This window comes from Capra hircus, chromosome 4, assembly GCF_001704415.2.
Source record: "Capra hircus breed San Clemente chromosome 4, ASM170441v1, whole genome shotgun sequence".
NCBI classification, from domain to species: domain Eukaryota; kingdom Metazoa; phylum Chordata; class Mammalia; order Artiodactyla; family Bovidae; genus Capra; species Capra hircus.
Window position 1 is genome coordinate 17,551,712 of NC_030811.1, and position 144,179 is coordinate 17,695,890.

Here is a 144,179-nt window from a genome sequence, read left to right on the forward strand (position 1 = left end):
CATTTATCTTACCACTCTTTGTATTTTGAAGTGTATGTCCATGTTTTTTTCCTTTCTTTCTGTGCATATGTATGTGCATTAACACTTATAACTGCTCTTTTATTTAATAATAATACATGGACATCTTGATCATTTCTTATCTTAAAACAATTTTATTTAGTAGTATGATTTTATTCACTCAACCAATCCCCTCCAGCACATTAGGCTGTTTCAAAATTTTACTGTTATGAGCAACACAGACGAACACCCTTGTATGAGTCCCTTTTCTCCTTAGAATATGTTTGTAAAAACAAAGTTAACTTCTGCCTTTGAGCTCCATCTACCGTTGTCACTTTTCCTAACTAGCCACAGACACTTTTCTGCACTAAAACTAAGGTTGGAAATGATTTCTTGACTACATGGACAAGTATAAAACATACTTGCTGCTTCAGTTTTCTATATTCCTGTGAACCAACCCCTCTGGACATCTGTCCCTCATTCAGTTCAGCCTCAGAGAACAGGCTGCATCTCTTGTTTAATTCTTGGCTCTATATTGACTTGGTTATTCTGAAATCCTTAACTCCTTGGGCCATGTTTTTTTCTTCTTAAAAACTTCAAACATATATATATACACACCATATAATCAATAATAAAGCAGAACTAGTATAAATGATGATGAAAGCCAACATTTATCTGGTGCTCACTGTGAGTCACTGTGCTAAGTGCTTCACATGCCTTACATATAATTTAATGTTAATCAAAGTTACATGAGAAAAGTATTCCACAGTCAAAGGAGCTTGAGGAAATTATGGCTTTAAAAAATCCTGTTTAACAATGGCAGTTTTAATACGTTAATCCACTTTTGCAAGATAGTAGTCAGATTACTTAGTTACAAATCTGAGGGGCTGTTACTCCCAAAAACACACTTTTGCAAAACTGGCCTTAAATGTTACTAGTTTTTCGTAAAAGCACTTGCAGCCTACCCTCTCCTGCCTAAGGACTATGTCTTTAAACTTCATCTTAATGACAGTGCACTGAAAATACACTTAAATACCAGGACTGTTTATATTTGAGGGCATATGTTCTTTTCTGTATCTTACACGCACATAACACATTAGACGAAACTGTTCGACCGTTCTCTCACAAATTGCTACCTTTTCACCCTCTTTCCCACTCCTTACCTGGATTTCTAAGGTTAAATTCTTTTTTTCACACCAGTATTTTCCCTAAAGAAGTCCTCTACAAGTAAGACTAAAAGATGCTCACCTATGCGACTCGGTGGGCATCCTGTATCTGCAACTGCAAGCCTTGACCCTGGAGGCGTACACAGGCACACACCCTCTAATCTGAAGGAGGAACCCAGTATGCCGGCATTCCAGGACTCCCACAGTCTGGCCTCCTCTAGTCACCCCAGCACCCACCTCACACCAGCCTGGCCTCCTTCCCGTTTCTTCCTGAGTCTGCTCAGGATGCTCCCTTTTCCTCCTTCCCAGTCAAATCCCATTTATCCGTGGAGGCCCAGTTCAAATGTCATCAACCTGACAAGGTCTCCTCAGATCTTTCCAGCCCATCTCTCCCCTGCTCTGAACTCAAGTAGCAGGTGGCCATGGACCACACCTTTGTGACACATTTTGAACTGTAACTTGTCATATGATGGGAGACTCTTTGTAAATACATGGAGGGTAGGGCCTATGCCCGGATTTCTGTATCCCATAGCGCCCAGCACAGTGATACAAGCAAGAGATACTCCAGCACCACTGAAAGAATGAGATATTAAAATTCAAGTTAACTCAATGATACAACAGACGCAAGAATAATATGTACATTCCTCTTTATTTAATACAACAACACGTAACACATACAAAAAGAAAAAACACTCATGTAAAAGGCCCTGTCGCAAAGGATAGACAGGAAACATCTACACAATCAAATAAGGCTCCTGCTTTAAAACAGGGGTTTGCTTAGCTACACTTGGAATATGAGCAAGGCTGTTGCGAAAAAAAGAAGAAAAAAAAATCCCTGCACTGAAGGAGTATATATTATCAATGGGGTCAATTTACTAAATTCACAGATCCACATCTAGGAATGTTTAAGTCCTCTTACATATCCAAAAGTCATCAGGGTTTTATGAAATGTGATTTTTTGGGGGGGGTTAAAAATTTTTACCTGTCCTCTCTTTTTAGAAAATAGTGACAAGAGCTCTCTAAAAACTAGAGACCAGCAAACCACCCAAAGTTTGGAAAGCTTTACCACCATTAATGTTCAAAAAGTGTGTAGAACTGAGAATTCAAAGGCAAGATGGCAGTGGGAAGAAGAATTTAACTTAGTCATTTCCTGATCAGTCACTAGGAAACACAATGGAAACATCTAGGCTCAGTGCAGGGTTCGGTAGCAGCAGTTTGTCCATATTCCTGCTCTGATTAGAGCCGGAAATTAAACAAGCACCAGTTCATCTCAAAAGAGCCTTATACAAACATACACACCCACACCCATTCACATCTCCTCACCACCCCCTTTTATTTAAATTTATTATTATTTTTTTACTAAAATAATACAAAAAAGGGAGACAGGTATATTTACAAAAATCCATGGCTGGTACAGTACATAATTTTTAAGACACACTAAATGCTACAATCTTTCAGGTCCTGAGATTATTACAAATATCAACTCAAAGCTGTGTTCAGGTCCAGTTTTAAAGGAGGAAAAAAAATTCCCAAAATATTAAGTCACACATTTATTTAAATTTAAAATACAGCATATCCCTTCAAGTTAGCAAAAATGCACCTCCCTAAAAACAACTGCAATATGGTAGTCAGGGCCTTTCACCCAGAGGAGCAGTAATTATTTAGGCTCCTTCCTTCAAGATGCATTATAAAACCTGTTGGCATCTATATAAAGCGGGGAGGTGGCTCAAGAAAGAAGATGCTGTGTAACCGGAGGGACATTCCTCTATAGAGTGAACATTCACTGTATAAATAAGTCCCGTTTTTCCTTCTGTTACCAAACAAAAGTCTTTCCTTTATCAAAATTCATACTGCAAGAGTTGGAAATATGTGCTTACCCAGACTAAAAATCAGAATCCTTATTTCCAATCAGTTATAGCAAATCGGTCTGCAGTCCCACGATAATTTTTACAACTGCGAATAATTTTCTTGCTTGTAATAAACGAGAAAACACTCATCACTTGGTTACCTTGGGAGACTTTGATTAACTTATTTGGGGCACAAAATTTTCACCAGCCAGAGATTTCCTTTCCTTTCCTTTTCAGCTTGCCAGTGTTTTTAGCAAGCAACAGAAGGAAGGGCAAGCTCCAAGATTTACATACTCTTAAGAACAATTAGATATTTTTGATACATTCTGTAATATAATTTTTCAATGACAGCCAACAAAAGAGCAGTACAAAGCTTGAATCCCTTCTCTGGAGGCTGGCCAAAAAAATCGTGTGTATGTTGGAAACCTACCTCTACCAGTGCAAGGGCCCCTTGCTTATCTACAAGCCTCAGAAGGTCTATGTAATTAATTATATAAGCATAGCCAGGATTTTAAAAGTTGGCCAAACTTGGTCAACTTTCCGACTACCTATTTAAAACAGTAATAACTCTGTCAACTGAGAATAATTTCTCTTTTAATGCCTCTGGCCAAAATTGGGGGTAATTCTTGGTAATTTCACAGAAAACCCAATATGCTGGCACAGGGCACACTACCCCTGCAAACAGATGAGAGAAGCAAAAAAGGAGGGAAGTTTATAGCCAAAAGAGCATGAAATGTAATGTAGCAGGTTGTCACATAGAAGAATATGCCACTTGGCTAGTCTTGGTTACTGCCAACTCCTAAATGTGCTTGGAGGGTAGATGGAACTGTTAAATTAAAAACCAGTATCTCCACGTTATCTAAGGTAATAGTCACCTTGCTTGTGTTTCAATTGAGTTTCCATTAGTGCTTTGTTACAAAATATTTTAAAACTAGACAAGATAAAATAGAATTATATTATTATTGGCAAAACAGTAACAAATAATATATCAAGAGTTTTCTGAGGAACCTAAAATTGGTACTAAGGATTCATATGGCCTTTCTGAGGCAGACCTTTGTAAAGTAGGTTTATTCCAGAGGAATTAATGAAAAGAAGCAAGGCAGACTGTTATGTGAAGTAAGAGCCCAACAAAAACAAGTAAGAGTTCTCTTTTGAATAACCTTGAAAAGTATCAAGAAGAGGCCATGCAATGTAGCTACTACTATATTATATAGTAGAGGAATCTATTTTTAACACAAAGGAGAAGAGAAAAAAAAATTCAGGTCACCAGTGATGATTCTAAGTCCTGGACATATAGACCCCCTTAATTATGCTACTGAGATTTATTTATTTATTTATTTTTAAAGTATTCTTGACCTGTTTGGGTAACAGTTCGGAAAAGTGTCCAAAATTTAAGTACTAACCTGCTCTAAAATGGACATATGAAAGAAAGTCTGAAAAGCAGAAGTATTACATATTACAGTATGAGGAAATTAAATAAAGATCGCAAATAGCTACTTTCAAGCAAATGGTACTTTGGGAATATCTGAGAAAAATATCAAGTTATTCAAAGGCAGCCTGATTAAAATCCTACCAGTCCCTGTCTGAGTGTGCTGGGATGTAAACAGTCTCCTACAACACGCTTGTAGTCTTTACTTTCAAATTCAGTGGGGACCCAGCGTAGATGACCAACGTGAATGAGAAGAGGAGGTGAAAGTTAAACCTTTCCTCCCCAGACTCTCAGCAACTTTTATTCTAGTGTAGCCACTGGTTGATGAAATGGTTAACTTGAGAGCTCAGACTAGAGAAAAGAAGAATGAAAACTAAATAAAGTGGAGAAAGAATGAGAATCTGACATTAATATTTAATGCCACTTTGTAATGATAGTCTGACCATCTGTTTATTAGCTCCACAAACCTGAACACTGTGCCAGAGAATCTAAAACTTTCTCAGAATTGAACACTGGGATGGTTTTATCTTAACAACCCGAAGACATTCCATGATTCTAACTACAGTGTGCACCAGAATCTGTACTTAGTTTCTGAATATAAAGTTCACATTTTAGGACAGATGAACACACAAAATATCTCTATTTTTATGTTTCCATTAATTTTCCCAAGAGGAACAAACACACATTCAACAAAACCCTTATGCCTTATTTCTTTGGGTAGAAGTCTTAATTAACATCTGTTATTTAAAGAATGGAAAAAAGAGGAAGAATGTGGAAAACGTGTATGTTTATCTGCATAGTTGATATTTAGAGGCTACTAACTAAGGCTTTATCTGGAAAACACAACAAAAAACCAAAAAGTGACTTTTAAGGAAAAACATCCTATCACTAGACAGTAAATGGGCCTCAGCCAGTTCTGGGAATTAACTCAGAGGCTTTGTCTACTTGGGCCTGGGGCCTTCTTCCGACTCACTCACACTGGATCATTTGTTTCTAATCCCCTGACATTCTCTTTCCTGACCCTGAATATGTGCTACAAAATCTACACACATCTCACAAATGGTGCTCAGCATCTAGCTCTAACAGAGAAGCAGCATCCAATGTTTCCTGTTGTTACTGTTTTAAATGATAAAAGGAAAATTCTACGTATTACTGCTTCATATACCTGATGGAGGGCACGATAAGATGACCTTCCTCTCGTCCCTGGAGCTGGGCAAAATATATTTCTTTGTACCCCCACCCTTCCCACGGTTGCCCCAGCTAGGAAGAGGAACCTGCCTCCTCTCTCCCATTTTTCTACAACCTGAGCAGTTGATGGCTCCAACTCTTTCATACTGAAGAAGCATAAATCACAAAGGGAGACAGGCTGAAGTGCGCCTAGCAGACTGTGTAGTGCTTGCCCCTTCAGTGCGGAGCTGGATGAACCTACGGTTACAGGAACAGGACACAGTCTCTACGAGAAGGAGACCCCCCATTCATTCTTAGAAAGTTAAAAGCTTAGCTATTCTCATCACTGAACAGTAATATAAGGAAATTAGGCTGAGAACATGGCAAAGTGAGGCAGATAAAACATTTGGGATCATTAATCAACTCCAGTAACCAATCATTCACACTTTAGCTAGCTTCAGCTCCACAATCTTGGCAAAAATCACACATGTAATAATACCATAAACAGCTTAAAAAAAAAAAAAAACTACTTATAATTAGGAAACTTAGTGTTATTTACCCCCTCCCCTCTTATTAACCTGAAACTAAGCATTTTATCCAACCACAAATATAGTATGTTTAAATAACACATATGTATCTAAATTAGAATTCCAGTGATTTTTTTTAAACCTAAAAATCATATGGTGCTTTTTATACCCATCATAGGGAAACATTTTTTTAGCCTCTGCAGGAAGATGATAATACTTTTTTAAATTATATAGGACATTTTAGAAAAACTCAAAATATTTTTGAAAAAGTCTCTGATATCCCTGGGAGGTAGGTCAATATTATTATACCCAATTTTCTAATGGGTAATCTGAGGCACAAAGGTTAAACGATATTCCCCCTAAACACAATAATTCAAGAGTAACATGACTGAACTGAGGCTACCTGATAACAGTCTTGCTATCAAGTAACACTGCCAGGAGCCTCTGCTTTCTCCTTTTTGGCCACCAGTCTCCTCAGTTAAAATGAATTTAAAAGGGGGCGTTTATTAAACATATTTATACTGGGTTTTGAGGATTGGTTCAACTTAAGTCTCCCTTCACATGTCACATCTGTTTTCAACAAGAAACAGATGGACACTAATTACTGATATGTTATTTTGCTCAAAGGAGAAACATAAATAACCATTAAATCATATTAAGCCAAATGTAATTATTTGGCAAATGAGAAAACTGAAGCTCTCTCAAGAATGCCATGGGTTATACGAGTGTTTCCCTCCATATCTGAAGTCCTTCTGCTTCTAAGTTTATTACCCTTTTAATAGATAAGCAGCTCTATGAATTCTTCAAAACCCATTTTCCAGAAGAGTATATGGTGCATTTTTAATATGGACAAAGTTGCTAACTTGCTTCGAAACTCAGAAACAAGACCATGGTTCTAACTCTAGCTCTCCCATGTCTCTGGTCTTGCCTGACATCATGTGCCTTATCAACCTGACCTGGACAGACTCTTGTTGTGCCGATGCTTTCTCTAGTATTACATATGCCCAGTCCAAAGGGCACAGCAGTGGATTACATCCAGGAGCAGCCAATGAGCCCACTAAATTTATTTCAGTTATAGTAACTGACTTGTTTTATATGTAGTTGTTGTTCCTGTTAACTTCTACAAACAGATATTCGAAGGGCAGAGACAGTATCTTGTGAGAAGACAATTTCCCAATCTACCCATTCAAATCAACTAAAGGCAATGGAATAAACAAGGCAGAAATTTTGCAAACATTAAAAGGGGAGTGCTTGGAAAGGACGCAATGGTACAGCAGCTACTAGTTATATATATATATTACATATGTATACAAATATACACACATATATACATATGCATGTATGTGTGTATCTTACACATATATCCATATACATATAAAGAAAAAGAAGATTACAGCATGGCATGATCTTGGCAACTCTGAGATTCTTCCTCCTGAATCCCCTGACGTTAGTTATTAGCCTGTACTTTAGGATATCTGAGAACAGTTTCAAAAGAGGGGAAAAAAGAAAGGAAAAAAAGGCACTTAACAAAGACAAAGGCCTGAATTGAATATGCTTCAGAGGAATAATACAAGCCATTTTACCAGAGCTAAGAAACGATTTACAGAGTTAAACCTTTTCTCTTAAATTTTGTGAAATAAAACTAACATGTTTCTAATCATTTACCTACTACTGCATTTGTCTTCTGCATCATTGTTAGAAAAACAAAAGCCCCCTAAAAGCAAACACAAAAACAACAAACAAAAACCACCATACATGCACAACAGCAGGTAAAAGTGCCCTTCTGAGAACGTAAGGTCAGCAGAAACTGCAGTGCTGAAGCACGGGGGCAAGTTCTCAAGTTTGGCCTGATTGCAGATTTCTCTCCCTCTTCTAATTTAAAACAGGACAAAATAAACATCGACCAACAAAAAGAGCAAACAAAAATTCAAAACCTAAATGATGAAAAGAATACAAGGACCAGTGTGCTTTTATGGTACACCCCTAAAATAAAGTATCCTAGTTCTGTACATGGGTCAAATTATATGACAAAGCCTCCCAGAAATAAAGAACTGTAAATTGAAGTTGAACATTACAGGCAAAGTTCATTTTACAAATGTAGCAGCAAATCTGATAGATTAATTGGAGTGCTAAGAGATGATCCCAAGGGACACAGTATTCGCGTAATCAATGGCAGTTTGAATAACAGTAGAATTCCATTTCAGAAAATGTCTTGAACCAAGTAGAGGTGGAAAGGGGGTGTGGTAGAGGGCAACGAGAGGAGAAAGATTAGAGGTGTCTGCCCTTTCCAAACCTGGGTAGTAAACAATTTAAATCTGCTTTGGGGGTGGGTGGGAATCCTCGACTAAATATCTTTTTGTAGAAGTTGTTTTCATACAGGTGTCAAACCCACAGCATTCAAACAGGTGTGTGCCCGGTTCTTCCTTCTAGCTGGGTGATATGATAAACCCTATTCAGCTTCTATGATATTAAAAAAAAAAAAGAAAGAAATTTGGGCTAACAACATCCATCAAAGGGGTGGCAGGCATGAAGGAATGTGCTGACACAATGCTCTGAGTCCCTCAAAATTGAGATTTGGGGACCTCAGATGAACTTCACTTCTTCCCCCAATACTTAATCTCTTCAGTTGGTTTTAAAATCATGATTTCTTTTACCCTCTGATCTCAGAAGCAGATGAGAAAGAATTATAACCGACTGGTAATGAAATTATTGCTTACATCGATTGTGGAGGCTCTGAATGAGCTTGACACTTTGCTCTCAGTCTCCAGCCGAGGCTCAGCACTGCTATCTCTAGAGACAGCTCTGCTGATCATTCATTATTGCTTGTGAATACTGAGGATTAACTTGTATGTACAGTAACAGCTTATACGTCAGCGAAGGCAATTTAAAATACAAGACCGTTGAAAACAGCTTACGTTTCCTGAATCAAGAATCCCATGGCATGGGATATAACTGTGTGCTGATTACTTTTACACTGGGATGTTGCTAATGCTCTTCAGAAAAGACACATTGCTCTACAGCCTTTCCAATTACTCTCCACTTTAAAAAATAACATAATTTGATTTTCAAGTGCAAAAATAGAATATGAGTCGCAAGCCTCTGTGCTAAAAAATAACTGATTTGTATGTATGTTTTTAGTAAGAAAAGCTGTAAAAATAGGTGACCATACGGTATGGACACCATTTTCAATGTTATGACCTAGAAAAGAAACAGGTATTTACATGCGGTAACTCTTTGATCATACTTTTTAAGAAATATAAGGATGTTTATTTCATTTGTACAACATAAAAGGGCAGTCTTGATTGAAATGGATGAAGGTAATGAAAATGTGATGGGGGTGAGGCAGCAGTTCTCACAGAATTAGGATTGAAGAGAACAGAATAAAATCTCCACAGAGGAGGCCTCAGAGCCCAGAGCCCTCAGGTGTTTATAAAACGATATGGGGGAGGAACTGATAATCCCACTCTTCTCAAATGAAGACAGAATCATGGCGGGGCCGGGGGGGGGGGGGGGGGGGAGTGTCTTCATATGGTGTGATTGAGTTGATGGGCTTACCAAATTAAAGTTGTCATTCCTCAACTTAAACTACCACTGAACTCATCTATCAATAAATGTATGTGTACAAACACACACACACAGATGAGTACATGCACCACTCTCCACCAGAAGAGAGAGGAATCTGCACTGGGTTCCCTCCTTGTTCAGGGAAGTAAAATGAAGGTGGCTTCTCAAAGGAAAATCCCTAAGGATTAGCAGACTTTTTTTCCCCTCTAAATTAGATAAAAGCAAGAGGTATGCTACACTGGAAGAACTCAAGAACTGGGTAAGCTTCCCTAGTTAAAAAAACCGAACAAACTTTAATCAAACATTCTCTATTCAAGCCAAACCTATCTGCAACATCCCAATATCCTTTCAAAATATCTACTAGGGTTGACAGAACATTCTTATTTGCTTTACTGAAAAACTAAATTCTTAGAAGCAAGTAATTATATCAATGATTTTTTTGAAATAACCCTTTCCTCTTATTGTAACAAGTTCTTGGAACTAAAGTTTTCGGTTATTAACTTTTTTTTTTCCGCTGTGAAGTAAGCCAATATGACTCTGAAGTCAAAATATGGGCTTACAGATCTAAAGCATTGTGTTAATTTATTCACAGTCCTAAAGCCTATTTGCAACTTTTGCTTGTGAAAGGAAAAAAGGGCCTGATTATACCCTTATCTGGATAAATATTAATGGTATTGGGTGACCTGTAATGAAAACATACGTAAGAAATCTTGCTACCACCAATCTGGTGCAGTTTTTTTAGGTGTCTGGCGTTATTAATGGACCAACCTTACACCATTCTTGTGAACAGTTTGAAAACATTCAGAAGCCTAAACAGGAAGAAAAAGACTAGAACAATGATGAGGTGAAAAAAGTCAACAAAATGTATCCAAACACTATAAATTTCTCCCTTAACATCCTTTGTTGAACATGCAATTTGCATGAGAAAGCTCTAGTAATGGAGTCTTATTATCTGCAGGTTTACTCATATATCAATACTCTAAGTATTAGTAAAACTTTAAAATTTCAAATGCTCCAAATCAGTTTCACTACAGTGGATATAGGGAGTAAAAATACACTATGATTGTTATAAAAATAATCCCCTGTACACAATGATCCTAATTTAATTCCTCCCTTTAAAATACCATCTTCAAAATTCCCCCCAAATATATATATGCCATTTGAATGACCAATGAAGAAGCACTGCAACACACACTTATACCTGTTTATATCAACAGTTAATAATCACCTGAAATACCACTAGCTAAAAGAACAGAAGGAGAGGTTATGAACTAAAGTGATGCTGGGGGAAATTGACAGTTCATACTGGCAGGCCTGCAAAGGCTAAGTGGACCAAAGCTGCAGTCCTACAACAAAGATCCCCATTTCTCAAGAGGAAAATGTGAACACAAGTCACATTTTAACATCAAGAATGGAAATAAGAATTAACCAGTCAACACCAGATGCACAAATCACCTGAAGAAGAGAGTTAAGTACCTGCTTCTGAATGGAAGATGTAATTGACCCTTTTACAAAAAGGGGACATCTAAGTTTCATCTGTTATGAGCAACAGGCTCAATTTTTTGACTTAAAAAAATGTAATATATATCACTGTGCTAAAATAACTTTCCTGAAACATCTTTAGTCCACTGATTTACACAGGAGTTGCTACACACTGGAGAAGATTCAAGTTTGTTCAGGATTTTTGAGGGTACATGATTTATACTCAGCTACTGTCTGCATCAGACATAGGGCCATTAAATATTTCTTGTGGCAAATTTGCTGCATAGTCCACTCAGACATGACCATTACTCCTGACAAACTGGCCTAATTTGGGGTATACTGCCTTTTATTATGCAGTTATGTCTACAAGTGTTCAGATCCAACCCCCAGGATGGATGGAGTTTACCCAAATCCTCAATTTCCTTTTTCCTGCCCAGGGAAAAATCAAATTTGTATTTCTGTGGGTTTGACAACTGAGTCTCTTTCAAGTCAGTTAATATGGTAACTTTGTCTTTCTTTAGAAGAGACTAAGGGTCACACTTAACTTTGCACAAAAGCATTTCTTCCTCCTGCACCTGGCTTTACTCAAGTAATGTTTCCTTTTCTTTTTCCTCCTCACCACAGTGCTTGGGACGAGAGAATGTAAACATCGACAGAACAGCAGCCCTAAGACCACACGAGTACTTTCCCATCAGGTAGGTTCCAACAGCCAGCCAAGTGTGCCATCTCCTTTGTTTACTGGGAAGTCACTGAGATTTCCGTGGTAACTTAGTGTCCCCTTTACTTTGGCCTCCATCTGAGAAAAGAGGTGTTTAATCAGTATGGGTCAGCATGTCATAAAAAATAAAAGCATATGAAGCAAAACATACAATTAACTTCTAATTTTCATGTGGATGACGACACTGCTAGAAAGATAACCTTTAGTACCTTAAATGTTACAGCACAGAGAAGTTGAGATATAAAGAATGATCCTCTTATCTCAATATGACTATGGTTTAATTGGTTTCCAGTGTCCTACAAATACTATTTCAACAAGTATTTGTTATCTACCTTATAGTCAACTGTGTCAAATGCTGCGAGGATTATAAAGAAACGTAAAAACACAATCAGTCCCCCTCCTTCAAGGAACTTATCACATTTTTTGATTCCCTTAGAAAACAAGGTCAACTTCAAGGTCGACTTCATTTTCATGCAGGTGAAAACTTCTTGCCATGACATAGCAGTTAATAACTCTAAATTATTTATGTAAATGATTGGACCACACTGGGAGTGAAAATTCCAGCTGCATCTTTTAGTCCTAACCTGGCAAACGTAAAAGGTAGGAAAGTTTGCTATGGGAAGAATGATTTTTCTAGTTTTACATATGGCTATGAAACTTATACTGGGAAAATGCTAATCACTCTACTTAAACTGGACAAGAGTAGGACTGGGTCACTTCGAGGGCCAAAAAAAAAAAAAAAAGTAGAAAATCTCTCATCATTTGTTGCCTTGTCAAGGAAAATTAAGCTCCATCAGGCCTGAGTATTCTTGCCTGGAGAATCCCATGGACAGAAGAGTCTGGCAGGCTATAGTCCATGGGGTCGCAAAGAGTCAGACACGACTGAGTGACTCACACTTTGTTCCCACACTGGCACAACTGTGGCCTTGTGTTCCTTCTCTCAAGGAGTTAGTCTGGGGCAGCTTAACACTTGGGTGTCTTAGAGCATTTACTACAACCTACTGCCTCAAGATTGCTTTGAAGCTCCCATTTCCACTTTGTGGTCAGCTGTAAACTTGCTCAACAACAATTTTAAATGCAGTGGCCAAAAAGAACAGTGAGGCCCTAGTCAGCTTTCAAAGTTAAGAGAGCAGCTGAGCTGCTCAAAGATGCTGAAAATGGCCCTCAGAACAGTTTCAGCATTTTACTGGGGTCAGCTGCTGATGAGAGCGAGAATCTGGAGGCCAAGGTTGGGTGCAGTGTCCACTGTCCAACTCCAGATCTCAGAGAATCTAGCTGGGCTGCAAGTATATAACACAGACAGTCTGAAATCACATTAGTTTAATCAGCGCTAAGATGCACAGAAGAGTGATAGTTAAGAATACAGGCCATGGAGTCAGACTTCCTGGATTTGTATCTCAGATTAAACACTTATTATCCCATCAACTTGGGCAAGTTGCTTACCTCTGATTCCATTTCCTGATCTGTAAAATGGGGACTGTGATCTCATTCACAGCTTTATTGTAAGGATTAAATTAGCTAATTGTGTCACAAGACTATCTGGCACTTTGGAAAATTTCCATAAAGGTCAAGTGTGATTAACTATTGGACATGATTTTTGCATACTGTCTTATGAATCCTATTCTTTGTCCTCATTCCCATATAACAAACACCTTCAAAAAGGCTCTCTGCACATGTAACAAAAGATCTCCTTTACCTGTTTCCTTTCTCTGAAAAGGCGTTTATTGCCGATAAGGATTTGCTCATATGAAAATTACTTTTTCCAATCTTTGTCATTCTCTCACATTGTTTAATATATTTGTAAATCTGTATAAATATTAGATAGAGGAAAAAACAGGGGGCTCTCTTACCATTAAATGTTTGCTGTACATGTGTAGGCAGAGGTGCGTGGGAAAGCGCTGCTGCGTGCTGAGCTCCTGGCTGTAAACCCTTTAGTAAATCTGGGGGAAGAACACACTTGTCAGTGATCTTCTTCAAACTAAGACCTGAGCCCTCTTAGATACAAAAATGAAAATAATTTATCCAATGCAAGCACAGACCTCGACTTTAAAGGTTTTTGTAAACTAGAGCACATACATTATGTGTATAAATATAAATGTGCATGCAAATAACCCAGGAAATCTGACTTGCTCTTACTATAAATTTCATTAAGATAGAAGTATGGAATAGCCAGTTCACTTTAGAACCTATAAAAAAATTTCAGAGTCCAGTAATTCCACTTATTTTATATATACACAAGAAATAAACTGGATTTCTTCTAAAAAGAAATTCTATAATCTCCACTGACTCCAACTGGACTGCTCTCAATTAGTATAAATTTGTGAGGTTTCCTGTTCTGTCAAGACTAGGCAGCCATGTAAGAAAAAGAGCCCCACTTACTCTGAGTTAGGCTATGGTGGAAAGCGGCTGAGGTAGATCCCGAGGTGGTTGTCACTCCAGCTGTGTCCGTTCCAAAGCCAAGTAGCTCCAAGGGAAACTGGAAGGGCATGGTCACTGGAACAAGGCCACCCAGCATCCCAAAAGGAGTCACATTTTGATTTGTTACAGACAAAGGTGATGTCATGAGAGTCAGAGGTGAGGCATTAGCCAATAATGATGCTCCTGCTGTGGACTGCAGAAACCAGGGGTCAAAATACATAAGAAATCAAGTCTTTAACCTGAATTGATTTATTTTACTTAATATCCTCATGGATGTGAGACTGTCTTACATCTACTCTAACAGAAACTCTGGGAGACAGAAATGAAGGCTTAAGTGTAAATTACACATTTCAATGAGTGACCAATACTTCTACGTAGCTCTTCAGCAAGCTTCCTTAACTGTTACTGCAGTGTCTACATTAATACCCATTCCTCTCAATTTCTAAACTTGGATTTCCACTTTTGCTCTTACCTCTACATCTGACACAGGGAATTAATTCCATATAATTTCAATTTGGTCTCTGATCTGCAATTTAACTGTCTTTCTGGGCACAATCTCTGCAGCTTCTGTTCTAGACTATTACTCTCTCAGATCCCTCAACTCGATACCCTGTACTTTCATCGTTAACGGCCATCCGTGTTTTCCTCTTCAAAAGCTTTATCTGCCTCTTCCTCAAAAGCTAACCACCTGACCTGTGCCATGAATATCACCCCTGAAGAACTTTCTGTCACAGATGTCAACCAAGAACTGCACATTCTCTGCATTTCCTCTGCTTTTGCATATACAGGGACCGCTGACATATCTTAAAACCAACTGTCTTACAACCAACCGTTAATCCTGGCTCTTCCCTAACCCCTAGCGACAACCTGACTTATGTATCTTTCTTTTATTATCAAACTTATTGAATGGCAGCCTTCATTTTCCACACTATCTCATCTCTTCTTAACCCCTGAAAGCTGATTTTCAATTCCACTACAGTTCTGAACTCAAACTCCTAAGGCAAAAGGTAAATTATAGAGTGTTTTGACACTCCCCCACTTGGGCTTTGATGCCATCGTTATGAAGAAAAACACTTCGAAACATGCCAGCACTGATAAGCTTTCATTGAGAAATTACTGAAATATACTCTATAAAGCTAATTTAGTTCTTTGAACAATTTTCTATACAGCAAGTAAACATTTTTTTCCATTCCGACTTTTTTTGTGTGTACTTAATAAAGATTATAACCAGAATTTCTCAGTATCAGATATTACCTACTATATCTGCAACTGTGAGCTTTCCTTTATAGCCTTATTTTATCAACTCCAAATTTCTGTGGTAAAAAATTCTCACAGTTCTAAGTTTGGTCAAGAAAACTGAATTCTCTGAATATTTGTTAATCAATAATAAGCATTAGCAACTGTTACTTTTATTTTGTATACTGATGATTTCTACCAGTAAACATTATTAATAAAGGGCTGGTCATTTTATTTCTCAGTTAATCTATAGGAAAAATGTAGGTGATTTTCCCATGCAAAAATGCCACATCATCTCACGTATTTATACACTCAATGGTCCACACCACTGAACGAAAAACTGAAGAACGTTCTTAAAAAGCTTTCTAAAACTGTTTTTTCACTAGTTCTCCAATTGCCTTCCCTCACCTCCTTTATTTTTGTCTCAAATTTGTACCTACAGTTCTAACCTCTCACCTCAGTTCCAATCCTATTTAGCTAATGGTTTAGTGAAGAATTCCACTTGGATATCTAACCTCACCAAATTGTTATGCTCAGAACTGAACTCATCATATGTTACAATCATTTCCCTCCCATATATGTTAGCTGCTAAGATCAGTAGTTTCAATTCTTTCCCACCACTCAAGGCTTGAAACCTTAGTTTTTACGCAACACAAAATGAAAGACAAAATGATCTCATATTCAACATATCCTTTTTTTTTTAATCACAACTTTCTCCCACATTTAAGTGCAAATCGTTATCAATTTACGCTTGGACTTAACTGTTTTTCTTATTTGTCAGTTGTTCCCCTCTACTGTGCCAACCATGATATTAAAAATGGGTGATTTAGGAAAAAATTACTAACTTAGAAACAACAGTGGTTTGAAGCAAAAAAAAAAAAAAGGATCAGTATCAAGAGTTAACAAGAGTTTTCTCTTCTTTTTCATCAACATTCTACTACAGTCTCAGGATAATATGGGGAACACACTCTAAAATTGTGTTCCCCAAGTGGAGCCCTCCTGGTGAGGAACATTAAATACTGCTAATAAGGAAAACTCTTATGCTTTTCTGGAGTAGGTTCATTGAAGCATTAAAGCTGACAGAAAATGTAAATTAGGGCAACTTCCAAAATTAAGTTATGTGTATTAGCAAAAGAAAAAAATGGCACCAGGCCCTAACTGTCTGACATTTTATACTTATAAAAACCTTCCATATCCACTTTTGTTTATAAAACTAAAATGAAACACCAGCTTTTCTAAATGTTACATCACAGTTCTAATTTTCTCTCACAGAAGATGGAGACCTTTTAAAAGCAAGGTATCCCATTGTTGCTATTATTCAGAAACACTACAGGAGAAGCTATCAACATGAAGCAGGCAAACAGTTCAGGATAATGCCCCATAATCAGAAATATTTTCCATGACCTCCACATTTCATCTCCAGGGGAACATATAAAGGAACACCTTGCTCTTCGTGGTGGGCATTAGATTTCTTTTTAAGGACATGTTTCATTTTGGTGAATACATCTGCCCCCCACACTCTCTACAACACCCAGAGTGATTTTTTGAAATGTGTATCAGACCATATCACTCCCCTCCAACGGCTTCCCACTGAACACAAAGTAAATGCCCAAGTCCTTACTGTAGCCCCCAAGGTCCTCAATCACATGGTTTGGAGTTGTTTTTCAACCTGTCACCTCCCCATCTTTCCCAACCGTCCAGCCCTGTCAGGCTCTTTCCTATCTCAGTGTCTTCACATCTACCTTCCCCTTCTTGCCTGGGCTGTTTGCTCTTCTCTCCAAAAGGCTTGGTCCTAGTCATTCAATTATCAGCTCAAACGTTGCCTCTTCCAAGAGGCCTTCTCCATCTCCCTTATCCATGTTAGCAGCAATCGCACTTTATCATATTATTTTTATTTTTATAGCACAAAATATTTTTAAATACTGTGTTCTGCTTATTTTCGTTCTAGAATATATGCCCCATCAGTGGGGGCATGATCTTGACTCATCCCAATTTCCCCAGCATCTAGAAGAGTGCCTGGCACATATTAAACACTTAGTAAATATTTGCTTAATGAATTATTTTGGAAATTATAGAGTGGCAAAGACTGGATTCAAAGAAAATCAATAAGCTGAAGGGCAAGAAAGAACAGGAAAGCCTTTAGTGCAAAGTTATTAAATAAAAAGCAGGTAGAGATTAATCTGAACCTAGAAAGACTTTAACTTTGGTTAACCTCAGGACCTGTCATTTTCACATCTGCACACAGCTAAAGACATCTTTCAGAGGCAAGTGGAATATTTTATAGACATAGATAGGAAATCTGTTTTTCGTGTTGGCTAGCTTTAGAAAGACAGGATCTAGGGGCCACAAGGTAGCTGATAAGACATCAATAAGATGTTGTGTTAAAAAAGAGAATAAAAGTTAGGAATAACCTTATTCAATTACTGATCTTTTCTTCAGTCAAACCAATAAGAAAGACAAAAAGGATCAGATATGAGGCAGGAACATTAAAGTCTCCAAATCATAAAGCCATTTTGGAGAAGAAGAAATCAGAAGAAAGGAGTTACATTTTAGAAACACAAATTTTGCCATGTAGGTTCCTTGATAAGAAACTAACTGGTAAACAATAAACCAAATTGTTCTTTTGGGATAAATGATCAAATGTAGGAAGTTTTCCGAGGGGGGGGTGGACAGAACTGATAGATTCTGGAGATGACGAAAGATAGAGGGAGATTTAACTTTAAAGAAAACAAAGTAAGTGAAAGAAAAAAAACAAGCAAATTTTAACTCCAGGAAACAAGCCCAAAATTTATGATTGAAACCACAGATCACAATAGTTAGCTCAACACAGACAATCTTTTACAAAGTCACAGATTTAACCAAAAGTTGTCATTTTAGTCTCTGAAGAGAATGGGAGAAGTATAAGACAGTTAAAAGCCTTATTTATCACAATGAGAAGCCGAAAGATAACACTAAAAGAGACTTCCATTCATTCTTATTTTTAAAAAACACAAGAGAAAAAGCTAACAGTTAAAAGTAGTTGACAATAGGAAGGAGGATATGGGCCATGGAACTGTCATTTTGGTTATAATCCTCTCACATCAACTTAAATCAAATTAAAGACTGATTTAAAAAACAGTCAACATTTTAACAAAGATAATAAAATAAGAATGTAGACTAACTCCTAGACTTTAGTTATAACTTAAATTTTAACATATGATCCCTAGGGTTTTGTTTTTTTTTTTGGCTATTTTCTTATTTCTGATAAAAGCAAAATCATATGGATAAAATATCTATAAATCCTAGATTTCAATTGATGAAGTGTCAGTTAATGGGATTTTGTTCTATATCAGAATTTTAGAATTCATTCACTTCCAAGCCTATAGTAGAGGCAGAGTGACGGTCTGGGTTTCAGGTGTACATTGAACATCAACACTTAGCTTGTACTGAACAGCAGGAAATCTCTCCGATACCACGCGGAAACTTACTTCATTAGATGTTCCTATTCCACGTAAATAAGATGCAGTACAAAGTCAGAGCACTTTCTCAGACACCAGAGTTTCACAAATAAGTCATATTTTCAAAGGATAATTGAGAAGCTAAGAAATAACATCATAAATGCTATTTTTAAAAAAGCTTATGAAACATACTATTATATAAAATCTACTTTCTTGAAGAGTCTAATAAAAGTATCTGGAAAACATCAACACTGGTGAGGTGATATATGACTTTTCTTTTTAAAATTTTTTCTGAATTTTACCAACTGTGAACATGGATATGTTTCAAGGGAGGGGGGGGAAGTTAAAGAAACCAAATGAGTAAAGTGAAGAACAAATATGAGAAAGCCTCAGAATACAAATAAGTGGTAGATAGATGAAAATAATAACAGAAGAGATGACATGAAAGGCAGAGAGATGAAATATATGAGCAATAGAGCTCTCAAAAACCTAGGCAAATGGATCAGAAATGATAATCAGGCCCATAACAGAATAAAATATTCTTGAGCTGAAAAAATGGGAGGGTCAGAGACTGAAAGATGTTACTATTTTCTAGGCACAAAATTAATGAAAACTATCTAAATAAACCTAGCCATTATCTAGGAACACTTGATTTTCAAGGAAAACGATAAAATGTGATTAGCATTTAGGCAGAGAAAACCTGTTACTTATAAGGGAACAAAAAGTCAGAATGGCCTCAAACGTTTTTATAACCTTAAATAGTAAGGGTCAGTGGAGCAGTCTTTATAAAATCTGGAGTGAGACACTTAGTGACCCAAGAAGTCTGTATCTATTCAAGCGTGACAGAAATCATCAGGTATATAAGTGCTGAAGTAGAACAATTTTCACATTAGCCTTTTCGAAAAGATTCCTTGAATTAGGTACTCCTGTTAACTGAGAGAGAAATTTAAATGAAAAACTCATGAATGGGGGAAGTATGGTATTAACAGACTACTGATACTAATTTGACAGACAATTATATATGAACAACTGCAAAATTTATAAAAAATAATAATTTTATTCAAAAAGACATAGTTAAAGGAAAAAAATAATATGAATGTATAAATTTGATTTAAAAAGTTATGAAAGTCGACAGGAGAAAGGGACTAGGACAGGGAAAAGAAGAGACAAGCAAAGGTATGTTAAAATCCTAAGTGACTACTTTGTTCTGGACTTTGATAAGATACAGTTTTAAATTGTGTTTTTCAAGAATTTTGAAAGCAAGCATGTGATGAAAAAAAACACACCCCAACAAAAATTGTGTCCCCAAGATTATCCATCACTGTGACATCAACATCCATAAGTTATAAAGTATAAACAACTGACACATTATAATAAGATCATTAAATGGACTGAGAGAGATTACACCACCTTCCGCTTCATCGGGTAAGTGCATCTGACATACGTACCTGCACACTGGCTGTTGCCGCTGAAGACCCTGAGGCAGAGGATGGTCTCTGTGGAGTAGACAACGGTTTAGTAGCACCCTGTGTTCCACTTCCTGTTCCCCCAGACAGACTAGTCCTATTAGCTCCGCTTGAGTTAAGGTTGCTACCTCTGCTGGCAGGTACATTCATTGCAATTCCACTCAAGCTATTCTTCCCAACAGTTCCAGTGGATGGTGAGTTTGTTAGCTTTGAAGGGGCCTGAAGATTTTTTGTAGACGGAAGGCCTGAAGTGCGATTCAAGGGCAATAAATTCAAGGTGGGAGACTGTCTGCTGATGTTCATTCCACTGGGCTGTTTATGGACTGGGTTGTTACTGCTCGAGTGGCTACTCTGGGCCACTAGTGCATTTGGACTGGAAGAACTTGGGGATACAGTAGGTTTGGGAGTTGGGTTGGATTTAGAAATAAGTTTAGTCGATACCGAAGGCTTAGCTGACTGAGAGGGCTTGGGTGAGGCAGAAGGCTTAGGTGAGGGCAAGGGTTTAGGAGACGTGGCGGGTTTTGGAGATGAGGCAAGTTTTGGGGATGCAGCCATTGAGAAGGGGGACTTGAAACCCTGCGTGGAGATTTGTGACACCATCGCCTTGGCTAAATAGTTAGTGGAGGTAGTGGTGCTAGGTACTGTCCTAGAAACCAGGGAGTGGGACCCTTGAGAACCATTTCCAGGTGGGGGTGTGGATAAGGGAAGGCGGTACATAAGTGGCTTGTCTGAAGTCTTAGTAAGTGGGGATGAACAGGAAAGCTGGGGATTATTACTTAACTTCACCACTGGGTTGGTCTGTGATTTACTAATAGTTGCTTGTAATGGAGACACATAGTTCTGCTGGACAGCTGAATGCTGGTGCACCTTTGTTACTTGTGTTAAAGGAGAAGCGTCTTGGGCCTCTGATGTTCCCAGAGTATGAGAAGAGGCAGCAACCTGGGCTTGGGAAGAGGAGGAGACATGGGTCTGTGAAGAGGAAGAAGCATGAATCTGGCTTGACCTCTGCAGTCCTTGCTGAAGCAGCCTGGCTGGCAAAGGTTCTAAGGAAACTTTTGGGTTCTGAATTGAAGAACCAGCAATAAGGCCTGAAGAGATGCCAGTATGAGCTAAATCCTGGGGTTTCTTTGGTACTGGCCCCGTGTGGCCAGCAATGAGACTCGACGAATGTGCAGTCTGAGTAGAATCTAGTTTTTTGGGCGTAGCCAGTGGCAGTTTACTCATGATACTTGCTAATTTTTCTTCTCTCAGTCCTGGACGAGGTTTTGCAGTTGGCATACTTATCCTTGAGCCAGCTGGAGGGCCCTTGTTCCCATTGTTGATAACAGCTAAAGCTTCAGAAACAAGATCCAGAGCAGGTGGATGAAAGGAAAGTTCTTCATCTAGTGAGTCATCAAGGCAGATGGTCTCCTGCACTGGCGTGGAGCCAGAACTGGTAGAGGCCACGGCCGATGTGCTAGAGCTCGTTGAAGGACCACCAACTGAAGCCACTGAGGATGCAGGAGTTTTCTGGTCCTTTTTTGGACTACACTCCTAGCATAAGCAGCATTATATTGGAAAAATAAAAACAATTAATCAAAATTTACACAGTATTAGTTTTTAAAGGATTAGAATTTTCATAATTCACAAGTCCCTTTGCCTTTATCTTAGGATTTTACCCATCTTATATAGTATAGTTTGCTATGATACAGATCATCACTCCCTGCTTCCTTGCATTTTGGCCTCTTTATATGCCTGTCTTACAGCTACCTACAGACAGTACATAGAGAAACCAGAACATCAAACTGGTAGATGATTCAATTCAAGCACATTTGAATTATGTTTTCTATTCATTATGGTAGAAGTCATTCATAATTTATTTCATATGTATTCACTATGAGCAAGGTACTATGCTAAGAAAACAAGAGTATTAGAAATTAAAACTCTAAATACCTAAGAGAGAATTAAGAATTTAACCTTCTTAAAATTCAAGGAAGAGATAGAATTAGAGCAGTTTAAAATACTTAAAGAGCAAAAGCATTAAAAAAGTATCTTTCTCAAGAAAAATATGAAGTACTTGACATTTTATTTTTATAATTAAGAAAAAAAACTATACAAAAATCATTTCAAAGTTTCAATTAGTTTTTCAAAAAGAGACAAATCCAAATAAAACCAAAACCTTATATACTAATTTATACCACCATAGCACTTACCTTAACTATAGTGGGGAAAGCATGGAGAAATAGAGTCTCTACCATCTACCTTCTAAGGTATTATGATAACAATAAATAGGAATAGTAAATTCTTATTTCTCTTAAGAATGCCACTGCACTCTAACTTTGTTAGCAATTTCTCTAAAACTTCTAAACAGCCCTGACTGAAAGCCTCCGTGCCTTTTAGCAGTCTGAAGTGTAGCTACATTAAGGTCAAGACTGTCTGCTAAGATGAAATGCAGATGAGACACGATGGCACTGACATACCGTTCAGTGAAAACTCCATCACTATAACGAGGACAGAAACTGAGAGTGAGGGAGGGCATCAAAATAATATCGGTAGTGTTACCAGTATAAAACTGCCATTTTAAAGTAACTTCTTTATTAATATTTTTTCTTTATAAAAATAACATTTAATCCATCCAAGAGTACTGTGTAGATTTATACTGGCCAATTGTTTAGGATAAATGAGTGGAAAAAACAGGTTATTCCTTTTATATAAAATGTTAATTCAATCTGGATAAATGAATGACTGGATGGGCAGATGCATCCGGAAGGAAGGAGGGGAGGCAAGCACAGAGATCCAGAAGAAAGGAGGGCAGATGTGTACCAGAAAGTAAGAAGTTTTTTTCCCTCTGTGTGAGCAGAAATTTCAGGATACTTTTACTTTCCTCCTTCACTTTTCTATATTGTTTGCATTTTCCCCTGTAAGCATTCCTTGTATTACCTTTATAACTGAAATAGGTATTGAAGGGGCATTAGAGCAGGAAAGAAAAATCAGAATACAGTTTTTTCCATCTGGGGAAAAGAAAAAGGTAAGTTCATCACAGAGATGAATGAAACAGAACTACCCTGGTGGTTCAGCGGTTAAGAATCTGCCTGCCAATGCAGAGGACAAGGGTTTGATCCCTGGCCTGGGAAGATCTGACACACGTTGGGGGCAACTAAGCCCATGCCCTACTACTACTGGCATTAACTGCTGAGCCCTTGTGCCTGGAGCCCGTGCTCTGCAATGAGAATCCAGAGCAATGAAAAGCCTGCATACCGCAATGAAGAGTAACTCCCACTCAAAGCTACTGGAGAAAGCCCGTGCACAGCAACAAAGACCCAGTGCAGCCAAAAATAAATTTAAAAAAATTTTTTTAAAGATGAACACAACAGATAATCCCACTGTTAACACACTCGTTATCAGAGTTCTGGTAAATTTAATTGTATGTTTAAATAGATGTACCAAAAGTTAACCAACTCTTTATGGTGGGTATTAGGAGTTTAAAAATAAGTCAAATGTCAAAACAAAGCATGAACCAATAGATTTAATCAAATACTGGCTCAATATTATTTGGATTAGAAATTAAAAGTAGGTTAACCAAGAAAAAGACAACTACTTAATCTGTATTCAAAAAGCCTCTAACACTATTAAGTTAAGAAGACCACAGAGTAGCAAATACAGATCTTCTGCCCATAACCTCACAAGCAAAGAGACTTTATTCAAAGAGTGAAAGCTATCAGAAAAGTCTGAAATCTAAAAGGTATGGGCTTTCATTACAATTTTAATTTCAAATGATTACAGTTTTCACTTCTAGAGGTTCATTTGGTTTTTTCCAAACAGCCTACAGAAAAACTCAAACTTTTTGGCCAACCCAATACTTGGTTCAACTGTGCCTTGTCCTATTTTGACGTTTTTTGCCCCCCCCCCCATTTTAAAATATTAAATAACTTAAGTTACTTTATGTTCTAAACATAATAAATCCATCACTTGCTGTTCTCAGGGATTCTATTGGTTGTCTCTGCTGACCCACTCATAGGAATACTTCCTCACAACATTTCCTCATGTATTCCGTATTTTCAGATGTTTGACACAGTATATATAGTGGCTAGGATTTGGTGTTTTCACCACCACGACCTAGGTTCGTTTCCCAATTAGGGAAACCTTTCTTTGGGCTTCCCCAGTAGCTCAGCTGGTAAATAATCCACCTGCAATGCAGGAGACGCCGGTCTGATTCCTGGGTCTGGAAGTTCCCAGGGAGAAGGGATAGGCTACCCACTTCAGTATTTTTGGGCTTCCCTGGTGGCTCAGATGCTAAAGAATCTGCCTGTAATGTGGGAGACCTGGGTTTGATCCCTGGGTTGGGAAGATTTCCTGGAGGAGGGCATAGCAATACACTCCAGTATTCTTGCCTGGAGAATCCCCCTGGACAGAGGAGCCTAGCAGGCTACAGTCCATGGGGTCACAAAGAGTGGGATACGACTCAGCAACTAAGCACATGTAATAAGCCTTTGAGGTATGGGATGAGGGTACATTATTCCAGAAAGAATGTGATTTGCCAATGCCCTGGATTAATACTAATCTAGCAACTTTTAAGTTATTTTCTTAGCTTGAGGTTTTCCCAGATCACGCAGGTTGTATAAACTAATCCACGGAAAATTTTCAGGAAAGACTTTCTTTTCCTAATTCAGAACCAAAGCCAAAACACACAAATTTCTTAATCTTTCTACTGGTGAATGGATTTCTTTTCTAGTCCTTTTACTAAAAATGTCATCCTCTGAGAGTCCCAGGTTTATGGAGAGCTTCATTCCAATTCCCAATCTATTTAAGTCTAAGAAAATCTTATCAGCTATGCTGTGAAAGGTGATAGAAATCAGCAATGCATCTAAGGCAACTGAAGTTTCAGTGACAGATTAATTTTCTGGCAGCTTCTCCTTTGTTTTGAGACAGGGATTTCACTCATTGAAGATCCCAGCCATGCTTTTAAATGCTATTTGTCATATTAATATTTTATCCAATATTTTTAAGTAGTACTAAGCCTTAGAATTCAACTAATGTATGTAAACTTCCCAGTGCCACAGTCATCTATTCTCCCAAATACAATGGTTCCAGGATTTTTACAATGCTTGAAAATACCCATCTTAAGAGAACAGTACCTAAATCTATGCTAACTGCCATATAACCTTTTCATCAAAAGAATGTATTTGAATAGTCACCAATTATCACCAACTACAGATTTGGTTCCATACTTACCTTCACTTTGGGTTTAGGTGCAGGAATCACCTTTTTCTTTGCCCTAAGAGAAGAGATTAAAAAGGAGGTTATCTCAATAGCAGTTAAGTCACTCATTAGGAAATTGTAACACATAATCTCGTACGTATGTAAGTATTCAGTTTATATGTGAATATACCCCAATATTTTTACTAATTTCAAGTCCTCAATTAACTACAATAAAGGTCAAACCATTAGTAAAATGTAGATGATAAATTTTTTTAAATTAAATATAATTATTAAAAATAAAAATTAAAACTCAAAACAGGCTAACGAAGCTGCCTAAAGGAGACATATTTCAAAGAATTGGTAGGAATTTGTAAGTATTTATAGAAAAGAGCTTCAAGGAACTTCAAGCTCAAATGAAACCATGCTAAGAGGTTATAAATGAGATACTATTTAAAAAACAAAACAAAACAAAAAATCCTCAAGTTTTTTAAGAAAGTTATTTTTAACATAAAGAGTTCAAATAAAAAATTTCAAAGCTGACAGAAAAAGGGCAATAAAAAAATACCATGGAAGCTTAGAACATTTGTGAAGCAGTGTGAAAAAGTGAAAAGATTAAAAAACTCTTAAGGGTTCTTTACACAAGAAAGTACTCACATGTTTGCTGAATAATTAAAGGGTTGTAAAGCTAAAATTGTCTGAATATTTCTGAACACTGTCTGAATATTTCTACTTCACTAAATTAAATTAACAAATGTCTCAATTAAAATTTTACAGTCAATCTACAACTTCATTAAGGCAACAGTAATATTCATGACTTCCAGGCCTATATTATCACACAGATTCCTACTTTCTGATATAAAACAAAACAAAAAGTTAGCCATAATAATGAGGCTACTAAAAAAAAAAAAAAAAAGACAAACTGAGGGAAAGGATCTATGTAAAACTTGTTTTAGAATTAAAGAAATAAATCATTTCCATACTTGAATTGTAATGGGATTTTAGGACTATAGGGAAATTAAAGGCCTGGAATACTGACACAAATACACATAAATGCATAAAAAAATACATTTACGCTGACCCTGGGATATGTAAACCACCTGCAACAAAGTAAACCTATAACATATAAAACCAAACTACTCCAAATTTATACCCCCAAAAAACAAAAATAGCAAGATCTGAAAACCAAAGCCAACTTCAATATATTTCCGATAGTATACTAACAAAGTGTCCTTCCTAAAAGCTGTAAAAAAAATTCTATCTACTACAACTATATATAAGGAGAGGGGGAATTTTGTAACACAAACCAGATTGTTATCCAGACCTCTTAGTGAAGTACTGCACTAGAGTTGTTCAGTAACTTCTCAGTGACCTGCTAATTTTATATTTTATTAACCCTTAACACTACACTTCTAGGCTATAGAGAAGGAGCCTTAAGTTGTAATTAAAAATAGAATCCTTGTCAAGATAACCAGTAGAGTGAAGTCACTCAGTCGTGTCCGACTCTTTGCGACCCCATGGACTGTAGCCTACAATGCTCCTCCGTCCATGAGATATTCCAGGCAAGAGTACTGAAGTGGGTTGCCATTTCCTTCTCCAGAGGATCTTCTCAACCCAGGGACCGAACCTGGGTCTCCCACATTGTAGGCAGATGCTTTACCATCTGAGCCACCAGGGAAGTCTTTTAACAAAAATATAACCACAGAAAAAACCTGCCTTTTTACTAGAGACCATTCTTTAGTAGTTACATCACGAATGAAAAGATCCATTTGGGGACAGAAGGAAGGACATGAAGAGTACATTAATCTTGTGGAATAAAACACTTCGCAAGGCAAGGCTAGGTAGGATATATACAGAACTGTAGTGGAAAGCAGGAGGCTAACAGATTACCTTTGTAGATGGTCATTAAGAGGAAAAGAAAAAGGATACAAAAGAACTGGAGGGCAGACTGTCTAGGAACAAAGGAAACCACTGAAGCCTTACTATTTAAATGGCTTCTCACCACCAGATTTAAAGCCAATATATTACATTACGGATTCAAATTTTTAGAGACCAGCCTGAGAAGTTTTTAAATAGAGAAATGTGTCCTTAGGTCTAGAGAGTCAACAGTTAAAATGATTTTTTTTTAAAGCTGTGTTAAGACAGATTGTATGTTTAAGTCCTATTTTACCTAGCATTTAATGAATATTTTGTTTTCTAAATATAATGTGAATAAAAATAAATGAAGAAATCTGGGGTCTGCATTTACTCACGGAGCAGAAGTAAGATGATTATGTACGCTCCGACTTTCCTTAAAAAGCATTCTGGAAAAATTAAAAAAACACAGTTATTTTTCCATAGCAGACAGTAAAAGGATAATCATTTTGTAATTTTAATCATTTGATACTCAATAGGCTACTACTTGCTATTTACCAAATAAAGACTAACCATGGTACAGTAAATTCAATAACCTATATTATGCAAAATTTTGTATTACCTCTTTATTTAAATCTTTTAACAGATTTCTGTTGATTTAAGATGAACACTTTACGATGACAGGTTGAGACAAGCAGGCCTATTGATTTTAACATTCTACATTTAACTCTTTAAACTGAGCTACCCTTAGTTTTTGAGATACCACTCTACACTGACTATATTTTCAATAGAAGTAAGGCTGTGCCTCTTTTTCTGCAGTCTAAATCTTGTATTCAGTTACTTATCTTGAAGATACCCATATAAGGTCCCCCTTCCCAAAGTTCATAACCTTCTTCCCCCCTCCCTTTTTCTCTATTAGGAAGATTTAGGTGTAAAAAAGAAAAAGTGGTCAGTTAAAGAGAATCACTTCTACGTTTATCTCTACGTCCATATGACTTTTTTCTTTTAAGTGAATGAAGCTTTCAGAGTAGGCATCCTCTGAGATGACTTACAGAATGTTAAACACACTAGGTTCTTAGGAAAATGAACGTAATGTGTGTGTATATATGTGTCTTTAACAACAGCAATAAGAGAGTAAAATAAAATCTAGGATGTCACATTTCTTACCTTGCCTGCATCCAGCCCTTAGGCCACAATGGTTTCACCTCTGTCTCCATAAAGGATTTAAGATAATCCTCAGCAGACTGGCTTTTATTTGGCTCTAACTCATAGCATCCCAATTTGATCTCAACAAGGTTACATAACAAAGTTCTAAACAGATTAAAAATATATATTTATATATAAATCTGACTGCAAACTGTAGAAAATTAAGCTTGAAACAGATGTTTTAAAAAGCACACAAATCTGACAGCAATAATAAAGAATATTATCTGAAGAATTCAGAAGATGACATGAAGATAAATAATTTCTAACATACATCATTCAGTGCACTATAGCCAAATCCCCAGTATGAGATAATTCCCTTTGGTACCTTTAATCCAGGCACCAAAGTTTAAAAGGGGTAGTCCTACAACTAAACCCTCTACTCAGAGTACAGAAATACTGGTAAGAAAGATGACGTGTTACACGAACACACTGAGTACTTCACCTCTGAAACCAGTATGACTTACTCAGTAAGATTAGTTTATGAAAACCACTATATGAAAATAAAAGTGACAGAACTCTATGGATATTAGAACTAAATTAATTCCCCTTGAATAAAATTTTCCTACACACTAACTTTTGGTTGCTTCTAATCAAGTTTTCCATTTACTATAGTCTTTTTTAATGAGAAACCGTAAACACTGTACTTCTGCATTATCTATTTCGTTGAAAGTGAAGGTTTTCGTTAAACCTTACCTAATGGTGTCATCCCAGTGGAATTTCTTCCTTGGTCCTATCACACGTTTCCCTGGTTTCTCCTCATCATCTTCCTCGGACCCATTTTTCTCTCGTTCTTCATCTGTATGAAACCTAAAAATGGAAAACACTTTATGCAGCAAAGTGGTAACCCAACATTGCTATAATATGCTCCTTGGATACTTGTTGAATTGCTTCAAAGACAGGGTAAATAAGGAATTTAACTTTCCACATAGTACTTTGAATTTGAAGTGTATTATATAGCACTCTGGTAAATAAGGTCTTCAAATTCTAATATAAAGGCATGAACACTTATCTTTTGTATCTAACTGCAACCAGTCAAGTAGGTCAACCTGTAAAATGTCTTACCAGTGTCAGCTCTAGCTTTGATCACACTCATACACATCAAAAGATCTTTTGCCTTTTACCCCAAAGTAACTGAGTGGGAAGTGATTGACCATTTAGAAAATATTCAATTATACCACTCTAGTGGTTTAGGTGGATTTCTACTTAAGACCAATCCCTAACAGCAACAACTATTTCTCAAGTGCAAAAGCCAGTCCAATTAAAAGAGGTACATACTTGGCACACTTAGCCTGATTACGAGCCTGGCAGTCCTCCTGGTATTTAAATAGCTGTTCAGGCATGACATTGCTGACAGCCAGTTTCAGCTTTTGCAGAGGTTCTCTTAAACGATCATCCTGAGGGAAAAAAAACTAAAAGTTTTTTCAAGCATATTTACATAGCCTATTTTGTAAGCAGATCCTCAAAAGATGAAATATGGGTTTTAGATATTGATCACACAATAGCATACTCAAATACAGACATTTCTTCTACAACGCTGACTTCTCATAATGTACACTAGATATAAAATTAGGATAACCATACTTCTCAGACAGCCAAATAGAGTCCCAGTTTTTGCCTGTTCAGTTCAGTTCAGCCACTCAGTCATGTCCGACTCTTTACGACCCCATGAATCGCAGCACGCCAAGCTTCCCTGTCCATCACTTACTCCTGGAGTCCACCCAAACCCATGTCCACCGAGTTGATGATGCCATTCAACCATCTCATCCTCTGTCGTCCCCTTCTCCTCCTGCCCTCAATCTTTCCCAGCATCAGGGTCTTTTCAAATGAGTCAGCTCTTTGCATCAGGTGGCCAAAGTACTGGTGTTTCAGCTTCAACATCAGTCTTTCCAGTGAACACCCAGGACTGATCTCCCTTAGGATGGACTGGTTGGATCCCCTTGCTATCCAAGGGACTCTCAAGAGTCTTCTCCAACACCACAGTTCAAAAGCATCAATTCTTCGGTGCTCAGCTTTCCTCACAGTACAACTCTCACGTCCATACATGACCACTGGAAAAACCATAGCCTTGACTAGACGGACCTTTGTTGGCAAAGTAACGTCTCTGCTTTTTAATATGCTGTCTAGGTTGGTCATAACTTTCCTTCCATTTGCCTGTTGCCTCAGCATAATTAATAGTGTTCAATTACATTCTTAAAAGTACTCCATGTTTGGGCAGTAAATTATATGGACACTTTAAATGTAATAAAATGATTAAATAGTGACCAAAATCTAATAAAACACAAATATTACTAACAAGCATTTTACTTATTTCATGCATACCAATTAATATTGCAGCACACATGACAGTGTTTGCTATAAAATATCATTCTTAAAAATGCAAATCCAGTATCATGGTTTCTTGATGATCTTAAGAATTACATAGTTGAGACTATCTGCCTGGGAAAACATCAAGTATCCATCAACAGTTAAATGAATAAATTAACTGAAATATATTCATAGAATGGAACACTGTACACACAGCAGTAAAAATGGAGTCCCACTACACGTAAAGACAGATAAACCTGAAATGCATAATCTTGAGTGTAAATAAGCAAGCTAAAGAAGAAAACAGACACTCTTTCTCCATTTATATGAAGCTCAAAAACATGCAAACCACACAATATGTTTAGGGATACAAAGGTACATAATTATACCACATGAAGAAAAGCAAGGGTTAGATAAATGTCTTCTTCCATAGCTAACATTCCACAGTCCAGGAAATCTGAGACCTAGAATAAATTTCATTTGTTCATTAACCTGCTTGAACTGAGAAAGAACTATAGTTTCTCAATTCAAAAGAACCATTTTATTAATGGAAGTATACAACCTGTAACAGAATTCCATGCCAAAAGCAGAATTAGGGTCGAAAGGATGGAAAGGACTTGGATCTGGCCCAATGTATGGAAGAACTTCCTGATATTGTAATGAAACACTTAGAAGGGTTGTAGTGGAAAAGAACCTAGCAAAACACGGATGATTACAATGAATAATCTTTGAGTTTACATGCAACCCTGTGATTTTTTTCCATTGGTCTTCATGCCTATGTGAGTAAGTATATCTATATAGGTCTATTTCGGGAATAAGAAAATTGAGTGACACATGTCAGATTATTTGTTGAAGATGAAGTTGTGTCAGCTGTGGAAGGAAGTTATTTACCTCATCCAGGAAGCATTAGAAAACATTATTTCTCATTGAAACTTATCAATTGTTGAAAAGCAATTGTATCCCAGGCCTTAAAAAGAACATTCTATGGTTATTAAATATATATACTATGACTATACAGCAATTAATATGCAAAAGCAGCAAACAGAAACCAGTCTCTTTACAGGTTCTAAAACCCCAGATGCAGTTATTATTGTTCCTCTTCTTACCTGGACATTGAGATGTAACTTCTTCAGACGTTTTACCAGTGTTTCTTTATTGCATGGCACGAAAGCTTCAAGGTGGGAGTAGACACCACTACGAATGACAGGGCCTAGTTCCTGCAGCTGTAACTCAATGCTGACCAAAAACAATAACAAATATGTAGTAGAGAATTTCTTTTAGGTAGTAACAAACAGGTAAGGAGACAGAGGCAGATTCTTTTCTCATTTTATACTTCCCTGATTTTCTGGACAGCATTGTTCAAGTAAAAAAATAAAAAAAAAACAACATAAATAACTATGCTATAAAAAAATTTCAATGAATCTAGTTTAAGAGTAGAATTTATAACCCTAAACAAGATGGCAAATAATTTGCTTTCTTTTTTTAAGTATAGCCATTTACAACATTGTGTTAGTTTCAGTTATACAGGAAAGTGATTTAGTTTTATATATATATACTTTTTTCAGGTTCTTTTCCACTATAGGTTATTATGAGATATTTAACACAGTCCCCTGTGCTATACGGTATCTTTATCTATTTTATGTATCATCATCATGTTAGTCACTCAGTTGTGTCCGACCCTTTGCAACTCCATAGACTGTAACCTGCCAGGCAAAGAATTCTCCTTGGGACTGTAGCCAGCAAGGCATGGAATTCTCCAGGCAAGAATACTGGAGTAGGTAGCCATTCCTTTGTCCAGGAGATAATCCCAACCCAGTGACTGAACCCAGGTCTCCTGCACTGCAAGCATATTCTTTACCATACAGCAGTGAGTATCTGTTAATCCCTAAATTCCTGGAAACCCTCTGGCAGTCCAGTGGTTAGAACTCCATGCTTCCACTGCAGGGGGCAAAAGTCTGACCCCTGATTGGGGCCCTAACATCCCGCAAGCCACACAACATGGCCAGAAAAAAGTCCTTAACTCCTAATTTACTCCCCTTTCGTGCAAATAATTTTTGGGGGGGATCTTTTATTTTTAATTGGAGGATAACTGCTTTACAACATTATGTTGGTTTCTGCTGTACACCACCACCACGTGAATCATCTATAACCAAATAACTTCCTAATGATAGGGATACAGTCTCCATCTTTGCATAAAGCACAGGAACTCCACTATTAACCAAAAACTCATTTCATCAAAGAGATTTCATAATTCTCCTCACCACCCTGCAGCCGCTATACTAGAGTTACAATTTCCATAAGTTCTGAGTAAATTTTCCTTAAAGGTGTTTGAAAAAATTACAGATTCAGAAGAGGCTACATACACAGATTGTTTTATCCATCTTTTATTGGCCTTACTGTGCCTCCACTGAACAAGCTAGGTATTTATTAGTCTACTCAATATATTCTAATTCTCCAGTTCCTAAGGGGTATTTAGCCAAATAGTTGCTTAACAAAAAAAAGATTTTGTAACAGCCACCATATTCTTAGCAGGACAGGTCTATAATAAACAGTTGAGATTTCTTTAAGATGGAAGACATATCTGGCAGCTGCTACTGTAGAAAGGTGAGAACAGATGTTAATTTGAAGGCCAAGACCGAACTGGGGCCCTTGGTAGCAAATTATGTCCAAATCATCATGTTCTTCTATAGGAGAAGGTGCTGACAGACTTAAATACTTTCATAAATGTAGGTGCATCCAAAGATTCAATTAACAGCTTTTGGAGGAAAAAAGAAACCAAAACGCCTGCCAGATCAAATGTACCTAACACTTACAATACATACTGCAATTTCAGAAACAATGAAACGTGGAAAACTAACTATATGCCTTAGAATGGACAGTGTAAAATTTTAAGTATTAGAGAAGCCAACCCAATAAAGAAATAAATGAGCAGAAGTTTAAGACCTACTAGAGCCAGAGGGTCAAACGCAGAGGTACATATGGAAGATAACCACTATGGTCATAAGTTCTGTGTGTAAACATTTGGCTAAATAATGTGGTTAGAACTTATTAAAAGTCTAGACTCTGAGTAGGAGGAATTTTAGGCTTGTCCCATTATAAAAAGTTAGTTAAAGCTTAAAATAAAACAGAAACTCCAAATAGAAAGAGATTCCAAGTAAGAACACATTAAATCAATGACTTACTTATAAAAATTAGTGGTTTCCAAAGAGGGGGCAACTCAGAAACTGGAAGCACTGACTCTGCTCCCAAGCCCCTGCTAAGTCGCTTCAGTTGTGTCCGACTCTGTGTGACCCCATAGATGGCAGCCCACTAGGGTTACCCCCGTCCCTGGGATTCTCCAGGCAAGAACACTGGAGTAGCTTGCCATTTCCTTCTCCAATGCATGGAAGTAAAAAGTGAAAGTAGGGAAAAATTAGAGAAAAGGATTAACCCTAGAGGTTACTGACTATACTGGTCTATCCCAAACAGATACAAATTCGTATCCGAGAGCAGTTTAAGTACACATCCCTCACATATATACTTTAATATTTTTTTCTAAGAATTCCAATCTTTTAGTATATGCTGCTGCTAAGTCACTTCAGTCGTGTCTAATTCTGCGCAACCCCACAGACGGCAGCCCACCAGGCTCCCCCGTCTCTGGGATTCTCCAGGCAAGAACACTGGAGTGGGTTGCCATTTCCTTCTCCAATGCATGAAAGTGAAAAATGAAAGTGAAGTCGCTCAGTCGTGTCTGACTCTTAGCAACCCCATGGACTGCAGCCCACCAGGCTCCTCCGTCCATGGGATTTTCCAGGCAAGAGTACTGGAGTGGGGTGCCATTGCCTTCTCCGCTTTTAGTATATGGGGATGACTAAAATTTATCTGAAAAAATTCATGCAATTACCACCCCCAAATAATCATGTATCATATGCCCTTAGACAATCAACTCAGTACAGAGAAATAAGGGATGTTTGTTCAGGAAAGTGTAAGAAGACAAGATAGCATAAGAAAGTTACTAAAAGGGAAAAAAATTCAAAGCCTGAACACTAAGGCTTATAGAATTACAGGCACACTCTCTGTGAAATAAAAAATTTAATAGGCTCAAAAAAAGACTAGAGGATTTGTTTTAAGACAGACATGGCAGGAATCAACAGGGAAGCCTGTTAACAGAATACTTGTAACTGGTATTCTGCTTACTTGAGATGTTATGTCCCAAGTATGACCTTTTGATTCTCAAAGAGAGAAAAAGAGTTGTCCCCTTAATAGAAGAGTAAAATAAAAAAAAGACTGTCTCAGTCACAGGAAAAAGACCTAATCTAGTAAACTTGGGCTATTAGGTAAAAAGAAAAAGAGCTAGTCAGACCCCTGATCCTGAAATCTGGGGCAGCTGTGATGAGTAATGGTTACACTGGTTACTGAATTTAAGGTTTAGAGGAGAGCTAAGTAAAAGGAGATGGCACTGACAGGAAGCATTTGCAAGCAAACTGAGTAAATCTAAAAACCCCTGGCTAAAATAAATAATAGGAACAAGAAATTCCTCGGTCTCCATGCTAGCAGCATACTAGGTTATGTGTTTTATAAGTCCATGGGACCAAAAAGATTTTTTCAAGTACTTCAGGAAAAAGAGAGAATGCATTAATTAAAATAGTTATCAAAACCAGTAAACCAATTCATCTTTTATATCTCATGAGAAACTATCTTCATTATACATTTAAAAGACAGGAATCACAGTATTGGAAACAGTGCCTCGTTTCTGTATATATGATGCTACTAAACCACCAAAAGTAGGCATAATCATTTTCATCAGAAAGGAATTTACTGCTTTCCCCAGGACCACTTCTCTTTTGCCCATTCCTGTCTGTAGCCAATTATATACTCAATTTCTGGAACCATGGTCAAAATTTATAAGGCAACAGGTTTACAAATACAGCTTAGTTGACCACAATCTTAGAACCTGTAATTTCATTAACATCAAATTCTACCTAAGGGTGAAGAGCATCACTAATTTAAATACTGTTTGTATCATACACCAGCTTTTACCCTTTCCTTTCCATCTGTCTTCTCTACACTGCCTCCATCCTATCCCATAACAATGATTCTTCGTTAAACCATCTACTTTCCATTTGGATATAAAATGTTTGTGTGAATTTTAATGTAAACAATCAGAGATGTCTCAAAAAGGTATCTTCACATAACATGACAAAGACTGCATTTAAACGTAGGATAACATTCAACCCATACAGTAGTCACTTGCTCTGGCGGTTTTCACATTGGAAGCTTTGATTATCTTAAGGGGTCACTGTACACAGACACATAGTTTTGCTAAGAAACTTAATCACACATGTTGTGAGGCCAAAAGGAAAGAGCTAAGGCCTGAGACTAACCAAACAAGCAGCATCTGCACCTCAAAGGTCTACAATATTTCTCAAAGAATTCTTACGGTTTTTTAATCAAAGAAGAAAATTACTTACTCCAGAAGAATATTATTCATATCCTGTGTAAAGAATTTTTTCCTTCCTTCTTCATCAAAAAGTTTGGCAGCCTACAGAAACACAAGATTGTCAATATAACTCTCAATAAACACATTTGTTTCCATATCTATTTACTTTAGAATAAGCTCCTTGAGGGCAGGGCTAGGATTAGTTTCACTTTACATCCCAGCTATTACCTGGTGTGACAGGCAATTAAAGGGTGCTGAAACAAAATTTGGCATACATGACATTCTTTCCTAATTTTACATCTGTATTTCATTTTTCTGAATTTTCCCAAATTCAATAAGTTATACATGTAAGATTTTTTAGTGCTATGGGTGTCTTGCATATTTTGAATATAGTAGTTTTATTTATTCTTTCTGTTATCCAAGATAACAGAAAGCAGCTGTCTCACTTTTTACTAGACAATATTGTCTAACAATATGTCTGATATTCTATATACTGTACACATTATCATGTTTAATCTTCGTAACAGCCAGTGACACTGGTATTATAGCTCCCATTTTACAAACAAGGAATCTAAATCTTACAGAAGTTACATGATATGCCCCCAAATCACACTGCTAATAAGTGGTGGATCCAGGACTCAGACCAGAAGCTTTCTGACTTCAACTGTATAATACTGTGACTCTGTACAAAGATACTCAGCTTCTGCAGCCAGTCTGTGAAGTGAAAGTCACTCAGTCATGTCCAACTCTTTGGGACCCCATGGACTATACAGTCCATAGAATTCTCCAGGCTAGAATACTAGAGTGGGTAACCTTTCTCTTCTCCAGGGCATCTTCCCGACCCAGGGATGAAACCAAGATCTCCCCTATTGCAGGCAGATTCTTTACCATCTGAGCCACAAGGGAAGCCCCGCAGCCAGTCTGGGTTCCACTTAATTACTAACAATGAAAAAACTGGCCATGATCATTACCAAGGGATAAGCAAAAATCAATTCAACGAAGATAAGAATGATATTTTCATCACTGTGTCTCTTAACCAGTTAATCAGAAACAAAAAGTATGCAACCAGTACACTACCATAAGTGAAACTTACCAGGGAAATCACAAAAGACAGCTTATCTTAAGACACTTGAGATGTAAAACATCCTGATCCAATAATCTGAGCAAGAAACATGCTGACTCTGTCAACTTTGTTGATAATTTTACACTGTTTGACAACCTCACATGCTATAAATAGATGAAGACAATTTTGGGGATGTGCCTCAGCATTTTTTAGAAAGGAGGAAGACTGGGTATGTGTAGGAAGAAGAAATATAGGAAGAAAGCCAGAATGAAAACTAAACTTTCAAGAGGCTGAACAGTGGAAGAATGCTACAAAGTGAGAAAAGAACTACAAGAAGAAAGTCCTTATCAGACAGAGGTGAGCACTGTAGGCAATGATGAATCCTTACCTCCTGAGGAAAAAATACCAAGTCCTATTTGAAAGACAAAAATATGGAGAATTTACAGATACTAGCAAATGAAATGAATCTTCTTACTGATCATTTCCTAAGAGGTTAGGAAGTAGCTGCTTCAGTGGTATATGAGATATGCCAGCACCCGACAAAGCTGAAACACACTCACTGCCAACCAGTTTTGTTTATTAAGTGGGAAAGAACGGTACACAACACAGTGGACAGAGTGCAAGTTATATAAAGCTTGATGGTCCTCCCTTTCAATTCTGACTTTGCATCATGGCTTAGCCACTTCCACTCAGGGCACTGTCTCCTCAACAGTAACTGGGGTCCTGTGAAGTTGTGGGTCCCAGGAGCACTACACTCAGTGCAGGGTATAGGTATTTGCTAATAACTATTTGCTATTTCTTAATAATAATAGCTGTTATTATTAATTACATGTTGAAAAACCTGGATTACATCCCTAGCACTTTTATATTTAAACCATCAAAGAAACTAAAGATTTTAGGGGCAATACGCAATGGCAAAATGCACGTACCTTGGAGTCAGGTGAACCCTTGTGTTTAAATTAGGGCTCCACCACTTACTAGTCGTGGGGCCTGACCAAGCTACTTAATCTATCTCCACTTAAGTTTGTTAACCATAAAAAGGAAACAATACCTATACTTCATACAGTGGTTAAGAAGATTAAATAAAAAAACTATATAATGATAAGCATAGAAAATAGCAAGAGTGAAAAAACAAAGGAGGGGGAGGGAATAAAACAATATAAAAGAAAATGACAGAATAAAGATTATGTCATTATCATTGTAACAGCTGTAGGTAAGAGAAAATCCTAAAGAGAATCTTAAACAAACAAACTCAAAAAAGAGCTAAAATGAAGGGAAATAATGGGAAAAGCTATTCCATGCAAAAATAAAGAGAAAGGAATCCACAGTAAAATCGGACAATACTGAATTTGCAGTAAGAAACATTAACAGCACAGACAGGGCCATCTTCAAATGATACACATCCAACAGAGATCTAGCCAGCAAGAACTATATGGGCCAACAAACAACACAGCATAGACATAAAGCAAAAATTATGGTAATACAAGTCATAACCTAAGAAACACTGGCAATGAGATACTTGAACACACTTCTGTAAGTCCTGAACTAACAAATTACCTTAAAATAAGTAAAAATTTTAGAGCATTTAATAAGTGATGAGCTCAGAAGAAATGCTAAAGAACGAAAAATAGAAAAAGAATAAAATTGATAATTAGAATCCATGAGTCACCTGTTGGAAAAATTGGATCTCTTGCTCCCCTAATCAGATTCTTGCCTGGAGAATCCCATGGACAGGATTATTTTATTTAATAATTATTTTTATTATTTAATATGTTTAATAATCACAATAATTATTTTTAATAACAACATATTTGCAAATGCATGAAATGAAATCCAGAAAAATAAGTAGTTTAATAGTGGTTGTCCCATACTGGGGGTGGAAAATGTCTGATTATCAGGTATGTTTCCCTCCCTAAGTGAAAAATACAACTTATATTGAATATATAACTTCTGTAATCAGGGAAAAAAAAATAAAAAAGAGGACTAAAAACATGGCATGGGTTTAGACAAACATGCCAAAGTACTAACAAAAAAGGGAGGGGGCATTTTAAGCTATGTTTGGAACATTTTAAGTCAAAATAATATCTCCCTGAGATTAAAGGAAAAAGTGTACTCACATACCTGAATCTGCAACTGAACAGAGATTATGTATCCAAGTCAATCGGCAGAGGAATCCATTGTGAAATGCTAAAAGCTCAACTCTTAAAAGTTTGTCCAGTGAGAACACAATGTGCACTTACGAAAGCTGATGAGTAGGTCAGGACTAGCTGGTAAGATCAACTGTAGAATAACTAGCAGTCAATATAGTTGGACCAAGTTCAGGTACACTTATTTGCTCCTACCTTCCCTGTATTTTCTTTACCAGGCTATGTAAGCCAATAAAAATTATATTTATGAAAATTATACAAAAAAATATGATTAAGTGAGGTAATAAAACAATGAACTGTATCTATGTCATGTGTGCATTCGTGTTCAATCACTCAATCACTTCCGACTCTTTGCAATGCCCTGGACTATAGCCCACCAGGTCCCTCTGTCTATGGAATTTTCCAGGCAAGAATACTGGAGTGGGTTGCCATTCCCATGTTATAACTATACCTAAAAAGGCTATGCACAGATCCAATGCTTAAAAGGAAATATAGAAAATAAAGTTACTTAAAAGTATGTTAGGGTTACAGGTTATTATTTTTGCTTGAAAATAAGTATTTATTGCTATGTTTATGCAGTAAACAAAAAACAAGAGAATTATCACACTTACTACACGGAGGTCTTCAATACGTTTTTCAAGGAGGACAGGCAGACCCTCTGGGAGTGTAGGTACCACCTTGGGCATAACTTGAGAGGCATAGGTTGGCTGGGTGGTGTTTCCATTCTCTCCCCCTGACTCCGAGAGGGGGCTACCATTAGAAGCAGCATCCAGTAATCTGTCAAAGTCGAAATCATCTAGCATTTCTAGGGCATTTTCAGCTTCCTGAAATAGTTCATGTTCGTTTGTGCTAACAAAGATGGGCAGGTCCGGATCAGCACTATTCAGATTCAGGTCCGAGACATCATTTCCCAACGCTACAGCAGCAGAGGGGGGTTTATTCAGAGAGGAGGTTGAGAAGTTCACTGGGGTTTTAGGGTTAGATTCCTTCTTTAATGCATCCTTCTCTTTCTGAAATTTTCTTATCATGGCAGCTAGAGAAAGAGAATCTTTATAACGTTTCTTCTTTTTTTCAGATTTGTGTGAATTTAGAGCCATAACTCTGTGAAGAAAATAGTGATCAGTTAGGCTATGTATGATTTTAAAGGTTAAAACCCCATGGAAATAAGGAGGCATAGAGTTAAAGTAACATCATCTTCATCATCTGGACTGTCATTTATGAAAGGCAGATGGGTAAATGGCCATTAGAGTGAATAAAATGAAAGGGATAAAGTCAACAGAAATAAACAACACTGAATAGAGCTCTGGTTTATTAAGTATACAAAGTTAGGGAATTCCCTCTGGTCTAGTGGTTTAGGACTCTGAGCTTTCACTGCCAAGGGTGCAGGCTGGATCCCTGGTCAGGGAATTGAGATCCCGCAAGTCAAAAAAAAAAAAAGAAAAAAGGAAAGTATATGAACTTAAACTTCTACACCTTTTGGAATATTCTTTCTTTGCCACATCTATAAAGTAGTCACCTAAAGAATTAATGAAGTAAAGAACTGCACTTTTGCTGAAAACAGAGCTGCCTTTAATAACAACCAGAGAAGCCTACATAGTACACCTTCAAACTGGCGCCCCAGGCGGTTCATGCTACCAACTCCCCAAGGAATGCAAAGTCCTCTGTGTCAGTCTGTGAGCCTTCATTCATCACCATGTCATCTATTCAGAACCCATTCTGTCTGCTACTACCTTCTGATCCTTTTTCACTTTCCATTTCTCTCTGAGGGTGTCATATAGATACATGTAATTTTCAGTGACAACTTTCTCCCTGTGGGGATTATAAGGAAAGGGTGGTCTTGGTTTAGCCATCAGTTTCTCTAAAAAATCTTTTCTAATTTCATTGGCTTATATGCTTCTATGTGCACTATAGAAACTAAAAATGATGATTAGTGCTTTGAAGGTAGGCCAGTGTTTCATTTCATACTATTATATATCCAAAACCCAGACAGTGTCTGGTATGCAGGAAGTGTGTTTGTCGCTCAGTCGTGTCCAACTCTTTTGTGACCCCATTGACTGTAGCCTGCCAGGCTCCTGTGTCCATGGGATTTCCCAGGCAAGAATACTGGAGTGGGCTGCCACTTTCTTCTGTAGGAGATCTTCCCGACCCAGGGACTGAACCTGCGTGTCCTGCGTTGGCAGGTGGATTCTTTACCACTGCGCCACCTGGGAAGCTCAATCTCACGTATAGGAGGGGCTAAATATGTCCTTACATTAACTCTTGAGATTTTGAGAGTCCCAAATTCAGATGTACCTCTTCCTCTGCTAAGGAGGGGAGAAAAATCCAGCCTCTCACAAGTTTTTGTCCCTGGGCTCTATTTAAAAAAGCCGAGAGAAGTAGGGAGACTGGTAGTTTCGTAATTGCAAGGTACATTTTATTTTTATGACTTTTTATTTCATTTCTCTCTCGCTCTTTTTTTGTGGCTGTGCCTCTCAATGTACAGGATCTTAATTTCTAACCAGGGATTGCACCCGGGCCCTGGCAGTGAAAGCACCAAGTCCTAACCACTTGACTGCCAAGAAATTCCCTCTTATGACTTGTGACAAGCATTAAGAATAGCTAAATAAAATCAATGACTTTTAAAAGATATTAAAACGACCATCAATCATTAACACAAAGACTACTGCCAATTCTCAGACCCCGGGTATCTAAGCTTTGTTTTAGTGCAAAAAATTAAGAAAACGTGTTCCATTTTTCAAACTGGTTCTTGTTGATAAAATGTTGTAATGAGCAAAATACTTCATGAACAAATATGTAAATCTGATCTAAAACACCTGAAGTCTCTAAGATGACTTCTACTTAATAATACTAAAAATAAGTTAATAGGTCACTGACATTTATAAATACTGTATTAAATTAGATCCAGCTAAGTTGAACTGATTAATGTTAAATATATCTTTCTAAAAAAGAGTGCTTGTTATGCTACAATGCTAGTTCCCTCACTATGTCTAATTTCACTTACCCCAGTTGCTTGGGTACTTTTTTCCTTGGCTTCTTCTCCTTTTCCCCTTCCTCTTTCCGCTTCCTCTTCTTCATCTCAATATCATCTTCTTTTATTTTGGGAATCTATAAAATGATAAAGTACATCACTTACTTAAGTATTACTGCTTTACTCTTTGATGATATCAATCCAGCATCCAGGGAAAATGATTTTACTCAAATTTCAGGGTGCATTAGAACTGCTTGCTAAAAATGCAAATTCTTTGGGTCCATGAGAACCCCCAAACCTTGGTTTTGGTTATCTGGGGGAGAGCCTTTTAATCTGCATTTTTAACAAACATTTTGATAATTCTGGTACAAATATGTCTTTGGCTCACATTTCAGGAAACATGTAAAGACATTTTATTCACTTCTCAAATACAATATATATATTCTATAAAATTTGCTTTACATCGTAGAACAAGTAACTACCAAACCGGTCATTTCCATATTAAGTCTTAAGCTATCCTAGAACCACAACCTTATCCAGAAATAGTGGATTATTAGACTACATATGGAGAGAGAAGTTTTAACAGAAAATATAACTTATTATGATATAAGAATATATTTCCCCATATTATATAATTTTACTTTAAAGCATGTAATTAACTATAAATTCATTAAAAAATGATTAGCATTTTACTTTTCCTTATATTCACAGCTGTAAAGCAAAAGTAAAATTCAAAAACCACATCTTTTTAATTGAATCCTCTCATTGCTGTTGCAGTGTTGGATAAACTCACTTTGGGTGGCTTGTGCTTTTGGTTGTCTGTGGTATCATCTTCTTCAGTATCTGAAGCTTGGCGAAACTGGAGAGTGCCAGTATTGATATAAAAGCCTCCATATTTTGTTGTTAGAGAAGCAGGAACTAATTCGTCATACTAGATTGAAAAAAATTTTTCAGATATATCTTACTATATTTAATTCCATAAATACGTCAAAGAAATTCAATCCCGTCAGCATGTTCCTTACATCTTAACTACAAAACTAACTGCAATGAAGATGTCTGTGAATAAACTTAGAAAAAGTTAGTATCTGGAACAGAAATGAGCTCTGATCATTCAGTATTTGTTAAAAAAAGAAACTTCTCAAACACTGAAGCTAATTCTAAATATATCATCTGCTGAGAAAAACTTAACAATCACTGCTATTCTTAATGACAAATGATTCTGCTGAGAAATCGAAACAAGTTAAAAAAGACTAAATGGCCAGACGACAAATGAACTTCATTTCTTACCAATACTGGTATTACTATATAATTTTATTCATAAATAGATTGTAAAAATTAAAGGTTATTTCTTCTGCCTTAGTTCTAAGCTTTTAAGTAAGGAATTTTTTTTAAAATATATAAAACAAAAATAAATTTTAAAGGGAAGGAGAAAAAGAACTGCCCCGTTCAGTAAGCATACACTGAGAATCCAGGTACTGCTCTGAAAAACAGATTTAAATTGTATAAATCAGTATGAAGATCTGGTCTAGAATATCACATTAAGCTGATGTCCTCTAAGCTTCAATTTTTAAAAACTTTATGTATGTATGTATTTATGGCTGTGCTGGGTCTTTCGTTGCTACACGGGCTTTCTCTAGTTGTGTAAGTCTGGATTTTAAGGTTTATCTTATCTCACCTGAAGAAGAAAAAACAAGCACTAAATGGAAGGTCAATCTTAAGTAAATGAAGGTATTCATGGCAAAAGAGAAAAAAAGGAAGTACTTATCTAACAGAAGCAAGATACCTGCTACCTGGGGTCCCCAGAACTCTACTTAAGGGTACTCTTCATATTATATAATTAGTCTTTAAGAAAGTCATATTTGTAAGGAAAATTCTTTTGCCATGGGCAAAAAATGTACAGAACATATTTGTTAAACACATTAAGGCTAAGTACAAAACTTGTGATTTTAAACTGTATCCTCTTAAGCTACATAGAGAATGGAGAAAGACTGTACATTTAGTGATTTTGAACCAAAACTGAATGATGTTAGAAAAAGAAAAAAGGAACACACTCCTTTCTTGTTGCTCCACTTGAGGGGTTACTACAAAGACCTACAGCTAAGACCTTCAGAAAGGGCCCAGTACTATCTCTAAGTAAAGGAGTAATGTGAGGAGTAAAGAATAAAACGTGAAAAGACCAGGCTTCCACAGTGGTCCAGCACTTAGGAATCACATTTATCTGGAGAAAAACATGATCCTAAAGAATACGTGCACCCCAGTGGTCACTGTAGCGCTGTTTACAATAGCCAAGGCATGGAAACAACCTAAATGTCCAGCAGAGGAGTGGATAAAGAAGATGTGGTACAAACGAGAAGGCACTGCAACGGGAAGCCCATGCACTGCAACTAGAGAGGTGCCCCGGCCTGCTACAAGTAGATAAAGCCCACGCACAGCAATGAAGACCCAGAGCAGACAAAACTAAATAAATTTTTTTACAAAGTGAAAAGTCTCTGTAGTAATTATTTTGAAAATGTGTAACTGTGATAAGATAAATACACCTGCACTTTTTGCTTACATAAACTTGTATAATGCTTTACAATTTTTAGCTTCCTCATATAAATTACTTCACTTGGTTCCCCGATCCCCTTTTGAGGCAAGGAAGGCAAATATTACTCCCATTTTATAAGTGAAAACCAAATTCAGAGAGGTTAAGAATTTTGCCACACTACCTGTATTGGTTTATGGCAGTGTCACTGACTGTTTTCCCAACCTATCCATTATAATAAGCAGCATCTCGCTTAGAAACACACGCATCACCAGGCTACCAGACAATGTGGAGGTGCTCAATGTCTATCTTCTTCTGCAGTATTCCGCTGAGCTTTCCCTATCAAAACACTCTTCAGGAGAACAAACTCTTTATGCATATTTTATTTAGCCTTTTTAAAAAAATATAACCAGGTGGACTACAGTTGTACTTGATAAACCTGGCAACCACGCTAAAGTGACACAACCAATGTTACAGAGCAAGGATTAACACCCAGCTTCTACTGCACCGTGAGGTATACATGTACCAAGCATTTTTTTTTTCTTGCAAGGTACAGGATATATTCTGGGGTTGTTTTTGTTAAGGTAACACTAATTTATAACCTTACATAAGTTTCATGAGTATGTGACATTTCTACTTCTGTAATAATTTTAGCCTTTTGAGTACAATGTATTAAGAGACAATGGATCACTGAATCTGCAAACCAGATTTATTAGATCCTTTGTCAACAGAGATGCCTAACTATTGTGACCTAGAATACATCACTTCACGTCAATACTTTGTGGCTGTGAAACAGATTCAATATTACTTACTTCACTAAGTTCTAGTGAAATTTAAAAGACATAACCTACATAAAAGCATTAATCATATTTGCTATTATTTCAACAATAAAAAGATTTCCCTTGTTTTTTTAAAATTTGGCAGCATACATCTTAGACTAAAAATAATCTTCAAAAGCATTTATTTTCAGATATTACAGTAGTATTAATAGTATACAATTCTTAAAGTGAAACAGAACCAGATTATTTTCAATCCCTATTGAACAATATACAAACAGAGAAAGCCTACTAGTGGGAATTTCCTAGCGGTCCAGTTGTTATGACTCTGCACTTTTACTTTCAAGGGCCCAGGTTCAATTCCCAGTCAGGGAACTAAGATCCCATGACGGTGACGCAGAGGAAAAAAACCCAAAAACCCAATTGGCAATATACCCATTGGAAAAAAACAAGAAAATAATCTGGTTGGCTCATAAGTGTTTTGTTTGAATCACTGAATTATTTCATGTAAAAATGAAATAATCTGTTAAAGAAAATGATGCAAAATTATTTTGCAAGTCAATAAACAACCTGTGTTTTAGTTCAATTTCCTCCTATAAAACAGGGACCGAAACTGTCCTATAAATGTCAGTAACTGTGTAGTTATATATACATATATAAAACAAATATATATGTATATATAACAACGACTTATACCTACAAAATTTATCCTCATTTATTAGCAGTGGCTTGCAAATTTTGTTCACCAGCCCAAGTGGAAAATACACTACCCATCAAAACCCAGTGCATGCGTATATAAACACACACACATAATAAAAACTGCATAATGTATCAGTGGCTTACTATAACAGCTCCTACTCTATTTCATTCTCTGAAAATGCCGGCCAGTCTTTAAATCAATACACAAAGAAATTACAGTTCGCAAAAGTCAGTTTGAAAAACACTTTTATTCAAATATTTGAAATGCTACAAAAGGAAAATACTAAAAATGCTCTTTATGAAAGGCTACATACCATATGATTCTAACTGTATGACGCTGGAGAAGAGGCAAAACTATGAAGACAGTAAAAAGATTAGTGGTTGCAGGTGTTAGGGAGGGGTGAATAGGTAGAGCATTTTTTAGGGCAGTGAAACTATCTTGTATGACAGTATAACAGTGGATACATGTCATTATACATTTGTCAAAATCCACAGAACGTACACCAAGAGTCAATCTGAAGGTCAGCTATGGGCTCTGGGTGATGACGTGTTGATGCCGATTTTCCACCTGTGACTAGCATACCACTCTGGTGGGGGAACACTGATAATGGGGGAAGCAGTGCATGTTGTGAGGGCAAGGAGTACGTGGGCAATTTCTGCACCTTCCATTCAATTTTTCTGTGAACCTCAAACTGCTCTAAAAAATTTAGGTTTACTAATTAAACTCAAACAAGGGCTCTGTATCAACTAGGTGGGGAGATAGGGAGGGAGATGGGAGGGAAGTTCAAAAGGGAGGGGAAATATGTATTCTTATTGCTGATTCATGTTGAGGTTTGACAGAAAACAACAAAATTTGGCAAAGCAATTATCCTTCAATAAAAAATTAATTTAAAAAAATTTTAATGCTATTTATGTAAGCCTGAGTACATGCAATGTTCATTTATATATGGCCATGGCTGAGTTTCCTCTTGGGTTATTTAGAATTGAAAATCTACTTTACATAGAGTGTTCACATCAATACCATTGCTCTATACTTGCTTTATGCTTTTCGATGGGCCTCCCTGGTGGCACACTGGTAAAGAATCCACCTGCAGGAGCACTAGGAGAGATGAATTCGATCCCTGGGTTGGGAAAATCCCCTGGAGAAGGAAACGGCAAACTCCTCCAGTATTCTTGCCTATGAAATCCTATGGACAGGGGAACGTGATGGGCTACACGGTCCATGGGATTGCAACAAGCTGGACACAAATGAAGCGACCGAGCACCCACGCAGGCTTTGCAGCATGCCATTATCTTGAGTCCCAGAGGACATAATGCTGCTGGGCAAGTCAGTCGTAACAGAGAGAACTGAGTGATGCTAGAATAAAAGACTTGCTCCTGGTCCACAGTGAATTAGAAAACAAGTGGAGTCGAGAATCCAGGACTTTTGACTTCAATGTCAAATCAAAGCCAAAACTCTTTGCGACCATTCCATGCCCAAACCTACAAAAAGGCTGACAATCTTTTTGGTAACACAAAGTCCTCTCAACTCCAAAGGACACTGTCAACATTTTACTTCTACAGAGTAGGTTTGCAAACCAGTTTATGTCAGGAAACCAAAGTAACACAGGAGTACGACAGGGTACGTATGCCTCGTGCTGAAGTCCTTCCTATCCCTTTCCTACCACTACATGCCTTGTCATCCTCTATACAACCAAGCACTGTAGTAACAGGAAAAAGAGGTACTAATTTGTGGGTAGTCTAACAGCCACCTTAGTGTAACCTTCTGTATATTCTAAGTAGTCACTACACAGTGCAGGGGATATCATAATGCAGGGATTAGATTATTCCAGCACACTGAGAAGAATGTAAGGACATACAACTTACCAACCCCTAAACACGACATGCCTTTATTTATTTGCTACGTGACCAATGCACTGTTATAGTCATGAAATGCTCTCCTAAATTCCTCTTCCTTTTATAAGAGAAAGAAGATTCCAGGGGGAAAGCTGTAGGGCTTCATCAAAACAGGCTGTGATGAAGGATAGCATTCAACTATCACCACTGTAGTAAGGATTGGCAGCAATAAAACCATGAAGCACAATTTCAAGGTATTTGCCAGATTAACTACAACCCAGCAGCCCCAGTCTTCAAAATCTCATGGTTCTGATCTGGAAGGAGTTTCAAAACACACCTTCCCTTGGGAACATTGATTAAAAACTCAAGATGGAAATATTCTCTGATCAATAAATCCCACTACTAGAAACTTAACCTATACATATAATTTTAACTATAATTATCTTACATACATACTCAAGTACACAAAGAGAAGTATATACTACTGATGGCTCAATTACCTGTAAGCACATAAAACTGGAAACTTATTTTTTCCTTTGGTTACACTATGCAGCTTTTGGGATTTTAGTTTCCCAACCAGGGATCAAACCCAGGCTCCGACCCAGAAAGCACTGCGTGCTAACCAGTGGAATGCCAGGGAATTACCAAAACTGTAAATGATTTAGACATACATCAAAAGGGAATTAGTAAAAACACTTGCTGAAACATTTACTTTGAATTCCACTACCCAAATAAACAAAGAAGTGCTATTATATTAAAGACAAATTACTCACAGCCTCTGAGTTATCAATAAACGGATCTGTCTCATCATAGCCAAAGCCTATATCGATTAAATCTTGTAGCCGATCCCTCCGGTGTTTACGGGGCTTCCCACCCTGTGAAGAACAGATATGTTAGACTGAATCAGTACTCATGTTGTTTCCATAAAATTATAAAATACCTGTCAGAAGAATCTGCAAATGACTTCTGTAAATAATACCCCTCAGGAGGTTGAACTTAAATCCCCTCACATCTTGAACGAAAGCTATACTTAGGGACTCGCTTCCAAAGTAAGTTTGAAGTGAAAAGCCTGGCTAACGTTGCTCAGCCACATGATCGAGGTTAACACCAACAGTGGTAAGTCATATTGATACAGCATTACTCTTGACACGAACAGACACAAATGGCACTTAAACTCTGCAATCTTCCTTTCAAAAGCCCGTCACCTCAGTTATAGGTTAACCACGAGATAAAATCACGACAAACGGAACCACAAGAAAAACACCAAACTCAACTGAGAGACATTCTTACAAGTAAATGACCAGTATTCCTCAAAGTGGTCAAGATTACAAAAAACAAGAAAAATCTGAAAAACTGTCATAGTCTAGATAAGCTTAGAGAGACAGAAAAACGAAATGTGATCTGCTCTCCTGCCTGGCATGCAGGCACTAAAAAAACGACATTAGGGGGAAATAAGCAAATCTTGAATAAAATGCAGTATCAATTAATAATAATGAACCAAAGTTGGTTTGTTACTTGTAACAAGTCTGCTATACAATCATAAGATGTTACAGGGAAGAGTGGGTGAAAACTATATGAAAATTCTTTATATTTTCAACTTTTCTGTAAATCCAAACTATTCTTAAAAGTATTTTTAATGTCCTAGAATTAATTATACACATAGACATATAAGAAAATAAAAAATGAATGCATGGAGAAACTGGTGAAATCTGAATAAGATCTATAGTCTAGTTAACTGTATTGTGCCAATGCCAATTTCCTAGTTTTGGTAACTATAGTTAAGCCACTGAGAAAAACCAGGTCAAACCTGCTGTGAAGCGGGAGTGGGGAAAAGGAGGCTCAGAAAGCAGAGAGAAAACCATCAGTGCTAAGGGTGCTGCCTGCCCACATGCCACCAATGAGTGAGAATGAGCCCTTGTAGAAGCTGTAACACGTGAGACCCAACTCTCCTATGGTTTGTATTTCCACAGTGCACATGTCTCTCAATGCACAGTTCATTTCACCATTTCTTCCACCGGTGAAAGATGGCTGAGTTTTCTGCAACATGGCTCTTAAATGAAAGCAAATTACTTCATCTATTTCCATGTGAAGAAATGGTGATCTCTTCCAGTGATCACATGAAAAAAAAAAATTTATGATGAACTTACTGAGAAATGTCTCCAACATAAAACCATTTCCTTTTTAGGTAATTTTGTAAGGTAATTCTGACTAAATGCTATGTTTGTATTGCATATTAATGTTAAAAAAAACCTACCCCCCATAACTATGACGCCATTGTATGCTTTTCATTGAATAAAACCGTTACAATACCATCACCAGCGAGAGTGTCATTTTGGTTTGAAATAAAGTAGTTGCTCACGTTTTCATATTTTACCAGTTTTAAAAACAATTTGGAGACCAACACAGAGTGGAAACCCTTTTATTTTCCTGGATAAGATGACTGAGTTCAGTTCAGTACAGTCGCTCACTTGTGTCCAACTCTTTGCGACCCCATGGACTGCAGCATGCCAAGCTTTCCTGTCCATCACCAACTCCTGGAGCTTGCTCAAACTCACGTGCATTGAGTCAGTGATGCCATCCAACCATCTCATCCTCTGTCGTCTCCCTTTCCTCCCACCTTCAATCTTTCCCAGCATAACGGTCTCTTCAAATGAGTCCGTTCTTCACACCAGGTGGCCAGTGTTGAAGCTTCAGCTTCAGCATCAGTCCTTCCAATGAATATTCAGGAGTGATTTCCTTTAGAATTGACTGGTTTGATCTCTTTGCAGTCCAAGGGACTCTCAAGAGTCTACACCAACACCACAGTTCAAAAGCATCCATTCTTCAGTGCTCAGCTTTGTTTATGGTCCAACTCTCACATCCTTACATGATCACTGAAAAAACTATAGTTTGACTAGATGGACCTTTGTCATCAAAGTAATGTCTCTGCTTTTTAATATGCTATTAAGGTTTGTCACAGCTTTTCTTCCAAGGGGCAAACGTCTTTTAATTTCATGGCTGACAATCACCATCTACAGTGATTTTGGAGCCCAAGAAAATAAAGTCTGTCACTGTTTCCATTGTTTCCCCATCTATTTGCCATAAAGTGATGGGATCAGATACCATGATCTTCATTTTCTGAATGTTGAGTTTTAAGCCAGCTTTCTCACTCTCCTCTTTCACTTCCATCAAGAGGCTCTTTAGTTCTTCCTCACTTTCAGCTGTAAGGGTGCTTTCATCTGCATATCTGAGGTTACTGATATTTCTCCCGGCAATCTTGATTCCAGCTTGTGCTTCATCCAGTCCAGCATTTCTCATGATGTACTCTGCATATAAGTTAAATAAGCAGGGTGACAATATACAGCCTTGATGTACTCCTTTTCCAATTCAGAACCAGTCTGTTGTTCCATGTCCACTTCTAACTATTGCTTCTTGACCTGCATACAGATTTCTCAGTACAAACAGTATGTACAGTATGAAAAGGCAAAAAGATAGGACACTGAAAGATGAACTCCCCTGGTCAACAGGTGCCCAATATGCTACTGAAGATCACTAGAGAAATAACTTCAGAAAGCATGAAGAGACAGAGCCAAAGCAAAAACAACAATCAGTTGTGGACATAACTGGTGATGGAAGTAAAGTACAATGCTACAAAGAGCAATACTGCATCAGTGAGTAAGTTCAGTTGCTCAGTTGTGTCCGACTCTTTGCAACCCCATGTACTGCAGCATGCCAGCCCTCCCTGTTCATCACCAACTCCAGGAGTTTATTCAAACTCATGTCCACTGAGTCAGTGATGCCATCCAACCATCTCATCCTCTGTTGTCCCCTTCTCCTTATGCCTTCAATCTTTCCCACCATCAGGGTCTTTTCAAATGAGCCAGTTCTTCACATCAAGTGGCCAAAGTATTAGAGTTTCAGCTTCAACATCAGTCCTTCCAATGAATATTCAGGACTGATTTCCTTTAGGATGGACTGGGTGGATCTCCTTGCAATCCAATGGACTCTCAAGAGTCTTCTTCAACACCATAGTTCAAAAGCATCAATTTTTCTGTACTCAGCTTTCTTTATAGTCCAACTCTCACATCCATACATGACTACTGGAAAAACCACAGCCTTGACTAGATGGACCTTTGTTGGCAAAGTAATGTCTCTGCTTTTTAATATGCTGTCTAGGTTGGTAATAGGAACCTGGAATGTTAGGTTCATGAATCAAGGCAAACTGGTAGTAGTCAAACAGGAGATGACAAGAGTGAGTATCGACATTATAGGAATCAGTAAATTAAAATGGACTGGAATGGGGGAATTTAACTCAGATGACCATTATATCTACGACTGAGGGCAATTCCTGAGAAGAAATGGAGTAGCCATCATGGTCACTGGAGAGTCCGAAACGCAGTACTTGGATGCAATCTCAAAAACGACAGAAGGATCTCTGTTCCTTTCCAAGGCAAACCATTCAATATCACAGTAATCCAAGTCTGTGTACCAATCAGTTAAGCTGAAGAAGCTGAAGTTGAATGGTTCTATGAAGATCTATAAGGCCTTCTAGAACTAACACCCAAAAAAGATGTCCTTTTCATTATAGGGGACTGGAATGCAAAAGTAGGAAGTCAAGAGATACCTGGAGTAACGGTCAAGTTTGACCTTGGAGTACCAAATGAAGTAGGCCAAAGGCTAACAAGAGTTTTGCCAAGAGAACGTACTGGTCATGGCAAACACCCTCTTCCAACAACATAAGAGAAGACTCTATACATGGACATCACCAGATGGTCAATACCAGTCAACATCAGTCCTTCCAATGGAATATTCAGAACTGATTTCCTTTAGGATTGACTGGTTTAATCTCCTTGCAGTCCAAGGGACTCTCAAGAGTCTTCTCCAACATAGTTCAAAACCATCAGTTCTTCAGCGCTCAGCTTTGTTTATGGTTCAACTCTCACATCCATACATGACTACTGGAAAAACCATAGCTTTTGTCGGCAAAGTAACGTCTCTGCTTTTTAATATGCTGCCTGGGTTTGTCATGTTATTTCCTCATATTAATCCTCCATTCATCCTGCCAAATATCATCTAACATTTCTAAAATATCATTTCGTATCATTTCCTTGCTCAAAATACTTCAGAAGCATCCTATTACAACATAAATCCAAAACTTACTATGGCATTAATTAAATGCCTTCTATATGCTAACTCAAAACTACCTTTCCAACTTTTTTCACTTGAGCACTTTAATCCACTTAGTTTATATACCCACTCTCCTCCCAAACATGCTAGCTTATCTTTCCTCATGCTTTCCCCTTACACCTCTCTGAATACTCCCACCCTTTACAGCTTAGCCCAAGTTGTAAAGCTTTTCTCCTAGATGTTTTCCACTCAAAATCACAATGATCTTTTTCTGCTCTCCTAATATATTTTTTTGTCTAGGCACAATTAGTTGCCTAAAAAAGATTTATCTAGGGAAAACTTGAAAAACAAATAGGTTCTATTTTAATGAGCACAATGAGACTTATGCATAAGTCCAGTAACTTACGCCTAAGTAGAGAGATTTAGGAACATTTAAGTCTAGTCAAAGATACCAGTAATTACCACTGAAAATGATAGCTGTTATGAACACCAGCTCTGAGTCCCTATTATATTCAGTAAAATGGTTAAATAAGTAAATGTGACACTTGTTAATGATAGCAACCAAAATGGCTAATGCTTTACCTAACAGTATTAATCAAACTAAAATGCCTCTAAAAATAGGATCTTAGAAGTATAAGGATTTTACCAAGCTCCTATTATAGCACCATAACAATGATAAAGGTATAAATTATATATACTATGACAAATCTATTCAATATGAACAGCCATTTTAAAACAACGTGGTAGAAGACTATTCAATAATATAGAAGGTAATAAGAACAATTTACCAAATGTTATGTATAGTTCAGGCTATTCACAGAAAAAGTAATGCTGATGTTCACTAAGTATCTGGAAGTGCTCAACCTAACTGGTAATCACAGAGACAACATTAAAAATAACAAGTTGTTCATTCAACTATCATACAAATGGAAGGATTTAAGAAAAACATAACAATATACATCTATAGATATATATATAGCTTTATATATAAAATCTTGAAGAATTATAATCAGTGGATAACCATGGTTATTACCAGTGTGGAAGGGATATAATTGGAAGTACCAGTGAAGAAAGACTTTGGCTTGCAGGATCTCAGTTCCCCAACCAGGGACTGAATCCAGAACTACAGCAAAGAAAAGTCTGGAATCCTGACCTCTAGGCCACCAGTGAAATTTCTTTTTTTTTTAATCTACAAATATTAAAATTCACCTATAGAAACTCAAGACAGATTGGCAAAGGACTGTATTATCATGTCTTTCCTACTAGGCCTATTTGGAACTGCTCTCTTGTCCAGTATCTTTAGCAAAAATACTCCTCAGAAGCATCAAAGCCTTACCTGATAAGTTGTCTGGCCTCCTGCAGTTATATTGTTTACATAGTAAATGCATCTTAAAACAACACAAATTTTATTTTCCAAATTTTAAAAAGCCTTATTTTGCTACATCTAAGACGAAGAAATCCCTTTAAATCTATTCCTGGAGGGCACTAGTTCACATACCATAACTCAGAAAAAAATGGTTTACGAGTCATTAGTACCTGCTTAACCTAATAATCAGTGTTTCAAGCCAAGGAAGCCCAATGATACTGGAACACCAGAACGGAAAACAAACTTACAGGACCACCTATTGCCTCCAAGTTATAATAACCCTAGAAGGCTCTTGAGAGTCCCTTGGACTGCAAGGAGATCCAACCAGTCCATTCTGAAGGAGATCAACCATGGGATTTCTTCAGAGGGAATGATGCTAAAGCTGAAACTCCAGTACTTTGGCCACCTCATGCGAAGAGTTGACTCATTGGAAAAGACTCTGATGCTGGGAGGGATTGGGGGCAGGAGGAGAAGGGGATGACAGAGGATGAGATGGCTGGATGGCATCACGGACTCGATGGACGTTACTCTGAGTGAACTCCGGGAGTTGGTGATGGACAGGGAGGCCTGGCGTGCTGCGATTCATGGGGTCGCAAAGAGTCGGACATGACTGAGTGACTGAATTGAACTGAATAACCAACTTTCATTGATTACCTACGCAAGACAGAAGCATGATACTGCCAAGACTCCAATTGATAACCGAGAAGAAAGTATCTCCTGGTCACACAGATAGTTGTTGCACCCCTATCACAACCTTATCTTCCACCTTTACTAATTTCCTTAACCTACCAACAGAAAAGGGTAGAGATTCAAGTCAGTGGAAAGTCAGTCAAGAGCTGACTTAACAACACAGAAACAGTATACTCAGATTTCTATAATCACCACTTATGGATTCAGAACCTTTCTCCCAAATACCCTAAAACTGCTGATTCTCAACTGTTCCTATGGGATCTAAAGAAGATGAAGAGAACTTATTTAGCTTAAACAGGCCAAGGACTTAAAAGGGCATGTCATGGCAAGCAATCAGAATTGTTAACTGCAATAAAGAAACTATTATTTGAGGGGAGAATTCTCTCTTGCCCTTTGAAAAACCACACCCATCAGACTGCTTTAAAAGGCTATTATTTTACATTTTTATTGTATTTGCAGTTCCACACTATTACTGGTCAAAAGAACTTAAATACACTAGCGCTTTGTAAGTAGAACTCATTTTGTGGTAGTATTAACAAGCTCGCCCAAACTGTTTTACCCAAAGTCCTACCAACTTGATCCTTAGGGACAAGATCTAGTATAAGGCCAAAACAAATATAGGAAAACCAGCCCAGGACGTTCTCAAGGAAGCTTGAATGCCTCAGCAAGTATGGATGATGATCTAATAATATGAAGAGCAGAGAGAATTTTTAAAATTCCCAGACAGGGCACATAAATGCTTTCTGATATCCACTTATATCATTCTCACAGTTGAGGATACTTTTCGAACTTATAATTATTTTAAGTACAAAAATATATTTCATTTCAACTCAGTTTAGTATATACTATGAAGAAGCCAATTTCATTGAAAATTAGTTATGCCAAGATATTACCATTTTTTAAAACATAATTGAACAAAATCAGTTTTAAAAGCCATACCAGAAGAATGACTTTTTATGTACTTTTTTATTAAAAAGTATTAACTCTACTTCATCAAATGCCTTACTTATAAGACTTGCTCATAACTTTTAAACCGTCAAATCTACCCCATCCTCTCTTTTAAAATAAATATGAAGCTACTTAAGGGTTCAGAAAGTCCAAAATCAAAGCATCAGAGGTGGGATTCAAAATCTATGTGGTATAATAAGCAGATTTTAAAGTCACGATGTGATTTTATAAAGGCCAATAAATGCCTGGCAGAATATATGTCTTCCTGTTTAGAGAGTCATTGAGATTCAAATAGTTTTAACTGCAAGGTATCAGATATTGGGTTGAGCACTTTCCTTTAGATTGTTGAATTTATATCCAGTTCTAGGACAGCATGATCTTTCAAGATGCTGGGGTAAGAGAGTGAGGAAAATCACTAAAACAAATCTTCCAACCACCAACTGTCATCCTATGGCCTTGCAGGCTTAGAGAGCAAGTCTATACCCATCAAACCAAACTTCGTTCCATGCTCTAATCTAGAGTATACATGGCCTCAGAAAAACATACACAACCTAGAAATATCTAAAAACTGAACTGGAAAGTACTATACATATTTAGCCTCAACATGTGGAGCCTTAAGACTGGGAATGAGGAAAGTTATGGTGGTCTCTTTAAACTGTCTTCTACTTCCTGCCTACAATAACCAATAAGACAAATGTCAAATGTCAAAACTTGGACTTAGCTATTTATTATGAGTGTACAACAACCATTTTGATATATTCTAGGTAGAAGTAAGTGCTGAATACTTATGTTGCCCTTTTTCCAAAAAATAATTTAGCAACTGCTGCTGAATGCAGACTGTCACATACTGAGGAAATACATACTGTGGAAAATTCTTCAAGAGATGGGACTACCAGAGCACCTGACCTGCCTCCTGAGAAATCTGCATGGAGGTGAAGAAGCAACAGTTAGAACTAGACATGGAACAACAGACTGGTTCCAAATTAGGAAAGCAGTATATCAAGGCTGTATATTGTCACCCTGCTTATTTAACTTATATGCTGAGTACATCATGCAAAATGGCGGGATGGATGAAGCACAAGCTGGAATCAAGACTGCCTGGAGAAATCAATAACCTCAGATATGCAGATGACACCACCCTTATGTCATAAAACGAAGAGGAAGAGATTCTTGATGAAAGTGAAAGAGGAAAGTGAAGAAGCTGCTTAAAACTCAACATTCAAAAAACAAAGATCATGGCATCCGGTCCCATCACTTCATGGCAAATAGATGGGGAAACAATGGGAACAGTGACAGACTTTATTTTCCTGGGCTCCAAAATCACTGCAGATGGGGACTGCAGCCATGAAACTAGAAGACGCTTGCTCCTTGGAAGGAAAGCTATGACCAACCTAGACAGCACATTCAAAAGCAGAGACATTACTTTGCTGACAAAGGTCCATCCAGTCAAGGCTATGGTTTTTCCAGTGGTCATGTATGGATGTGAGAGTCGCAAACAGTTGGACATGACTGAGAGACTGAACTGAACTGACACACTGTCACATTTTTTGACAAGTAATGTAGCTAGAAATATGACAGACAATAAAAATAGGATGGAATGGGGGAAAAACACAAACCAATCATTCAATACAGGGTTCTATACGCCCCATAATTTCTGTTATCACTGCTTTTCAACTACCAAAGCTGTCTCAGTCCTTCTATCCACAAGCAACGGCTGCAGGATAAAGTGCATCCTATACTCCACAGGCAGCCTTCCCTTCTCCCTTAGGTGGTCACCTGCTCCCCCTTCACATAACTCCTCTCCAGCACAAGTAACAGCTATATATACTAAAGACCACAAAAAGCCCACAAACTGGCCTCACAGGCTTTCCAACAAATCACAGAATTTATCACTAACATCTCTCTTGTACCCAGCCACATCTCAGTGCATCCTATTTTCTCCTTATCTGGAAATCCCCAACTGAGTTTAGCTTGCCCAGTTCTCTGAATCTTCATACAAATACATGCTTCATCATAGTAGAAATGGTATAGGCTCCTATGTGTACCACCAGCCACCCTGCTCACAGAAGAGAAAGAGCAGAATGTAAAAAGTAGATGAATTGACGAGTTAAATGGATTAGGAAAAAAAAAAAAACAGCGAACCAAGTACACAAAGGTCTCAAACAAAAGCTTGAGAGCCAAATATGGCCCTCTGATATATTTTGGCTAGCCTGGGAGGTGTTTTAGTTAGAAGCCAACATTCAAAAGTAAGAATAATAGAGTAAAATGCAGATTTCAGCATTCTTTGGAGAAATGGAAAGATTTGGCAACCCTAAGGCCAAATTCCTGCAAAGTTAACAAAGGCTGGAACCCAGCAGCAGTGTCCCCTTTTAGATAGGGCATGTGCTGTCTGTCCCCTGTTTGGAAGAATTCCCCACTTCCAGTGTCCATCAGATTTGCTTCACTGATTGATCACGGCACAACTGAGGACATCTGAATTTGCTACTCCTGAATTTCAAACACTAAAATAACTATAGGACAGTATAAACTATAGGGCAATAATACCCCATTTGTTGTTTAACCGTACTCTTTTTGTGAGAGCCTAGATTTGGAGAAGATCTCTTCTCCCAAGTCACTGTTGGCCAATAATTTTTCTTAAAGGGCTCCAAATAATCTGTTGTGGTCTGTAAGAAGACACAACAGTTAAGAAGAATATGTAACAAGTGATTGGAAGACCAAAGATAAAGGCTACATGGAACAGAATGCCTGAAGGAAAAGATCAAAATCAGTGGGGCTGTCAATTAAGAGGTTAAAACCACACAGATGTTTATGTACAAAGAATTTATGACATGTACAGAATAAAGCAACTCTCCACAAGAATGATAAGCTTTAATTTCTGTTTTATCCAATGAAGTAATTCTCTGCATAGATCTAGCCCTCTGGGTAATCAGGAGGCCAGGTTAATATATCTGCCTAAAAGAGAGAGAAAAATATTGGTGTTTTAATGTCTTTTTTTGCAAAATTAATCTGTTACTTGCTATTTCCTGAAATAAATTATTTTTCAGAGAAAAGAATGATATGTTTAAGTGACTAAACAGCATTTTGCATTTAGATAGCACTTTAAACATCAACAATCTATTTTTCATCTTATGCTGACAAAACTTTTGTGTTATAAAGTTGACTAAGCAGACCTTACTTTCCCCTCACACATACTAAAGCACAAAAAAGCCAAGAGGTTTCACTAAGGTAACCCAGCTAGTTATGGCAGAGAAGATTAGAATGCAGCTTCATTAAATCATAACCCTGGGTTCTTTCCACTACAACCCACTGCTACTGCCGCCTCTCATCCAGTGTAAGCCTACAAAGGGTGGAAAGGAGGTTCAAAGGATCCATTCAAGTCTCTAAAATTCCTCCCAATTTTAAGAATGAGACTGGCTCTTCTACTCAATTTTAGGTCCCCAAAGGAGAGTCATTCATTTCCACAGACACTGCATTTGTGTGTCATATATGTTTTGTCTTCCCAATTATTTTTAAAGTTTCTCCAGGAGGCGGCAAATAACAAGATTCTTTGTATGTCCAACATAAATACTCAAATATTTATTATTTATATACAGAATTTAACAAATTATCTCCATCTCTTGTTACAAGAAACAAAAGGTCAGAAATAACCTTAAGTGATTGTCAGAAATAATGACAAGGACATCTAAGTTATATTACTTAGGGGGAAAAAAAGTAAGAAGAAAAGGTAGCTAGGGATACAAGTTTTATTTGTGTTTTATAAACCTCAAAAGGTTTATAAGTCATCTTTTTGTCATATGCACAAAAAGTAATCGAACTTTGGTGGGTTAACATTTTGCAAATATCTAAAAGATTTTCTTTTAGTTAAAATATAAATATACATATGGTACTTATATAAACAATTGTCATATATGTATAAATATACATATAGACATCTGCATATACTGTCTTTAAACACCAATAAAAATCTGCTGTTTAAGAGTGATCTTTTGTGGAGCCTGGAGCCTAGAGCTGGACAAGATATCTTCTCACAGGTCACTTAAGAGTCTGACGATTTTCTTAAAAGGTTCCAAATAACTTGTAATAATATGCATACTTAACATTCACTGTTATGATATTCATGGCATGCTTTTAGATCTATGTACATAAAACCTTGATGAGGCAGAATATTTTAAATCTCTACTTAGAATGAAATAAAAGAGTCAGCAGTCAAAATAAAAAACTAGAGAAGAAATATAGTCCATTAAATTCAATGATAACAAGAGCAACATTTTATCCTTGCAAAACGACAGTGCTTGAGTATATCCTAATCACATAAAACAATTTTACACAACAACCAACTTCTTCTGGACACTGGTTTTTCTATGCCAAGAACTATCTAAAAGATCCCCAATAAGATTTAATGGAAACTATGAGGTTCCTTCCTTATAGGATATGCTGGGAATCTTCCATTTCCAAAGGGCAATTGTAACCCTTGGTTTTATAACCCATGGGGGAAAAAAACATTTTAATAAGAGTATTAGAGGGAGCAGAAACTAATAATTGAAACTCCTAATTTGATAATACTGTATATACCAAAAATATACATGCATAAATGTTTTGACCTAAGAAGTCCCCTTCTAGGAATTTGTTCTACAGATAAACTTGAAGAAGTATGAAATGCCATGCTACTAAATTTACTATAGCACTATTAGAAAAGCAAATTTTCAGAAACAATTTTGCAATTATGTGGGGGACTAGTTAAATAAACTGTGATATTTCCATACAACGGAATACCATGCAGCTTTGAAAAAGAGAGAAAGCTCCCTTTGCCTGGATATGGAAAAAAATCTCCATGATATAGGAAATGAAAAAAGCAAAGAGCAGAATCATGTATTCTGCAATATGTGTAAAAGGGTGGTGGCAGGGGAAGGAACAATGTATAAAGATACACATAAAATATCTTTGGGAAGGACACTCAAGAACACTATTTGCCTCTCGGAAATGAGATTAGGTGGGTGGACAAGAGAATAAATGGAAGATTTTTCATTCCATACTTTTGAATTTGAACCATGTAAAATGGACTAGCTGATTAAAACACTAAATTTAACCAAAGTATTTATTAATTTGTAGAAAAATTATGGATAGGTATTTCAGGATTTATAATCTGAGAACACTGCATTATAATTAACACTGCAAATCAGTGTAACAACTTTGGCTATTCTTTCCATCAGTTCACCCCTCAAGATATTATACAGCTGCAGACTACAGAGCCAGAGAAGTGTGTGAAAAATCTGAACTTCTCAAATTTACAGGGAAGAAAACTTTGGCACAAAGAGGTTAAATAAACTCACCAATGGATACAATTAGCAGCTGGCAAAGTATGACCTAGAACCTGACCCACATTTCAAAACATTCTCATGTATTTTCCTCCCCTCAAACTGCTTCCTCATTACCACAAAGAGCCAACAAGTGTTCACCAAGATCACCAAGAAATGACAGTTACTACTACAGCCACCCTAACTGCATTTTGAAGATAACACGAACGACAGGGCTAGGGTGAGCTGATATCCTGTCTCTGTGAGATACTTTTCAGTGCTCTCAGAGGAACCACAAGAGAGGTAAGGTCTTGCTTCTCTTGGGTCAGGTCTAAGCAACAAGACAGGGGTAGTTAAAGCCATAGAATAAACATGGGAAGGGTATGGGAGGGATTTTCCAACAAAGTCAATTACACCAGAAAAATTGAGAATAACAGTAAGCAACTTCACAATCAGGAAATTCAAATTTATTTTTATATTAAAACAAATACTAATCTATTGTGGCACAGTTTATAAAATGCACATGGATTTTTAAGGTAGACAACGCACTTATAAAGAAATTTCATGCTGCTTCTGATTGATCCTGTAAGTGGCCTAGAAGGACACACATTCAAAATCTCTTAAACACTTAAGAGGCAGGAAGGCTAAGAACTACTATACCAAAGGAATTAAAGCAGTGTTCTCAATGGCAGTGGAAAGAGCAAAGGATTAAGCTAAAATAGACCTGGAAACGCAGTCTCATTTCTGCCATCAGTACATGTGACCTTAGATCAGTTATTTAACCTTAAGCACAGACCTGTTTCCTCATCTGTAAATGTGGTCAATGTCACTTACCTTGCAGTGCTGTTACAAGGATTGCAGATAATGATAAGCAAACTGCCTAAACTCCAGAAGGAGTACAAGAAATGACAGTTACTACTATAGCCACCACATACCTATCAGCATCTTTATTTGATCATCTAACCATTTATCTGGGTTCAATTTATTAGAACAAGATAATGTGAGCAATGGATGTCATAAGCCCTCCCAACCAGTCACAAGGAAAAAAAAAAGGCCCACAGGATAAAATTACCTCAGTGAAGTTTATTATACTCACATATTTCATTTCAAACTTCTTAGCCAACATTTCCACTTCTTGCCTCTCTTGATGATCATCACTGAACGGATCTTCTGTGTAAACAGGCTTTTTCTGATTCAAAGTGAATGGTAAAAGAAACAGAAGTATTAGTATTACTTCAATTAGAGTTGACTATACTTTAAAATTTAGTAAATGAGTCGATTTTTCCAAATATTAACAAATAAATTAGAAGCATTAAAAAGTAACTAAAAAACACACTGTAAATCAACTACACTTGATTTGAAAAATCCATTTTAATTTTTAAAAAATTTAAAAATTAAAAAAAAAACTAGAAAGAAATGTGAGTTTATAGCAAAAATATTTGCAGTTTTAATGGAGTCTTACACATTTTAAAGTTTTTCAACAGTTAAAAACTCAACAATTCAAATTGTCTTCAGTCACAAAATGATCTATGGTTACCCTATCCAAAATAAAAAGGCCAAAGAAACCCAAGAAAATTAGGTTAAAAAAAAAACCAAAACACCTATAACTGTACTTTGATAACTTCCCAACAAAGATTAACCAATTTGGTCAGAAATTCTTTTGCTTTTAAAAGTTTATTACAATCATCATTTAATCATCTGCCCTGAGTTAGCACTGGAATATCTGTAGCTGCTATAGCTTTTTGCTGAGGCCAAGCATAGACAAGCTCTGTATCACCTACATCCTGTCAATGAATATCCATTCAAGAAATTCATACGACTTCTGAACAAGGCAGAAAAGTTCAATAGCTACGGATTAGATTATCAAGGCTTCCTTTTAGCAGGAAGAGTTAAAATCTACTATAAAGCACAGTTCAAAACATACAGCCAGGATCCAGCATTTACCACCTAGTGATCAAAATAAACAAAAAGACACATCACATCTTTTACTTAAGCTTACTATTTCACAGACACACTTCATATATATATATAGATATAATCCAATATATTAAAAAAAAAAACAAAACAAGGAGCTACATATTATCTAATTATGAACTGACTATAAAGTTCATGGGAAAAAAAGGCTAGATGCTTTAACTAACGTACCATCTTCAAGCAGTAATTAAAATGAAAGTACAATACAGCTGAAATATTAGACACAGATTTGCCCTGAAGGTCAAGAAAAAATGTAGAAGGGATGACATTTTGCGAACTTTGAAACCAAGATATTTCATCCTGGCTATAAAGGCTGAGACATGATTAATCGAAAAATATGGACAGAATGAATACAAAACAATTCATCATACTTAGGAGGCATTAGAATGAAAGGATACATTTTAAAGCTTAAAGGAACTTTTAAATCAATTTTGAAAATTATCTATTATATTAAATAACATGTACAGTCCTTTATCCCAACAGGAGTTATCAAAGGAAAATATAAATATGACCTGAAGCAAAAAAAGCAGCAGAAAGGTGATGAAACAAGAAAGGAAAGAAACAAAACATAAACGAAAGAAACAAAAAAAGCAAGCAAGCAGAAAGGTAATGAAACAAGAAGCACTAGGCATGTTCAGGAGATAGCCTTAACATGAGATTAGAGTTACGGACAGTAAACCACCACCCTTGCCATTATAAACTGTTCCCCTTATATCACAATGGAGCCCAAATACTACATCTCACTACTGATCTGACCCATTTCTGTATGAGCAAATATAAACACACGAATAGATATTTTCAATAAGAATCACCTTATATACCATTATCAAATATTTTATATGTGGATTTTTATATGGGCAGCAAAATTAAGTCACTTATTTACTCATCAAAATCTATAAAAGTAAATTTAAGGAAACTGACTTGCTTTCAAAATTAAGGCTCTAAGCTTTACATTTTTCGGGTGAAAAGACCTAATAATTAGTAAATACCAAAATAACCGATCAACCCATAGGCAAAACTGACGCAACGATTCTTTCCTTTGATGTTAATTAACACCATTTTCAGAAGAGGTTTCATATATGTTATCCAAAATATGCAGTATGACAAATAATGGAATAACACAGAGTTCTCTGGGAACAGTATAATCACATTACCATTTTAATCATTTATTTTTATACAAAATGCTCAATTAATCATGTTTATGGAAAGACGTTTTCTGGTTAAGTGATTTTCTGGTCTACTAAGAGTTAAAAAAGGATTTCTTGTGTACCAATTCCCCTGAGCCAGAAAAGGTGAACAAATTACTCTTTCAGGATAGAGGTGATTACAATGCCTCCACCTCAACCAGGATCAATACTCCCGCAGACAAGGTTAAGGGTTTAGCTAATCTGTGTTCTGACAACTAGAGTGGGTTTTGTTTTCCGTATTTTGCCAACACCTGCTCATTTGATTATGTTTTCCCTTATAAATAAAAAGTAAGTTTAGAAAAATTCCTGACTGCATTTAGTTAATAGGGGTTTTACTGTTGTGTATTTATGAAAGATGGTTTAAATTCATCCCAGTACAGATTGTACTCACATGTAACAGGTTTTTTATACTTACATATCTATCAAGTAAAGTCTTACTGGGTAATAGCTATCCCAATATTGCAGAAAGTTTTCTTCTTTTAATTTTACAAGATCTCTTTTCCTTCCCCTGCTACACAGTATGTTGTTCAATTACAATAAGGTAAAATGAGGGCTTCCCTCATAGCTCAGTAGGTAAAGAATCTACCTGCAATGCAGGAGACCTGGGTTCTATTCCTGGGTCAGGAAGATCCCCTGGAGGAAATGGCAACCCACTCCAGTATTCTTGCCTAGAGAATTCCATGGACAGAGGAGCCTGGCAGGCTACAATCCATGAGGTCAAAATAGTCGGACACGACTTAGCCACTAAATCACCACAAAATTTAAAAACTATTTTGAAAATATTCCATCATCATTGAAAATAAACTGGACTTCTGCTGAGGGAAGAAAAACCAAAGCTGGGAATCTCTTTGCAGATTAATTCTACTGCTTACATTTTGCCTTTTCCTGGTTTCTCTTCCCAGGACTTCCTTTCATGGAAATGTGACAACTTCATTTAGAAAGGTGTTTTCTATACTTCCTTATGTAATAAATATGTTCACTGGAAATAATCATAGGAAAATCTGGCAAATATTTGTTGCAAAGGCACACTATATGTATAAACAATGGATATTTTGGTTCAGTGGAAGATGTCAAATGATATATGGCTGAATGTACAAGATAACTAGACTAATACACCACAAATTGATAGTGTAAAAGAAAAATTAAATGAATTATTCACCTTTCTTCTAGTACATGAAATTATTAGTTCTGATATTATCAAATTAATAGGGTAGGGTGTCAAAATCAACTTCATAATTAAAAGATACATATCTATTATTAGTCTATCATCCCATGAATATTATAGCATAAAGATCATAACAGAGGTCTTTGTATTTCTACTATAATTCTTTTTTTCAGTTCAACTGGGCAGGACTTTCTAAATTTATACTATATGAGTTAATTGTAAGAATTCTGTTTTTATTAAGAACTGGTACTAGCATTTGGGAAAAAGTACTAATAAGATGACATATAAGCACTCTGGGAACCAGCCGCCTCTTTGTAAAATGGGGATGAAGGTTTTTTCTCATGCAGTTCTGCTGGACTAAACTCCACAAGCCACAATTAGAACTGTGTTTAGCACACAGTGAGAAATCAGTAAATGTCATTATCATGTATTTTTTCCCCAATATAATCACCTATAATTTATGAAGTAGATTAGGGAGTACAACTGCAAGCCTTTTTTAGATTAGAAGATCAAATATAGCACAATTTTTTGGAAAAATGCTTCAGTTCAATATTCTCAAAATTCTTTGGAGGAAAAATATGTGATCACTTTATGAATAACAGGGGCACTAAAGTGAGGACAAAATGCTGTGTGGAAATGACCAAAATGATCTCTATCCTTAACAATTCATTTTGGTTGCAAACATTTAGTAATGATTCTATCACACAATAGTATTTGTAAATAATGATCAAAAGATTGGCTGGTTTTACGACAAACAAAATCTAGTGACATTGTTTAATATGCTATTTTTAAACTAAGTTATTCATTTCAACTATAAAGAAAATCGAGGATGAAAATAAAACAAGTGACTTTTGGGGTCCTGGGGTCCATTAGACGGGTGCTAAAGCAAAACCTAATAAACAGAATAGTCTCTAAACAACAGAAGAAATTGTTCTTATTACTCTTACCCCGTCATTTCCCTTTCTAGCCGACTTCTGAAGATCACCAACCAACAATACAAATTACAGCTACCAACAAGCCCCTCTTCTATCTCCATTGTTCACCAGTTCCACCAAAGGCATACCTAGGTATTTTTAATAAAGTTTTTAGAAATTCAAAGCTAACATTATTTTCATCATCCAAAAATCACAATGGCCAAGTGCAATATCCTTCAACTAGGACCAATAAACTAATGATATGTACACTCAAATAAGAATATGATGGTAAGCACCAAATGAAACGAGAGACACCCTCCCATTCAATTGCTGCACGAACACTAGAGAAAACAAAGCTTAAAAGGTTTACCAATATCAACACGAAAGAGAAAAATAAGGAACCAGATAACTAGCCCAGGTATCCTTCATTCCTAAAGTGGAATCCTTAGTCTGAAAATGTTTAGATTACTTTTAAATCCCCTTCAATTAAGAAAAATACCCCACGCTCAGAAGCACATCTCAGCGCTCACAACAACAAACAGCGACGAAGGTGAGGATGATCCTGGAGGGGTTACACAATGTCTCTGCTTCACACTGGGGGGCGTGTCCCCCAGGTTTTCTCTTCCTTTCTACCGAAACGACTGCTGGAGGTCCGCAAGCAAAACCCAACAACGCAACTTGCAGGGGCCCCAGGTTTTTTTGTAGAAGGCAGAGAGGAAACCTGAGGTTTCGAAAGGTGCAGGGGAAAGCCAGATCCGAACAGCGTCTGGAGCGGGAGCGAGAGCAGGATGCGGGGGGTAGGGGAGGATGGTCGGTGGAGCGGGTAGGAGCCTCGGCCAACCCAGGGGAGCAGAGGAAAGCACACCCGCTCGGCCCCTGCCCCTTCCAGCCACCCTCTGCAGAGACCCGAGACGCGCAAGGTGGGCGTCGGAAGGTGCAAACCACTGGGGGGAGGCGGACGGGTCTGGTCTCGAGGCTCCCGGGGTCTGGGGGATGAGGGAGGGATCTTCTGTACCCGTTGTTCTCCACACAGCAACAGCTCCGGGTAACTGAACTCCACGCAGCTCTCGTCGGTGGGATCTTTGAGCACCAGCTCCAGGCGCACCGTCTCCCTCGGCGGCCTCGGCTGCGGCTCGGCCCGGGAAGTCGACTCCCGCGGCGGGGGCGGCTGCAAGTGCAACTGCGGGAGCGGCGGTGGCGGCGGCTCGGGCCGCGGGGGCTCGCGCTGCAGCGACATGGGCGGCTCGGCGCGGCTGACCTCGCGCTGAGGGAGCGGCTTCTCCCGCGGCGGGGGCTGCGCCTCCGACCTGGGGGCAACCTCCCGCGGGGCCGGCGGCTCCGTCCGGGCCGGCTCGCGGTACGGCTGCGGTTCCAGCCGGGGAGGCTCGCGAGGATACTCGGGCTCGCGTTCGGCCCCCGGGAACTCGGCCTCGCGCCGCCTCACCGGTGACAAGCTAATAAACGCTACTCTGCGTGGCTCCGCCATCCCCACTGTTCTGGCCCTCTGCCTTCGCTCGAGCCGGCGCTCGGTTCTACACCGAGTTGTTTGCCTGCCTGCCTTTCCTTTTGCTCTCTGTAGCTTTTCTTCCCTCCACCACCCTCAGCCGTCTCCGCCGACGCCACCGTGAGTGCGGACTGTGCCCCCTTCCCCGCCACTATGTTCTGACGGGCTCCACCGCCATCGCCAGGGTCGCCGCAGCCGCCATGTTGGATCCCCCACATAAATAGAAGCAGGCCGCCGAGCGGGCGCATGCGCAGGCAGGAGACGCTCGCATCCACCGTCGTGGCTATGGCTCAGTTTTCCTCTTTTCCTCCCAACAGTCTGGAGTCCAGACAGGTCAGCGGAAGTGACATCATGGCAGGACCGGTTTCCACGGAAACAGAGACGCTGTCTGCGCCCTTCCTAAAGGGGAGGGGTCTGGGGGTAAGCGAGAAGCTTCCTGTTCGTACCTGGAAACCCGAGGGGCGCTCAGTGGCGAGCGTGGAGATGTGCCTGGGACCGACCTAGCTATGGCGCCGGGTCGTCTCTCTCTCTCTCTCTCTGTCTCTCTCTTTCTCTCTCTGTCTCTCTCTCTCTCTCTGTCTCTCTCTCTCTCTCTGTCTCTCTGTCTCTCTCTCTCTGTCTCATCTAGAGAGTTGGGGTTGTCAGCTGGTTAGTCAAGGCCAATGCGGGGAAAGAGTAGAAGGCCGCAAACACCAGCCTCGGTGTCTGCCCGCCCAGCACCCGGCTGCCCGAAATGTCAGGGGAAGAAGGGAAATGGCTAACTCCAACCTGACTCACCCTGCGGCTTCCTTGCGCAAAGCGCGGCGTTGACTCCCAGAGGCCTCCCTTTCCTAAACTGACTCCTCTTTTTTTTTTCGGTCGGACTGCGCCGGGGATTGTGTCACAGGGTCATAAAATGCCCAGTAACGTTTTGCAGTTGGGAAATTGAACCAGCCAATGAACACTTCTGGACTCATTCATAAAGTCTAAGCTGTTTAATTTACCAAAAAACCCTTCTCAACAGAGTGTGTTGGTATTTTATGAGACTCTCTTGAAAGTGGAATGCTACATGACCCATTTCTGGTAGGAGAGGAGCCTTAGTTGGAAACGACTCACAGGCACACCTGTCATAAACTAATTGAAATTCACCTTTAAAAGAATGAGGGTTACGGTCCATTTGATTAATAATACATTTAATAGAAAACAAATCTGAGAGCTTGCCCTCCACGCCTTCTGTTAATTCCATTAACCAAGTTAACAGTGTTAACACCTATGGATGACTTTGAATCAGTGTGATGTCGTAGACGAATTAAGAGTAGGTTCTGGGTTTTTTGCCTTCATATTATTACTTTCATATTGTATAAAGATGGTGTTGGAATCGATCGTTCTGATGTTCCCTCCCAGCTCTCAACTGCTAATATGAGAATCCTAGTTTTGAGGTCATTTAAAGAAGCTGGGAAGAGGTCAAAGTCAATTCTCATTCAAAGTCAAAATATCTTTGTCTAAAATACTAGATTACCTAAAATGTGTCAGATACTCATGTTATCTAACTGTAACGCTGTGAAGTGAAAGTCCCTCAGTCGTGTCCAACACTTTGCGACCCCATGGACCATAGAGTCCATGGACTTCTCCAGGCCAGAATTCTGGAGTGGGTAGCCAGTCCCTTCTCCAGGGGATCTTCCCAACCCAGAGATCTAACCCAGCTCTCTCTCATTGCAGGTTGATTCTTTACCAGCTGAGCCACAAATGAAGCCAACATAGCGGCTGTGAGCGCAGGCATTCTTTGTTATCTATAAAATATCCTGTGAGATCAAGCTACTCATACCTTTTTAATGGATAATTACTATCTAAAACATCTTCACAGCAATTTTGATAACTTTACAGACTCTCAAGTCTCAGGTTGAGGATCAATGTTCTGTCCAGGGTGCCATAAACATACACTTATGGAGAAGTGTACTTATAGAGAAAGGGCGGGTCAATCTGATCCTTAATTTAATGCCTTTCCCTTAATGTTCTGTCCTAGAGGCAGAGCAGCAGGATTGTCCCCAAATCTCTGTCTTCCCCAGAATTAATTTAGCAATAAGCTTAAAACAGCTGCTTTGTGGAGTTAAATAGGAAAATCTTAATTGGTAATAGCAGAGACAAATGGAATTAACATGAACAGGTAGATTTAAAGACAGTTCAGTATCATGTTAGTCCTTTTTATGTTAATCCTCTCTGAGGATGACAGGTTTAAGATTAAAATGTCTTGGGAAGATCCAAAGGCAGAGTATCACTGAGAAAGAAAAGCAAGTGCAAAAGGTCTGTGTAGGGAGTGAGTGGGACAAAAGGTCAGAGTGGCTGGAGCACAGTGAGCAAGATGGGGAAAGAGGCAAGAGACAAATCTGAGACAAGAATAAAATTTTATTTCACACCTTTCAAAAGGATAAATACATAGTGAATCAAAATTTTAAATGTAAAAAAAGAAATAAAAAAACTTTAGAAGTAATCAGCTGAGATGTTTTTAAAAACTCACACTAGGAAAGGCCTTTCCAATTATGATTGATAATTTTGACTATTTAAAATAAATTTCATGAAAGAAAAATAGCCTTAGTCAAAAGACAAATAGGAAAGAAACAATTATAACACGTTCCACGAAGGGTGAATCAGGGAGAAACAACAGTACCCTGGCAGCTCAGTGGTAAAGAATCTGCTTGCAGTGCAGGAGCCTCAGGAGAAGCGGGTTCGATCCCTGGGTCAGGAAGATCCCCTGGAGAAGGGAATGGCACCTCACTCCAGTATTCTTACCTGGAGAATCCCATGGATAGAGGAGCCTGGCAGGCCTACAGTCCATAGGGTTGCAAAGAGTCAGACACGACTGAAGAGACAGCATGCATGCACACAATAACCTAATAGAAAAATGGGGAAATACAAGAACAGATAGTAAAGCACAAAATTCAGGAGCTAATTTTATGAAATTAAATACATGTCTGAAAAGACATTTGTTCTACTGTATACTTGGATGACAGTTTCTAGTTGGAAACAGTTTTTCCTCAGAATTCTTAAGGCTTTGCAACACTGTTTTAAAGCTTTCAGAGTTGCTACTGAGAAGTCCAAGGCCATTTATCAATTTGATTTTTGGATATTTGTCTGCAACCTGTGCCAACCTTCCCCGTTATAAGCTTTAGTTCTCTTCGTCACCAATGTTCCAGTAATTATCTTTTTTAGTTCCACTGACACACTGGACAGTTGCGCAGGTCTCATGCCAGTTTCCAAACAGTGGTTGCAACTATAGCAGGTGAGCATGAACTTAAACCTGGGATTCTTTTTTATTTCTATTTTTTATTTTATTATTATTTTGGCTGCACCTTGCAGCATGTGGAATCTTAGTTCCCCAACCAGGGATTGAACTTACACCCCCTGCATTGGAAACAGAGAATCATAACCACTGACACCACCAGGGAAGTCCTCTCTATTCTTTTTTTAAAATAGCTTTTTTATACCAAAAAAATCATATATACATTAACAAATCTATATATAACATATATATTTTATTCATTGGAAGGACTGATGCTGAAGCTGAAATTCCAATACTTTGGCCGCCTGATGCGAAGAGCTGACTCATTTGAAAAGACCGTGATGCTGGGAAAGATTGGAGGTGGGAGGAGAAGGCAATGACAGAGGATGAGATGGTTGGATGGCATCACCAACTCAATGGACATGAGTTTGAGTAAACTCTGGGAGTTGGTGATGGACAGGGAGGCCTGGGGTGCTGCAGTCCATGGGGTCACAAAGAGTCGAACACGACTGAGTGACTGAACTAATGACTGTATACATTTGTCGAAACCATCGAACTGTAAAAAACATACATTTCATGATTTCCCCAGTCCTTTCCCAAAAGGACCTATGGCCATTTACTCAGATGACAGTAAACTGAGGAATACTTGACTTTTCTGAGGACTGGGAGACTCAAAGTCCTAGTTGACATTGATACAGAGACCCAGGATGTACCCTTGCCCTTTTGGTACAGCTTTGGAGTCTGGGAACCAAGTAATAAGTGCAGTCCTGGTCCAAGTCCATCTTACTGTGGGTCTGCTGGTTGGCAGACCCACCTTGTGGTCATTTCCCCTTTCTTTAACATATAATCAGGATCTACAAACTTGATAGTTAGAGAAACCCCAGTGAGTCTTCACCCTTGATATTGGAGCCTTTATCACTTCATGGGAAATAGATGGGGAAACAGTGGAAACAGTGTCAGACTTTATTTTGGGGGGCTCCAAAATCACTGCAGATGGTGACTGCAGCCATGAAATTAAAAGATGCTTACTCCTTGGAAGAAAAGTTATGACCAACCTAGATAGTATATTAAAAAGCAGAGACATTACTTTGCTGACTAAGGTCCGTCTAGTCAAAGCTATGATTTTTCCTGTGGTCATGTATGGATGTGAGAGTTGGACTGTGAAGAAGGCTGAGCGCCGAAAAATGATGCTTTTGAACTGTGGTGTTGGAGAAGACTCTTGAGAGTCCCTTGGACTGCAAGGAGATCCAACCAGTCCATTCTGAAGATCAGCCCTGGGATTTCTTTGGAAGGAATGATGCTAAAGCTGAAGCTCCAGTACTTTGGCCATCTCATGTGAAGAGTTGACTCATTGGAAAAGACTCTGATGCTGGGAGGGATTGGGGGCAGGAGGCAAAGGTGGCAACAGAGGATGAGATGGCTGGATGGCCATGAGTCTGAGTGAACTCCGGGAGATGGTGATAGACAGGGAGGCCTGGCGTGCTGCAATTCATGGGGTCGCAAAGAGTCAGACACGACTGAGCGACTGAACTGAACTGGAGTGTGAATTATTTTGTGTCAAATTAGATGTCAAAGCTTCATGGTTATTATGTAATGACAGTGTAATAATTCTAGAACAACACAATAGGTCACATTTCCAGATTAAGCAGTCCCCACACTATTTCCAGCTCACAGGAAAGCAAAGTTTGAAAACATAGGAAAATTTAAAATGATGTTTCATCACAGCAGAATTTCTTCACAAAAATAAAATGTGAAAATGAGGCTGCAGTGGTTTCTGAGTGGCTCATTTGTTAGTCAAGCAAGGAAAGCCATTTACCAATGGAGAGTTAATTAAACTGTGTTTGCTTGTAGCAGTCGATGAAAAATGTATGCAAATAGAATAAATCAGCCTTGTGTCAAGAACAGTTGTTCAAGGAGCTAAGATATTGGGAGCAACATTAAGAGTCAGTCCAAAAACAAGGCAAATGATTTGAGTGATTTCTGTGGGCTCTTTGGTCTGAAGTCTACTTTGAAGTGAAAGTGAAAGTTGCTCAGTTGTGTCCAAATCTTTAGGACCCCATGAACTATATAGTCCATGGGATTCTCCAGGCGAGAATACTGGAGTGGGTAGCCTATCCCTTCTCCAGGGGATCTTCCCAACCCAGGGACTGAACCCAGGTCTCCCACATTGCAGGCAGATTCTTTGCCAGCTGAGCCACCAGGGAAGCCCAAGAATACTGGAGTGGGTAGCCTATCCCTTCTCCAGGGGATCTTCCTGACCCAGAAATCAAATTGGGGTCTCCTGCTTTGCAGGTGGATTCTTTACCAGTGAGCTACCAGGGAAGCTAAAGTCTGCTTTGCCTGGTTATTAATATAGACACTGCAGCTTGCTTTTGATTATTATTTGTATGGTATATCTTTTTACATTCCTTTCCTTGTTTTAAATAGTGATTAAAAAAATCACAAAACATTGATGATCTTAATCATTTTTAAGTGTATAGTTCAGAAATATCTTCACGTTGTTTTGGAACAGATCTCCAGAACTTTTTTATGTTTTATTTACTTTTTATTCTAGTTTTATTGAGAGACAGTTGATGTTCAGCAGCACTGTAGAAGTTTACAGTATGCAGCATAATTTGACTTCATCATGAATTACCACAAATTTAGTGAACATCCATCATCTCATAGATAAAAAAATTAAGAAATAGAAAAAAATATTTTTCCTTGTGATGAGCACACTTAGGATTTACTCTTTTAACAACTTTTATATATAATATACAGGCTCCCCTCATAGCTCAGTTGGTAAATCATCTGCCTGCAATACAGGAGACCCAGGTTCGATTCCTAGGTCGGGAAGATCCCCTGGAGAAGGAAATGACAACCCACTCCAGTATTCTTGCCTAGAAAATCCCATGGACAGAGGAGCCTGGCGGGCACAGTCCGTGGGATCACAGGAGTCAGACACAACTGAGTGACTAACAGTTTCAGTTTAGCGACTAAACTACTGCCGCCACCATATATAATGTACACTCCAGAACTTTTTCATCTTGGAGAACAAGAAATTCTGTATCCATTAAACAATTCCCTCCCTGCCTCTGGCAGCTACCATTTAATTTTCTGCTTCTATGAATTTGACTGCTTTGGATACTTCATGTAAGTGTAATTGTGTAGTATGGGAGCTCAGAGAAGTCCCAACAATTTTTTCAAGCAACCACACCTTTCTTGAAAGTTTCACTGAGGAAAATAAGGTAATATTCTAGGGCAGGAGTCAAAGAACTCTTTCTGTAAAGAATCAGTAAATACTTTAGGTTTTGCAGACCCAAGAGGCAAATTGAGACTATTCGGTAGCTATTTACATGACAAGAGAGAAAACAAAGCTCCCCAAATTTCTTATTGATGAAATTAAAAATAGAAACTGACCATAATTTTTTTGGTAATACAAGTCTACTAACAGGAATAGAATTCTTCGCAAGTGGGAGAGCCACACACCAAGTGTTTCCTGACATGACAGGTGTCTCTTGTTGCAGAGTACAGGCTCCAGGTGCTCGGACATCAGTAACTGTGGCACGCGAGGTTAGCTGCACCATGGCATGTGGAATCTTCCTGGAACAGGGATCGAACCCATGTCCCGCACACTGGCAACAGATTCTTGACCCCAAGACCACCAAGGACATCCAAGAGTCTCTCCTGAACATTTACTGAAGAGTGGAATTCCTGGGTCATAGTATGAAGCTAAAGTTTACAAAAAAGGTCATACCGTTTCTCAAAGAATAAATGAAAGTAGGTAAATAAGAATAATTATGGAGAAGGAAATGGCAACCCACTCCAGTGTTCTTGCTTGGAGAATCCCAGGGACGGTGGAGCCTGATGGGCTGCCGTCTATGGGGTCCCACAGAGTCAGACACGACTGAAGCGACTTAGCAGTAGCAGTAGCAGGAACAATTAAAGTTAAGATTAAACATCTGTAAATATTATTCAAGCCTTCATTTATGTTATCTTCATTGGACATAATTATTGACTTATTCTCTATGTGGTTAAATTCTGTACTTCAGGTTTCATCTTAAGAGGCACTTCCCCTATGTAGCCTTTTCTGTGTGACGCATCCACAGTGTTTTCCCTGTTACATTTTCTCAGTAAACGTATTAATATAAGCTATACTATCCTATCATTTCATTGCTTTTATAGTACCTTGTAATTGTTCTTTAGGTTGCTGTTATCTACATTTTCATCCTAACATACACTTTTAATTTTTAAGACTTGAATAACATGTCTCATCTCCATCATATTCATAGCTACTTCTCAGTTTAAAACTAGCAAAGGAGGGTATAATTATATGTCTATGGAGGAAATGAAAATTGGAAGGGCTCATGTAATTAACTGTACATAGTATATATGTATAGTTTATACATAGTGGGAAAGACTTATACATATTTAGAGATGCAATAAGATTCCCTTGAAATTTTTGTTACACATATAGCTATGTCTAAGTTATAATGCAGAAACCCAATTCAGAACCCCATCAACAGAGATCCCAGGTTTTTTTTCCCTATAAGGAGTTTATTTACACAGATGGACTGAGTTTTTTATCTGCTTGTATTTCCCTTTTTGCTTTGGTTTGTGGGAAGCTTGAAAGTAGATTTCTGGCCCATTTTTCATAATTCTGGTACATATTTTTGTGTATTAACTTTACTCATGCCTTCCTCTTTTTTTGACCAGACTGCACGGCTTATGGGATTTCAGTTCCCTGACCAGGGATCAAACCCAGCCCCTCTGTAGTGAAAGCACGGAACCCTAACCACTGGACCACCAGGGTATTCCTTCTTTTACTCTTAAATGCCTTCTATTTGTTATATATATGTGTATGTATATATATTTATTTGGTAATTTATCTCAAATTGTTTCCTGAACACAGTAGAAGTAACTGACCAAATAAATACATGACTCAATACACACACACACACACACACACACACACACACAAAGGTGAATTAAATCAAATGCTTCTGTAATTTGCGGTATGGATACTTACATCTGTGTTTCCCACTGCCCTCTCTCCTGAGGTTCACCTAGCAGCCTCCTGCTTTCCTATATCTGAGGTTCGTAAACTGTGTTGCCTTGTTTGGTAGCCCGAGTGGTGGGCTTGCTGTGTCTGCTTCCTTTTCTCTTTTTGCCCCGACCACCAAGGTATTCCTTTAGTATTTGGCATCTAGACTTTATTTCAAGGAAGGGGTCTGATGCAGAAAAGAGTGCAAGGTTGTCTATACACTACACAGTCAATACACATGCATCAGCTGACTGTGTTCACACATCCTTTTGGTGTGTGGCTACCTCATCATGTCACATATTCCTCCAAAGTCGAGGCAGGTTGTGGGCACATCATCAGATCTCCAGCTCTGCTTTTCTGAGAGCATCTCTAAATAAGCAGATGACTGTTTGAACATTATCATAAAATACATACAAACCTGAGAAGTATTTTATAGGATGAAGAAGAAAGAAAGATACCTATTTATCTAAGTCATATTAGCAAATGGCGATCCACTCCAGTACTCTTGCCTAGAAAATCTCATGGGCGGAGGAGCCTGGTAGGCTGCAGTCCATGGGGTCGCGAAGAGTCGGACACGACTGAGCAACTTCACTTTCACTTTTCACTTTCATGCATTGGAGAAGGAAATGGCAACCCACTCCAGTGTTCTTGCCTGGAGAATCCCACGGACGGGGGAGCCTGGTGGGCTGCCATCTATGGGGTCGCACAGAGTCGGACACAACTGAAGTGACTTAGCAGCAAGACATTAAGGGAGTCATAAATACAGGAACTAGTAAATCACTAAAATTAGTAAAAACTAAGATCATAGCATCTGGTCCCATCACCTCATGGCAAATAGAAGGGAATAACTGGAAACAATGACAGATTTTCTTTTCTTGGGCTCCAAAATCACTGTGGACAGTGACTGCAGTGAAATTAAAAGATGCTTGCTACTTGGAAGAAAAGCTATGATAAACTTAGACAGTGTATTAAAAAGCAGAGACATCACTTTGTCAACAAAGGTCTGTATACTCAAAGCTGTAGTTTTTCCAGTAGTCATGTATGGATATGAGAGTCAGTCCATAAAGAAGGCTGAGTGCTGAAGAATTGATACTTTTGAACTGTGACACTAGAGAAGACTCTTGAGAGTCCCTTGGACAGCAAAAAGATCAAACCAGTCAATCCTAAAGGAAATCAACCCTGAATAGTCATTGGAAGACTGATGCTGAAGCTGACACTCCAATCCTTTGGCCATCTGATGCAAAGATCCAACTCACTGGAAAAGACTCTAATGCTGGGAAAGGTTGAAGGCAGGAGGAGAAGGGGACGACAGAGGATGAGATGGTTGGATCGCATCACCGACTCAATGGACACGAGTCTGAACAAAGTCTAGGAGCTAGTGTCTCAAAGTCTAGGACAGAGAGGTCAGGTGTGCCGCAGTCCATGGGGTCTCAGAGTCATACACAACTTAGTGACTGAATAACAGCAAAAGTAAATCACAAGTTCATTTTTGTTGTTAGAAAGTAGATATTGTGATTTAATGCCCACTAGCTTGAAACTTTTTAAGTGTATCAAGCCATGAAGAAGGAAAGCAGTCCTTTGGCTTCTGTGTACTTGGATATACATTGCATGTGCCACACAAATGGCAGAGGTCTGGGCGTCTTGGTAGCTGTTGAGTTCTAGGATCCATTCTGGTTGCTTCTCCCAAATGGGGAAGGAAGTGTCTCCTATATATGGATACAAACATTCCCACTGCCTTATTTTCTCTCTCAGTAGCTTGTTCCTATTGAGACAACAATCACATGTTACTGTGTTTCGGTGGGTATACTTCTTTTAGACTGAGTTTCTTAAGGATCAGGATTGTGCGTTCTCTCTGCATCTCCAGCACCTAGTATATGCTTGCTGTGCTATGCAGTGCTTAGTCGTTCAGTCGTGTCCAACTCTTTGCAACCCCATAGACTGTAGTCCGCCAGGTTTCTCTGTCCATGGGGATTCTCCAGGGAAGAATATTGGAGTGGATTACCATGCCCTCCTCTGGGTGATCTTCCCAACCCAAGGATCAAACCCAGGTCTCCCACTATCCAGGTGAATTCTTTACCGTCTGAGCCACCAGGGAAGCCCAGTATATGCTTGGCACACCAGAAAACAATTACTGCTCTATCTAAAATGGAAAACTAACAAGAACCTATTGTACAGCACAGGGAACTCTGCTCAGTGTTATGTGGCAGCCTGGATGGGAGGAGGGTTTGGGGGAGAATGGATACATGTATATGCATGGCTGAGTCCCTTCACTGTTCACCTGAAACTATCACATCATTGTTTATTGGCTATATCCCAGTACAAAATAAAAAGTTCAAAAGGAAAAGAAAATTAGATGGGAACAAGAATACATGAGGTCAGATCTCACAAGTACCCTGCTCTTCCAGTTACTACGTTAAACTATTCAGTCAAGTATTTGGAAGCTTTCTACATATGAGACTTGTACAGTGTTGTATAACGTTCGTTAACATTGTATAACGAACTTCTGGAATGCACTGTGACTTAGTAGAAAGCCAAACCTAACATGGCTAAGCAGGAAATACAAGCCTTAGTGGACAAGGCTTCTTAGGGCTGTCTATTCTCTTCTCAGAAAGAGTAACTTGTGGAGAGTAAAACTTGGTGTTTCCCCCTTCACTCTGAGGTCAGGAAAGAAAGGGGAGGACGCACATTATAAACCCACTGCCCTTACTCACCACACTTAACAGAATACCGTAAATAACCAAATAATAACTTTAATTTAAATATGTTACAGTGGAACATAACAATTCTTTGGAAGTATAAAAATAACATTTTTTCCATTTGCAAGTAGTATCTGCTACAGAGTAAAAAGAGCACATTGATGCTATGAATTGTACACATTACCACTCCATTCCCAAACCTGGACCCTCTCCTCTCCATGCAACAGTACTCTGCAATCTTGAGACCCACCCAGGGGCCAAGCTACTTCAGAAGTAGCTATCCTTAATAACAGAATTGGGCAGTATCTCTCCTAAACTAATCTCTATGGGGTTTGGGGGGGGGAGGTCGGTTCTATAGATAAAAACTTTTTAAAAAGTTAATCTAAAATTCTGGGAATTGCTCTTTTTGGAATATCTGTTTTTTCCAGGAGACAGAAAAATGGCAGGGAGAAGCTGGAGCATCAAGATCAATGAGAGCTCATTTAAAAGTAAATCGCCATCCGTGGAAAAGCTTTCCAAGTATAGGAAATTTGAAAATAACAGCAACTAACTGGAAGACAAATTTTCTTGCCAAGAACCACTGAAGAGGCCCATGCGTCTTTTTCTACTGTCATGTTTCCTAATATTTTGAGTGAGGTAAGGAAGAATCACAAGGACTCTAAAGATTATGGCAGTTTCTGTCCAGATCTGATCCACCTAGTAACTTAGATACTGAGAACAAACTAGTGAAAAAACATAAACAGTATAATAAGGAACAGAAGCTTTTGTATATAAAAAATTGTGGTGTAATTTTGTTTTCTAAAACTCAGCTATTTGGGCCAGTTTATTTTGATTTGTGCTTTGACTTGTGGCCATCTTCCTGAGTGGAGGTGGGAGAACCCTCATAATTGTCCAGAAGGCAAGACCCTCTGCCGTCACTGAGCTCACCTCCGCTGCGCCGACTTCTGCCACGTTCCCGTCTCCATCCTATGCAACTCCTTCGCCCACAGTGGATGGGGGGGGTGGGGGTGGGGGGTGGGGTGGAAAAACCTGACTCAGTGCTTATAGAAGTCTTGTCTTTACTGCTTCAAGGAATTGCAACCTTGAGTTCTCCTGCTGGATAGGAATGGCTCTGCACTTTCTGTATCTGTAATGCTGCTACCTTCAACTCGCAGAAACAAAGTATGTAATACAGAAACAAAGTAACCTGGTACATAAAATGTGTAGGTCAATCTTATGAAAATAGGTTGTGAGCCTAAAAATGCTCAGTTGTATAAGATGTGTTGTAAGAGCTCAGCAACATTGAGCTGGAATACGCTTCGGACAAAGTCCAGCCATTAGGGAATCCCTCAAAGAACTTGACATGATTCATATTCTATTATCATTACATTAATAAATAAAATAGTCTTTGGAGCCCTACTTTCAAAAATTGATGTGTACTTAGTGAGATATAGGAAGGAAAACCTAACCGGTAAGGTTACATAAAATATAATGGAGAAGTGACTGATGAGACCTGTATACTTTGTTTGCTGAATATCTTTAAAATGTCCCACACAGGTTTTCTTCATATAGAACTCACCTTTTAAAAACTTCAGTATACATGTTACTCTGCTGTAACATGTTATTATCATCAACAATTCAACTATCAAAAGAATAACCCCGTAAGTCTATTATCTATTAATGCCTGGACAGTTTGATAAAGGGTCTTACTGCCATTCTTAGAACCAGGTAGCTATTTATAACTTCTGCTCTCCTAAGATTCAGAGATGCATTACAAAACTTTTGATGGATTTCCCCAGTAACACAGGATCATGTACACAGATGGCTAAAATTAAGATGACAGAAATGATGTGACCCTTGAGCAGTAAAGGCATCTGTTATTGCAACTTGGAGAAAATGCCATGGAATGCTAATAAATAAAAAAAGTTTATGTCATTCTCCTTAAAGTCAGTAAATTACATAAGAGTGCTCTGAGTATTTTTAGAATAAAGGCACTGGACAAGTCCAAAGTCTTATTGCTCATGGGATCATATGGGAGCCAGAGCCCAGACTACAGCTCTTAACTCAGGCAGAAGGCTTGGTCTAAGCTAGCCTGTCACTGATCAAGAGGCTTGGAGACCAAGGAAGGAGATGTCAATAAACAGAGCCCTGTCTCTAACATACACTTGAGGGAAACGATCTCCAGTTTTATGTCAAAGTGGTGATGGGTTCCGGAGGACTTGGGGCTGTTTTAGACAGGCACTCTGTTTTCCTTGGCCCATTTCTTCATGATCCGGACGATGTACTCGACTTGCGGGTTACCCGTGCTTCTCAGTAAGTGGAGCACTTCTCGAAGGGTCTCTCTGAGGAAACGGTGTGGAAGGACAAGAATGCAAATTAACAGCTAAAATAACTTGTGACGGTTCTTCACATCCTTCTAGCCGGCATATCTGCCTGTCCTTTTCCTGTGTTTTCATAAACCAATCACAGACTTCCTAGCTTTCTATTCTTACGGCGCCATAGTAAAATGGAAATTCTGTGAACTCCTCACCAATCTCAGTCTTCTTTGTTTGCATACACACACACATATACACATATTTTTTTTTGTCTGAGTATGACATAAATATTTCTGTTTCTATGGTTATTCTGTAGGACAGAATAGAAAGTGTGTATTAAGGAGCTGGGTTCAAATTCTAGCTCTGTGCTAACAGGTCACTTAACTTGACTGAGTCCCAGAGTTCTCCTTTGTTTAATGTGGTCAGAAAGCTGGGGTAGATGATCTCTTCAAGAAAAGTGACACACTAATAAATACAGAAGAGGGGAAAATTAAGGACCAAGATTTGGCAAATATGCAATGTTTATATCTGACTAATTTAAATTTAGTTAAGATTAAAACTCATGTTTTAAGTAATACATACCAAATCTTCCCTGTTACATCATCAGATCTATAGATGACTGCCTACTGATCCTCTTCCCTAAGTGTTCTCTCATATTTTACCCTTTTTCCCTCAAGTATCTTCTTTCAACTACCCAAAGTCTTTTAAACTCTTAATAGTACTAGAAATATACACAGGTAGGAACTAATTTTTGATAGATTATTTACTTATAAAATAGTCATTATCTTCTATCATATATCAGTAACAAATACATTCCATGAAATTACTTTCAGAAAATGGAATTTAGTTTTCAGTAGTTTAACTTTTATTACAAATGGAATTATATGCCATGTAATTTTGTGTGGTCTAATGTCTCAGTATTTCCTGAAATATGAGAAGGCAAAAAAAAATTAATTTTTAACCACACTCACTCCATTTCTAATTCTTTGAGGTCTAAACTAAGAGACACAAGAAAAAACCCAACAGGCAAAGAAAAGAGCAGAAGAGATTGAAAAAGACATTGCTTGTGAAAATGGCAGTATAAAACTTAAACTTTCATTCATCATTCTAAAACGTCATTATTTTATTGCATTGAATCTATAGGTTGCTTTGGGTAGTATACTCATTTTATTGCATTGAATCTATAGGTTGCTTTGGGTAGTATACTCGTTTTATTGCATTGAATCTATAGATTACTTTATAATTTTTAGTTTTCAGAGGACATTACCCAGGAAAACAATTGTCACCCCCAGGAAACCAGCAAGTGCACAGAATAGCGTCTCTTGTCTGTCTACTTACTTGGGTTCTCTCCCAGCCAAGATCATCTGGAATATGCCCACACAGGCACCCCGCTTGCCTTCCCAGTATTCAGGATTGGGGTCCAGCCTCTCTAAGACATCAAATGCTTTTGCTGAATAGTAAAACTGGCCCATCTGAATAAAAGAAAGTATTGTGGTAATACTTGTAGTCAAAAGATCCCACAAAATGAAACTAAATGTAAAGATACCATGAAACAGAGCTACATAAGTACATAAAACAAGTGCATGGGTAATGACAACATTCTTAGTTAGCAAATTAACTTCTATTCCTTATTAAAACAAGAAGGGAAATCACAGTTTGTGTACATGGGTTCAGTTTAAATCCCCTTACCTTCATTAAGTTTGCAGCAATATGACATTTCTTCTACATATAGTCAAGTTATGCTATAATCAACACATTTGTCATTTCTTCTAAATCTATTCTTCTGTTCTTGAGGATAAACACCAATAACTGATCCAAACTGGTTATTTTTCAAGTTTCCTCAATACATACCATAGCTGACTACTTTCATTCATTTTCTGCTAATTTGATCATGTTTCACCCAAGAGGATGATCTTTCCCTGACCTTTTCCCTGTCATCTCAGAACGCCTAGATGTATACTGACTCTGAAACAGCAAACCTCTTAAATATTTAATTCCTTTTGACAAGTTTCTTTCCCAAACACACTACACACTTCCATGGCCTTGTACAGTATGCTATCATTAAATTTTGCTTAGATGTTGTTGTTGTTCAGTTGTGAAGTTGTGTCCAACTCTTTGTGACCCTATGGACTGCAACACACCAGCCTTCTGTCTTTCACTTTCTCCTGGAGTTTGCTCAAACTCATGTCCTTTGCGTCAGTAATAACATCCAACCATCTCATCCTCTGTCGTCCCCTTCTCCTCTTGCCCTCAATCTTTCCCACCACCAGAGTCTTTCCAAAGAGTCAGCTCTTCGCATCAAGTGGCCAAAGTATTGGAGCTTCAGCTTCAGCATCAGTCCTTCCAATGACTAGTCAGGGTTGGTTTCCCTTAGGATTGACTGGATTGATCTTGCAGTCCAAGGAACTCTCAAGAGTCTTCTCCAGCACCACAGTTCAAAAGCATCAATTCTTTGGGGCTCAGCCTTCTTTATGGTCCAACTCTCACATCCGTACATGGCTACTGGAAAAACCATATGGACCTTTGTTGACAAAGTGCTGTCTCTGCTTTTTAACATGCTGTCTAGGTTTGTCATAGCTTCTCTTCCAAAGAGCAAGCACCTTTTAATTTCATGGCTGCAGTCTCATAAATATATAGGGTTACCAATTTCACTGAAGTCTTCAAGTTGCTGTGAAATCCTCCCTTATATAGTGTGGTTTAATTACTTCTCCTTTTCCATAAACTGTTAAACCTTTCCAATTTCCTTAAGATCTCTATTGCATTCTTAGCTTAGCATTTTTCTCTACTTCATAGGGAAGACACAACTTTCCTGCCTTCCATTGAAATTATACTTCATTATTCTGCCTATCTCACAGAAAGAAGTGTTCTTATTCCTTTTCAAGGTTAATCCTTCTTCCTATGTTCACCTAAAATATATATATATATATGTAAAGAAACACACCAAATGATGTGAGAAACATACATGCACAGTTTAATGACTATAATGTCAATACAAGTGTAACTACCACCCATGTGAAGAAACAAAACACTGATAGCAAAACCAAAGCTCTGTGTTTCACTTCTACACCACAGCCCGCTTTTCCCCTATTTTCATAACTACTAGTCTGAGTCTTACGGGCATCATTTCTTTGACTGTATAGTTGTATCAGCTTTGTATATACGTTTAGACAACATAATTGAGTGCTGCCTCTTAGTATGTTAACTATATGAAATAATGCTGTAAATATTATTTTGTATCTTTGTTTGTTTTTACAACTTATCTATATTGTTGGATATAGCCCTAGTTGGGTCATTTGCTAAAGCCTTTTTATTTTGGAATAATTTTAAACTGACGGGAAGTTACAAAGATAGTACAGAGTGGTCCCACGGAACATCAAACCCAGGAAACTGACATCACTACAATGTATGTAAACATTTCTGTTATTTAATCAAGTGTGTCAGACTCATGTAACCACCACCCCTATCAAGACAGAACTAGTACATCACCACAAAGCTGTGCCTCCCAGCTGACCATTCCTAACCTCTGGCAACCATCAGTTTTTTCCTACATCTCTGTAATTTGGTCATTTCAAGAATGCTTTATATATGTACGTATACATATGAAATCATTTATCAGTTTTTTAAAGATTTTGGGTTATGTTATTCTCACTGAATCTGTTTCCTAATCCAATTCTCTAACATACCTAGTAGTGTTTTCTCAGGCCTCATGCAATTCAATGTAGCTACAGATTTGACATTTTCCTTCCTTGGCATTTGATAAAATAGGAACAAGAAAAAGAGTAAGGAAAAATGCTTTTTTTCTCTCTCTTCTGGTTCTTTTCTTTCCCTTCTGTTCATCCTCATCATCTATCTCTTTTACTGACTCCTCTGTTTATATACCTTAAATAGTGACTGGTGTTCCACGTGGTTCCTCACCCCAGTCACTGGTTACTCTCATTCTTTCCAATACTCTGCAGCTACCACCACCACCGCCACCATACCTTCTGTTGACTTCTGAAGTCACATCTCCAATGCAAACCTTTCACATGCATTCCTGAGCTCTGGGTTCACCCTGCGTATTTCCTACTATAATATCTCTACCTGGGAGCCCCAAACACACTTCAGATTTTATACATTTAAAATTGAACTAAATTCCTGTCTTTCAGTGTTTTCTTTCCCTCTGCCTTCTCTAACTCACTTAATATCATTGCCATACACTAAGTTCTATTAAACACTTTCAAGTTTCCTATGTTTTAAAAACCTTTTCCACTGATGGTGATTTGCTTTATTTTTGTAATGATTCACTTTGAAATGAACTATTATTGATTAAGTTGATACTAGACTCTCTTTACCTAATGTTTTCCTGTCTTTTGAACAGGAAGAAATATTCACCAAATAAGTTTTCAGAATTTGAGGTTAGTTTTGTAAAAAGCTTTTAATCTATAGGATAGGGTCCCAAATTCTTCCCTGTCTTTCCAACTCCCTACACACACACACATACACACACACACAAAGCTCCTCTTTTACTAAATCTGACTCCACTTTTTCTGGTTCCCTTGTCCTTCCTGTCTACTATTTACACCAAGGTTTCCCAAAGGTTTGGTTTGCAACTCTTTATTCTTCTTACTTGACTCCCTTATCTGGGAAATTTCACTGTTTTTCAGGGCATCTATTACTATTGACAGAGAAGGCAATGGCAACCCACTCCAGTACTCTTGCCTGGAAATCCCATGGACGGAGGAGCCTGGTAGGCTGCAGTCCGTGGGGTTGCTAAGAGCCGGGCACGACTGAGCGACTTCACTTTCACTTTTCACTTTCATGCATTGGAGAAGGAAATGGCAACCCACTCCAGTGTTCTTGCCTGGAGAATTCCAGGGACAGAGGAGCCTAGTGGGCTGCTGTCTATGGGGCCACACAGAGTCGGACACGACTGAAGTGACTTAGCAGCAGCAGCAGCAGCAGCAGCATTACTAGTGAAGAGGTGACTTCTCCAAATCTGTCTCTCAATGTCAGAGGACACTGCTGTTTTTTCTAATTTGTTTACTTTGGGCTGGATTGGGTCTCCATTCCTATGCATGAGCAGCGGCTACTCTCTAGCTGCAGTGGGCCGGTTTCTCATTGCGATGGCTCCTCCTGTTGTGGAGCACTGGCTCTAGGCAAGCTGGCTTCAGGTGTTTTAGCTGGTAGGGTCAGTAGTTGTGGCAGCCGGGCTTAGCTGCCCCGCAGATGTGGAGTCTTCCCAGACCAGGATCGAATCCATGTCCTCTGCACTGGCAGGCACATTCATAACCACTGGACCATCAGGGAAGTCCAGAGGCCATCATTCTTGAGCTTCAGAACAAAACTTCCAACTACCAGATGACTATCTCTACCTGCATGATACCTAAAGAGTCATAGCCTTTAGAAATCTAAAACCTCCTCTCTAAACCACTATTTCCGTACATATGATTTTCACGTTTCATTTATATGTATACATGTTTTACATACACATAAAATCCTGCCTATCTCTGAGTTCAGTTCATTTATAAAAGGGATGACATTTCTGATATCACTATGTAGATTCTCCCACCTATGACCATTTAGTCTCTAGGACACTTTCCCCTAACATTTAGTCAATGCACCAGTGTGATACTGATCTTTACCTTCCCCTTAGATTTCACTCAGACTCACCTTGTAGCAGTCATTAGCAATGAGCTGCAGGAGGCTAAAGGACTCGCCAGAGGTTTCCATCTTGAGATAAAGCTCCCAGGCTAGTCTTGGCTTCTTATTCATAATATCTACAAAGAGAAACAAAGATTTACGTTTTCTAAATGTACAAGAAGTACACTTCTGCATCTTGCTAGTCTATGGATTTGGTTTTATGTTAGAAACATAGTAAGTAATAGTAAACAGTGAACATTTTACATGGAAAGCTTGCAATGTTGGCATTAAACTGGTTCCCCATCAGGACTCTATATACAGTGCTTAAAATACTTGTTAGGCTTCAGGTAAGTATGTCTTTTTAGACTGAGTTGATTTTCAGTAGTTCTCATGTTGCTCATCTGCTTAAAAAGTCATCTATCATTCATTCAATCCCACTAATAAAGTTTCAGCCTCACTTAGAAGATCTAATTGCTAAAATTTCCTAAGACATCAAAAACTTAGTGAACATTTTAAATCCAAGTGAAAAAAAGGAACAAGAAAAAACACTGGAGAGAGAAAGACAGATAGAGATGATAGGCTGTATATATACATATATATATAGCACACAAAAATTATGTTTTTGACATTTTACTACTTTTCAGGCCTGCACCATAGTGAAAAGGTAAAATTAACATAACAATATCATTTAGCAAAAAAAAAAAAAGGCAAAGTAAACTGAGACTCTGGAAGCCGAAACACGCTAAAGAAAGAACTTGGCATCTTTTGGATTGCTGGTGCTAGGTCACGGCCATATGGAAGAACTAACCGCAGGGCACACTTATATACATATGCATACATGGCCACCTCTACTGAGCAGCACTAACAACAGAATCTCAGAGTTTAACCATTCTACAAGACAAAATCAGAAAACAATAAAAGGAAGATTCCTCTATAATGTTTAAAAGAAGACTCACAGCACCGAGCTAACCAACTGAGGTAAATGTAGTCATTTTTCATCTTCTCACTTTGGATTAAAAGGAAAACCTGCAAGAGGAAGGAAAAGGGAACAAACATACAGAAGCTTTTATAGTAAAAATATCCACAGCAGCTTGCCTTAGACTAATGAGCATTATAATGACCAAATTCTATACAGGCTGCTGAGAAAAGTGAAGGATAAAATTGTGGTGATTTTAACACATTTCTCTCAATTATTGAGGCTTTCCTCGTAGCTCAGTCAGTAAAGAATCTGCCTGCAATGGAGGAGACTTGGGTTTGATTCCTGGGTTGGGAAGATCCCCTGGAGAAGGAAATGGCAACCCAGTCCAATATTCTTGCCTGGAGAATCCCATGGACAGAGGAGGCCTAGCAGGCTACAGTCCATAGGGTCGCAAAAGTCAGACATGACTTAGCGACTAAACTACCATCTCAATTATTGAGGGCTTCCCTGGTGTCTCAGTGGTAAAGAATCCTCCTACCAATGAAGAAGGGTTCGATCCCTGGGTTGGGAAGGTCCCCTGGAGAAGGAAATGGCAACCCACTCCAGTATTCTTGCCTGGAAAATCCCATGGACAGAGGAACATGGGCTACAGTCCATGGGATTGCAAAGAGTCAGTCACAACTTAGTGACTAAGGACGAGCACTCAGTTATTGATATCATAAGGTGACATGAGGTTAGTAATGATATAGAAGATTTGAACAGAATAATTAACAACTGCAGATGCTACTGGGCATTAAAGCAAGTCTTAACAGATTTTAAAGGATTCGTGTTATACAGACCACACTCTATGACCACAATACAATTAAGTTAGAAATCAAAATAACCTGGATATATATATTTCCCCTCCTGATTCATGTTGAGGTTTGACCAAAAACAGCAAAATTCTGTAAGGCAATTATTCTTCAATAAAAAATATATTAATAATAAAAAAAAACCTGGAAAAGATAACATACACACTTGAAAATCATGAAACATGTTTTAAAATAACTCACAGTTAAAGATAATAAAAAGATAATTTCTAAACACGATGGAAATTGGAAAACACTTAGAATTTCAATAATAATAAATTGAGTCATTTGTTGAATAATAACAAAACTGAATTAAGTAACTCAACTGAAATATTTTGAATCATTTGGATAATCAATCTATGGAGTTAGATATCAAGATAGTGGTTAGCCTTGTGAGAAAGGGGCTGCCTCCAAAAGGGGATGAGAAGGTTCCCCAGGTTATGATAAAATTCTATTATCTGGGTGCTGACTATTTGGGTATGTTCACTTTAAAAATTCATCAAGCTATGTATTTTGATTTGTATACTTTTCTCCATGTATGTTATGTCTTTATAAAATTGATCCAAAAAAGGAAAATATGAATGTGTTTATACATGTATATCTGTCAATATGCACTGTAGCCTGCCAGGCTCCTCTGTCCATGCAACTTTCCAGGCAGGAATACTGGAGTGGGTTGCCATTTCCTTCTCCAGGGGATCTTCCCCACCCAGGGATGGAAACCCGCATCTCTTATGTCTCCTGAACTGATAGGAGGGTTCTTTACCACCAGCACAACCTGGGAAGCCCCATAAAATTTATCCAAAAAAGGAAAACATGAATGTAGTCATAATCTACGTGTTTATTTATATTGTACTTTTTAATGTAACCTAAGAACAATGGAACTTTCAATAATCCTTTAGCTTTAAACATGTATTTCCATGAGAAAAAGATAATGTTTTTAGATAGAATCATTCAAAAGTCTTCAAAAGCAGGTACCTACCTCTTCACCCTCACTGGTATTACCAGTTGCAGCTTTGGCTTGGGCATAATTAAAGTTAAAGATGTCATCATTATAGAAGTAACTCTGAAAAACATCCCAAGAACAGGTCACGTTGAGCTTTAACATATAAAATATAAAAACAACAGTTACACCAGATAAATATAAAAATAATTTTGAGGAATTAGCTGATACCACTATTACTCCCACAGTAAAAGGGTCATCTCCAAAAGTATCTTATCTGTGACATATATAGAGTATTTGTATACAAAATCACCTAGAAAACTCTACACTGACCTTAAATGAGTTGAGGTAAATCAAGACATCATCAAACTGCTTAAGCAGGAAGAAACAGGAAGCCATGCACTGCCTTCCTGGTATTGTATCTGAAATGGAATGGGAAAAAAATCAGGTGCATTCATGAAACTAAAAGTTCTCTTTAGCTGAAATGTGAGTTATTTTATAATTTAGCAATAAGAAATGTATTCCAAGACATCTTTCTAGATTCTGAAGTTAGATTCTGCTTAGTGGATAGAACCTCGGCATATGGAAGTCACAGTACTCAAGAATGACCAACAGTCTCTCCTGTGGTTAACTCTGAGTCCCACATGAGCATGTGTCCTTCGGGCTACAGTTTTCCCTAGGTCTTTTTTCCAGGGCTTTGATTCTCTCATTCAGCTCCAACACCTGCACATTCAATGAATATGAATTAGTACTCATCATTACTCATCTAAGACAACCTAACACTTCTGATCTCAAATGGAGAAATATTTGGCCATGGAACCATCTGATCCTGATTCTGACCAACTTGTCTGATAACAGATTCCTATTTGAAGTGGCAGAGGATTCGTGTAATACCCTACCTTCGCCACGGTCACTCCTGATCCTCCTTCCTCTGTTCAGTTTTTTCCTCTGTAACACTTATCGCAGTCAGATACACTGTATAATCTATTTCTTATGTCTATAGTTTATTCTCTCTAGACCGAACACTGCACAAGGGTGGGGGAATTGCCTGGTTTTGTTTACTGCTGTATTCCTAACACCTCAATAAATTTTTGTTGTAAGAATGAAGTGAAATGGGGAAAGAAAATATGATCCAATAAATGGTTTTGGTGAAACATTTGAAAGAAAATGAATCCCCAGCGGTGATCAGAATACTTAATAATCACTTCAGCATGAACACTGTTTGTCAGAATAGATGCCAGCCATTGAAAACAGGCACAGCCAGCCATACTGGTTTATACTGGCTAACTATCAGTCCTTTTTAGATGCCTTTTTCAAAACTTACACTGAATCTTGAGTGATGAGATCAATAGTTTAATAACAAAAATGAAGCCACAAAACTACTGGCAAAATATAGGTGAATATTACATAACTTCAGGAATAAAAAAGCATTTTCTAAGCTTGATACCCATAAAATAAATCATTATAGAAAAGATAAATAAGATTTAAATGTTTTCATATGGGAAAAATACCATAGGCAAAATTAAAAGCAAATGACCTTCTGAAAAAATATCTACAGCATGACAAAAGCTTTATACCTAAAGAGCTCTTGAGAAATCAAAGTGAACATTTCAAATAAAAAACAGAATCAGATATTTAAAACTGTTATGAACTACAGAATATACTTATTCTCCTCTGTTTATATATCCTCTCATCCCATTTTAGCTGAGCTGTTAAGAAGGGCTAATCTAATATTCTCTCCTGTGTCTGGGTTCCTGCTTTACAATGGGAAACCTAACAGATGTATCCCTGGACACAGAATCAAACTTCATCAGTCAATATACGACCAACTCCAGTGATAAATCATGCTCACATGTACAGATTCAAACATACCACATTCGCTAGCTGATCCTCCCACCAACTGGAAGAACTGCTGGGCAATTTTCATATGATCCCTCTAAAAAACCAAGCAGAGCTGATAAGAGGAATGAACTGAAAATACATCATTTGTATTACACTTTATGGTTTCAACATATTTGTCAGGATTTAACAAATTTTAAATTCTCCTCAAATCAGCAGTACTAATTTTTATTAGCATCACCAACTAGAAAGTGACAATCTGTAACTGAATTAAAATCTAGTTAAGATCAGATAGAAAAGAAGAGGAAAAAAAAATTCAATTCCCAAATTCATTCATTCATTCATTTAACAAATATTTATTGCTTATATCATATATCAGACCTTGTGGTAGGCGCTAAGGCTAAAACAAGGAGTAACTTAGTAAAATCATTAATTTATTCAATAGCTATTTACTGCCTATTTGAGGCAATTTGGAGGGAGCTGGAGATAAAAAGATTTATTTACATCCCATTTCATTCCAAAAAGAACCTACTATGCCATATTCAGGTGAATAAGAGCTTAATTTTAGTTAGTGTTTTGTATTTATAAAAAACTGTCCCAAAGAAACAATTATTCTCATTTTACAGATGCCAAAATTATAGCTCAGAGGTATGCAAGGTTAAAAAAAAAGTCAGTGAAAGTAAAAATGAAGTTTTGCAATGATTTGCTATTGTTATTAGATAAACACATTGTTCAACAATTGGGCTTTTTTTTCCCCTTAAAAAGCAGTAACTCTTAAGCCTATAGCTTTTTTTTGTTTTTTTTTTAGTCTTTATTCGATTCCGCTTTATTTTTTGGACAAGCCACACGGTTTGTGGGATCTTGTTCTCCATCCAGGGATTGAACCTGGGCCCTTGGCAATGAGAGCACCAAGTCCTAACCACTGGACCACCAGGAAATTCCCTTTTTCTGTCTTCAAATAACACAGAATTCTGTCACAATGTAATCTGGATTGGTGGATATGGAGAAATAAAAGGAACTGAGGGGAGCCTATTTGTAAGGTTATTACTAGTTGAACTTTGACATTCATTTTAATTTTTTCCACACATTGTAACTTCACAAACTATAGATACCAGTGGTTTTATACTCACCGAACACATTTCCTGGCCAAGGGCTGCATTGACCACTCCTTTGAGGATATACTCCTGGAAACGTGCAGTATCAGTAATTAATTTAAAAGAAACAAAAAACTAACAGATATCTCTCAAAAAATCATTTGCATCAACTCAATGCTTTATATATATTATCAAAAGTTACCCAAAGTCACTTTGCTCTGTTCTATCCCTGGTAAGAATAAAAGAATTAGGAGACTGTCATTTGGCTCTCAGGAAAGTATTCATATAACAGAATTAATCATATTTGTAAATTCTCAATCATAAGCAGAAAAACTCAGTGGACATGCATAGGAGTTTTGTTTTTATTTCAGTTCAGTGGAAAAATTTAACCATAAAATTTTATGTAATAATTTTTATACTTTATCAGCCACTGCCATTCTCTGTGACCATACCACACACACATACACATATAATTTTCCCTTTCTAATGATACAATAACCTTCCTTTGCTAGTGATTCCTTTCCTCAAAAATAAATTAATTAATTAATAACAATAATTCTCTGACTCTCATTTGTAAGGTATTCTCATTTTGGAGTCCTGAGTCCTTATCTGTATCCCCTTCAGACTTGGTTCTGTTCTTTAACAGATACTCTTCTTAGCTTTATGAATTTTTCATTTTTTTGTACCGCACAGGATCTTAGTTCCCTGAACAGAGATCAAAAGAGTATCCCCTGCAGTGGAAGTATGGAGTCCTAATGACTGGATCACCAGGGAATTCTGATTTTTATGTGAGTACTATTTTTATTTAAGACAGCTCTTAAAAAGAATAAAACAAAAGATGCTGAAGCTTTTAATACACTTGAGAAATATACCAACTTAGATCTGGAAGTATTTTTCAGTCTTTCACTCAATGAGTGGGACGCCTAGTACATGCTTAGCGTTCATATCACTGGAGACACAATACTAACACAGTGCCTGCATTCAAGGAGTGAACAAGCAGCAGGGGACAAAGGCACAGTACAGACAGTCATACCGGTGACATGTTTCCATGTCTCGTTTCATCAGAATTCTAGATTTCAGCGTTTTCAAACCTCAACCCTTTTGAGGAAATGACCATATTTATGGGAGTTTACAAATGTCAAAAAGCCCAGAATATTGACTCTCATATCAAAAGTCTCATGTAATATTCCCAGATCAACATACACAAACTTTCCTGAGAGTCTACAAGCAGGAATCTTCCCTAATATGCCTTCCAACTACCTTTCAACAGAAATTCCACCTTCAGCACAACTTGGTTAGTAAAAATGTAACACATTGTCAATTACCTGAGGAGTAGTAGGTTCCAGATCCTTAATTAAGTTATAAGCTTCCTGTACGTCATCTGAAATATAAGAAATAAGTAGCCATATTAGTCTGTATCCTAGCAAACTTTTCTGAAACAGTCGCCCCAAATGATTAGGTCCTTCAAATATTGATGAGAAGTATGATTTGCTTTTCCTGTCTCTTAACTCTCCATCAAGTTCAATGCTTAGTAGTAGATAACCAAATATCTGTAGGAAACCTGTATTAAGCCACGAAGCACTTAAGGGTTCAAGCTAAAAATAAGGAACAGAGAAGTATATGCTTATGGCATTGTAATTATATAAGAAAAACATCCATTTTAAAATATATATATATGTGTGTGTGTGCATATATATATATATAAAGTACATAGGAGTAAAATGACACAAAGGCTGGGACTCGCTTTAAAATATTTCACAACAAAACTGGAAGAGGGAGGATAAATGAAGAAAGACTGGCAATATCTATAAGACTATTGTATCTGGGGTTATTATTTGGGTGTTCATACTATTAACTTTTGTTTTGTTTATGTTTGAAAGTTCTTAGAATAAAAATTAGTTTATAAAATATATAAGGTGTTTCTTTAATTCTTGTCCAAAAGCTTATTTCTTTGTGCTGATGTATCAAATGGGAGAGAACTATTTGCAAGTTCATGGTCTCCTGATAATAAACACTTCACATTTCCCTTGATGAGGATGTTGTCTGGTTGGTTCCTACCATGCACCTTAAACGGCCCACACTTAGTCCGAGGCCTATGACAGACTGCCAGCACCCCTGCATGGGAGCTCCCACTCTGTGCTCACGACTGTGAGACAACACACTGCTTGGGCCTGTGCCTCCAATTTATCCTTACTTAGGGGCAACAAATACCATGCTCACTTCTCATCTTAATATTTCGCAGAAGCTGGGGGCACAAGGAAATAGAAAGACAGATAATTAGAGCAAATAAAAAAGTTAATGATGAGAAAGAAAAGACACAAGGAACTGTAGATGGACATTACACACCGAGGAACACACAGAAAAGAAGAAATGAGGGAGGGAAAGGAAAAACAGAAAACCTGAAATAAAATGAATAGAGGACAAAGGGCAGAAAAATAAGAGGAAAAGAAAAAAACCAGAATGGGCGAGAGATTGGAAGCAACAGAAGAGGAAAGAGGAGATAAAGAGAAAAGGCACAGCAAATAAATATCAATAAATTTTCTCTGTCCTGTGAACCTGCTACAAATATATTTTTGGAAGTATTATGAAGTGATTTTAAAGGTTAAGCAAGTAGTTTAGTTGGAGAGTAAATGTTCTAAAATGTCTTACACAGGCAAGATCAAGACACATTTCTCTTACCTTGACGAAGATAGTAAATCACTAAGTTTAGCCTAGCTTCAGGAATGACATCAACCAGGGGAGGCAAAACCTGCAAAGCTCCTTCTCCTCCTCGGAAAACTACCTAAAGAGAGAAAAGCCGTTATTATGGCAGCAAATACGAGTATGTTTATTGGTGGAAATACACACGGAGCTGGCACAACAGTTACTCTTTGGAGGGACGAATATATTTTTGAAGCTTTCTCTATACACACATGACCTTGATCTCATTAAAAAAAAAAAAGGCATCCTAGGGACTTCTCTGGCAGTCAAGTGGTTAAGACTCTGTGCTTCAGTGTAGGGGCTACGGATTTGATCTTTGTTTGGGGCACTAAGTCCCACGTGCTTCACGGCCAGAAAAAAGTCATCCTAAATGTAAGAAATAGAATAAAGGCATAGCCCTATTGCATGTATTTCCTTTTCTCCTCATAAGAACTATACTAAACTCTTAAAGTACCCAATAATTAATGAAACTTTTTTCTAGACAGATATTCTACATTAAAAACTCCATGAAGGAATTTATGAAATCCTTCTGAGATTATTTCCTCATCTCTAAATGGCATTAGTAATGTCCACCTTTCAGAGTTATCATAAGAATGAAATAAGTTAAAGTGGGCTACCTGCATGGCATATCATAAGTTATATTTTGTTTTATTAAAATATTAGTAAATATTCATTAACACCTACTATATGCCTGGTATTGTAATACCAGGGCTACACCAGGAAAAAGTCCTTCTCCTGTCTGACTTATACTATAGTTATACTATAGTATATAGTCCTGTCTATAGTATATAGTCTGTACTCAAATGGGGAGAGACCTTCAAAGAGCAAGCTTAAGTATGCTGTCATATGGTAATAAAAGCTACAGAGGATGGCTAAAACAAAAACACCATCCATGAAAGGATGGTTTTACATGCTGTTTTGTACCCACAGCCTAGCACAGTATCTGACACATAGTAAATTATTTCACAAATAAATATACAGAAATCAAGGCAATCAGGCATAAACTACCTAATCTCTTCTTTCTATATCAAAATATCCATCTGGTCATTTTTTTTTGGTTCTCCTTGTCTAAGATGTTCCCTTCCCTTGCCAAGATTAATTCCTACAATTGTCTTCTTTGATGTCATGATTTTAACTCCATTTGGATCTTGTTTCTGCAGTAATATTCTATTTCATTAATCCTGGTCCACTTCTCAACTTGAAATATGCACAAAGGTTTCTACTCTCTTGAAAAATCTTCACTTCACTTGGTGCCACTGTTCCCTCTGAAGAGCATCATACTTTTTCTCCTTTTTTCAATGCCACACTTGAAAAGTAAGTGGTTTGCTGTTTCAGCTTCCTCTCTTCCTCTCCTTAACCTCCCAGAAAACTTGCTGCTGCTCTCTGCACACTAATAAACCCATTCTACAAGTCACAAATATCAACCCCTTTGACCAAATTCAATAGACTTTCCTCTCTTCTTGCTCCATGACATATCTGCAGTTTTGACACTGGTGGCCACAGCATGACAATAAAAGCACTATTTACTAAATGCTTACTGTATGCTGTATACTGCCTGAGGTACCTTACATATATTACCTCATTTCATCTTCACAAGGAAATAAGGTAGGTGCTGTGATTTCCTCTATTCTACATAAGAGAACATAGAGACTCATCAGTGTTTAGTGACTTACCCACAGTTACAAAGCTAGTATATAGTGTACCTGATTTTGACATTAGGTCTGACTGCAAAAGCTGATGTCAGTAACAATTTGTACTGCTTAATATTTTTTTCAGGTTTTATCTTAAACTATAAAATTAATCTGTATTTACTAGAAAAAAACTTACATATGGCAACCCACTCCAGCGTTCTTGCCTGGAGAATCCCAGGGACGGGGGAGCCTGGTGGGCTGCCGTCTATGGCATCACACAGAGTCGGACACGACTGAAGTGACTTAGCAGTAGCAGCAGCAGCATTACAACAGGCAAAAGGAAAATTACCATTTTCTCACTTTTCTTTTTAATCCCACCCTCCAAGTATAACTCCCATCACTAGCTAATATGCACCTTCCAGTTATATGTATATATAAAGGTTCTTTACTCTGGCTGTATATCATATCCACTTGGAAAACTTTTAAGAGAAGTACTGGAACCTTGAAGTACTACTTGAACCTTAGCCCAACCATTCAATAAAAATCTCACACATTAATATTTTAAAAAATCTCCTGGGTGATTAGAACGTGTAGTTGTAATGACATTACAACTTCTGTGGTGGCGTCTCTGGTGGCTCAGACAGTGAAGAATCCACTACAATGCAGGAGACCTGGGTTCAATCCCTGGACTGGGAAGATCCCCTGGAGGAAGGCATGGCAACCCACTCCAGTAGTCTTGCCTGGAGAATCCTCATGGACAGAGGAGCCTGGTGGGCTACAGTCCATGGGGTCGCAAAGAGTCGGACATGACTGAGCGACTAAGCACAGCACAGCACAATGACATTACAGTCAGAAGCAACCTATGTGTCCATCAACAGACGAGCTGAATGGACAAAGAAGATGTGGTCTGTATATACAATGGAATATTGCTCAGCCATAAAAAATAATGAAAAATTTGCCATTTGCAACATGGATGGACCTGGAGGGCATCATGCTAAGTGAAATAAGTCAGACAGAGAGACAAATATTGTTTGATATCACTTATATGTGGAATCTAAAAAAAAATTCAACACACCAGTGAATAGAGCAGAAAAGAAGCAGACAGACTCACAGATATAGAGAACAAACTAGTGGTTACCAGTGGGGAGGGCAGTATGTGGGGGGTGGGGGAAGTATAGACTATTGGGTGTAAGACAGGATATAAAGACGTATTTGTATAACACAGAGCACATAGCTGATATTTTGTGATAACTGTAAATGGAGTATAACCTTTAAAAATTATATGAAAATTAGAAAACTTTTATAAAATGACTGTTGACTACTGAACAATGGTAAGGGGGATCGTTTAAGGGCACTGATTGAAAATGCAAATATAATTTATAGTCAGCCACCCACATGCAGGGTTCCTCCATATATGAGGATTCAACCCACCTCAGATAGTATTGTATTTATGACTGAGAAAAATCTGTGTATGAGTGGACCCATGCATTTCAAACCTGTGTTGCAGAAGGGGTTGTACATTATGTAGGTGTTTTCTCTCGCCTGCCCCTTTTTGAGTTATTTTCTTATTCTCCTCTTTCAGCCCCTTAAATACAAATACTCTCTTGAACAATATTTCTCTTTTTTTAACCTTTTCTTCAGCTATCCTTACTCTCATGAAAACTCCTAAATGTTAATCTCTTAATCTTCCAGTCTTAATCTCTTTCCAAGTTTAATTTCCAGACTACTCTCTCTAACATATCATATTCTCCACAAAAATGAATCTGGCTTTAATTTATAGACTAAATTAGAAGTGAAAAGGTTAGAGGCAGGAGCTCATAATGCAAAATAATCTCAGAAAACTCTGTGATGGAGGCCTGAGTTAGAGGAGGAATGGAATAAATAGGAAACACTGCCAACGAAGAATTAATAGGATTAAGTGACTGAGTATCAGAAATAAAGGGGAAGAGAGAGTCTAAACCAGCTACGGTTTTCAGCATTGGTACTGGGAGACTTAGTGCTAACGAAGGTGCAGAGAAATCAGAAGGAAAAGGTGTAGTTATTATTATTGCCATATTCACAACAAGGAATCTGAAACGCAACAATACTGAGTAATTTGCTCAGTGTCCCCAGGTGTCTGAGTTGAATACAGCTGCTCTGCGCCCACTTTACTGCTGAGTCAATTGAATCAAACTTGAAACTTATCTGAATCTTTTTTTTTTTTAGCAACTATCCCAGTGCAAATTTTCTGTTCCAGTAAATTCAGTCTGCTCACATACGTCTTCCTCATTCATTCATTCATGTCCTTGCCACTAATGAACCCTTTAAATCCAAGTCATTCTTCAAAGACCAGCTCAAGTTTTACTTTCATCAGAAAGTAAAGGATTTTCACTTTCATCAGAAAGTAAAGGATATGTTCCTTTGTCTTTGCCAACAAAATGAACACTTGGATCTCACTGCCTCACACTTCTTTCTAAAGTATGTGTTACTGCCTTCCCAGTAAGGAAAGAACCTGGTATCTTAAACTCATTCTCTCTCCTCCACAAGAAGAAAGAATTCACTTGGAATAGAGAAATACTTGTTGAGATATTTCCCTTCATTCATCTTCCCAACCACTGTAATGTACCCAAAATAGGGTAGGCCTCAAATCATCAAGACTGGAAACTCTTATTCACCAGATTGTGCCTGATGAGCTCTTTAGCAAATTCAAAGGAAGAAGAAGCGTTGTCCATCAAGCTTTTGAGTTCTGCCTGAAATTAAAAAAAGGAAAGGCTTATGAAAATGACAAGTGTATAGTTCTTACATTACCTGTAAGAATTACAAAGTTTTATAGCTTACAAATAATTTAACATGCTGCTTCCTTTGTTCTGCAGGGCTCTGAGAAATAATCAATGTAATTATTATTCTCCTCATTTTACAGATGAGAACGTTGAGGCTTATAAACATTAAATGACTGAACCTCTAAGCAGCAAGTCTGAAACTGGTGAACCCAAATCTAAAGACTCCTAGAGTTAGTCTTTCCTTTCAGGTGATAAACTTTTAACAACTAAGGTTGGTTATTTTTCTTTATTTAACATTTTATATTAATTAACTTATTTATGTATTACTTATTATTTTTGACTGCACTGGGTCTTTACTGCTGCACATGGGCTTTCTGTAGTTGTGGTGAGAGGGGGCTACTCTTCATTGAAGTGTGTAGGCTTCTCTTGTTGCAGAGCATGGGGTTGAGGTACTTGGGCTCCAGCAGCTGCAACACTCGGGCTCAGTAGTTCAGTAGTTGTGGTCAAGGGCTCTAGAGCCCAGGCTCAGTAGGTATGGTACACAGGCTTTAGCTGCTCAATGGCAGGCAGAATCTTTCTGGACCAGGGATTGAACTTGTGCCTCCTACATTAGCAGCTGGACTTTCAACCACTGTAACACCAGGGAAGTCCACTAAGGTTGATTCTTCAGTCTGACCATTCCACCTGTGTCCTGAATTTTCCTATACTTTCTTCCTGCTGAATTGGCCTTTATTTACATAATGCAATCAATGTACCTTCTCCCTTCTATGTTACTATTTATTAGAACTATCAGATCTCTTTTGTTTTATCCTGCTTCTTTAACTTCCCCTAGAACAAATGGTCAGCCATTTCTACAGTGTCTTTAGTAATGTCTGAGGCTTATTTATCCACTTCCTCAGCTTTCTGCTATTCCCTCTTGCCAATTTATAATTCTGACTAATTCTCACCTTCTTTTTCTACCTCCATCAGTGGATACCTAAGATTTTCTGGATAAAATAATTAAATTCTTGACTGTTCTCACTAAGCACTACAAACTTGTTCTACCTGATGCCATATGGGAATGCACACCTATTTAGCAACCTTTTACTAATCTCCTCTTGTCTACAGCAGGAATTCCAAAGTCTTGGGTAATATTAGGCTAGTTCAGCAGTTTTCAAGCTTTTTGATCTCAAGGTCTTTTTTAAACCTTAAAAATTACTAAGGATCCCAAAGAGTTTTTGTTTAAGTGGGTTACAGCCATTCATATATATTGTATTAGAAATTAAAACAGAAATTTCAAGTATTCAATTGATCAAAAGTACTAATAAACTAACTACACATTAATACAAATAACATATTTTTCATTTAAAAAAAACTGTATTTACCAATACAAAAATTTAGTGAGAAGAATGGTACTGTTATCTATTTTTGCAAGTCTCTTCAATGTCTGCCTTAACAGATGATAGCTTGATTGGCATATCTGTGCCTGCAATCAACCTATTTTGAAATCATGCTGTCTCTGGAAAACTTCACTGCACACACAAAAGTGAATGAAAGTGAAAAGACAAAATCTTTTAGTATTATGAGGCTAGCTTTGATCTCAGACAGGGCCAGCCAGGACAAAAGGTGAGGCAAGTGAGATGCGCAGGGCACAAAATTTAAAGCAGCACTCACTGCACATGAAAAGATGCTCAACATCATTCTAGCTATCAGGAAAATACAAATCAAAATTACAGTGAGATTCCAATCCACATCCACTGGGATGGCTAGAAGAAAAAAGACAGATAATAACAACTGTTGGTAAGGATGTAGAAAAACTGAAACTCCAAACTCTTACACACATTGCTAGTGGGAGTGGAAACTGGTGCAGCCACTTTGGAAAATAGTCTGAAAGTCCCTCAATTAAATATAGCTACCATATGACCCAGGAATTCCATTTCTAGGTATATGCCCAAGAGAAATGATACATATTCAAAACATGAACATGTATATACATGTTTACAGCAGCATTATCATAATAGGAAGAATGTGGAAACAATCCAAATATCCATCTCTGACGATTGGAAAGATACAATGTGGTATATCCATACAATAGAATATTATTTGGTGATAAAAATGAATGAAGTACTGAAACATGTTATAACACAATGCACTTCATAGACATTAAGCTAAAGTAACACAGGCCAATCATAAAAGGTTATATATGATTAATATATGACTCTTTTTCAGAGGAAATATCCAAAACACACAAATCTATAGAAACGGAAAGTGGATTAGTAGCTGTTTGGGGTTGGCGGGATGGTGGTTGATAGCTATAGATTATAGAGTTTCTTTATGAAGTAATGGAAGTGTTTTAGAATTGACTGTGGTGGGAATTCCCTGGCAGTCCAGTGGTTAGGACTCAGCACTTTCACTGCCAAGGGTGTGGGATCAATCCCTGGTTAGGGAAGTTAGATCTTGCAAGCTGCATGGTGTAGTCAAAAGTAGGGGGGGGAAGCGTTTAAAAATAAATAAACAAATAAAATTGACTGTGGTGAAGATTAAACACAGTGGTGAATACCTACAGAACTGTGTATTTCAAAAGGGTGACTACATGGTACGTTAGTTATACCTCAATAAAGCTGTTACAACATAGAGGTATAAATAGAAGACGTAGGTCATCTTATTTTAGAGTTAAAATGACTTGTCTAAAAGTACAAAAACATAATAGAAATCATGTAAGAAATATTCCTCATGATATACATGCTTTCACATTCAAATTTTCTGTATCCTATATTTAAAATGAAAATCCCTTATGATTATACAGTGGAGATGACAACTAGGTTCAAGGGATTAGGTCTGGTAGACAGTGTCTGAAGAACAATGGACAGAGGTTTATACATTGTACAGGAGGTGGTGACCAAAACCATCCCAGAGAAAAAGAAATGCAAGAAGGCAAAGTGGCTGAATGAGGAGACTTTACAAATACCTAAGAAAAGAAGACAAGCAAAAGGCAGAGGAGAAAGGGAAAGATATACCCAACTGAACGCAGACCTCCAGAAAATAGCAAGAAGAGATAAGAAAGCCTTCTTTAGTGAATAACGCGAAGAAAGAGGAAAACAATAGAATGAAAAAGACTAGAGATCTCTTCAAACAAACAAGATAACAGGGGAACATTTCACGCAAAGATGGGCACAATAAAGGACAGAAATGGCAAGGAATCACAGAAGTAGAAGAGATTAAGAAGACGTGGCAAGAACACATAGAAGAACTGAACGAGAAAGGTCTTAATGACCCAGATAACCACAGTGGCGTAGTCATTCACCTAGAACCAGACATCCTGGAGTGTGAAGTTAAGTGGGCTTAAGGAAGCATTATTATGAACAAAGCTAGTGGGAGTGATGGAATTCCAGCTGAGCTATTTCAAATTCTAAAAGAAGATGCTGTTAAAGTGCTGCACTCAATGTGGTAGCAAATTTGGAAAACTCAGTAGTGGCCACAGGACTGGAAAAGGTCAGTTTTCATTCCAATCCCAAAGAATGTTCAAATTACCGTACCATTGCACTCATTTCACATGCTAGCAAGACTATGCTCACAATCCTTCAAGCTAGGCTTCAGCAGCAGATGAACTAAGAACCTCCAAATGTTCAAGCTGGATTTAGAAAAGGCAGAGGAACCAGAGATCAAATTGCCAACATATGCTGGATCATAGAAAAAAGCAAGGGAATTCCAAAAAAACATCTATTTCTGCTTCATTGCTAAAGCCTTTGGCTGTATGTATCACAACAAACTGTGGAAAATTCTTAAAGGGATGGGAATACCAGACCGCCTTAACCTGCCTCCTGAGAAACCTGTGTGCAGGACAAGAAGCAACAGTTACAACTGGACATGGAACAATGGACTCGTTCAAAATCGGGAAAGGAGTACATCAATGCTGTATATTGTCACCTGCTTATTTAACTTATATGCAGAGTACATCATGTGAAATGCTGGGCTGGATGAAGCGTAAGCTGGAATCAAGACTGCCAGAAGAAGTAGCAATAACTTCAGATATGCAGATGATACCACTTTAATAGCAGAAAGCAAAGGGGAACTACAGAGCCTCTTGATGAAGGTGAAAGAGGAAGGTGAAAAAGCTGGCTTAAAATTCAGCATTCAAAAAATGAATATATGGCATCTGGTCCCATCATTTCATGGCAGATAGATGGAGAAAAGTGGAAACAGTGACAGATTTTATTTTCTTGGGCTCCAAAATCACTGTGGACGGTGACTGTAGCCACCAAATTAAAAGATGCTTGCTCCTTGGAAGAAAAGCTATGACAAACCTAGACAGAATATTAAAAAGCAGAAATATCACTTTGCCGACAAAGGTTCGCATAGTCAAAGCTATGGTTTTTCCAATAGTTGTAAACAGATGTGAGAGTTGGACCATAAAGAAGGCTGAGCATCGAAAAATTGATGCTTTTGAACTGCGCAGCAGGAGATGACTCTTGAGGGTCCCCTGGACAGCAAGGAGATTAAACCAGTCAATCCTAAAGGAAATCAACCATGAATATTCACTGGAAGGACTGAGGCTGAAGCTCCAATTCTTTGGCCACCCAATGTGAAGAGCTGACTCTTTGGAAAAGACCCTGATGCTGGAAAAGTCTGAGAACAAGAGGAGAAGGGGCAACAGAGATGAGATGGTTGGATGGCATCACTGACTCATAGACATGAGTTGGAGCAAGCTCCAGGAGTTGGTGATAAACAGAGAAGCCTGGAGTACTGCAGTTCGTGGAGTCCCCCAAAGAGTCGACAGGACTTAATGACTCAACAACAACAACACTAATATTTAAAACATGTATTAGGGTTTTGTCTTTTCAATCTAACTTGTCAATCTTTGTCATTAATTGAGAAACAAAACCTTTTAGATATAATTAAGATAATTTGGGTTTGTAAAAGGCAAAACAATAAGCTTTTAGAATATCAGAGAACAAAATTTGGGCTAGGAAATATTTTTTTAAACAAAATACAAAAAGCACTAAACATAAAGAAAAAGATAAATCTGACTATGTTTCAGCCTATAAAATCTTTGATAATTGCTCAGCTCACTATCTACTATGTATATAAAGTTAAGGACTTTATATACATCACAAAAACCTACAATAATTCAGTACTGTTATTTTGCATACTTTGTACTGAAACCACATAGCTAGAAACCTAAGATTGGAATTTGGATAAAATGTCTTTATCCTCTGAAAGTATTCCTTCCTTTCACAAGCATCCTATACTCACTGCTTCTATTTCTTCATCTACTTGTCTTTCTTCTGCCATATCCCTTAGGACATTTCTCAGTCCAAGAGGTTACTCATTCACTCCTTATCTCCTTGACATCTAGCTTCAACACTCAATAATGATACTCTCATCAGCATAGGAAATACCAATTATGAAACCCAATGGCTTTTTCTTAATCTTCATCTTTATTGACCTGTTTTGAACCACCTCCTTTTTTGAAACATGACTCGCCCTTAATCTGTTAGTCCATTTTAAATTTCTCATTCAACCATTACTTCATTGGCATCAACTTTGTATATACATTGTGCCAGGTCCTGGGATATAAATGTCACAAGGCTTAACCCTCAATAAGCTTATCTAGATTAAAGATAATTAAAGCAGATTCATGAGGCCTTGCTCCAGTAGGACCCACCACCATCTGGACCCTAAGGGCCCCCATGCAGCTCAGTGCCATGGCTCTGTGCTACCCCATGACCGTGGGCATCAGCAAGGCCTACAAGATGACTAAGAATGTGAGCCAACAGAGCTATAGCCACTGTTACTGTGGGCACTTCACCAAGAACAAGCCTCATGATCTGAGAGGTCTGCAGTTTCACCCCTTAGGAGTGGCAAGCCATGGAGCTGCTCAAGGTCTCTGAAAGCAGGGCCTCAAGTTCATCAAGAAAAGGGTGGGGACACACATCCATGCCAAGAAGAAGGGAGAGGAGCTGAGTAATGTCCTGGTAGTCATGAGGAAAGTTGCAGCCAAGGACAGAGCTCCTTCCTCTCTGTGAATAATAAAACTTGTTCAGAAAAAAAAAAAAGGTAATTAGGCAACTACCAAACAATAAGCATGATTTTATATATAGATATAGAATCATATATAATAGCCATATTATTACCAATTATTTGTTGGTAAGATATAATAACCATATTGTTTGATTATATATATATATAAAATCATGGTTGTTATTTGGTAGCTGTATTATTACATGTGTATGTATGTATACATATATATAAGTTATATATACATATAAGCTAAGAGCAGAGAAGAATGCACACCTAAGTTTGCATTAAATTTTAGTGGTTACGTCTATGGGCTTTATTTTTTGTTTTGTTTCTTTTTTTAAATTTATTTTTTAGTTGAAGGATAATTGCTTTACAGAATTTTGTTGTTTTCCGTCCAAACATCAACATGAACCAGCCATCTATGGGCCTTAGAGGATCTGAATTTCTCACTTGTTAGTTGTATAACTTTAGGCAAGTTGTTCGAAGGACTTTAAGAATTGAATGAATCATTACATAATATTTCATGCTTACTAGAGAAGAGCAGAATGCTTTGGTGTTTGGGGAGAGAATGAATTATAATATAGAGCCCATTATAAAAGATACTAGAGGAATGGTTGCTTTTAGAAGGTTTAATAAAACTATTATAAGTAAAAACAAACTATATCCTACTGCTGTCAAAAAAAAGAAAGAAAGCAAGCTCCTAAGGGTACATTTGTCATAGTTATCTACTGCTGGAGAACATTATACAATCAATATGTAATCTGCATGGGCACAATTTCAAATGAAAAAGCATGCTTTTAGTGAGTAAGAAGTACAATTTGCCGTCCTGCGTTGGATAGCATTAGATCTAGAACATATTGGTTAGCCATGTCACCCATTCCAGACGATGGAAAGAACATGTGCAGACAAAATATAAGCATTTAATAGGTTGGACCTTTGTCAAAACTGGCAAAGCCCCCAAGACTGACTCAATATAGAAAGACAAAAATATACTTCTTTTATTTATTTTAACCAAAACTCTAATTAAAGATCAAATTGCAAATCCAGTTTACTATTAAACTGCTGATGCTGGGAACTAGTTAATTAGGCAGGGACTTTAGCTGAAATGAGGCTATCCAAGAATGTATTTTATTTCATACATAAAGCAACCGTTCCATTGCATACTAAGCAATTTAATTGTAGGCACTTCTTTTGCCTCAAGTGAGCACCTTTATCAACACAAGCCATGAAAAGTGAACCTGAGCAAATGTTAAGGATATGTGTTCTCTATCCACCAGCTGATATATGCGGTTTCACTCACCAACTCAATCTGCTGTTAGTGTAAAGTATATCAATAGTGCTTCCTGCTATTACACAATAAATTTTGTTTGATATAGTAGTTCATTTTCTAGTTTCAATTTCTTCCTTCCTCCCCCTATTCTGGACTTCCCAGGTGGTACAGTAGTAAAGAATCCACCTGCTAATGAAGGAGGCTCAGTAGATGCAGGTTTGATCCCTGGGTTGGGAAGACCTCCCTGGAGGAGGAAATGGCAACTCACTCCAATACTCTCGCCTGGAAAATCCCATCAATAGAGGAGTCTGGCGGGCTATAGTCCATGGGGTCACCAAAGAGTCAGACACGACTAAGCACAATCATTCCTTCCCCTAATCTAGGCTGGTATGATGCCACTTACACTACCTTTTGGGCAGGGTGTTGGCACATAAAGAAATTTTGCATTTAAATTTTGGTGGCTTCTGACATCAACTAAAGTAATGGCCAAGGAAGTAATTTGTACTCATCAACTCCCTCATAGGGTTAACCTAAACATATCTATACATAAAGTATATTCAAATATATATACCCGAATCTGTATAGATATAGTATAGAACATGCTATCTATTTATATCTATGTTTATATGCATATATAGTTGTATGCATGTGTTTGTGTGTAGTTTAATAAAATGAGATCATAATGTATGGACTCCTGTATACTCTGAGTTTCAAATAAAATGAGAGCTATAACAACAAGGAAACAAATCAAAAAAAGGAAAAAAGAGAGAGCTATTTAACAGAATTTATCCACAGGATTGTCAGGAAAACTAAATAATGGATACAAAGTATTCTGCACAGTGCCTATAAGTTAACGACTTTCTAACTATTTATAAAATGCCTCCCACTATTGCTTCTTGGGGTAACCTTAAAGGAGATACTGCAGTATCACTAAGCCGAGAAAGGCACTCCAGGAAACAGAATGGAGTGTACAAAGCCAGGGCAGTAGGAGGATCTGGGTGTGTGAAACAAACTCAATGACTGGACTGAAGAGAACAAAGACGAGAGGCAAGGAAATTATTTGGGGAGTTGAAACAAGAGGTAAGGAGTGCCTGAACGAGAGCAGTGGCAAAGGAGGAGGCACAGAGAAGAGAGGTATCTGGAACCGAAATGACAGGAACGGGTAGGAAATTAGAGTGCGGATGAAGGAGAAGAGAGCCATGGGCACTCTAGGTTTCTGATTACGTGTTGATGACTCTGAGCCACAAACATATTTCAGACAAAGAAGCAGAAGTACTTGGTTTTTAACATATTTCTGGTAATGTAAGACACAGATAAAGATCATCTATAGTTTATCAGATGCACACAGAGAATTCAGAAGTCAACGTTCTTTTTAGAATATCTGGTAAATATAAATATTTATACAGTTGGCTTCTTATAGAATCACACTGGCAACAACAAAGGGATATTAATCAAGAGTAACAGATAATAGTTTTATGAATAACCTGGGAAGTATAGGGTAATTCAAACTGGAATTAAGTGAATTAAGAACAAATTTCATCACTACCTCAGCGGCTTTGCCGTTGTAAAGGCGAAAATGATTACAGGCCTTAAGATTGAGCGCGATGGTGCTATCAGGAATCTGCTGAAGATAAACAGCCAGAACTTCTTGAGACACGTCATAGTAATCCAACTTGTAGTAACATAGGGCCACATAAACATTGAGGGCAAGGTATTCCCTATTAGATGAAAAAAATTAAGGATTAACAATTTAAGTCTATTTCACAAAAATACTGTCAAACTACAGACATTTTTAATGGCTCCACTGGACACTAAGGCAAAGAGGACATTTCTTTTTTTTAAAGAAAAAGGCAATATAATCAGTGTAGTCTTTTTCTTTCTGTGTTATAATATTTGAGTGTTTTGATATAAGCAGAGTAAAAGATCACAACTAGAGGAGAAAGGGAGAAGTTCAACTACTACCTCTTCATGTTAAAAAAAAAAAAACCCAACAAAACTAATATAATCAGTAATGAAGTATAAATGCAAATAAGCTGACACCATACAGAACATGGACAGACAAGGCAAGTAGATTGGATAACTGAGAACGGAACAGGTGGGAGACTATGACAGTACTGCAAAAGGAGGGAGAAGGGAGATGGATGAGACATTTTGGGACGCAGAAGAGAGACCAAGTAGTCAGTGATAAAGTTGGAAAGTTCTTTAGAATAGTTTGTTTCTAGTTTTGTCAGCAAATTACCTTCAATGTAACTACAACACTGAAATGGATACATCTAGACCATGCATTTTCAACAGGTGTGATATCAGCCTCAAAGGGGTGAAAACTGGCTCTTATGGAGAGATGAAAAATAGTATTTATTTTATATATATACATACATACAGATATACATATAGTACATATATAGATATCTGTATACGGAGATACATACAGTACATAACCAGATATACAATATACCTGTGGTACTGAAACTCAATGGGAGGGCAATTAAGAGGGGGAAAGACAATAGACAATAAGGAGTATAGTCTATAAGGAGTTCTTAATCTCACCAGATTATTAGCTAAACAGACTTGAACACACGGTGATATTAGAACCAAAGGACACTAGGTCCTCAGCCAAACTGGGTACAGAAGAAAGTAACAAAATGAGAGTTCAAGGAGGAGTAACAGGACACACACCTGTTATCTAGCAGTATTCGCTTGTAAATATCAATGGCTTCTTGGTAGTGAGATCGCATATAGTGGATTGAGGCCAAACTGAGCTGATCTTCTGTGATATCCTGAAGATTCTGATGGAAGTTCATCAGTTTCTTCTCATCATTAAACTAAAGTTGTAAGAGAGAAAAAAGACATAAAAATTCATGTTAGATGTCACGTAAGAATTGAATCACCAGTCCATGTCTGACGTAGGGTGCAGCTTGCTTGGGGCAGGTGCATGGGGATGACCCAGAGAGATGTTGTGGGGAGGGAGGTGGGAGGGGGGTTCATGTTTGGGAACGCATGTAAGAATTTAAGATTTTAAAATTTAAAAAAAAAAAAATAAAAAAAAAAAAAATTCATGTTAGAGTATGGTTAGAGAAATCAACACTTATGTAACACAAATTTAACTCCACCCATCCTTCAGCCACTTGCCTCTGTTCTCCCTATTTCTCTTCAGCTCCCAGTCTTCTTTATCTCTCCTTCAGACAAAGGATAAAATAGTCTCTAGAGACAGAGTCGTAGCCTTTAGTTACAACTCATTAATTACTTAACCCCCTCCTTCTTACTTTCTGTTTCTATTTCTTTCTTTATATCTTCTCTCTCCCTTTTTATTTTCTATGTTTCTTTTTTATATGTTGTTTATTAGAGAGACATTTAAAATATGACATAGAAAAGTAGAGAATGAAAGGATATAAAAAGATGTAATAGGCAACCACTAACAAAAAGAGAGCTGATAGAGCTACACAAATGTGACAAAGTAGTGTTTACATGAAGAGAGAGTTTTAGAGATGAAGACAGACATTTCATAATGATAATGATAAGTGTTTCCATTCACTAGATGGACATAACAATTCTATATCTGTATGCACTTAATGAGAGTCTGCTTTGGCCACAGCAATCAGAGCAGAAAAAGAAATAAAAGGAATCCAAATTGGAAAAGAAGAAGTAAAACTCTCACTGTTTGCAGATGACATGATCCTCTACATGGAAAACCCTAAAGACTCCACCAGAAAATTACTAGAGCTAATCAATGAATATAGTAAAGTTGCAGGATATAAAATCAACACACAGAAATCCCTTGCATTCCTATACACGAATAATGAGAAAGTAGAAAAAGAAATTAAGGAAACAATTCCATTCACCATTGCAACGAAAAGAATAAAATACTTAGGAATATATCTACCTAAAGAAACTAAAGACCTATATATAGAAAACTATAAAACACTGATGAAAGAAATCAAAGAGGACACTAATAGATGGAGAAATATACCATGTTCATGGATCAGAAGAATCAATATAGTGAAAATGAGTATACTACCCAAAGTAATTTACAAATTCAATGCAATCCCTATCAAGCTACCAGCCACATTTTTCACAGAACTAGAACAAATCATTTCAAGATTTGTATGGAAATACAAAACACCTCGAATAGCCAAAGCAATCTTGAGAAAGAAGAATGGAACTGGAGGAATCAACTTGCCTGACTTCAGGCTCTACTACAAAGCCACAGTCATCAAGACAGTACGGTACTGGCACAAAGACAGACATATAGATCAATGGAACAAAATAGAAAGCCCAGAGATAAATCCACACACATATGGACACCTTATCTTTGACAAAGGAGGCAAGAATATACAATGGAGTAAAGACAATCTCTTTAACAAGTGGTGCTAGGAAAACTGGTCAACCACTTGTAAAAGAATGAAACTAGATCACTTTCTAACACCGCACACAAAAATAAACTCAAAATGGATTAAAGATCTAAATGTAAGATCAGAAACTATAAAACTCCTAGAGGAGAACATAGGCAAAACACTCTCAGACATAAATCACAGCAGGATCCTCTATGATCCACCTCCCAGAATTCTGGAAATAAAAGCAAAAATAAACAAATGGGATCTAATTAAAATTAAAAGCTTCTGCACAACAAAGGAAAATATAAGCAAGGTGAAAAGACAGCCTTCTGAATGGGAGAAAATAATAGCAAATGAAGCAACTGACAAACAACTAATCTCAAAAATATACAAGCAACTTATGCAGCTCAACTCCAGAAAAATAAACGACCCAATCAAAAAATGGGCCAAAGAACTAAATAGACATTTCTCCAAAGAAGACATACGGATGGCTAACAAACACATGAAAAGATGCTCAACATCACTCATTATCAGAGAAATGCAAATCAAAACCACAATGAGGTACCACTTCACACCAGTCAGAATGTCTGCGATCCAAAAATCTGCAAGCAATAAATGCTGGAGAGGGTGTGGAGAAAAGGGAACCCTCCTACACTGTCGGTGGGAATGCAAACTAGTACAGCCACTATGGAGAACAGTGTGGAGATTCCTTTAAAAATTGCAAATAGAACTGCCTTATGACCCAGCAATCCCACTGCTGGGCATACACACCGAGGAAACCAGAATTGAAAGAGACACATGTACCCCAATGTTCATCGCAGCACTGTTTATAATAGCCAGGACATGGAAACAACCTAGATGTCCATCAGCAGATGAATGGATAAGAAAGCTGTGGTACATATACACAATGGAGTATTACTCAGCCGTTAAAAAGAATTCATTTGAATCAGTTCTGATGAGATGGATGAAACTGGAGCCGATCATACAGAGTGAAGTAAGCCAGAAAGAAAAACACCAATACAGTATACTAACACATATATATGGAATTTGGAAGATGGCAATGACGACCCTGTATGCAAGACAGGAAAAAAGACACAGATGTGTATAATGGACTTTTGGACTCAGAGGGAGAGGGAGAGGGTGGGATGATTTGGGAGAATGGCATTCTAACATGTATACTATCATGTAAGAATTGAATCGCCAGTCTATGTCTGACGCAGGATACAGCATGCTTGGGGCTGGTGCATGGGGATGACCCTGAGAGATGTTATGGGGAGGGAGGTGGGAGGGGGGTTCATGTTTGGGAAGGCATGTAAGAATTAAAGATTTTAAAATTTAAAAAATAAAAAACTAAAAAAAAAATAAATAACTAAATAAAAGGAAAAACAACTGAAAGAACTAAACAGAGATAATTACAGCATGAAATTTTTAAATATACCAAGAATATTTATTTTCAAATACTACCTCTATAGATAAATTTCCTGTAAAAATTTAGCACTATCAATTAACAGTTTTAAATTTTTATTGTTCATACTCAATAACTCAATAAGTCTATTTCTAGGATGTTAGAACTTCATTTTTATAATTAAAATCAAAACCAATCTTGAAGCCAAATAACTAGGAAATGCTGAATGAATTGTGGCACGTGCATATGATGGATTGTTATTTAAAAAGGATGGGTTTGAAGACTAGTGACTCAGGGATACGCTCATAATTTAAAGGCAAGTTGTAGAATAGAGAGTATATATTTAACATAAATCTCATTCTGCAAAATGAACAAAAATACAAATATGCATATAAAAAATGATTACCCCTAAAGAGATATGCCCAAAGGTTGAAATATAGTTAACTTTAAATGTGGTAGACGTTTGAACAAACTCTGGGAGATGGTGAAGAAAAGGGAAGCCTGACACTGCAGTCCACGGAGTCACAAAGAGTCAGACATGACTTAGCGACAGAACAACAACAACAATATCTTTTTATTGCATATTTATATTTTGATTACTACCATGTGTGATTTTATAATATGAAAAAGTATTAAGAAATAATTTTATGATGATCATCAAAATTATTGCCAGAAGGCAGGCAATTCAGAAAAGTATGTATTTATTTTCAGGAGTCAGGACAGGCATCTTTGCTTCTGTTTCCTAAGACATAATAAGATGGTGGAAACAAACTAATCATAAAAGACTACTGCTTAAGAAGAACTAAAACCTAATATCTCTAAATAAATTACCAGGGTAAAAAACATTAATGGGGGAGAAAAATCGTATAAAATTAATACCTGTATTCTACTTGCTCTAAACATATCATTAACAAGAATTTCTACTTAATTCTCTTTCACCCATGCTGGTAACAAGAAAGAAAGAGAAAAATATTTTAAAAACAAAAGTTTTAATTTATGTCAATTAAAAAAGGAAAACAAAATTTTACACTTAAAAAAAGTGTGAAATAAGCACAGAAATACCTTGTGAGCCAAGTGGAAGAGGAGGCGGTTTTGAAGTCGGCTTTTTGGAGCTGAGGAAGAAAATCCAAGGTGCTTATTAAAGATCTCAATTGTGTATGGCACTCAGTCCCTTGTAGGAGTGACATGAGGCTCAGATAAGGATATTCCCAAATCCTCACCCATGGGATCCTGCTACGTCTCTGTATAATACATATTATTTTCGTCTAGTCCTACTGGAGTAGAAGGAACATCATCAAGAACCAGAAGGAAAACACTCTGGGGTTCTGCTCGTGCCCACACTGGTTCTTCCTGACTCTGTCGTGGTAAAGCACGGCCTGCACTCTTCACAATGCCCGCAGCAGCCCATCCTGTGTAGTTCACACGCGGAACCAAACACGGGAAGCAAATGTTGTGGTCCTATCAGTACATATAGGAATCCAGTGTTGTCAGTTCCTTCTGAACTCTTCTTTTCATTGTTACACTGCCATGTTTTCCTAAATGGGGCGTCTCAGGTGCCTCAGTGGTAAAGAATCTGCCTGTCATTGCAGGAGATGCAGGTTTGATCCCTGGGTCACAAAGATCCCCTGCAGAAGGGAATGGCAACCCATTCCAATATCTTTGCCCAGAAAATCCCATAGACAGAGGAGCCCAGTGGGCTACAGTCCATGGGGTCGCAAAGAATCAGACTCAACTGAGAACACTCGCATGCATTTTCCTAAATACTAGCCCATTCTCCACAGATCTTCTGGCATGATAATCTGCCATCTAAAAGAGATAGCCAAGCAAAAAGGTTAACATCTTTTAAATTCCAGATCCCCTTTGTGCTCCTGGAGAATCTTCCTAATTCTGGACACTCAATATTATTAATCTATCTCTTTACAACAAAAAGTCATACTTCAATGTTAAAAAAGAAAAAAAATATATGGAAAGAGAGAGAGGTACCTTGATCACCTTACATGCATCTAACTGTTTTACGCACAAAGTCTAGAAGCATGAGATAAATAACTCAAACAAAGACCATTATAACTCAATTGGGAAAAACTACATCAGTAAATTGAAACAACTTGGGTACAAATCAAGAGATTTTCCATGACCTTGAACTGAAATTCTATCTAAATATGTATGTGCCAGTTAATTCTCTAAGAATTCTACCCTAGAATACACTCGTCACTCACATATTTCCTAACAAACATTCTTTTGCCTACTTTCTCTATTTTTCTTTGATTTTAATTTGATTCATACTCTAATTATTCTTAATCTTTCCTCCCATATTTCCATTTTGCCCTACACTTATTTGCAAATTTGAATTCACTTCTCCTAAGTTGACTGACTTCATGAGTCAAACAAAAGGGAAGAAATATGGATTCTTCAAGCTGAAATTACTAGGCTTCTCATTTAGAAGTAGGGCAAGAAGCTATAAAATCCACATTCATGAGAGCTTGACCAACTATACCCAACTCCTACCAATAGCATGAATGTCCCACCACAGGAGGACCTAAGAAAGGCACCTTGTCTTTTTCTTCTCTCATCCCTCTGATTTTTGGCTGTAGATTCTGGGGAAGTGAAGTGGGGAGGGTAAGGGTAAGGCACACAGAGATTAACTCTGTCTTTAAAGATAAAGTTGCTAAGATCCAATACGCTTTGAAGAGTAGAGCTTTTCTTTCTTGGTTTTTTTTTTTTTTTTTAGCTTTCTAATGTCACTTGATTTTTCCTTGAGAAAGGTATTAAGTTTAAAAATCTCCAAAATGACTCTTAGTATTAGTGATGAATTTCAGATATTAAAAGGGCTCATTTACCTTTAAATCCAGCTGCTTCAGCTTGTTTATACATTCCAAGAAAAAAGTAGGTACAGGCTAGGTTCACCCAGACTTCAGGATTGCAATTTTCTTCTTTTGTTGCATTTTCATATTCCTGAAATATACAATAAGCAGTGATCCCTTATAGCAGTAAAGCAATCAATGGGCCATTCCTTTATATATAATGGAATAGGAATTCTTGATTGGGCAATTTCACATTTAGGAGAATTCTATACGCTCTTTAGGGCTTCCCAAGTGGCGCTAGTGGTAAAGAACCTGCCTGCCGATGCAGATGTAATTTCAGTCCCTGGGTCGGGAAGATCCCCTGGAGGAGGGCATGGCAACCCACTCCAATATTCTTGCCTGGAGAATCCCATGAACAGAGGAGCCTGGAGGGCTACAGTCCACAGAGTCGCAAAGAGTCGGACACGACTGAAGCGACTTATCACGTACACACATGTGCTCCTTATATTCTATACCTGCAATATTAAATACTGCAGTTAGGGCTCAAGCCTACGCATGTGGGACTGTTGCCCATAGAACCCTACACTTGTTTTATTTTCTTTCCCTTTTAATACTGATATGGGCTAACAAACAGCAGAAATGAAAAACAACTAAAATATTCTGTTTTTGCTAACTTAAAAAGACATTTAAAAAGATATTAAAAATGCATAGTTTCAGCTAACTTAAAGTCTGATACCTTAATACGCTACAAATTTTATTTCATTCTAATTGTTTTCTGGCTTTGTTTACTTGGCTTTACATTTTAAAAATTTGGTCTTTGAGGGTTTTTCCTTCCCTGTTAAGGACAGTTTCTGAAATTCACTTTGTCAATTACATTTTCCACATACTCTTTTACTATCAGTCTTTACCACATGCCTATTTTCTTTTTTACTCCATTTGACCTATTCTCTCTTCTCCTAAATCTTTCACAAATACTACCAGCTTCTATTCTGCCCTCTTCACATCTTCACTTTTCCTTCACTGATTTTGTTGCTTTTGTTCATATCAGTTTCTCATTGTGTGATCTTGGATATTTTTCATTTTAGTAGTGGAGGTTTTTAATATCTTTAAATTACATTTTGAGAGTGAGAATATGTAAGAAAGGTCAAAATAATTTCATTTATGAGTTAAAAATCATTGACATAAGGCATCTACAATTTTATGTATAGCCATAATTCTACAGATTGTTAGGTTTACAATGTAGGGTTGTAAACCCATTGTAGGGTTTACAATGACCAAGAAAAACAATTTTCAAAACTATACTTTTAAAAATATAAAAAATAAATACTATATTAAAATATTTTAAAATATAAAGATAAAATAATATTTCCTATGTCTAAAATTAACCTTTCAAAATAACCATGAACATTTTTTGAGAAAAGAATCATAAAACTTTTAATCAAAAGGGCTTATTTTTCTTCTCCTGAAGAGTTCCTTAAGAAAGACTAATATTAATATATTGAACAATCTCATTAGTATATATCTAAAAGGAAAGAGTAAACAACATTGCTACATATACTTGAATATATATAGAAGATTTCCAAAGCAATACATCAAAAAAGATTCAATGTTTACTCCTGTTAACAAAGAAATAGGATGGAGGAAGGCAGACAGGGTGACTTTTTTCCTTTTTCCTTTGTTCCTCTCTGTATTGTTTGAATTTTACCATAAGCATGTATTATTATAATACAAAACTTAGTAACATTTCAAAACCCTACAGTTATTTAAAAAAAAAACAAAACAACTTTAAACTAACCTCCAAAGCTCTCTTGTAGTCACCCAGGTGAAAAGCACAGTATCCAATCCACAAATTAGTATCCTCTTCTTGTTCCCCAACATGACGTTTGAACTTCATGTTAAAATTTCATGAAAAAAAAAAAATCACAAATACTTTGAATGGTAAGCCCTTGTTTAAAAAACTATGTTATTAATGAACAATAGGAAATTGCAAATTATGGAAGCAAGATAATCTCAGTTTAATCAAACTGATACCTACAGAACTCAGCACAATTAACTACCTTTTCCTCAAATATTTCACAACTGTTTTTGTGTTTACTGACACCTTACTCCAGGAAGTATCTAAGAGTTATCCTCATAAAAATTCCGGGTGATAATATAAGCATCATAAGAACTCTGTGAAATTATTTAATGCCAAATAACTGAAGGTTAGAGAAATTAAGCATTGACCTGAAGGCCACACACAGCCAGTAAGTGTGGGGGAAGGGACCACACAGCCAACTGACTCCAAAGCCCATGTTTTCACCCCTATCCCATGTTCTCCTGCATTTAACTTCACACTTCAAACCTGTCCCATGAGCACACACATATATTTATTCATAGGTTATAACTTTTCACTGAAGATAAGGCATTAAATCCTTCTATTACCCTTGAACGGGCTTGCCAGGGCCTATAAGAATTAAAGATTTTAGAAAACCATCTAATCATTTATGTCCATTGTGGAAAAATATTCATGAGTTCATCATCCAATGAAAGAAAAGTCCTGTTTTGGAGGAAAGGTGTGAGATCCTGAAGGAGCAGTCTGAATTACCATGAGCTTTTTTTTTTTTTTTTTGTAAAAGGAAATTTTTTTTTCTAATTTGTGTGGTGATAAGTCAAAAACATAGGTGAAAAAGTAAAAACTAAACAGATCATTGTTGATTTGTAGGAAGGAAATCTAAAAAACAGTGGAAATATGTATGCGTATCATGATTCACTTTACTGTACAGCAGAAGCTAACAACATTGCAAGGCAACTACACTCTAATAAAAATAAGATAAAATTTTTAAAAGCCAATCATTGTTACAAAACTTCAGGTGCCTTGACCAGTACAAGATGAAGATATCTACTGATACTCTCTCTAAATAAAAACTTACTCTTGTAGCTAACTCTATAATATTAGAAATTCTCCTTTCACCTAGAGAAGGAAATGGCAACCCACTCCCGTATACTTGCCCGGAAAACCCAATGGAAAGAGAAGCCTGGTGGGCTACAGTTCATGGGGTGACAAAGAGTCGGACACCACTGAAGCGACTAAACAATAACAACCTCTCACCAAATACTGTGAATTTGAGTGCAGTGCCTTAAGTCTGAAGAAACTCTTATTAGAGGTCTCCCTGAATTTGCCCCTGGAATTCCCTGGAGCCACAGCAGAGCTCACAGGCCCTTCCTCATCCCAGACCAGGGCAGTTCCCATTCCCATCCATCATGGCACTTTGGCTACCTAAGAATGAAAGCATAGAGCTGAGCCTCCCTGGACAACTTAAAGGCAGCATGGGATCACACAATAAGGAAAGTGTAGTCACTTCCTTAAAGAAAAGAGAAAAAGAAACTAACAAAAATCACACATGTATCTACCAGTTGGTCCACTGATTTAAGGAGCTAGAGGGTCCTTCCAAGGCAGCTCCCCTGATTTAAAGATAAGAAATCTGACACCAGAAAAGTTTAAGCAATGTGCTCAACACCAGCGCACTAGCAAGAAACACAGGACTTGACATGCAAGACTGAGAAAGATAAATAAAGCCAATTAAAACACTTATTGTTGATAAGAGTAATATGGCTGTTGTAGTGCTTTAGAGAAATGACTATGGCACAACACAACCAGGCTGTGCCGTCAAAACTCCTCCCTTCTTTGTTCTTTGGTGCACCCCTTCATTCTCCCACAACACGTGCTTCCCACAAAACCATATCCCAAAGTGCAGTATCCTTGGACCATCTACATCAGCACTTAGGCTACTTGCCCCAAATATTGGGTTCTTGAGTTTCCCTGGTGGCTTAGATGGTATAGAACCTGCCTGCAACTTGGGAGACCTGGGTTCAATCCCTGGGTCGGGAGGATCCTGTGGAGAAGGGAATAGCATCCCACTCCAGAATTCTTGTCTGGGAAATCCCATGGACAGAGGAGCCAGGTGGGCTATAGTTCATGGGGTTGAAAAGAGTCAGGCACGACTGAGCGACTCACACACACACACAGGGTAGGAGTCCAGAAATGCACATTTAAACAAGTACCACGAGTGACTCTAATAAGTATTAAAAGTTGAGAACTACTGCCATAGCGATTTGGAATATCTTCTGAAGATACAGTATTTCAGACAGTAAGCATGAAACATGGCAGAATTATTTAAATTTGATCAAAATGTTATAACATATTAATAGGAATAAATCATAAACTGGTCAGGGGGTGGAATAGGCAGTGTTTGAACTGACACTGAATTAAATGTCCCTCTACATTTTTAGGCTGGACTTGCCATCAGTGGAACTAGACATAATTAAAAGTGTCCATCAAGAAATAAGTCTATCATGTAACAAAAGAGAGAGAGAAGGAAGTCAGTCTTTTTAGTTCATCTTTAGTCAGGTTTACAGTTAACCTGGAATCTGTGCCTGACTAGACTTACAGGAAGTCCCAGAATGCACCCACCTGTTCCATGCATAGCAACCAGCATTCACCCATGCATTCCTCTATATTCTGATTATTTACTTCCTAAGAAGCAACTCTCTTTGGACATTACCTCCAACAGGGTAATAGCTCCAGTGAAATCTCTTTGTGAAAGTAGCTCCTCTAGCTTTGGAATCTTCCTACCTTTCTTCTTCCTTTTGTCAGTGTGCGGTGGGTCCCCGCCTACAGCAGGTTTGGCCCTTGAAAGCATCTGTGAAAGAAACAACAAAGATAGCTGTATGATCCCAATCCCGTGGTCAATTTTAAACTGAGAGTGACGGCTCCCGGATTCATAAATCAAGTTCTGAACAACAAACCCCTTGTAAGCCTATTTAAACTCTTTCCGTAACACGTATTTTACTAAAAGGTCCATCACCCGGGGCTTGAGCTGAACGAAACCGCTATCCCCTACTTCTTCATCTCCTCCAACGAGAATGAGGTAAGAGATGCTTTCGCGGAGCTGTTGTCATCTCAGCCTTCCCTTGGTCCACTTCCCATCTCACGCGCAGCTCAGGAGTGGGAAAACGGAGAAACAGGAGGGAAGAAAGCAACGATGTGTCTACAGTTGCAGCCTTGTCCCCGGTGGGAACACGGGAGCGGGCACAAACATCTGCCTCCTCTAACACTCTTAAACTTAAACCAGAAGTGTACTAGGAATCTCTATCTCCAGTCCCAGGACCTACTCAAACTTATTCCTCACTATTCGACGCCACTAACCATCTTGGCGCCGGTCCTGCGAACCCTCTCTGCAGACAGACAGCAGAAGGCCTGGCTTCAGCGCGCCTCAGCATCCACAAAGCTCGCTTGGTCTCCACGGCAACCCCGCCAGGGGACTGGTCCTTCCCGGAGTAGCGCTCGCCGGAGAACTGGTGCCCTGCGCATCTTGGTTCCCGTAGGCTTATCGCTGCTGCCGGGCGTGAAAAGTTTTCTCTCCGGATGAAAGTGTCTTTCTCTGTACTGAGAGCGAGAGTTTGTCTGTATTTCTGTAAGTTTACATTAGGAAAAAGCGAATTTAAGTGACACGGTTTTTCAAAAACAGGTTCCCGGGAAAGTCATTTTCAAGGAACCACTTCCGATTTGGACCTCATTGGGCTCCAGAGCAGCCTTGGGCGCTGACTGGCACGTGATCGCGGGTCTCCTGTGCTGTGCGGCTTTGAATCAAATTTCTGCCGGAGCAAGGATGCTGATGTTTGGAGGCGGGAGTTCCCCTGAATACGATTTCTTATTTCTATAGATACATCTCCATTGTGATGTGACATTATAATTCCTACTTCGAATTTAGAATAGAACCTCTCGTTCGTTAGAAATAGGGAAACAAGATACAATCACAGTGACCAATTGCAGCACCCATCTTGATTGTTTCTAAAGGTCTGATGTAATATTTTGAATATGTAAATTAAGATAACTGGAGTGAAATAATTAAATTTATTTTGGCTGTGTGTGTGTGTGTGTGTGTGTGTGTGTGTGTGTAAGTTTTGTTGTTCTTGTTTGGCTGTGTCACGGAGCTTGTGGGATCTTAGTTACCCAACCAAGGATGGAGCTGGGACCCTCCTGAAGCTAGGAATTCTAATCACTGGTCCACCAGGGAATTCCAGGAAATTGTTTTTAAAGGTGTGGAGAAAAGGTTTAAAGATGTGTAACGTAAGAGCTGTGAGTTTTAAGTTTTAGTGAGGCTCTTTCTAAGGACTAAAGCCCAAGAGACAGCCACTTAGGCACTCTGAAGCAACCACTCAGTAGAAGTAAGGGAAAAGTCAGTTCATACATGACTTTTGGCTGGCGGATACCTGCAGTCAAGCATGTATCTTGGTAAGATTACTGCTAATCATAAAGAACAGATGTCTCCAGTTAATCTTTTTAGCTTTTCTATGTTTGGAGGATGGAAGAATCTAGAGTCATTAAAATTCTTCCTGAGATATACTTTTGACTACCTATGAAAGTGAAAGTGTTAGTCACTCGGTCCTGTCTCTTTGCAACCCTATGGACTGTAGCCCAACAGGCTCCTCTGTCCGTGGGATTCTCCAGGCAAGAATAGTGGAGTGGGTTGCCATGCCTGTCTCCAGGGATCTTCCTGACCCAGGGATAAAACCCAGGTCTCCCACATTGCAGGCAGATTCTTTACTGTTTGAGCTACCCAAAGCCTGGGACCTGTCTGTATTCATGTGCATCCAAAGCACAGATGCCTCATCCTGTTTTTGCCTTAAATTCCTCCAAGAGTCCTACTGTCAGTCAGCAAATGTGGTGAGTTTACAAATGAACACTTGTGGAAATGGGTGGTGAGCAATGATCTTTGTCTTAGCAATCCTGATTTTGGGGGAGTCTATGCTTGTATGTTGGAGAAAGAAATGGCAACCCACTTCTGTATTCTTGCTTGGGAAATCACATGGACAGAGGAGCCTGGCAGGCTATAATCTGTGAGGTTGCAAAGGTTGCATGCTGCTGCTGCTGCTAAGTTGCTTCAGTTGTGTCCGACTCTGGGCGACCCCATAGACAGAAGCCAACCAGGCTCACCCGTCTCTGGGATTCTCCAGGCAAGAACACTGCAGTGGGTTGCCATTTCCTTCTCCAATGCATGAAAGTGGAAAGTGAAAGTGAAATTGCTCAGCCATGTCCGGCGCTTAGCAACCCCATGGACTGCAGCCTACCAGGCTCCTCTGCCCATGGGATTTTCCAGGCAAGAGTACTGGAGTGGGGTGCCATTGCCTTCTCCAGAGTCGGACATGACTGAGCAACTAAAACACACACATAACACACACATGTACACACACATGCTTGTATGTTGACTTTAAAAAGTGCACAACCTAAAAGTTGAGAGTTATGTTTATTCAGGGAAACTTTTAAAGGACTATAGCCTGGGAATTAGCCTCTCAGATGGCTCTGAGGAACTGTTCCAAAGACATAAACGAGAAACCAGAGTATATAGGGGTTTTTGTTGAAGAAAAAAATGTAGTCAAACTTCAAAAGATTACTGTTAAATAAAAAAAACCCAACACCTCGAAGACTTCAGTGTGTTTTATGTATGGGAAAATGGAAGTGACTGGGCTCATTGAAATTATTCCTTTGATATGCATCTTAACGATCTAGGGCCACTGTCCTCTTTTTCTCCATTCTGAATTCCACTTAAAGGCACTGTCAGGACAGCTGCAGTGACTGTTGGTTTGATGGCAGACAGCACTCTGTTACTGAAATAGAAGACAACATTGTTTTGTCCAGAGGTAGGCTCCTTGTAGCTGAGATTGTAACTGTTGCACCTTAGGGACTGTACCTTACAAAAGATAGGGTCTGAACACATAAAGAAAGCTGATGGTCGAAGAATTGATGCTTTTGAACTGTGATGTTGGAGAAGACTCTTGAGAGTCCCTTGGACTGCAAGGAGATCCAACCAGTCCATCCTAAAGGAAATCCAACCCTGAATATTCATTGGAAGCACTGATGCTGAAGCTGAAGCTCCAATACTTTGGCCACGTGATGTGAAGAACTGACTCATTTGAAAAGACCCTGATGCTGGGAAAGATTGAAGGCAGGAGGAGAAGGGGGAAGCAGAGGATGAGACGGTCGGATGACATCACTGACTCAACGGACATGAGTTTGAGAAGGCTCTGGAAGTTGGTCACGGACAGGAAGCCTGGTGTGCTATAGTCCATGGGGCCACAAAGAGTCAGACACGACTGAGCGACTGAACTGACTGAACGCATTTGCTGGAGAAGGGTCTCAGTGGAGCACACATACTAAAGTGGAGACTGCCCGTGTCAGAAGCTGCTGGAGTAGAAGGTAGCTGCTCAGAAAAGCCAGTGCCACGCTGGTTTCCATGCCTACATGCAGAACCTGTGCCTGCCACCTGCATTGAGAATGCCTCCTGTCGCTGATCCCTCCTCAGAGTGGTTCCTCAGACTCTGTATTTTCTTACTATTGGGTGTGACTAATTTGAGTATATTGAGTGCAATAAGCTGAGTGACTTGAACTTCTTACACACTTGGCTCATGACATGTTTTATGACTTCTCAATCCCATGATTCTTACTTGGCCTTGTTGCTTTGTCTTATGACACCCACACACAAGAAGAAACTATAATATGTGTTGTTGGGTGACTTGATTTATCTTACTCCTGAACCTGAAACAGGAGAGAAGGGGGCAGGGCACAGCCTTTAAGAGAATGATATAGCCGTAGGACATGACCAAGTCTGGTTAGAACCAACTGGATCCAAGATGATGGAACAGTTGACTTCCAGTAGACCTTTGAGCCTCATAATTTCCTCCCTGTAATACACTGTTGTTGCTGTTTAGTTGCTAAGTTGTGTCCTATTCTAATAGTAACATAAGCTAAATGACACACCCACTAGTGCCATGACAGTTCTGACCAAAAAGTGGGTGGTAGTCCAGTTCCAGGAAGTCCCTGTCCCTCCCCCCAAATAATTGAAATAAACCTCCCACTCATTAACCTATAAAATTATCCAGCTCATAAAAACTAACCATGCCATATATCGAAGCTCTCTTGCACCTTCTGAGGTGCCCATTCTCTGTCTGTGGAGTGTGTTTCTCTCTAAATATATCCACTTCTTACCTATGATTTCATCTCCAAATTCTTTGATGATGAAGCAAGAACCTCAAATTCACTGGGAACAAATCCAGTAAACACAGCTGCAACGGTAATCTAAAATCAATAAATCATGGAATATTAGAGCTGGAAGGGACTTTTAAAGGACATCTAGTCCAACCCTCAGAATTAACAGACTAAGGAACTAACATCTGGAGAAGTGAAGTAATTGTCCCAAGTGTATAGACTGTTGTGTTATAGTTGAATTACATTACATACCCCCCTGAATAACTAGCCTATATAAAGACTCAGGTGTACCATAAGCTCACAGAAGGAAGGTATGATTGCCTAGATTCTTCTTCATCCTCCTTGTGCTCTAGTTCTTGCCCCCCATCCCATCCCCAAACACTTGGAGAGTAAATGAGTGTCTACTTGTCTACATTCCTTGATATATACAGCTCTGTATACACACAAACGGGGCTTCCCTGGTAACTCACCTGGTTAAGAATCCGCCTTCAATGCAGGAGACCCCAGTTCGATTCCTTAGTCAGGAAGATTCCCCTGGAGAAGGGATAGGCTACCCATTCCAGTATTCATGGGCTTCCCTGGTGGCTCTGATGGTAAAGAATCTGCCTGCAAGGTGGGAGACCTGGATTCAATCCCTGGTTTGGGAAGATCCCCTGGAGGAGGGCTTGGCAACCCACTCCAGTATAGTTGCCTGGAGAATCCCCATGGACAGAGGAACCTGGCAGACTATAGTTCATGGTGTAGCAAAGAGTCAGAAACAACTGAGTGACTAAGCACGGCTGCTGCTGCTAAGACAAGTCAGTCGTGTCTGACTCTGTGCGATCTCATAGATGGCAGCCCACCAGGCTCCTCTGTCCCTGGGATTCTCGAGTCAAGAATACTCGAGTGGGCTGCCATTTCCTTCTCCAATGCATGCATGCACTCTAAGTTGCTTCAGTCGTGTCTGACTCTGTGCGACCCCATAGACGGCAGCCCACCAGGCTCCTCTGTCCCTGGGATTCTCGAGTCAAGAATACTCGAGTGGGCTGCCATTTCCTTCTCCAATGCATGCATGCATGCTAAGTTGCTTCAGTCGTGTCCGACTGTGTGCGACCCCATAGACGGCAGCCCACCGGGCTCCCCGGTCCCTGGGATTCTCCAGGCAAGAATACTGGAGTGGGCTGCCATTTCCTTCTCCAGACTAAGCACGGCACATACACACAGACATGGATAAAGACACATCAACAGGCATATGCAGTTTCCCCTTCTTCCCCCAGCCTTTGGCAACCACTAACCTATCTTTCTCTATGGATTTGCCTGTTTGGACATTTCATAAAAATGAAGCCATACAGAGGTCCATATGTCTAAATACTGAAAAATTTTAAATCATCCTAGCAAACTGTTAAAATGTTTTGTCTTCCTACCTTGACAGATACACCATGATGAACAGGGTCATGTTCCAATGTAGAATTCTCAGACTTCCTGGAATCCTGTAGAGGGAGGTGACGGCATGGAGAAAGCTAGCTCCAGCCATCACTCAGTCCTTCTCTTCTCAGCCCAGGCTCCATCCTGCACCACAAGGGGCTCTGTGCACGTGGGTGGACATCCCGCCCAGCAGTGCAAGTGTAATCACCCATTCTCTTATGAGCAATCATCCCAACAGATCTAAAAGGAGGAGACTTTCTCAGGTGTGGAAACAGGCTTGGGGTGTTATGGGCAGATGACTGGACACCATAGCATGATGAGAGGGCTGCAGGAACCCCTCAGCTGCAAGCATGGCCTCTTCACTCCTAGGGCAGGGTGCAGTCAGGGCACGGAGCCCAGGGCAGGGGCTCTGCTCACCAAAGTCTAAGGGCAGTGTTGCTGATTACACTGTAAACAACCCTGTTGATTTTGCTAAATCCATTGAAAGGATCCCCAGCAGTTTGTGATACTGCTTTCAACCTGTAAATTCCTTTAGGGGCTGTTTGAACTGTAGCTGTAATTATGAGGGCTTCCCTGGTGGCTCAGTTGGTAAAGAATCTGCCTGTAATGCAGGAGACATGGGTTGATCCCTGTGTTGGGAAGATCCCCTGGAGAAGGACATGGCTACCCACTCCAGTGTTCTGGCCTGAAAAATCCTGTGGATGGAGGCTAGTGGGCTACCTGGAGCCCACCTTCTGCGGGCTGCATGGGGTCACAAAAGGTTGGACATGACTGAGTACAGTGTTCTGTCTTTCTTCTGCCTGTAATTATGAAGGTCAGAATATGGCAGTTGAGTGTAGTTGAGAAGAATCTGTTATTCCCAGATATAGCTCTAAGAGTCTAGGGTGTTGTGCTGAAAACTGGTTGCATGGGTAAGAGGCAAAGTTGGAATTTGCAACTTTATTGCAGTTGCAATAGAGCAGCAGTTTCTGAGGACTTGTAAAAAGTAACATTTTTCCTTATCACAAAAGTACTATATATTCACCATGGAAACTTTGGAAGATGCTAAGAATTAAAAAGAAGAAAGTACAAATTATCTATAAATGTATAACCACCTATTAACACTTATTAACATTTTGCCTTTTAAAAAGTGATTTATTTAACTAGTACCAAAGGATAAAGTAATCATGGTTGAGCTACAAATAAACTGGAGAACCAGTTGTAAGAAATCTATAGGTGGGACTTCCCTGGTGGTCTGGTGCCTAAGACTCCCCACTCCTAATGCAGGGGACCCCGATTTGACCCCTGGTCAGGGAACTAGATCCAAAATGCCTCAACTAAGACCCAGCACAGCCAAACAAATAAATAAATATTTTTTTAAATCTATAGGTGATGATTGTTGAAGCTGGGTGATGAGTAATCAGGGTTTATTATACTATTCTATTTTTATACAGAAAATTTCCATAATCCAAAAATAAAAAAGACATTTGAAAACTCCCAAAATTTTCTGTATGGCCAAAGTTTTAACTGAAATGAATTAAAGACATAGGAATCAATATTTATTTCAATATAAAAAGTAACTTGCATTTATACCAGTTAAAACTAAGTCTGTATGAGGATACTGAGCAAGCTGATTTTCAGCTTCTGATTGCTAATGTAATTGTGATTTGGTGAAGAGATAATTGGAAAATCAGAAAGCAGTATAGACACCATCACATGTGCAAAGGAAACATACCAGGTATTGCAGTTCCATGAGCCTTAGAGAAGGCACTTCTTGCGTTGGCCAGCTGCGGAGGTGTGGGATCCTCCTCAGACGGTCCATTTTAGTTCACTCCCTAGTGCTGAGGGCTGGCCTTCCCAGGTGGCGCTAGTGGTAAAGAATCCACCTACCAATACAGGAGACACAGGAGACAAAGGAGACGTGGGTTCAATCCCTGGGTCAGGAAGATCCTCTGGAGAAGGAAACGGCAACCCACTCCTGTATTCTTGCCTGAAGAATCCCATGGGCATAGAAGGGGGGCAGGATACAGTCCAGGGGGTCACAAAGAGTCAGACATGACTAATGCGACTTAGCGCCTAGTGCTGAAGGCAGCTCCCAGCAAGAAGTTAGGGTGACATAGGCTCTTGTGCTCTGAAGTCAGAAATTTGAATATTGCCTTCCCTGCTTCCTACCTGTGGGAAGGCAATATTGAGTGGCTCACTTAACCTCTCTGAATTTTATCCTCTGTAAATAGAGACCCTACACTAAAACCCGCCTTGCAGATTCGCTTAAAATTCACTTGAGAAAGGCGACGTAATGGTGAAGTCAGTCAGGAGGTAGACTGCCTGCATTCAGTTCTTGGCTCCAGCACTTACTTTAGCTGTGTGACCTGGGCAAATCACTTAATCTCTCTGGGCTTCAGTTTTCTCACTGGTAAATCGAAAGTCATAATAATATTAATAGTTCTTACCTCCTAGGTCCATTGGTTGTGAAAGTTAAACTACACACAGAAAGCATTTAGAATAGTGCTGGGCACACAGTTCAGTTCAGTCGCTCAGTTGGGTCCGACTCTTTCGACCCTGTGGACTGCAGCACGTCAGGCCTCCCTGTTCATCACCAACTCCCGGAGCTTGCTCAAACTCATGTCCATCGAGTCGGTGATGCCATCCAACTACCTCACCCTCTGTCGTCCCCTTCTCCCGCCTTCAATCTTTCCCAGCATCAGAGTCTTTTCAAATGAGTCAGTTCTTCGTATCAGGTGGCCAAAGTATTGGAGCTTCAGCTTCAACATCAGTCCTTCCAATGAATATTCAGGACTGGTCCCCTTTAGGATGGACTGGTTGGATCTCCTTGCAGTCCAAGGGACTCTCAAGAGTCTTCTCCAACACCACAGTTCAAAAGCATCAATTCTTCGGCGCTCAGCTTTCTTCACAGTCCAACTCTCACATCCATACATGACCACTGGAAAAATCATAGCTTTGACTAGACAGACCTTTGTTGGCAAAGTAATGTCTCTGCTTTTTAATATGCTGTCTAGGTTGGTCATAACTTTTCTTCCAAGAAGCAAGCATCTTTTAATTTCATGGCTGCAGTCACCATCTGCAGTGATTTTGGAGCCCAGAAAAATAAAGTCTGACACTGTTTCTACTGTTCCCCCATCTATTTCCCATGAAGTGATGGGACCAGATGCCATGATCTTTGTTTTCTGAATGTTGCGCTTTAAGCCAACTTTTTCACTCTCCTCTTTCACTTTCATCATGAGGCTCTTTAGTTCTTCACTTTCTGCCATGAGGGTGGTGTCATCTGCATATCTGAGGTTATTAATATTTCTCCTGGCAATCTTGATTCCACTTTGTGCTTCATCCAGCCTGGCATAAATGATATTCTCTGCATATAAGTTAAATAAGCAGGGTGACAATATACAGCCTTGATGTACTTCTTTCCCAGTTTGGAACCAGTCTTTTGTTCCATGTCTGGTTCATGGTCAGTGCTATTATATATGCCTCCATCTTCATATTTTTTTTAATTGGAATATAGTTTTCATACCATAAAATTCACTATTTTTAAGTGTACAATTTAATGGTGTTTTGGTATGTTTGCAAAAATGTACATCACTATTATCTGATTTAGAATATTTTCATTACCTCTGACAGAAATGCCCCTGTATGCATTAATGGTCACTCTACATTCACTCTTATCTTATGTCCCTGCTGCTACTGCTACTGCTGCTAAGTCGCTTCAGTCGTGTCCAACTCTGTGTGACCCCATAGACAGCAGCCCACCAGGCTTCCCTGTCCCTGAGATTCTCCAGGCAAGAATACTGGAGTGGGTTGCCATTTCCTTCTCCAATGCATGAAGGTGAAAAGAGAAAGTGAAGTCGCTCAGTTGTGTCTGACTCTTAGCAACCCCATGGACTGCAGCCTACCAGGCTCCTCCACCCATGCAGTTTTCCAAGCAAGAGTACTGGAGTGGGGTACCATTGCCTGTCCCTGGCAATCAGTAATCTATTTTCTTTTTTTTTTTTTTTTTTTTTTAGTAATCTATTTTCTGACTCTGTGGACATTTCATATAAATGGAATCATGCAGTGTGTGACCCTTTATCTTTGGCTTCTGTCACTTAGAATAATGTTTTCCAGTCTCAATCATGTTATAGGGCATACTATAGACCATTCCTTTTGATGGCTGAATAATATTCCACAGTACGACTATGTCATATTCATTAAGGCACTTAATAGAACAGATGCTTAGGGCCTGGTCGTCTTATCAACATCCCACCCAATACCATAGGGTTCAGGGAACCGCTCCAGTCCTATTTTATCCCAAGTGGATTAGCACTCAAGGAAGAGGCCCAGGCTGTGAAAGGTCACCTACACACAGCCTGTTGGACTGTCACTCTGCCCTGCCCAGTCCTGCCTTGACCTTCCATAGAGTGTTCTTACAAACCACGAGTTCCCAGTTGTCTCTTCCCAGCTGTCTCTTCCCAGCCACACACAAGCTGATAACCTGTTGTTATTCCCACTCCCTGTCATCTGCTCTTCACTAATCTGTTCTCTGATTCCTCCTCTGGATCTGATGATCGCCCCAGGTGCCTTCCCACAGCTCACATTGCTTTCTGTTTGGGACCTTTGTTACTTTGTGTGTTTGGGTATATTATATTAATTATCCATGGCTGCATAACAATTTCCCCCAAAGCTTAATAGCTTAAAGCAATCAATATTCTTATCTCCCATAGTTACTGAGTAGCTCCCGTACTGCTGAGTAACTTAGCTGGGTGGTTCTGGCTCAGGGCTTCCTCAGGTTCAAACCAAGCTGTTAGTTAGGGGCTCTAGTTATTGGACTGCTTGGCTGTAGCTGAAGGGTCCCATTCTATGGGGCTTATCCATGTGCCTGGCAAGTTAGTGCTGGCTGTGGACAGGAGGCCTTTGTTCCCTGTTGTGTGGGCCTTTCCATAGGGCTGCTTAGCTGTGGACAGGAGGCCTTTGTTCCCTGTCGTATGGACCTCTCCACAGGGCTGTTTGAGGGTCCTCATGACATATCAACTGGCTTCCCCATAGCAAGTGATAAGAGTGAATCAGGAAGTCACAATGGTTTTTATGACCTAGCTTTGAAACTCACACTGTCATTACTGTCCTAGCTCACTGATGAATTATGCAGATGAGCACTGTAGAGTGTGGGAGGGTGCAAATATCAGGAGGTGAGACTCCCTGGGGACTCTCTGGCTGTCACATCAGGCCCTTGTCTAAACGCCTGTTTCCTGTGCCTTCAAACCAGTGTTAACAACAAGATTTGCAGCCTGAAGTTCCTGATTTTAACACCACCAGAGCACAGCCTAGAAATTCATTCTCAGAGAGAGAAATGACCCTTCTCACTCTGAAGTCAGCCCCTCCACCTGTTTATGCCAGCTCCATCCCTTCCCAGGTCTTTTCCTCAGAGGGAGCCTTGCTGCTGCAGTTTCAACCCAGGGAAATCCCTTCTGCCTGCTCCCCGCCTCTGCCCTCCCCTGTCTGGCTGACTAATGCCTCCCCTGACTCCCGTAGCTCCTGGAGAGCACCTGTTTGCCGTGGACTTTGAACACGGCATGTGACTCAACCCTCCAAGGCTTATGTACTTTACATTTCTATGACCTGGCACAGCTGACTCATCACTGCCTTGAGTATGTTTTGCTTCCCTCCCTGATTGGTGGTTCAACTGAATCACGTAGCCTGATTTCTTGCTAACATGTCAGAGCAACTGTAGCTTTGCTCCCTCCCCAGATGTATTTCTTTGAAATTTTCACACTCGCCTCCGGTCTGCCAGCAAAATAACAGCAATAAGTAGGCAAGCAAACAAAAAGCCTCTGTAGGGATTTCCCTGGTGGTCCAGTGGTTAGGAATCTGCCTGCCAATGCAGGGGACACAGGTTTGATCCCTGGTCCAGGAAGAGTCCACGTGCCTTGGGGCAACTAAGCCAGCCTGTACACCACAGCTTCTGGGTCTGCACACCTAGAACCTGTGCTCTGCAATGAGAGAAGCCCCTACAATAAGCAGCCCACACACCACAACTAGAGAGTATCCCCAACTCACTGCAGCTAGAGAAAGCCTGTGAGAAGCAATGAGGACTGAGTTTAGTAAAAAAAAAAAAATCTCCCTGGCTACCCAAATAATTCCTCTCCTCCCCTCTCCTCTCCTCTCCTTATCAATCCTCTAAAATGAGTGATGTATTTTGATTTCTAACCCGACCAATCTGAGAAATTGCCTCCATCAAGTAAGCTGGAATATAAAACTGTATACAGACTTTAATGACAAAGGAGCACTCTCTCAGGATATAGGATTTAAGGGGGTACAAGGAAGCTGTCCCAGGTGGCTCAGATGGTAAAGAATCTGCCCACAATGCAGGAGACCTGGGTTCGATCCCTGGGTCAGGAAGATCCCCTGGAGGGGGGAATGGCAGCCCACTCCAGTATTCTTGACTGGAAAATCCTGTGGCCAGAGGAGCCTGTCAGGTGACAGTCCAGGGGGTCACGAAGAGTCGGACACGACTGAGCAACTAACACTTCCACCTCCAAGGAAGCTGTATGAACAAGTAGCCCAGATCTCTATATCACTCATTACACTTGCACCAGCAATCCTGCACCCCAGATACACCAGCTTTTACCTATGGCCATATGAGGGGGCGCCCATATAACCAATAAAGAAAGAAAAAAATTCCAAGCTGGGAGTGTGCATGAGTCACCTCAGCATGTGGGTACAAGCTGAACATGGAAGGCAGCTACGTTACAGTCACCCTCAGGGGGAGCCCTTGAAAGATGGTGGTGACAGAAAATCTGTCCAATAGGAGGAACCCTGAGATGTGCACCCGGCCATCTGAGTTGTGTGTAAGGACAATGGCCTATGGTTTGAACAAGTGTGGACTCATGGACAGTGATGTGTGGCCTGGCTGGTGGGTGGAGACCTTGAGAGAAAAAGACTGTAAAATCGAGAGACAAGAAGAGCTGGTGTAGAGACTTGTGGATGGCCATAAAGGAGTCGGCGCAACATGGGAAGTTGTTCGTATCCCGTGTTAAGCCCATTTGTAAATACCTATTCCAAAAGATGTGCCAAGTAGACAAAATAACTTGGCCAGCTGACGCAGCCAGGCTTTGTCAGAGCCACTCTCCCACCCCTGCTGAATGACGCGTACCAAATATAACTACTGCCACTTCTAGATGTCTAATCTGATAGACTGAGGCTAAATTCCACTCCTTAAGGAAACCAACAGGTTGCTTGGTGACCAGTTGACTGCATTGTGAAGAGGTTTGCTCTCTCAGGAACAGACACTGATTCCAGGTATAGGGATTGCCTTTCCTGCCTGCACGACTTTAGTAGCGCTATTCTCTGGGTGCTTAATCCACAGACAGGTAATCCCACATAACACAGTATCTGACCAGAAAACTCTTTCCATCACAGGAAGTAGAAGGAGGGGCCACAGATGGGGTCTGTGGGCCACATCGTTGTGTAACCTCAAAGCAGCTGGATATACATGAAATATTGGAATAGCCAGTTAGTGACGCAGCAGAAGCTCCATCACGGAGGTGATACACTGCAGTGATTGATGCCAAAAGCTTAGGTGCTTGGCACACTGGTGCTGAATCACATCTCGGAGACAGAGTTTTGGGTGATGCAGAAAAGGATCACTTTATTGCTTTGCCAGGCAAAGAGGAATTAATGCCCTCAAGAACAAGTGTCCCAAATTGGGGAAGGTCGTGACGAGTTTTCTAGCAATTGTTCACAGAGGGTATGATCAGCTGGTAGACTTTCTTCTGATCAGTTGGTGGTGAGGTAAGTAGGAGCGAGTCCACGTTGTCAACCTTCAGATCCGACTAGTCTGAGTCTATATGCTTGTGGGCAGCATACCGTCATGAATCATTAACTTCTCCCACCTGGAGGGGGTTTCAGTATTTGCAAAATAGCTTAAAGATATTGTTGTGTGTATCCTTTGATGGGGAAATAGGACTTTGCTCCAAGGCTGCTCTTGACTGTTTGCTTCTCCCTGGTCTCCCATTCCCTTCCTTCCCTAATTAACAATGGCTTGAATCTGCCCATTGGAGCTCAGGGAAGGTCATGGAGGCTGACTGAAGGCTGTTTCCTATAATCGAAGAAATGGGGGCTTAAAGACCTTGTGCTCAGGAGCCCCACAGAGCTCTGCACCATATCATGACGACACTTCCTCCAGGACATCAGAGCATACCCCTTCGATCAGATAACATAGCATGGTGCTGTGTCCACTGTAGAAAGAATACTTGTATCTTTCACAATGGGTGGAAGTGTGTGACCCCAGTTAGTATCATCCCAGTGAGCCACTGGGGAGGAAGAAACTTTCTTCTCCCTTCCTAGGTTCTTCTGGTTGGTCTAATAATTAAACTGACATGAGACAAATTCATGAGAAAATTAAGCAAAGATTTATGTATATATAAAATATATATATATATATATATATATATATATATATATATATATATATATAAAACTTGGAGTAACAGGCAAGTTTGGCCTTGGCATACAGAATGAAGCAGGGCAAAGGCTAATAGAGTTCTGCCAAGAGAATGTACTGGTCATAGCAAACACCCTCTTCCAACAACACAAAAAAGACTCTACACATGGACATCATCTGATGGTCAACACCGAAATCAGATTGATTATATTCTTTGCAGCCAAAGATGGAGAAACTCTATACAGCCAGCAAAAACAAGACTGGGAGCTGACTGTGGCTCAGACTGTGAACTCCTTATTGCCAAATTCAGACTTAAATTGAAGAAAGTAGGGAAAACCACTAGACCATTCAGGTATGACCTAAATCAAATCCCTTACATTATATAGTAGAAGTGAGAAACAAGGGACTAGATCTGGGGACTAGATCTGATAGACAAGAGTGCCTGAAGAACTATGCACAGAGGTTCGTGACATTGTATAAGAGACAGGGAACAAGACCATCTCCAAGAAACAGAAATGCAAAAAAGCAAAACGGCTGTCTGAGGAGGCCTTACAAATAGCTGTGAAAAGAAGAGAAGTGAAAAGCAAAGGAGAAAAGGAAAGATATACCCATTTGAATGCAGAGTTCCAAAGAATAGCAAGGAGAGATAAGAAAACCTTCCTCAGTTATCAATGCAAAGAAATAGAGGAAAAGAATAGAATGTTTTCTTTTCTAGTTTCTAGAAGACTAGATATCTCTTCAAGAAAATTAGAGATATCAGGAAACATTTCATGCAAAGACGGGCTCAACAAAGGAAAGAAATGGTATGGAACTAACAGGAGCAGACGATATTAAGAAGAGGTGGCAAGAATACACAGAGGAACTGTACAAAAGGGATCTTCATGACCCAGATAATCACGATGGTGTGATCACTCACCTAGAGCCAGACATCCTGCAATGTGAAGTCAAGTGGGCCTTAGGAAGCATCACTACGAACAAAGCTAGTGGAGGTGATGGAATTCCAGTTGAGCTATTTCAAATCCTAAAAATGATTCTGTGAAAGTGCTGCACTCAATATGCCAGCAAATTTGGGAAACTCAGCAGTGGCCACAGGACTGGAAAAGGGCAGTTTTCATTCCAATCCCAAAGAAAGGCAATGCCAAAGAATGCTCAAACTATCACACAATTGTACTCATCTCACATGCTAGTAAAGTAATGCTCAAAATTCTCCAAGCCAGGCTTTAGCAATACGCGAACCATGAACTTCCAGATGTTCAAGCTGGTTTTAGAAAAGACAAAGGAACCAGAGACCAAATTGCCAACATCTGCTGGATCATGGAAAAAGCAAGAGAGTTCCCGAAAAACATCTATTTCTGCTTTATTGACTCTGCCAAAGCCTTTGACTGTGTGGATCACAATAAACTGTGGAAAATTCTGAAAGAGATGGGAATCCCAGACCACCTGACCTGCCTCTTGAGAAATCTGTATGCAGGGCAGGAAGCAACACTTAGAACTGGACATGGAACAACAGACTGGTTCCAAATCGGAAAAGGAGTACGTCAAGGCTGTATATTGTCACCCAGTTTATTTAACTTCTATGCAGAATACATCATGAGAAATGCTGGGCTGGAAGAAGCACAAGCTGGAATCAAGATTGCCGGGAGAAATATCAATAACCTCAGATATGCAAATGACACCACACTTATGGCAGGAAATGAAGAACTAAAGAGCCTCTTGATGAAAGTGAAAGAGGCAAGTGAAAAAGTTGCCTTAGGCTCAACATTCAGAAAACTAAGATTATGGCATCCAGTCCCATCACTTCATGGCAAACAGATGGGGAAACAGTGGAAACAGTGTCAGACTTTATTTCTTTGGGCTCCAAAATCACTGCAGCCATGAAATTAAAAGGTGCTTGCTCCATGGAAGAAAAGTTATGACCAACCTAGACAGCATATTAAAAAGCAGAGACATTACTTTGCCACCAAAGGTTTATCTAGTCAAAGCTATGGTTTTTCCAGTGGTCATGTATGGATGTGAGAGTTGGACTATAAAGAAAGCTGAGCACCAAAGAATTGATGCTTTTGAACTCTGATGTTGGAGAAGACTCTTGAGAGTTCCTTGGACTGCAAGGAGATCCAACCAGTCCATCCTAAAAGAGATCAGTCCTGAATGTTCATTGGAAGGACTCATGTTGAAGCTGAAACTCCAATACTTTGGCCACCTAATGTGAAGAGCTGACTCATTGAAAAGACCCTGATGCTGGGAAAGATTGAGGGCAGGAGGAGAAGGGGACAACAGAGGATGAGATGATTGGATGACATCACCCACTCAATGAACATGAGTTTGAGTCAACTCTGGGAGTTGGTGATGGACAATGAGGCCTGGTGTGCTGCAGTCCATGGGGCTGCAAAGAGTGGAACATGACCGATGGACTGAACTGAACTGACTGAACTTTTGCTTGTTTTAAGTCTTTATTGAATTTGTTATAATATAGCTTCTCTTTTTACATTTTCATTTGTTGGCTACAAGAGATATGGAATCTTAGCTTCTGGACCAGGGATTGAACCCACATCCCCTGCATTGGAAGGCAAAGTCTTAACCACTGGACCATCATGGAAGCCCCCAAGAAAATTAAGCAAAGTTTAATAACATGGATATGTTGGATTCAGGCTTCTCAGGTAGTGCTACTGGTAAAGGACATGCCTGCCAGTGCAAGAGACGTAAGAGACTCGGGTTCGATCCCTGGATTGGGAAGATCCCTTGGAGGAGGGCACAGCAACCCACTTCCAGTACTCTTGCCTGGAGAATCCCACGGACAGAGGAGCCGGCAGGCTGCAGTCCATGGGGTCACACAGAGTGGGACACGACTGAGTGACTTAGCACGCATGCATATGTGGAAGATACCTTGAAAGAGACTTGGGAAAACTAAGTAACTCCTCCAAATAGCTGAATCCTTCACCTCAAATACCATCTTTAGCTTAAGATAAAAGAGGATGTTGAGGGTAGTGGTTTGGAACTTCAAAGGGAAGGAAGGCAATTCACATAGAGATGGAAAAACAAATATTTGGTAAATAAATGTTTGCTGGGTCACACAGAGACAAGGGGTCACAGAATGGACTCTGATCTCTAGGCCCTGTTTAGAGTTCCCCCACCAGCCACAGCCTGTATTCTTTACAGGTACCTCTGGTGATAGCCGTATTCCAGAACATACCCTCAACTGAAATTTTTTTAGGCATTTGTGGGAAGGTCAGAGTTTCTTCCTGAGTCTTTTGGATCTTAATTATATTCAGCTGGAAATGATCCTCATATGAAGGAGATATTTTGGGGGTGTCAAGTGTGGGTCTCCTACAAACCCACTGGTCTTCCATGTTCCTCACAAATCTGGGCTCTGCAAAATTAGAGGTCTTGGTCCCAGAAAGGGCACATTCTTGTCTGAGGATACAGCAAATGTCCCACTGGATTGCACATTATGGCTGCCCTCAGACACTTTGACCTCGTGATGGTCAGAGACCAGAAGTAAGATAAGAAACGACTGTCTTATCAGGGGTACCTTGACACGGTCAGCAGGAGGAAGTAGGGCTGCTGTTAGAAGGGGGAGGGAGGAATATGCGTGCACTCCAGACTTATTTGGGTGTCAGCTGGTACTTTTTGCCCAACTGTGACTGAGAATGGACAAGAAAAGAGCAGCAACAGTGGTCTGTGAAGGTGTTCGGACCTCTTAGGAACGAAGGTCTGGGACACCCACCCTGGTGGACTACTGCGACTCACCTAGGGTGAGGGGAATTGGAAATGGATAGTCATCAAAAAGTCTACAAATGCTGGGCAGGGTGTGGAGAAAAGGGAACCCTCCTACACTGTTGATGGGAATGTATTGAATAAATTGGTTGCAGCTACTATGGAAAACAGTAATGGAGGTTTCTTCAGTTCAGTTCAGTTCAGTCACTCAGTTGTGTCTGACTCTTTGTGACCCCATGAATTCCAGCACGCCAGGCCTCCCTGTCTATCACCAACTCCCGGAGTTCACTCAGACTCGCGTCCATCGAGTCCGTGATGCCATCCAGCCATCTCATCCTCTGTCGTCCCCTTCTCCTCCTGCCCCCAATCCCTCCCAGCATCAAAGTCTTCTCCAATGAGTCAACTCTTCGCATGAGGTGGCTAAAGTACTGGAGTTTCAGCTTTAGCATCATTTCTTCCAAAGAAATCCCCGGGTTGATCTCCTTTAGAATGGACTGGTTGGATCTCCTTGTAGTCCAAGGTCCTCTCAAGAGTCTTCTCCAACACCAGAGCTCAAAAGCATCAATTCTTTGGCGCTCAGCCTTCTTCACAGTCCAACTCTCACATACTGGACATGGAACAACCGACTGGTTCCAAATAGGAAAAGGAGTACATCAAGGCTGTATATTGTCACTCTGCTTATTTAACTTATATGCAGAGTACATCATGAGGAACGCTGGGCTGGAAGAAGCACAAGCTGGAATCAAGATTGCCGGGAGAAATATCAATAACCTCAGATATGCAGATGACACCACCCTTATGGCAGAAAGTAAAGAGGAACTAAAGAGCCTCATGACTACTGGAAAAGCCATAGCCTTGACTAGATGGACCTTAGTCGGCAAAGTAATGTCTCTGCTTTTGAATATACTATCTAGGTTGCTCATAACTTTTCTTCCAAGGAGTAAGCGTCTTTTAATTTCATGGCTGCAATCACCATCTGCAGTGATTTTGGAGCCCAGAAAAATAAAATCTGACACTTTTTCCACTGTTTCCCCATCTATTTCCCGTGGAGTGATGGGACCAGATGCCATGACCTTCGTTTTCTGAATGTTGAGCTTTAAGCCAACTTTTTCACTCTCCTCTTTCGCATTCATCAAGAGGCTCTTTAATTCCTCTTCACTTTCTGCCATGAGGGTGGTGTCATCTGCATATCTGAGGTTAGTGATATTTCTCCCGGCAATCTTGATTCCAGCTTGTGCTTCATCCAGCCGAGTGTTTCTCATGATGTACTCTGCATGTAAGTTAAATAAGCAGGGTGACAATATACAGCCTTGACATACTCCTTTTCCTATTTGGAACCAGTCTGTTGTTCCATGTCCAGTTCTAAGTGTTGCTTCCTGCCCTGCATACAGATTTCTCAAGAGGCAGGTTAGGTGGTCTCTTAGAAAACTAAAAATAGAACTACGATATGGTCAAACTATTCCACTCCTGGGCATATATCTGGAAAAGATGAAAGTTCTGATTTGAAAAGATACATGTACCCCAATGTTCTTAGCAGTACTATTTACAATAGCTAAGACACGGAAGCAACCTAAGTGTCCATAACAAATGAATGGATAAAGTAGATGTCGTACATACAATGGAATATTAACTGTAAAAAAGTGAAATAAATCCATTTGCAGCAACACAAATGGACTTGGACATTATCATACTAAGTAAGTCAGAGAAAGACAAATATTGTATAATATCACTTACATGTGGATTCTAAAAAAGAGTACAAATGATCTCACTTACAAAACAGAAACAGACTCACATAGAAAATAAACTTACGTTAACCCATGGGGAAGGAAGGGAGGGATAAATGGAGAGTATGAGATTAACAGATATACACTACTATATATAAAATAAACAACAAGGATTTACTGCACAGCACAGGAAACTATATTTAATATCTTGTAATAAATAATAACAGAATCAAAAAAGAATATAGATATATACATATATATATAACCAAATCACTTTGCTGTACACCTAAAACTAACGCAATATTGTAAATTGACTATATTCAATAAAATAAGTAAAAAGAAAAAGAAATGGATAGTGGTGGAAGGAAATGATGAGGACCAGTTGCAGTTTCTACTACCAGCTGCAGAGGCAGAAGCTAGCGTGTGTGCTCACCCACTTCAGTCCTGTCTGACTCTTTGCATCCCCTATGGACTGCAGCCCACCAGGCTGCTCTGTCCATTGAATTCTCCAGGCAACAACACTGGAGTGGGCCCAAGCCCTTTTCCAGGGGAGCTTCCCAACTCAGGGATCAAACCCAGGTCTCCTGCACTGCAGGCAGACTCTTTACCATCTGAGCCACCAGGGAAGCCCTTCACTTCATTAACTTCCCTTCTCTAAGTTTCTTTCCAGGAAAAGCGGCCCAGTGAGCCCTGAAGAAGCTGCTCCCTGAGTACAGGTGGAGAAACAAGAACCACATGGCGCAGAGGGTGGACATGGCATCACTCAGATTTCCCTTTAAGCCAGGACTTGCTCCGTGGCTGCAAGGAGCGTGTTTAGCTGAGGGCACCCAGCTTCTACTCTCTCAGGCTTCCCCTCAGTGACTGAGCTGAAGTCCCATACTTTTCCAGTGGCCCCTGCCAATGACCATCTTGGACAGCAGTGTGAGGGCCTAGGCTATCTGCCTGAGCCTAGTCTCCTGCTCAAGCTGGACTGGCAGAGACTTGGTGAAGTCTACAATGAAGCCTGATGGCTCCCACAGACCGATCTTGGCTTCTTCCCTTGACTTTCTTTGGTGTTACCCTCCCAGCAATCTTCTGTATTCTTAACTCCGTAACAGTGTCTGCTTCTTGGAGAACCCAACCTGCGACAACACAAATTTCCTAAATCTCTGCTTTTTTCCTCTCCACAGCCCCTTACTTTTGTCTCTCAATCTTCAAACTGAGCGGAATTTTATATCTCTATTCCCAACCACTCTCACCAAACTCTATTCTTCTCCAGTCTCCTATATACCTGTCCCAGCATTTAACCATGGATTCTCTTTTGTTTTAATGTTTGTTCATCTCTTCCCAAACATAAGGTCCTTGACTGCAGGGATGATTTCTTAAACCTCTATATGTTCATGTTACCGAGTCCAAGCTCACTCTGCTCCTCGCATAACAGGCCAATGAATCTAAGAGACAGGTGTCGAGGCAAGGGATATGACTATATTCCGAAAGCCAGCTGAGAAGATGGCAGACTAATGTCTCAAAATAATCTTCTTCTCAGGGTCTTGATGCCAACTTCTTTTATAGAACTAGAGAGAGACGCATTGAGGAACTGAAGTCAAGAGGCAGAACAGAGGAGGAGAGGTGGTGAGGAAGTAAAGTAAAAAAACCCATCAGTCTTGAAAAACATCTCTGGGAACGGAATGGCCAGCCTTTGGAAGGGATGTGTTAATCTCCTTTTTACAGGTGGGCAAGGTCAGATTATCTCTCTATCAACTGAACAAACACACTTTAGTTTAACAGTCAGGCAGAGGGTCAGGGGCCATTGAGGCAGGCCATTATGCATGATTATAATAACAACAGCAATGAAAAGCAAGTCAAAGAATCAGTTCTAACACGGAGTTAGAATTGATTCTTCTTTGAAACATTCAGAACGACTAAGTAAAGTAAGAGCCACAGGGAAGATACTGTGGTGAATTTAACTAATTTCATATAGAAAGCTCTGTCCATGTGATTATACGTGGAATCTAAAAAAAAAAGGTACAAATGAGCTTATCTACAAAACAGAAATAGAGTTAATGATGTGGAAAACAAACTTATAGTTACCAGGGGGTAAAGGGGGGAGGGATAAATTGGAAGATTGGGATTGACATATACATACCACTGTATATAACATAGATGACTAATAAAGAACTACTGTATAGCATAGATAACTCTATTTAATACTCTGTAATGGCCTATATGGAAAAGAATCTAAAAAAGAGTGGATATATGTATAATTGATTCACTTTGGTGTACACCCGAAACTAGTTGTAAACCAACTATACTCCAATACAAACGTTAAAAAAGAGAAAAGAAAACCCAGTCTGTGGGAACATGTCAGGCCACAAATCAGGCCAAGTGAATCAAAGGCAACTATAAAGTAACAGCTAGAAGGAACACAGATTTTGGCTAGTTTTCATACCGAAATACTGTATTTCTAAGACACTGGTCATCAGTCATGAATTACCAACCTGAGAGTGCCCATTCATCATTTTGAAGAATTTTTAGTTGGACTACTGAATTCTGTCATTTAAAAAAAAGCTTTATGACTTGTCTGATCAATGACGTTTCACCCAGGGGTGCTGGGAGGAAAACCTTTTTCCTATTCCAATTTGAATCCAGTCATTCAGTTCAGTTGCTCCGTGGTGTTCGGCTCTTTGCGACCCCATGAACCACAGCACACCAGGCCTCCCTGTCCATCACCAGCTCCCGGAGTCCACCCAAACCCATGTCCATAGAGTTGATGATGCCATCCAACCATCTCATCTTCTGTCGTCCCCTTCCCCTCCTGCCCTCAATCTTTCCCAGCATCAGAGTCTTTTCCAAAGAGTCAGCTCTTTGCATCAGGTGGCCAAAGTATTGGAGCTTCAGCCTCAACATCAGTCCTTCCAATGAACACCCAGGACTGATCTCCTTTAGGATGGACTGGTTGGATCTCCCTGCAGTCCAAAGGACTCTCAAGAGTCTTCTCCAACACCAGAGTTCAAAAGCATCAATTCTTTGGCTCTCAGCTTTCTTTATAGTCCAACACTCACATCCATACATGACCACTGGAAAAACCATAGCCTTGACTAGACGAACCTTTGTGGCAAAGTAATGTCTCTGCTTTTTAATATGCTATCTAGGTTGGTCATAACTTTCCTTCCATGGAGTAAGCTTCTTTTAATTTCATGGCTGCAGTCACCATCTGCAGTGATTTTGGAGCCCCCCAAAATAAAGTCTGACACTGTTTCCACTGTTTCCCCACCTATTTCCCATGAAGTGATGGGACCTGATGCCATGATCTTAGTTTTCTGAATGTCAAGATTTAAGCCAACTTTTTGATTCTCCTCTTTCACTTTCATCAAGAGGCTTTTTAGCTCCTCTTCACTTTCTGCCATAAGGGTGGTGTCATCTGCATATCTGAGATTATTGATATTTCTCCCTACAATCTTGATTCCAGCTTGTGTTTCTTCCAGTCCAGTGTTTCTCATGATGTACTCTGCATAGAAGTTAAATAAGCAGGCTGACAATATACAGCCTTGAGGTACTCCTTTTCCTATTTGGAACCAGTTTGTTGCTCCATGTCCAGTTCTAACTGTTGCTTTCTGACCTGCATACAGACTTCTCAAGAGGCAGGTCAGGTGGTCTGGTATTCCCATCTCTTTCAGAATTTTCCACAGTTTATTGTGATCCACACAGTCAAAGGCTTTGGCATAGTCAATAAAGCAGAAATAGATGTTTTTCAGGAACTCTCTTGCTTTTTCCATGATCCAGCAGATGTTGGCAATTTGATCTCTGGTTCCTCTGCCTTCTCTAAAACCATCTTGAACATTTGGAAGTTCACGGTTCACATATTGCTGAAGCCTGGCTTGGAGAATTTTAAGCATTACTTTACTAGCATGTGAGATGAGTGCAA

The 144,179-nt window shown here is 38.9% G+C and overlaps 2 protein-coding genes and 1 pseudogene across 2 annotated transcripts; 1 reads left to right on the forward strand and 2 right to left on the reverse strand.

The window, feature by feature from the left end:
- UBN2 (ubinuclein 2) lies at window positions 1,794-68,794 on the reverse strand. The gene is made up of 17 exons (XM_018046884.1): window positions 68,085-68,794; window positions 62,926-63,018; window positions 49,199-49,300; window positions 43,384-43,521; window positions 42,624-42,727; window positions 40,234-40,723; window positions 36,444-36,514; window positions 32,100-32,229; window positions 29,965-30,083; window positions 29,383-29,496; window positions 28,651-28,794; window positions 27,882-27,932; window positions 25,666-25,708; window positions 20,437-21,987; window positions 14,277-14,508; window positions 13,748-13,837; window positions 1,794-11,975 (listed from the first exon to the last, which is right to left on the reverse strand). Exons 1-17 carry the CDS (start codon window positions 68,553-68,555, stop codon window positions 11,926-11,928), a joined length of 3,993 nt encoding a protein of 1,330 aa, XP_017902373.1. The 5' UTR covers window positions 68,556-68,794; the 3' UTR covers window positions 1,794-11,925.
- Window positions 79,946-121,288, reverse strand: TTC26 (tetratricopeptide repeat domain 26). The gene is made up of 18 exons (XM_005679520.3): window positions 121,187-121,288; window positions 120,543-120,680; window positions 117,794-117,886; window positions 116,035-116,149; window positions 114,260-114,309; window positions 110,138-110,283; window positions 109,008-109,179; window positions 100,087-100,161; window positions 95,781-95,883; window positions 94,427-94,482; window positions 93,138-93,191; window positions 92,041-92,104; window positions 90,502-90,590; window positions 90,208-90,291; window positions 88,418-88,487; window positions 87,492-87,598; window positions 83,181-83,314; window positions 79,946-81,869 (listed from the first exon to the last, which is right to left on the reverse strand). Exons 1-18 carry the CDS (start codon window positions 121,187-121,189, stop codon window positions 81,758-81,760), a joined length of 1,665 nt encoding a protein of 554 aa, XP_005679577.1. The 5' UTR covers window positions 121,190-121,288; the 3' UTR covers window positions 79,946-81,757.
- On the forward strand, window positions 105,623-106,196 carry LOC102169357 (annotated as a pseudogene).

Coding starts and splice junctions, on each gene's coding strand:
- UBN2 (XM_018046884.1), bottom strand. CDS start 68,555: ATGGCGGAGCCACGCAGAGTAGCGTTTATTAGCTTGTCACCGGTGAGG. Junction 49,301..62,925: donor AGAAGTTTGAAATGAAATAT/GTGAGTATAATA, acceptor TGTTCTTCACAG/GGTGGGAAGCCCCGTAAACA. Junction 11,976..13,747: donor TGTACAGCAAACATTTAATG/GTAAGAGAGCCC, acceptor CTCTTTTCTCAG/ATGGAGGCCAAAGTAAAGGG.
- TTC26 (XM_005679520.3), bottom strand. Junction 116,150..117,793: donor ACTACAAGAGAGCTTTGGAG/GTTAGTTTAAAG, acceptor TGTATATTTCAG/GAATATGAAAATGCAACAAA. Junction 114,310..116,034: donor TGAAGCAGCTGGATTTAAAG/GTAAATGAGCCC, acceptor TTTCTTCCTCAG/CTCCAAAAAGCCGACTTCAA.